General features: G+C 41.9%; 5 protein-coding genes, 1 long non-coding RNA gene and 1 pseudogene across 7 annotated transcripts; 5 read left to right on the top strand and 2 right to left on the bottom strand.

The window, feature by feature from the left end:
- Positions 1–13,126: 13,126 nt before the first annotated feature.
- On the bottom strand, positions 13,127–20,796 carry LOC128532949 (E3 ubiquitin/ISG15 ligase TRIM25-like). Its single transcript, XM_053507100.1, has 6 exons — positions 20,139–20,796; positions 18,218–18,313; positions 17,322–17,555; positions 15,792–15,924; positions 15,414–15,473; positions 13,127–13,936 (listed from the first exon to the last, which is right to left on the bottom strand). Exons 1-6 carry the CDS (start codon positions 20,715–20,717, stop codon positions 13,413–13,415), a joined length of 1,626 nt encoding a protein of 541 aa, XP_053363075.1. The 5' UTR covers positions 20,718–20,796; the 3' UTR covers positions 13,127–13,412.
- An 8,949-nt stretch (positions 20,797–29,745) lies between these two features.
- Positions 29,746–35,981, top strand: LOC128533237 (E3 ubiquitin/ISG15 ligase TRIM25-like). The gene is made up of 7 exons (XM_053507495.1): positions 29,746–30,333; positions 32,325–32,420; positions 32,752–32,985; positions 33,174–33,306; positions 33,673–33,732; positions 33,961–34,305; positions 35,887–35,981. The coding sequence occupies exons 1-7, from the start codon at positions 29,746–29,748 to the stop codon at positions 35,979–35,981; spliced, it is 1,551 nt and encodes a 516-aa protein (XP_053363470.1).
- Positions 35,982–39,740: 3,759 nt separating this feature from the next.
- Positions 39,741–48,043, top strand: LOC128532945 (E3 ubiquitin/ISG15 ligase TRIM25-like). 2 transcript variants are annotated; one of them, XM_053507097.1, is made up of 6 exons: positions 39,741–40,361; positions 41,544–41,639; positions 41,750–41,983; positions 45,707–45,866; positions 46,501–46,560; positions 46,848–48,043. In XM_053507097.1, the coding sequence occupies exons 1-6, from the start codon at positions 39,771–39,773 to the stop codon at positions 47,366–47,368; spliced, it is 1,662 nt and encodes a 553-aa protein (XP_053363072.1). In that variant the 5' UTR covers positions 39,741–39,770; the 3' UTR covers positions 47,369–48,043. The 2 variants fall into 2 exon arrangements, with proteins under 2 accessions (XP_053363072.1, XP_053363073.1); XM_053507098.1 differs by lacking the exon at positions 46,501–46,560.
- An 8,611-nt stretch (positions 48,044–56,654) lies between these two features.
- On the top strand, positions 56,655–91,743 carry LOC128533236 (E3 ubiquitin/ISG15 ligase TRIM25-like). The gene is made up of 6 exons (XM_053507494.1): positions 56,655–57,245; positions 67,323–67,418; positions 67,556–67,789; positions 88,497–88,656; positions 90,827–90,886; positions 91,208–91,743. The coding sequence occupies exons 1-6, from the start codon at positions 56,655–56,657 to the stop codon at positions 91,741–91,743; spliced, it is 1,677 nt and encodes a 558-aa protein (XP_053363469.1).
- Positions 91,744–102,981: 11,238 nt separating this feature from the next.
- Positions 102,982–123,671, top strand: LOC128532947 (tripartite motif-containing protein 16-like; annotated as a pseudogene).
- A 7,051-nt stretch (positions 123,672–130,722) lies between these two features.
- LOC128533668 (uncharacterized) lies at positions 130,723–133,199 on the bottom strand. The gene is made up of 3 exons (XR_008361372.1): positions 132,886–133,199; positions 130,977–131,172; positions 130,723–130,849 (listed from the first exon to the last, which is right to left on the bottom strand). It is a non-coding gene; the product is annotated as an uncharacterized LOC128533668 (long non-coding RNA).
- A 4,420-nt stretch (positions 133,200–137,619) lies between these two features.
- On the top strand, positions 137,620–142,708 carry LOC128533009 (tripartite motif-containing protein 16-like). The gene is made up of 6 exons (XM_053507183.1): positions 137,620–138,225; positions 140,259–140,354; positions 140,485–140,718; positions 140,906–141,038; positions 141,452–141,511; positions 141,996–142,708. Exons 1-6 carry the CDS (start codon positions 137,635–137,637, stop codon positions 142,517–142,519), a joined length of 1,638 nt encoding a protein of 545 aa, XP_053363158.1. The 5' UTR covers positions 137,620–137,634; the 3' UTR covers positions 142,520–142,708.
- Positions 142,709–144,179: the final 1,471 nt, after the last annotated feature.

The raw sequence follows: 144,179 nt of genomic DNA, 5'->3' as shown, positions 1-144,179 counted from the left end.
TTTTTTTACTTCTTTTTTTAGACCCTTACGTGGCACGTCAATTTCAAAGAATTCAGCAATGCTGAACAAGTCGTCCTTACGACACCGGTCAAATTGCTCCAAAGTAGGAGCTAGCGTAAAGGCTATTAAGTTAAAAGCCATTGTTTATGACTACTGTCCAACCTAAGAAGGCAGCCAAACAAACCACAGGCCAAGTATGCCCGGCAACGGACAAGCCTCCACTTGTTACGACCCCCGGTCTAGGGTTCAGGGACGCAACAAGAGAATAAATAAAAAAAGAACCTTTACCACCAATGGGTTAGGTGTGCATGGTCTTTTATTTATTTATTTTATTTTTTTTTACACACACACACACACACACACACACACACACACACACACACACACACACACACACAGGAAGCTCTTGGCTTCAGGGTTGGGCCAAGGCCAGAACAATAAACAAAACGTCTCGGGTTACTTTGCTGTAACCCTGTTCTCTGAAAAGGCAGCAACGAGATGCTGCGTGAAAACGCTATGGAAAACACGGGAACATCTTGTCATGTTGCCGGTTGTGAAGCATGTGTGTATCAAACACGCCAAATTTTGGGCTTTTATAACCTCGGTGGGTGACGTCATCCGATAGGACGTACCTGCAGGTTATAAATAGGAGTGAACCGGAAACATTCCTCAGATTGATTTGTCTGAACGGACGTCCGGTCACATAGGCAGTGCGGCATTGGGACGCAGCATCTCGTTCCCGCCTTTTCAGGGAACAGGGTTACAGCAAAGTAACCCTAGACGTTCCCTTTCAAAGGCTACACTCGATGCTGCGTGAAAACGCTATGGGAACGAGAGTGCCAACGCCACCGCACTGCAAGTGTCTGGACTCCAAGGTTGTGTAGCGTGTGCGCACAAGGCCGAGATAGTAATATCTCTCGCTAGTGCAATAGATGAGGCGATCCCCTGGTTGAATGAGCCCTGATTCCTAGAGGCGAAGTGAGCCCACGCGCCTCATAGGAGAGGGCAAAAGCATCTCTCACGCAGCTTGCGGCTTCAAAACATGGCTTCAAAACACTGACTTACGCCACTGGCTAATGCGGTGGACGTAAATCTGAAGCACGTACTGGACACAGTAAGTGAAGTCTCTCCTGCTCCGAAGCTGTAAAGGCAGAGGACAGAAGGCTTCAAAACAATAGGATGCATGTTGGCAAATGTTGGCAATGTTGGCAAATGTTGGCATGTTGGCAAATGTTGGTCCTCTCCTGCGGAGAGGACCAACCCTCCGCGTCACACACTTGCTGCAAGGGAATACCTCTTTCTAGTGCAATAGATGAGGCAATTCCCCTGGTTGAATGAGCCCTGATTCCTAGAGGCGAAGTGAGCCCACGCGCCTCATAGGAGAGGGCAAAAGCATCTCTCACGCAGCTTGCGGCTTCAAAACATTGTTGCTAAAACAATAGGGTGCATGTTGGGTATGGAGCTTTTGGAAGATAGTTAGTGAGGATGCAAAATGGCCCTGACTAGCCCCGTGGGCAAAGTCTAGGTAGGATGGGGTACTGACAGATCTCCGATCGTCTTAGAGAGGTAACACCATTTAGAAAAACCATCTTGAGGGTCAGAAACTCTAGTGGTTCAACAAGCCAGAGGACAAATTTTTCCTGCAGAAACTTCAGCACTGAAACAATTTGGCAGTGGACTGGGTCTATCTGCTTTGTCATGCACCAACTTTCAAATATATTCTATTTGAGGGCATAAGCTCTTTTAGGGGAGGCAGCCCTAGCACTTAGAATAGTCTTAATTACGCTGGCTGGAAGACCAGCTTGACTTAGAGTCAGAGAGTAGTAAAGGGGACATTTGCTGATCTTGCGAGGCAAAGAGGTCCACCTCCGCTACATGAAATTTTCCCAAAATGTAAATCACCCTGAGGAACAGGAACCTGGTGCGCTAGCTATTTAGCGGCGCGAGCACAGTCCGCCCTGGCGATTAATATATGAGACTGCCATAGTGTTGTCCACCCGCACTAGGACATGGTAGTCTCAACTGCTGGAGGAAGTGCTTTAGGGCCTGAAATAGAGCCATGGTTTTGAGGCAATTGATGTGCCGCGCAAAAAGATGGCCTCTCCAGCTCCCTTGGGCTGGACGGCCATCTAAGAACGCACCCCAGCCCATGAGGGAAGCGTCTGTTGTTAGCATCTGCGACGAGAAGATGAACTTAGAGTGGGACCCAGAGTCAGAAACCGGGGTCTGAACCACGAAAGCTTCGCCCCCGAAAGCGAACCTCAGGAACCTCCTGTGTTGTGGCAATATTTCTATTAATTTATTTTTAGATAGCGGTAAAGCCCGCAAAATCTAAAAAATTCCCATTCTTCTTGGGAACCAAAAAAAAAACCGAATGTAGTAGCCTGACTCTCTGACTGGTAAGGAAACATGTTACATGGCCCCATTTCCCAGCAAATTCTGTCAGCAGATGCGCACTTTCCGGTTTCATGGAAGTGGAGACTACGCCATTGAAACGTGGAGGGTGATGTGAGAACTGAATTCTGTAGTTTCTTTGTACAGTGCTTAGTACCCAAGTAGATATACTTGGCAGTAGCTTCCACGCTGCCAGTTTCTCAGAAAGGGGCAAAACTGAGCAGCTTGGTTAAATGGGGGCGGGATGTTAGATGTTCGGCATCTTGAAACATGGCAGGAAAAGAACCGAAGAACTAACATTTTATTGGAGACTGGAGTTGCCTGAAACAGTGGCGGAGCAAGGCGGAGCAAGAACACCAACCTCCTGAGGGTGCCAGGGAGAACACTTCATTCTTTGAAGGGAATTCTGCGTGCCTCTCCCCATTGGGGGGCCACCCCCCACGGTCCTGGGCACATGAACCTCAGGGCTTCTTTGTGAAGACAATATGCCAGTCTGACCTCTTTTGAGGCGGATTGCGTGACGCACCCCAATATTGGGTGTTTTTGAGCAGGGGGTGCCCAGCTCAAAAACACTCTCCTTGTGTGTTTCACGCCTCGCAACAGTCAGACCCGGTCAAGACTGGGTGGCCGACAGTCCCGACTCTTGAGCACGGCGGGGAAGGAATTTCCCGAAGGCTTGTTATATAACTTCGCCTCATGAACCTAGTGGCGACCGAGTTAACGACATCGCCAAGTAGGCCGGGAGGCGAGATGGGGCATCGAGGAGGAATACACGATCCTTCTCCTTGATGCCCCTGAGATCAAGGAGACCATAGCAGCCATAAAACGGCCGATAGCACGAGCCGTCTGCTTTGTTGCACGAAAAGACAAGTCTGTGGCCCGGTGTAAGTCCAATACGCCTTACCTTGCAGAGCCCCGCCAGTACTCAAGTCTCTCAGCAGGTCAGCCTGGTAGGCGTGCAAAACCGCCATGGTGTGCAATGGAGCACCAACCTGACCTGCTGCCTGAAAAGCAGCATAAAGCAGTATAAATAAATAAATAAGTTGATTGCAGGAAAACACGGGATGAATACAGCTTACTCCATGAAAGGGTTAACTCATATGGAGATTGCTAAGAAAAGGGAAGAGAGCGTCGTTGAGGCTTCGCCCCCCGGCCACCCGACAGAACCTGCCGTCTATGTTTTATTTATTTATTTATTTATTTTAATTAATTTATTTTATTTTATTTTATTTTATTTATTTATTTATTTATTTATTTATTTATTTTTTTTTTAAGTACTTAGAGGCTATTACCATCTCCGCGGAAGCAAGAGAGGATGTTTATCCTTGCCCATTTACAAGAAGCGCCAGGGCGCGCTTGAGAGCGGACAGAGGAATTTCCCGATCCGATGAGAACGCGAAAGAAAGGAGTTTTTAAATCCGTCTCTCACTGATCTGTCGGATGCGGCTCGAGGCTTCTCAACGAATGCGAGGCGCGTGCGTAGCACTTAATTAAAGCAGTAAAGTGTAGAGATTGCCCTCCGATATGGATTATACACACGGAGGGACATCTGGTTTAAAACTCTGCCATTATCGGTGAGTTAAACTTATTTTGCTGGTTAGACACAACACGCTCACAACTAGGTAAAGACAAAAATCAATCTGAGGAATGTTTCCGGTTCACTCCTATTTATAACCTGCAGGTGCGTCCTATCAGATGACGTCACCCACCGAGGTTATAAAAGCCAAAAATTTGGCGTGTTTGATACACACATGCTTCACAACCAGTAACATGACAAGATGTTCCCGTGTTTTCCATAGCATTTTCACGCAGCATCGAGTGTAGCCTTTGAAAGGGAACCCTGTCCCTATCCAGTAAAGCTAACTAAACTACCAAAAAAAAAAAAACTATAAACCAAAAACACAGGGCTAACCTAACTCCCTAACTACACATACAAAAACAGGAGAAAACGGGTTTAACAGAAATGGCACCCAACCCCTACTGCTTCCACTGAACAAACGTATATACAAACAAGAAAAGGGCTATTTACAATATTTACAAGGACAATGAAATAACAAAAAAAAAAGAAACAGAAACCAACACTCACAACACCCAACCTCACAAACACTGGCGCAACCCAACAGGTCGTACACAAAAACACAAACACAAGCCAACATCTCACAACCAACGTAATCGCGCGCTCCCAGCTTTCACCCGCCACCTTAAAGAACGTGCTGCTCCAGGGCCATCCAATCCCGACGCACGTCACGGCACGCTTAATCAGGGCGGGGCTTCTTGTGAGAAGGAGAGCGAGGGACAAAGAAAAAGAAGGGAGAGAGAGAAAAAAAAAAGGGAGAGAGAGAGCGGCACCAGCGGACACGCATGCTCGCATACGTGCGCTACACCTGCACGTAACAATATTGTGAAATAATGGAACATATTTTGAAAAAAAGCTTATTATTGTGAAATATATTGCACTCTGCAAATTATTTTTCCCAATAACAGAACTTATTGTAGATGCATTTTATTTAATTCATGCTGTTTTTATTTCAAAATGTCATTTTTTCAAAATCACTTTTTATTTCAAAATCCCGTTTTTCACGATGGCCTATTTATTTCATAATGCGACTTTTCAGCAGAATGAGTCGTTCTGTCAATCAAGAGCGATAGGGCGGAGCCAGCTGTGTAATTGGTTGCTCCTTTATTCAGACGTAAGTTATAGTGCATGAAGTATCGAGTTAGGTCTAATGGTGCAATACATATTCTAGGCAGTAGGTGGCAGTACAGTGTCTACTGCTAAATTATCCCTCTCTATCTGATCTGCTAAAATGACCAGAACGGACTAAAAGCACACACCTTACTAGAATAAAAATACACTCAACAAAAATATAAAGCAACACCTTTGTTTCTGCTCCGATTTTTTATGAGATGGACTTAAAGATCTAAAATTCATTCCAGACACACAATATTATCATTTCTCTCAAACATTGTTCACAAATGAGTCTAAATGTGTGATAGTGAGCACTTCTGCTTTGCTAAGATAATTCATCCCACCTCACAGGTGTGCCACATTAAGATGCTGATCTGACATCATGAGTAGTGCACAGGTGTACCTTATACTGCCCACAATAAAAGGCCACCCTGGAATGTGCAGTTTTTTGCTTTATTGGGGGTCTGGGGACTCAGAACCGGTCAGTATCTGGTGTGACCATCATTTGCCTCATGCAGTGCAACACATCTTCTTCGCATAGAGTTTATCAGATAGTCAATTGTGGCCTGTGGAATGTTGGTCCACTCCTCTTCAATGGCTGTGCGAAGTTGTTGGATATTAGTGGGAACTGGTACACGCTGTCGTATACGCCGGTCAAGCACATCCCAAACATGCTCAACGGGTGACATGTCCGGTGAGTATGCTGGCCATGCAAGAACTGGGACATTTTCAGCTTCCAAGAACTGTGTACAGATTTAAAGTATCACTGAACATACACTACCGTTCACAAGTTTTAGAACACTTTTTAACTCCATGATGGTTCCTGATTTTTATTTCTTTCTACATTGTAAAGGAATGCTGAAGGCGTCCAAAAAATGCATTAATCTCCTTTGAACAGTTAATGGTGAGATGTGTCAGCTACTTATGCTCTGTAAAGACTTCATTTACATTTGGCCGACGCTCTTATCCAGAGCGACTTACATTTTTTTTATCCCTTTACACATCTGAGCAGTTGAGGGTTAAGGGCCTTGCTCAAGGGCCCAACAGTGGCAACTTGGTGGTTGTGGGGTTTAAACCTGGGATCTTCCGAACCGTAATCCAATGCCTCAACCACTGAGCTACCAGAGTGAATTTTTTATTTATTTAATTTTATTTTTCAGAGTGAAAATGATGCCAATCAAACTGAACAGGTCATCTGGAATAAAATCAGTAGCAGCATCAGCTCATGCTAGTAATTATTATTGTAGTCAATATTATTTAATATTTATTCAAAATAATATCTTCTCAGCCTTATTTTGAATAAATATTGTCTACAACATTAATTAAAATGAGTAACTAGTTTACTAGCCCGAGCTAATGCTGCCTCTGATTTTATTCCAGTTTATCTGTTCAGTTGATTTTCACTTGGCTCGGGTACAGAAGGGGAGAGGTGCTGGTCAACATCATTACTGACCCTGAGGCTGCTGGATCCAGACTCACTGTCCCTGACCGTAATGTTAGAGCTGTAAGAGTCTGTGGAACTGTTATTTCCCCTCACGCAAAAGGCATAATCTGCTAATTTGAAGAATTTCACAGCATCTGCTTTTAGAGCTTTTTCTTCTTGTCAGGTAAATTTTCAGCTCCACCTTTTCTTTTTTTTTAATTTTCATCCATGGCAATTATTTATTCTTTGCTGTATCGAGAAATGATCCATATCTCTCCCTCTATAAATTAACAGTGACAGGGGGCGTGGTTTTAGAACACGCATGTGTAACGGTTAACCCCTAGAGGGCGCCAAAGCGCCTGGGTTTGTTTGTTTTAGTTTGGAGTTTATGTTTAAGTTGGACTGCGTGTCCCAGACTGCACCTCGGTCAGGTGACGTGGGAGTTCACCTGAACCGAGGTAAGATAATTAAGTTAATTATAAATAGCCTGACTGGAGCGCAGTCAGGCGTCTAGCTTTTGTTGTCGTTATTTAGTGTATGATTTAAGTCGGTGTTTTCTTTATGTGTTGCTTTAATAATAAAAGCCGATATTGAACCGTCAGCTCGCCTCCTGCAATTATGCCACGTACACACACGCCGACTGAAGATCTGTAACAGAAAGCTAGACCGTAAAAGTGGCATAGCAGAGGTCGCTCCCCCAGATGTTTTTTGGGGGGGGGGCGCTATTATCATCTCGTCCGAGCTGGCGGAATGGATACAGGACAGCGAGGAGCAAGGAGAGAGGGAGCTGTTGCAGAGCTGGGAGGGCTGCAAGCTCGCCGAACCGGCGGACTGGCTGGGAGACAGCGAGGAGCAGCGAGAGACAGAGGCGCGGCAAAGCTCCTCAGCCCGGCTCCGCCGCTGTATCCTTGCACCTCCATGTCCTGGCTTCGATTCCCATGTCTGTCTGTGTGCATGGAGCTTGCATGTTCTTCCTGTCCTTGGCGGGTTTCCACTGGTCTCCAGTTTTCTCCCACAGTCCAAAGACATGCAGATTAGGCTAAGTGGGGTTTCCAAATTGCCCATAGTGTGTGAATGTGCATGTAAATGTTTACTATTCAATTCAATTCAATTTTATTTACAGTATATAGCGCTTTTAACAATGGTCATTGTCTCAAGGCAGCTTCACAAAAATAAAAGAATTTTTTTAGAAAAGAAAATTTTTGGAAGTGTGTATATGTGAGAAAAAATTTGTCTAGATAATAATGAGATGAATAAATGATGAATGAAATCTCTCTGATGAGCAAGCCAAGGGTGACGGCGACAGTGGCAAGGAAAAACTCCCAGAGATGGCAATAGGACGAAACCTTGAGAGAATACAGAACAGATGGAGAGAATTAGCGTAGTTGCCATTCAGGATAGGTGTACTGGAGTATGAGGTTATCGGATGAGTTACGCGTATGCCAGATTAAAGAGATGCGTTTTGAGTCTACTTTTAAACTGGGAAACTGTGTCTGAGCCCCGAACACTGTCTGGAAGGCTATTTCAAAGTTTTGGAGCTAAATATAAAAAAGCCCTACCCCTTTTGTAGATTTTAAAATTCTGGGAATTACAAGAAGTCCGGAGTTTTGTGATCTTGAGCGTAGTGTGTTTTGTGATCTTAAGGAGCGTGGTGGATTGTAGCGTATCAGAAGACTAGTTAGGTATGTGGGAGCTAAACCATTTAAGCCCTTGTATGTAAGTAATACTATTTTGTAATTAATTCTAAACTGAACAGGTAGCCAGTGCAGGGATGATAATATTGGGGTTATATGATCATATTTTCTGGATCTAGTGAGAACTCTGGCGGCTGCATTTTGGACTAACTGTAGCTTGTTTATTGAGGATGGGACAACTTAGGACTAGGACAACCACCTAGTAATGCATTACAATAGGCCAGTCTGGAGGTCATGAATGCATGAACTAGCTTTTCTGCATCAGATACGAATAAGATGCTCCTAAGTTTGGCGATATTTCTAAGATGGAAAAAGGCTGTTTTTGTGATATTGGAAATATAATTTTCAAAAGACAAGTTACTGTCTAATATTACGCCCAGGTCTTTTACTGTTGAGCTAGTAGTAACAGTACATCCTTCTAAACGCAGGCTGAATTGTGAAAGCTGTTGTGTGCTGTTTTTTGGGCAGATAAGTAATATCTCCGTCTTATCTGAGTTTAGAAAAAGAGGTTTTACCTCTGTCATACAAAATGATAATAGATATAATGGTCACCAGTGGCCTCCATGGTCCCTGGTTGGACTATAGAGGTTCCTAGATGGATGGATGGACATACCATTAACTGTGGAGCTTTTTAATAAAAAGCGATGGGGAGATTTTCTTAAATCATGTCACATGAATGTAATTTACCACGGTTATAACTTGAGATATCACAAGCTGCAGAAACAGTTTAAAGTTGGTCAGTGACAATTCGCTCAATTTTAAGTGCTATTGGAAACAAGTTCTAGTTATGTAAAAAGTAATGCCATCAAGTTAGCATTTTTAAATATTTGCTCGCTAGAAAATAAATCATTTCTAATCAATAATTAGATCACCATAAACAAACTGGATTTTATGTTTTTCAATGAAACTTGGTTAGATCATAGCTGCAGTGCAACAGTCCTAAATGAAACAGCGCCTCCTAGCTTTACTTTCATGAGTGTCTGCAGAATTGCTAGGAGAGGGGGAGGTGAAGCTGCTCTATTTAAAGATGTCTATCAATGCAAGCAAATGTCATTTGGTCAGTATTTGTCTTTTGAATATCTAGGTATATTGCTGAAAGGTGCCCCACGCATTCTGTTTATCATTATCTGTTTATTTACAGACCTTCAAAATATTCTCCAGACTTTATTGAAGAGTTTACAGAACTGCTATCAATGATTTCCTCAGAGTTTGACTGTTTTGCCATAGCAGGGGACTTTAATATTCACATTGATAATGTAGAAATCAATATTACAAAAGAAATGATAAGTGTTTTAAACACTTTTGATCTGATTCAGCATGTGCACGGGCCCACACATAATCGTGGACACACTCTAGACTTACTCATCAGTAAGGGTCTAAACATCTCATCCATTATTATAAAGGACGTAGCACTATCTGATCATTTCTGTATTTTCTTTGATATATTGATTACCACCGAATCTAGAACTGTATCTATCAGAAAAAGATGCATTAATGAGAACACAAGTGCACTATTTATGAAGGCTATATGTTTAACACCAAGCATTTCTGCAGACTCTGTTGATCTTCTCCTTGATTCCTTTAACATAAAAGTTAAGAATGCTATTGACAATATTGCTCCGGAAAAGGTCCGAAAGGCGGGCAGACAGAAATCACCATGGAGAAAATCAACAGCAGTTCAGAATATGAAAAGACAATGTCGAAAAGCTAAGCGGACGTGGCAGAAGACGAAACTTGAAATCCACTATAGCATCTATAAAGACAGCCTTCGTGCTTTCAGTGTGAACCAAGCCAAAGCTAGACAGACCTTCTTCTCAAACATTATAAACAGCAACATAAACAACATACACACTCTTTTTGCTACTGTTGAGAGACTGACAAACCCACCAAGTCAGATCCCCATTGAAATGCTCTTTGACAGCAAGCGCAATGAGTTTGCTTTCTTTTTCTCTGAGAAAATCAGTAATATTAGGAGGGCTATTAACACATCAAGTTGTGCAGAGATCAGAAAAACTCAAACAAAACCTTAGAAAACAATTAGTATGTCTGTCTTTCAAGCAATTGATAGCAAAATCTTGAAAGAAACAGTACAGCACCTCAAATCGTCAACCTGCGACCTTGACACACTTCCTACATCTTTTCTCAAAAGTGTGTTAAACTATTTGGAAACAGATTTATTATAAGTGGTAAACACCTTACTTCTTTCTGGGACTTTTCCAAACTCTCTGAAAACTGCAGTTGTTAAGCCACTTCTAAAAAAGAATAATCCAGATAACACTGTATTAAATACCTACAGACCAATATCAAACCTTCCTTTTATAGGTAAGATTATTGAAAAGGTTGTTTTTCATCAGGTGAACAACCATTTAAAATCAAATGAATACCTAGACAGTTTTCAATCTGGTTTCCCAAGTGCATCACAGTACAGAGACAGTGCTCATAAGATAATAAATGATATTCGTTTAAATTCTGACGCCGGCAAAATATCAGTTTTGGTACTGCTAGATCTTAGTGCTGTGTTTGACACTGTCGATCATAACATATTAATAGAAAGACTGGAAAACTGGGTCGGGCTTTCTGGGATGGTACTTAAATGGTTCAGGTCATACTTAGAAGGGAGAGGTTATCATGTGAGTATAGGAGAGCACAAGTCCAAGTGGACGTCCATGACATGCGGAGTCCCACAAGGCTCAATTCTTGGACCGCTCCTGTTTAGCCTGTATATGCTCCCTCTAAGTCAGATAATGAGAAAGAACCAAATTGCCTATCACAGCTATGCTGATGATACCCAGCTTTATTTAGCCTTATCTCCAAATGATTGTAGCACCATAGACTCCCTCTGCAAATGCATTGATGAAATTAACAGTTGGATGTGCCAGAATTTCCTTCAATTAAACAAGGAGAAAACTGAAGTCATTGCATTTGAAAACAAAGATGAAGCTCTGACGGTGAATGCATACGTCCACTCAAGGGTCAGATAACTAAAAATCAAGTCAAGAATCTTGGGGTGATTCTGGAGACAGACCTTAGTTTCAGTAGTCATGTCAAAGCAGTAACTAAATCAGCATACTATTGTGGCGTGGGCGGGGTTTCGCTTGGGAACCATCATGCTTTGCGGGATGGGGCTGTTATGTGTTCACCCTGTTGGGAAAAGGTGTTTGGGTTAGTGGCTTCGGCCAGGGTATGTGTGCATGTTTTTAGGTGTGTTAGTAATGGTGGGAAGTGTTTTGTGTGTGCTATTTCGTGCCATTGCTAAATAAAGTACTCCCAGCCATTTGCATTGGGTAGCAGTTAAGCTTACTCGTCTCTCCACCATTCTTCCGGCGTAAAAACGCTACACTATCATCTTAAAAACATTGCAAGAATTAGATGTTTTGTTTCCAATCAAGACTTGGAGAACCTTGTCCATGCCTTTATCACCAGCAGGGTGGATTATTGTAATGGTCTCCTCACTGGCCTTCCCAAGAAGACCATTAGACAGCTGCAGCTCATCCAGAACGCTGCTGCCAGGATTTTGACTAGAACCAGAAAATCTGATCACATCACACCAGTCCTCAGGTCCTTACACTGGCTTCCTGTAACATTTAGGATAGATTTTAAAGTACTTTTACTTGTTCATAAATCACTTAATGGCCTAGGACCTAAATACATTACAGATATGTTCACTAAATATAACCCTAAGGCCTTGTTCACACGGGCATTAAGTTTTTGGATAAACGAACTTGCTCTGGACGTCCTAGACGTTTATGTTGTGTTTTGTAGTGGCGATTGATTGACTTCTACACCGGCGTTCGTTTGTCTCTGTCTATTGTCAGCCTGCAGCCCAAATTGTAGTTTGTGTGTTAACCTGTGGGGGCAGTGTGTCGGGAACTGGATATGAAAGCCCGCCGCTACTGGGTTCACGCTCTGACTGCACAATGTCGGATTAAAGGAAGTTTTTTTGTGGTTTATGAAGAAATGCGAAAATTTCCGCGTACATTTTTCAACAAATTTTTTTTTTTATCGTGCCCTTTTTCGCATTTCCCTATGTATAGCATGTAAGATCATGGGATATATCCGGTCCTTCGAAGCGTAAAATGAACGTGAAAAAAACAAACTAGAAGCGGTTTCCTTGCATTCGTTGGGATTTGAACGCCAAGAAAGAGCTGCATGCAACGTTTTTTAAAGCCGTATAAACACGCAGCCGGAAAAACGCACGTCACCAGAGCCCGTGTGAACACTCTCATTTAACTCCTACGTGTAGATAACACTCGCTGCCTGATCCGCGCTCACCGGACGCTACGAACGCAAGAAAAACGCCTAACAGACCGCTTAGATCGTTAGGATCGAGTGAGTTAGAAATACCAAGGGTTCACACAAAACAAGGGGAGTGCACCATTAGCTATTATGCTGCCCGCAGTTGGAACCAGCTTCCAGAAGAGATCAGATGTGCTAAAACATTAGTCACATTTAAATCTAGTCTCAAAACATCTCTGTTCAGCTATGCATTTATTCAATGAGCACTGTGCTACGTCCGAACTGACTGCACTATTTTACTGTATGTTTATCTAATATCTTAAACTGTTTTATTTTTATTTTAAATTATGTTTTATATTAGTTTTAATTAGTCTTTTATTTTTTTTATTGAATTTTAATTAGTTTAAAGTTTTGTTGCAAACTATTTTTATTTTTATTTTAAATGAAATTTTAAAGTTTTTGTTAAAAAGTCTTATTGCTATTACCTTTTATTTCATTTTATGATTATTTTCTTTTCTTCTATGTTAAGCACTTTGAATTACCACTGCGTATGAAATGTGCTATACAAATCAACTTGCCTTGCCTAGTTATTTAAAAGTAGTTAAACCTGTAAACTTTATGCATGTGTTCTGTCATAATTGCCAGATAAGGCTTTTGTGTTTCCACCAGCAATAGCACAGGACGACACAACAGTTTGAGTAAACTTTATTGTTTCAAATTAAACAGTGTGTGCCAAAGCCGTACCAGAATTTTTTGAAACCATTTACATTTGTAAAGTGGATACAGTTAAATGTTTCATAATGTTTGATAAATATTTTTAGAAACATCCTACATTCTACATTAAAAAAATATTTATGTAAGTTAGCTTATCTATAGAAAATATGTAAGAAATTAGTAATAACAGTGTTACAGTACACACAGCTCAGTAAAAAAATAAATCTGCAGTTCTAAATTTTGTAAACCCTTATACTAATATTTAATTTGAGTCACATAACCTCATAGTTGAGTTATTTCTGAATACCCAGAACCCAGCGTACAGAGGCTGAGTGAATGTGGTGTGGACTGTGTGGAGGAGACTCATCGTGTCAGAGATGCTGTAGAAGGACAGAGTTCCTGCACCGTGATCCACATACACTCCTATTCTGGAGGAAACTGGACCTCTGATCTGTGTGTTAACATTGTTGTGGCTGAAAGTGACATAGGCAGGATAACACACCAAACTCCAGGACTGACTGTTGCATCCAAACCAACACTCATGACTCCGTCCTTTCCTGCTGATCTCTTTATATGAGACTGATATGTACACATAACCGCTCCACTCCACCTCCCAGTAACAGCGTCCACACACACTCTCCTTACACAACACTTGACTCCAAAAGTCAAATCTCTCTGGATGATCAGAGTACTGTTGTGTCTCACCATATGTTACTGATCTGTTTTTCTCAGACAGAATAAGGGTAGGATTTGCTGTGTTGGGATCCAGAGTCAGAAATCTAAAATCTAAAACAGTAAAATGTTTACAGATTACATGTTAATCAAAGGTTTGTAGTGAGTGTTTGAGAAACATGTCTGTGTTGCTGTCCTCCTGCCCGAAATGAGATTCTAAATATTAAATAAAGTGGAACCTTGGATTACGAACATAATTCATTCCGGAAGCGAGCTCGTATTTCAAAACACTTGTAAATCAAAGTGAATTTCCCCATGAGAAATTATAAAATTTTAAATTATTTGTTCCACAGCAAAAAAAAATAAACACATAAAAAGTATTATTACAAAATATAAAGTACAAATGAAACAAATTAACCTGCACTTTACCTTTAAAAAAAGTTAAAATAAATCGTGACAGATAAGTGTTCCTGTTTATGCGCTCAGGTGCTGTGTGTGTGTGGTTTGGACATGTTCAGAGGAGAGATGGTGAATATATCGGTAGAAGGATGCTGAGGTTGGAACTGCCAGGCAGGAGGTCTAGAGGAAGACCTAAGAGGAGATTTATGGATGCAGTGAGAGAGGACATGAAGTTAGTTGGTGTGAGAGAAGAGAATGCAGAGGATAGGGTTAGATGGAGGCAGATGATTCGCTGTGGCGACCCCTGAAAGGGAACAGCCGAAAGACAAAGAAGAAGTGCTGTGTGTGTGTATGTGTGTGTGTTTTTTACCAGAAAAATTAAGAAGGAACATCACTAATGACACTCAATTGAGCTAACCTGTGTCGTTTAATCGAGTCGTGACTAAGCAGGATTTACTGCTGTAAAATAAAAATAAAACAAATGAACCTACACTTTACCTTTAAAAAGAATCACGACAGAGCAGTGTTTCTGTGTAGAGCAGAGATAAAGAGTGTGTGTATGTGTGTGTGTGTGTGTGTGTGTATGTGTGTGTGTGTGTGCGTGTGTGTGTGTAAAGGCGAGAGGAGAAGTGTGTGTAAAGGGGCACGGTGTACAATGACGCGCGCACACATAATGGTAGGCTGACACAGAAAGAGAGAACATAGATCTTTAACCTCACTAATAAAACATTATTTTGCTTTACACACACGCACACGTGTGTTATAATAAACAGTACGTTATTTATTATATAAACAACATATGCTGTACATGCTGTACACACACGCATACAAACACAAAATAAAATATGTTTACCGGATGTTGATTATACCAGTAAGAGATGAGCGCTAAGACCCAGCAGGGGAGACGATTACCCACAATTCTACAGCGCAAGAAAGAGAAAAAAAACGTTGGCTCAGTTGAAGTAAAAATGTATTAAAAATATTTGCTCGTCTTGTGGAACACTCGCAAACCGTGTTACTCATAATCCGAGGTTCCACTGTATCAGACTTCAGGTACAAATATACCAGAATTATATACAAAATAGAAATGTTTAAATATCCCCCAACAGCAGTCATCAGTTAAAGACTGATCACATATAAGTGTGTGTGTGTGTGTGTGTGTGTGTGTGTGTGTGTGTGTGTTTATACTTACATTGCAGAAAATTCGGTCTGCTTGTCAGCTGTGAAGGTAGTATCTGAAATAAGGCTACAGCTGTGGAGATAAAATAAAGACTGAAATATGAAAACAGCGTCCAGCCTTATTACAGATAGACACATCAATTAAATCCCACCTTAGTGGGTCAATATTCTCAAACTTGAAATACAGGTATAAACTCATAAAAAAATATCATTTTGCAAACTTTATTAAATTCCATTTACATCATTTGTCTGGTAAATTTATCTTGATAGTGTACAAGGCTAATGCTAACACTTTGTGCTTTTATTCATTAATTCAGTCCTCTGTCTACAGCAGCGTATTAGGGCCACTGTAGGTTAAATAGAGCTATATTCCAGATGGTTGCTTGTTTACCTTGAGGACGGATTTGCTCAACTTGCTCTTTCATCTGTAAGAAAGATTTTCTCATTCCATCAAATGTGTGATGTAGATTAACAGTGTACAGTGAGTTCTCACATCCAGGAGAAACACAGAGAGACGGGAAACTCTACAGAGAGGAAACACATCATAGAGAAGGAGAAAAGTGTAGGAGAGGAACGAATGAATCTCAGACTGAATCAGACCAAAGACACACTTGTGATCTCAGACGGGAACATTTATTGTTGCTGTAATGAGCTTTTAGGAGGAAACTTTGTGAGGAACAGCGCCCTCTGTTTTCTCTTTTGCTCTTGACGAAGGCGGTCGCATCTGCTCTCCCTCCCTTATCTCTCCCTGCTTGCTTCTCTTGTCTGTCTTGTGAATACTATTCAGAGACTCTCCTCGTCTTGCTCTTGAAAATAAAAAAGGAATATGGATTTGATCAACTGGTCTCTGAATGCAATTGACACGATCTTCTCGACGAGAAATGTGGGTTCTGGGGAACCTACTTGTCCTGCTGGGACGTTTGCTGCTGGATACACGATGGACAGTTGGGAAAAGTGGCGCATTGTGTGCCTGGCCGCACTGTCTCTGGAGGATGTTGAAGATATCTACCTATTCGGAACTCTGATAACTGGGATTCTGCTGATTGGATTAGGTGGGATACTTGGATATCGAAAAATCTTAAAAGCAGTCAGTCTCAACCCCAAAAGACTGGCTGGCTGGGAAATAGTGGTGACGAGAGCTGTCGGTAATCAGACTGTGGTTCTGGACCGCAAATTGGATAAAATCTTGGAGAGACTAGCAGCTATGCAACATGATTTGGACAGACCTGCAGACCAGTGATGGACACTAAATATCTGTGAAATTGGCAGATATTGTTAGAAACCTGGAAAACATGATTTTCTTTTTCGGCTGCCCCTTTTCTTCCAGCTACTGCATTCAAGGCCGTGGCTGGAGACATAACAAACTCCCAGAAGACCAAGATAACGAGACGCTCTGGAATCCTACTCCCTCCCCCTTCAAGGACACCTGGCGCAGACTATTACAGGATGTTACAGGCTTATAAACTGATACGCACGCACTCACGCACTCACAGAACAGCTACAGATAGACACTCTACCTTCCCCATATCCAACGCCTTCGTGTGCTTATTCCCTTCAGTGTGGGCAGGCGGAATCGGGACCAGCGCTCTCTAGCTGCAGGGACTGGAGCTGTTTGCCTACACTGGACATTTCCTATCCCCTGTACCCTAATCGTTGCAATGTTTATGTCTTGTGATTACATGTTTTTTTCTGTGCTTGTTGCTGAGGTATTTTTTGTACCCCTGATCCCACACTGCCCTTTTCGAAGGACAGTCTGGGAGGGGATTTTTTACCCTCATTATCCTAATGTATCTTATTCCTTATTTTCTATGATGGCGCCCGAGGTGGCTGACGTCGCGACTCTGTGGTCGCAAAATAATTTCGCTGCATATTGTACTCTGTATGATTGTGCATGTGACAGAAAAATAAATTTGAGTGTTACCTGGAGGAAGTGGATGTGATCGTGTGTGTGTGAAAGCTGCTCCAGCTCAGTGACTCTCCTCTTAAGATCAGCAATCTCCTGCTCCAGTTGCGTCAGGAGTCGTTCAGCTCGACTCAGTTCAGCTTTCTCCTGAGCTCTGATCAGCTCCGTCACCTCCGAGCGCTTTTTCTCCATAAGGCTGATCAGCTCAGTAAAGATCCTCTCATTCTCATCTACTGCTGTCTGTGAACGCATCTGTGAGAGGATAGGGGACATACAACACACACAGACACACACACACACACACACACACACACACACACACACACACATATATATAAATATATATATATATATATATATATATATATATGTGTATATATATATATATATATATGTATGTATATATATATATATATATATTTTTTTTTTTTTCTAGAACTTTGAAGTATTTCTTCTAAATCCAAAATATAAGTATTGTTTATTAGAGTGCATATTTAAAGGAAATTACATCACAACCCATTAAAATAACCCAAGATCATGCAGCATTTGCAGAGCTTTAGTAAGTCAAATAATAGAAAATGCAAATAATCTGTAAACAAATTATGTTAATGCTTCGGCTAAATAAGATTAACAAATGAGTATTTGGTAGAATAATAACCCTGATTTGCAATTACAACTTTCATGCATTTTGAGATCCTCTCCAGCAGTTTTTTACATTGCTGTTGGGTAACTTTATACCCCTCATTTTCTTTCTTTTTTTTTTTTTTTTTTGCAAAAAAAGCAAACGGCTCAGCTTTGCTTGATGGTTTGTGACCCTTCATCTTTCTCTTGATGACATTCAAGAAGTTTTCTCTCTCTCTCTCTGTATGTATATGGATATCATGATTAGGAGAATCTCTCAGCTCTCTACCCACCTTAATAATGTCTACAGCCTTGTTCAGCTCCTTCGCCTCCTTCTGCTTCTCCTGGATTCTCTGCTGGGATTTCATCTGCTCCTCCTTTAGCTCATTCTGAGACCATCGAGGAGATCAGTGGGTCAATTGGGTAATTGCACCCATGCACATTATGTAGTCCTGTATTGTAGTTTATTTTAATTATGTGTGGTTTTATACAGAACCATAGACCATTGCAGATACACTGTTTACTCTGATTTATCAGTGATCCTACCACACAATACTGCATGTCAATGTGTGAATAGTTTAGAGTGTAGTATTAAATTCAACTGCAAATTTTATTTGTCACATACACAGTCATACATGCAGTGAATAGCTTAATTCTTCGCGTATCCCAGCTTCTTGTTAGTAGGCAGGGGTCAGAGCGCAGGGTCAGTCATTTTTTACGGCGCCCCTGGAGCAGACAGGGGTAAGGGGCTTGCTCAAGGGCCCCACAGCAGCAACCTGGTGGAGCTGGGGCTCGAACCATCAATCTTCCGATCCGTAACTCAGAGCCTTAACACGCTGAGCCACCACTTCCCCATTTCCACTACTTTATTATACAGGAACTGAAACATTTTAAAACCTCAAATGCAAACATATTTAAATAAATGAATAAAACGTTAAATACCAATAATGGGATCTGTGTGGTGATACAGTGGAACCTGGGATTACGAGCATAATTCGTTCCGGAACCTGGCTCGTATTTCAAAACACTCGTAAACCAAATTTAATTTTCCCATTAGAAATAATGGAAACTCAAATTATTCATTCCACAGCTTAAAACAAAATAAATACATAAAAATAATTAATACAAAATATAAAGTAAAAGTAAGACAAATTAACCTGCACTTTACCTTTAAAAAAAACGTAAAATAAATCCTGTAGATGTTTCGGTTTTTGTGCGCTGGTGCTGTGTGTGTGTGTGTGTGTGTGTGTGTGTGTGAGAGAGAGAATCTAAAGCAAGCTCTCCTCTCCCCCTCGACTTACACAGTTACCCTTCCTCACACACAACGGAAACATTGTTTTATCGGAAAAATAAACAAGAAATCCCTCTAATGACACTTGATTGAGCGACACACTAACGGTATCACTGCTGTAAATAAAAATAAAACAAATTAACCTGCACTCTACCTTTGAAAATAATCGCGACAGAGCAGTGTTTCTGTGTAGAGCAGAGAGAAGTGTGTGTGTGTGTGTGTGTGTGTGGCCACAGACACAAAGAGCAGCCTCGAGCAAAGAGAGAAAATGGATCTTTAACCTCCCTAATGGTACAGAAACAATACAGACACAAAATAAAATATGTTTTTCACACACACGTGGGCACAGTGTTGTAGTAAACAGTACACGCGTGCACGGATGTTGATTATACCAGTAAGAGACGCGCACTAAGACCCAGCAGGGGAGACGATTACCCACAATTCCACAGCACAAGAGAGAGAAAAAACGTTGGATCAGTTGCGATCATGTGATGCTCAGCATCAAAACAAGAAGTGCATGTGTGATACATGAACCTTGGTACTCGTAAACCAAGACCTACCGCTTTCCAAGTCAAAATTTATTAAAATTCTTTGCTCGTCTTGCAAACCGCGTTACTTGCAATCTGAGGTTTCACTGTATATAATTTGCCCCACAAAAGAATTGTGCTACATGAGTAAATCAATTTCAGCCATCACTAAGAAAAGTTAACTGATTATGGTTCTAATAACACATCTATTCTACTCTTCAATAACATTTTCAGTGTTAATAACTAAAAGTTCTTCACGGTCTTTCCATAAAAAGCTGAAATGTTATTTAACATCCTATAACTAACGAAATCACCTTAATTAGCTAATTAATTAAATACTGTAATGAGAGTATCATAAAGTTTTCCCAGTTCTTTTCACAAAAAATCCCAGTTCACCTGTTTTTTATTTCTTTCTGTTTTAGCTGAAACAGTGTCATGGCCTTTATGGTCATCCATCATACACAAGTAACAGATGAAGCTTTGGTCAGTACGACAGTAGATCTCGATCGGTTTGTCATGCTGAGAGCAGATCTTCTCTTGGAGATCTGCACAGGCTTCCACTAACTTGTGCTTCTTAAAGGCAGGAGACTGATAGTGAGGTTCAAGATGATCTTTACAATAGGAGGCCTGACACACCAGACAGGAATTAACGGCTTTGCGTTTTTTCACGATGCAGAAATCACACTCCACATCTCCAGGTCCAGCAAGAGAAGCTGTTTGAAGTTTAGCCTTATTTTGTTTCTCCACCATTTCAGCCAGCACGTTGTTCCGGCGTAGAACAGGCCTTGGAGTGAAGGTCTCTCTACACTGGGGGCAGCTGTAGACCCTCCTCACATCCTGATGATCCCAGAAGCGATTAATACACACCTTACAGTAATTGTGGCCACAATGAAGAGTCACTGGATCCCTTAGAAGGTCCAAACACACTGGACATTTGAACGGTTCCTGATCTGATGAGATCCTCGCTTCTGCCATTTTCCCTTACTCATACACAATCACTCTGATTGCAAGCAGGAACTAAGTTTCGTTTCTTGAAAAAGAGCTTTCGGTTTCTGTTTGTGGTGTAGTGTGACACAGAGAGCAGGTGTGGCTTTAAAAAGACAGGAATTTTAGGCTTTACAGAATACATGTTAAGAACTTGTGTAAATAGTCTTCTATGTGATTTATGATAATACACGTATTCTTATAAATTCTATTGTGAATTGTTATAAATATTTTTTGTCCAAAACTGTATTTTGCATATTTAAATGTGTTTTTAGTCTGTATATGTGTAGTATATTATGTATATTAACCCCCACCCCAGATTGATGCTTTCATCTGAAAATTGAAAGCATCAACTTTTTACTATAAAAGCTGACATGTGAATGACCTGCTTCTGTACATAAACAAAATTTTCCAAAAGGATCAAACATACAGTAATTACAGTAGTTAGTTCCCCAGATGTCGGGGAAATCATTCATATCTGAAAAGTTTTAAGGTTGCAAAGTTGAATAAGCGAGTCACTCGATCTGTCCGCTGTGCTTCGATACGCTTTTTTGGTTCCAGGAGAGACACAAGCTTAGTGGGCACAGTCTTAGTCTGACACACAAACACGTTGTCTGTAAGAAAGGTCTCTGTTTATTAACAGCTAATTATTTGATGTAGTTTTTATATGTTTGACCAAATGCCTGTGCCATCCATATCTGTTACTACAACAAATATAAACCTATAAATGTCCTGGTGAATTCCTGAAGAACAAAAGAATGGAAGTTGGACAGATGTTTGTCCAGAGACGAACCAGGGGGTATTGGCTTGAGTTAGGGGGAGACAGAGAGAAAGAGAGAGAGAGACATAAAGAGAGAATGAGAAGTTGAGCGTGAGAGCGTTAGCACCTCAAGAACAGATGCAAGAGGAGAAAGGAAGGTAGCAGCATGGAAGATTTACGGTAACACGTTAATATCAGATCTATGAAGAAGAGAGAAAGAGACCAGAATTAACTTCTTTTATATAAGAAAATTCTCTTACAGTTGGCAGCTTATATTCCAACAGAATTTGTAAAATGTCAATTAGTTAACATAGCAAGAGATATTAACGTGAAGAAGCAAGGATTTATGATTAGTAAAGTCAGCAAAGATGACGATAAGATGAAACAAATGAAAAGAAATTTTAAATCACATATCACAGTTAGAAATGAGAATTAATGTTATATAATAATACAAAATCTAATACACATTTTAACCTATATGTGTATGTAAAAAGGTGAGAAGTGAAGGTAGACCCCTTTTTAGTTGTTTTCAGGATGTGTGTAACTTCACTAGCCCCTCGGTGCAGGTAGGAGATCTTGCGAGGAAGTGGTTGTTCATCTCAAAGACGAGTTCGTTCAGAATCAGTTAGATATAGCAGGTCGGCTGACTTGATTTTCTTCTCATACATTCCCGTAGCGTCACAGTGCATTTCCCCGTTGAAGCCCAGCGTCCATTGACTTCAATGCGGCTGCTTTGAAAGTTTTTTTTCAGTGCTTTGAAACTAGACGCTCATTGGATAAACGCTGCGATTATGTCCCGCCCACAGACGCTCAGCGTCTCTGGGGGCCAGGACGCTGGGCTGCTGCTTGATGATTGGAGGAGCTGTTTAAAGGGCGGAACCCCCTTTTTTGATTGATAGCATGTCTTAAGTATACATCAGCGCTACTGAGATCCGAGTTCTGTCCCATGCGGATTTGCAGGTGAAGTGGTACGAAGAATTGCTGCACTTTGTATTGTTTGCTGGTGATCTAAACCCATTTTGTTTGTACAAATCATTCTTTAAATATTAAAAAAAATATTATGTCATTCTTGCCTTTTCTCTTTATTTCAGCATTGTAAAGTTAGTTCATTCATATAATTAAAGTAGCTCGTGGAAGGGAAAACTAGCCAGCTAGCAATCTGTGCATAATGGCAGACGCAGACGGGGCTAATATTGTTGACCTGCTTTTGGCAAAACCATTTAGTAGTCTTCCTTACGAGGAATTAAATTGCAAATTAAATGGCAGGGCATACGGAAGCTCACTGCATTCACAAAAGAAAAAAAAAATCACGGGACTTATGTCATAATTATGACTTAATATCTCATAATTATGACTTACTATCTCATAATTATGAGATAATATCTCATAATTATGACTTACTATCTTATAATTATGAGATGCAAAAAAAGACACAAACCCCCCTCTCTCTCTTATAAATCCTTGGTAAGGGCGAACGTTTTTTTAGTTTCCCGAGCACCGTCCGTTCTTGCGTTGACGGCGGGGCTCTGTTCATTTTGTGTTTTCAGTTTTTTTGTTTCCTTTTAAGTTCCTAATTAATAATTCCCCGCTATGTCCAAACGATAAGGTCTTCCCGTGTGTATCATAAGCACTCCCACAACAACTCCTAGTTCATTCATCCCCTCTAAAGCCCTGCGTTAGGGCTCTTATACACATCATAACATTTCGTGGTGCGGCTCTCCATACCGATATGGAATACTTCATACCAATATGGAATACTTCATGGATACAAAATCATCCATTTAAAATGCATTCAAGCTGGCTTTGTGGTATCTCAGAGAATCATCTGGCACCTTTTAAAAATTCTGGATCCTCGTTTACGAGCAAAAGGATGCAGTAACTTTCGTTTCCGATGTCATGCGCTAAAATGCCCCCTTTCACAAACTGCCTCCCCTTATCTCATAATTATGAGATAGTAAGTCATAATTATGAGATAATTATCTCATAATTATGAGATATTAAGTCATAATTATGAGATAATATCTCATAATTATGAGATACTAAGTCATAATTATGAGTTAGTAAGTCATAATTATGAGATCAGGATCTCATAATTATGAGATATTAAGTCATAATTATGACATAATTCCTGAGATTTTTTTTTCTTTTGTGAATGCAATGCGCTTCCATAAGGGCAGACCAATGCCCAAGATTGATCTGGTGCAAAAATCAGGAAAAAAAAAAAACAGGTCTTTTCAGCTCTCCTGGTATGACAAGGTGAACTGGCTGTCATCGGGAAATTAAGTAAAAAAATAAATAAAGAAAAAATGGTAGCTGTTGAGAAGGCATCTATAGGCAGGCAGCAGCAAATGGAAGAGTTCAACTTAGGTGCCCAGGATAGGAGTCTACGAGGACAGATTAAAATTAAAAACTCATTTGGGGGCTTGTTCATGTTTATTTAATTTATTTGTTATTACATTTTTTTTTGGTAAATTTGTGTATTTAACCTATGTATTTCCTGTCCCCTGTCTATTTAGTAAGACTAACCATTGTCTATATACCCTTTTTAGTGTTTCTTGTGGTCAGTTAGGTTTTTTTTTATTATTATGATTTGCCATGTGTTCATTTTAACCTTATTTTGTGTTTAAGGTTATAGATTTAAGGTTATCTTTTTGACTTAGTTGCCTTGTATTTCTAAGTTTGGATTAGTTTGGTAATCCCCTTAAATTGTTAATAAATTAATCTTTTTTAAAATATAAATTTATCTATTAGATAAACCAGGAGTGTGTATGTGCATATGGATATAGTTTAGAGTCAAGGCCCTTAACCCCTCAACTGCTCAGATGTATAATGGGGTAAAAATATAAGTCGCTCTGGATAAGGGCGTCTGCCAAATGTATGCCCTTGATTATGATCAAGTGAAGGCGTCAATTTTGAAAAAGTATGACTTTAACAATTTATGGACAGAGCTTTAGGTCTCTGTATGTGGAATCTGAAAAGACTCCAAAAGAACTTTTGGCAAAACAGCAGGGTTATACTAAACTAAGGTGTCCTTAAAATGCTGTAAAACCTTTTTCAATTGTGTTGTGTGTCTAAATAACACTAACGATTAATAGTCAGGAGCTGAAATCACTCATTGATTCTGGAGGCACACAGATGTTGGTACACCCACAGTATGTTCGCCCTCATTCCATATACAGTATGTCATTCAAACAGTTGCAGTCTGCTGTGTTTGAATCAAAGTGAATAAACACGTGTATTTGTTGAATTTTGGTCTTACAAGTAACCTGTTATTCCCTGTTGTTCTAGGCCATAACCTGCCAGTTCTCCTGGACTTAATAACCCAGTTCAGCTATGTAATGCTGGTATAACCTGGGCCCATGTGAAGAGAGTTAAAACCAGAATCTGGTTTTATTTGCCAAGTATGTTGACACAAACAAGGAAATTGATTCCAGCTGTTTGTGGCTCTCAAAGTACAGACCAACATAAAACTATATTTGTTACAGATAAAACACTATACACAGTAGGCACACAACATTTACAACTATACAGATTAAATAAGAAAAGAAAAAATCCTTAGTACGTAGCAGATGCCCAAAAACTGAGTGTGTAAGCTAGTGCACATAACCATAGTGTGCATCACATCTGTATAGTAGGGCAAATAGCAGCAATGTGCAGGAAAATGTAGGAAGTTTGTAAGAAGGATTTTGGTGATTTCCATAACATGTACAAAATGTTTGAGTAGTGCAAATAGTATTAATACCCACACTGTAAAAAGTCCAACTAGATAAATATATAGAAATAAACCTAGAGAATTGTAATATTGTAACGTTGGGCCAACTTCTTACAGTGGTATTTATTGAGACAACAGGTAACATTGTGTTCTTGAAAACTTTGGAGACACAGACTGAATAAACTAAAAAAATCAGAAATATACCTTTATTGAAAGCAATCACATGATTTTATAAAAACCACTACCTCCCTCCCCCCAGGCTAAACTGCACTAAGTAGGGTGAAGATGGCCGTTTTGTGGACTCTCTATTCTGGGTAAGTTTTTATATATATTTTGTAATAAAGTATGTTTCAGTTAGGTCATACTGTAGCTGAGGTTGTGTATAGAGTGATTCAAACTAATACAATGCATGTTATAATAAGGAAACTTTCCATTTCTTCCATTCCAGTGATTAAAAAATGGTAACAAAGTCAATTTTGGAATTTACAGAAGCTCAGTGGCAGCAGTGGATGTGCCTATAATTTACGTGTCATACGAATTACATAATCTGAAATTTGTTTTTCATTAGTTTATATAAAAGCAGGTATTTTGCTTTCTATAAGTATACATTTTTCACATCTGTGAGGCGAGTATACACAGAGTTTCAGTTCATTTTCTGACGGGTTTATCAAGTTTATCGAAACCAATAAAGAAAAGCGCACCCTGTTTACTTTAATTAATAAAAAAAAAAAACATAACGTTTTGTCATCATTGTGAGTGCACCTAAATAAAAGTGTCTCATTAGGGCTATGTAGCTTTTATAGTTTTATTATATAGTTTTCCACATTAATCTGACAATAACACCCAATTTTTCTGATGCACAGTCTGTTTTCTGCCTACGCGAGTATTACACAAGATAAAATCTAAAGGCTCACTGTGTTAACATTTACTTTGCTTAAATTCGATGCAAATAATAAATATGCTGACGCAGTAGCACGTCCTGAAAATGTTAAATTTTTTGATCATTAAGTGTCATTTATTTCAGTTAATAAATCTACGACAAATTTAAAGAACACAAAATATAAGATGACACAAAACCCTACAGCTTTTCTAATTACAAATGATAAAATCTAAAGACTCACTGTGTTAACGTTTACTTTGCTTAAATTCGATCCTAATAAAATTTTATTTAATTTAAGTAATAATTTGTACTGTAATTTTAGTAGTGTGATCATAAATTTATAGTCTAGAAGTTCACACCTAGTTTTAGGGAAACTAGTTTTCTCCAAGGTAAAAAAGTAGTGGATTGTTGTTTGCTAATCAGTCGGCTCTTTGAATCTGATTAATGACTAAATAAAGGCAAATTTTGCTGTTGATTAAGTTGTTTTATCAAAATGCACAGAAGTAAATATAACTCTGTGCTTTAAAAAAAGGTGAATTAAAAAAGTAGATTTTTATGTATGATTCACAGGGTCAGCTTTTTACCATTTTACTGCCCCCTAGTTGTTATCACAATAATGCAAGATGTCTGTGCCAGCTTTATGCAACATTCTACAAAACATTGCTTTAATGCATGTTTATATAGAGCAATGTTTTTATATGATATGTGTTAATTTTGGCGGCTCACCAGAGCGGTGGAGCCCGTCCTCTCTCACTCCGTCACGGGGGGCGCTGTGAGGTGAGCGCTGTGGTTTCGTTGGAGCAGACATTGCATCTCCTGTATCAAGGTCATGTATGCTCCTAGTGCTGTTTCCTTTTTTCTGTCCAGAACAACAAAACCCCAGGATCAGATGGAGTATTTGACACAGACAGAACTTTAAACAGAACCAAGCGAGATGGGTTGAGCGGCCACAGACTTTTACACTGTGCACTACAGTGAAGAGCCCTGTGACCTATTTTGGAGAAAGGAACTACCCAGGGAACTTCTAAAACTATCTCTAGAGCAAAGTACTGTGCTGGACAGTCATAGCCAAAAGTTTTGAGAATGACACAAATATTAGTTTTCACAAAGTTTGCTGCTAAACTGCTTTTAGATCTTTGTTTCAGTTGTTTCTGTGTACTGAAAATGTATTGTTCTTCACCAAACTGTTGTTGGATTGTTGGAAGAAGTTGCTGTTGGAGGCTGTTTTGGTACCATTCTTTATCATGGCTGTGTTTTTGGGCAAAATCGTGAGTGAGCCCACTCCCTTGGATGAGAAGCAACCCCACACATGAATGGTCTCAGGATGCTTTACTGTTGGCATGACACAGGACTGATGGCATGGCAAAGGCACGGGCATTTATACACTCAGTTGCCAGGCAACGCCTCCATAGGGCAATCAGTCTGAACGAGCTGCACCTGGCGCCGTGTTTATTTAAGGGTCCCGATACCTCGGTGCTTCAGGCGATCATTTAGGTAGCACCGGTAAGGTATCAGGGAAAAATACAAAGTAAGACAGAAAGACAGATGAACAAACAAACAAACAAACAAAGAAAAGAAAGACAGACAAGGTGTGCTGTTCAGAGGCAGAGTGAGAGAGAGAGAGAGCAAGAGAGAGAGCGCCACGCATCAGACCAGCGTGCTCGCTCAGTTTAAGTTAATAGTGTACAGCACAAAAACGTAACTTTCTCTCATAGGTCCTCGGTAAAGGCATAGGCCCTGAGAGGATTCTAGTTTTTGTTTTGGTTTCCAGAGGCATATCCGTTCTCGCATAGACAGTGGAGCTCTGGTTGTTTTGTGTTTTCAGTTTTCTTTTGTTTCCTTAAACAAGTTTCCTAATTAATAATTCCATGCCATCCCCACGTCCCTCCGTGCCTGTTATAAGCACTCTCACAAACTCCCATTTCGTTGAAGCCCTGCGCCATGGCTTTTATAAACATTTTATGTTTTTATTTTTTTATGTTATTGTACTGTATGTTATTATAGTGTTTTATGTTATGTGGTATAATTACTTTTTAAGTATGTGTTGGTTAAAAAAAAAGGTGTACACACAAAGTATTTAAATAATGGATGTAGGTGCATGTTATTCACAAGTTCTGACGCGTGTCTTTAGTTACACAGTTTCACTGACGACTTCAGACTTTCGTTGATTTCTTTGTCTCTTGTTTATTTTCAACATCAAAAACAACGGTTGTTACAGTTTCTTGCATAAATCCACTGTAGTCACGACAAGTCGCTTGCTGTGTTCTGTAGCTTCGATAGATTACAGTTACAACAACTTATTTTACTGTATTCCTTTTAGCTTACTGTCTCACGGTCAAAAGCTTGTGTGCTCCACACCTTTCTGTATCCTTCTGTGTCTTAACAACAACTAACAACTAACGTGCGTGATAGACATGAAACTGCATAACTGTGGGATGATGTCACAGAACAACTCATGAAATGATGTCACAATACAAATTATAAGTATGATACTTAATGCTTAATGCTTAACTAATAAACTGAAATAAGATAAACATAACAACAAATCACAAGAATGAAATATGGCCCTTACAATGGAAATTTAAAAGTAAAAAAAAAAGAGTCTCTCTCACTCTCTCTTAATATGTTTTAATTCTGTTCATCTTTTCCTTTTGGATTATATATTAACATACTAACTCTTCCACTCTCTCTTTCTTATTCTCTCCCCCTCCCTTGAGCTAACACTCCCAGGTTTGTCTTCGGACAGCATCTATTAACCTCCAATCTTAAAATGTCTTTTGAGCTGTTTAACAGATGCACACAACACTAGATGGTTGGGCACACATTCACACACTACAGGCAATTTGGGAACACCAATTAGCGTTAATCTGCAGGTCTTTGGGAGGAAACCCACCAAGCATGTGGAGAACATGCAAACTCTATGCACACAGAGACAGGAATCGAACCCAGACCCTGGAGGTGCAAGGCGACCGTGTTAACCACTACACCACTGTGCTGCCACACATCTAGTCATTAAATATTTTCAAATTTGTTACTTTACCACACTGTTGAATGGCCTGAACTGTTTAGGGATCTGGCATTTGACTGATTTGAATATAATGTTAGATCCCTCTTGGGCCTTAGAAGTACTGAAGTGTGATATACAGCTGTGCTCTTTAGTAAGCAAATGTGATATATACTTTTTATTTAAGGATCATTTTGTCCACTATGTTAAAAGTTCAGATTGTTGCAGAAGTTACTGTAATAAGAATAATCTTCCAGCTTTCATGCTGATTCTAGCTGCGTTAGAGTTTTCAGATCATTTATTATCATCATTTATGTTTTGTTCATTTATCCCTTTACACAGCTGCTTTCCTATTCTGACTAAAAACACATTTAAACATGCAATATGTATTCATGAGCCAAATGTATTTAAACAGTTCCTATTTTAATTAATGATAATATTATCATAAATCACAGGGAAGGCTATTTACACAAATTATTGACATGTAGTGTTGAATTCCTGAAGTGTATGACTCCTTGAAGCCACACCTGTCTCTGTCACACATTACAGACAGACAGAACCAGAGAGATTTTTCCATGAAAATGAAACTAAGTTTATTGTAAGTTTGCATTCTGAGTGAGTGTGTGAGTGTGAGTGTGTGTGAGTGTGTGTAAGTACAGGAAAATGGCAGAAGCCAGTATCTCAGTAGCTCAAGATCAGATCAGCTGTCCAGTGTGTTTGGACCTTCTAAAGGATGCAGTGACTCTTCATTGTGGCCACAATTACTGTAAGGTGTGTATTAATCGCTTCTGGGATGAAGAGGATGTAAGGATGGTCTACAGCTGCCCCCAGTGTAGAGAGATTTTCACTCCAAGACCTGTTCTACGCAGGAACAACATGCTGGCTGAAATGGTGGAGAAACAAAATAAGGCTGAACTCCAAGCTGTTTCTCCGGCTCACAGTTACGCTGAACCTGGAGATGTGAAGTGTGATTCCTGCATCGGCAGAAAACGCAAAGCCGTTAATTCCTGTCTGGTGTGCCTGGTCTCCTATTGTGAAGATCATCTTCAACCTCACTATCAGTCTCCTGCCTTTAAGAAGCACAAGTTAGTGGAAGCCTGTGAGCTCCAAGAGAAGATCTGCTCTCAGCATGACAAACTGATGGAGATCTACTGTTGTACTGACCAAAGCTTCATCTGTTACTTGTGTATGAAGGATGAACACAGAGACCATGACACTGTTTCAACTAAAGCAGAACGAACTGGAAAACAGGTCAGAACTGGGATTTTGTTCGGAATCTATCATACAACTTTATGATATTCTCATTAGATTATTTAACCTATTAACTAAATAACTTACTAAAGTGCTTTACTTGGTTATACAGTAGGATGTTAAATAAATGTGTTATTAGAACCATAATCAGTTAACTTTAAACATACTGTACATACACGCATTTTTGCTACTGTAGAGCTTTGTAGTGGGCATGAAAATCACAGGCACTGGGAGGCACAGATGCAGTGAATAACAATATTTGTTCAATATTGTATGGTATCGGATCACTGATGACTTACATCCCTAGTATTTACAAAAGCTCCTCCTTTATTCATAAAGCACACCTACTTGACATGAAATGTGATTGCATAACACAAAAAATGTGGAAAAGTAACAGAGAACTCATTCACTGATTGGCTTCTGCACTGTACTTCACTAGGGATTTGCTGTGTCTCGACCACATGACCCTTGATCATTGATTTAGATAAAACAGGGAAGCACAACAATGTGTAAAGTAGCCTAGACGGAGAGTCTGTAATCCTGGGAAGAAGGAAAGAATGCGACACAAAACTACACATAATTTACATTTACATTTACATTTACATTTGGGCATTTGGCAGACGCTCTTATCCAGAGCGACTTACAAAAAGTGCTTTAGTGTTTACATCATTGGATACATACTTAAACCGGGTTAACTAGGTTAATAAGTCTTGAGTCGTCGTTTAAAGATGGTCAAAGTCTCTGATGTACGGACATCTAGAGGAAGTTCATTCCACCACCTAGGTGCCAGAACAGAAAAGAGCCTGGATGAATGCCGCCCTCGATCACTGAGAGATGGTGGGATGAGGCGAGCAGTGCTGGAAGATCGGAGGGAACGTGGTGTAATGCGTGGTGTAATTAGCGCAGAGAGGTAAGTGGGTGCTGGGCCATTTTTAGCTTTGTAGGCAAGCATCAGTGTTTTGAATTTGATGCGGGCAGCTACAGGAAGCCAGTGCAGGGAGCGGAGGAGTGGGGTGGTGTGGGAGAACTTGAGAAGGTTAAAAACGAGTCGTGCTGCTGCATTCTGGATCAGTTGCAGAGGACAAATCGTGGACAGAGGCAGGCCTGCCAGGAGTGAGTTGCAGTAGTCCAGTCTTGAAATAACAAGGGACTGAACAAGCACTTGAGTAGCCTGTGAAGAAAGAAATAGGCGAATTCTTCTGATATTGTAAAGAAGAAATCGACAAGAGCGAGTAAGGTTAGCGATGTGTGGCGAAAATGACAAATGATTGTCCACGGTTAACCCAAGATTGCGGGCGGTGGCTGAAAGAGTGATTTGGTTGTTGTCCAGGGATATCACAAGGTCTTGACCTGGAGATGAGTCACAAGGGATAAACAACAGTTCGGTTTTACTGAGATTGAGCTTCAGCTGATGAGCAGCCATCCAGAATGAGATGTCTGCCAGACATGCTGAGATCCGGGTGGAAACCTGAGTGTCAGAGGGAGGAAACGAGAGTACAAGTTGGGTGTTGTCTGCATAACAATGGTATGAAAATCCATGCGATGATATGACCTTACCAAGAGACCGGGTATAGAGGGAGAACAAAAGAGGACCAAGTACTGAGCCCTGCGGGACACCAGTAGAGAGTCTACGTGGGGCAGATGTAGATCCCCTCCATGTTACCTCATATGACCTATCTTTTAGGTAAGAAGCAAACCATTGCCACGCTGTTCCACAAATTCCAAGGCTTGTAAGAATAGATAATAGAATCTTGTGGTTCACCGTGTCAAATGCAGCTGACAGGTCCAGGAGGATGAGGACAGATGACAGTTTATAATTAAAATGGACTACAAAAAAGGACTAGATAATGTGCATGTGTGCAAACAGCAAGAACAATAAACACACAAGAACAGACAAGCACACACTTTAAGAGAAAAGAGTGCAAGCAGATGCTACAAAAATAATAATAAATGAAGTTCTGAATAATGAAATGCATGTTATTTGGTCTCAGAATGAGCTAAAGCAGGAACAGATGAAATCCCAGCAGAGGAGCCAGGAGAAGGAGAAGAAGGTGCAGGAGCTGAAACGAGCTGTGGACACTATTAAAGTAAGGAGAGAGCAGAAATATATATCATCCCACACAGTAACCCCCCTCCTCCTCCTCCTGTCCTTTCTCTCGCCTCAATTACGATTCTTTTCAAAGGTAAAATGCAGATTAATTAGTTTTATTTTTACTTCATATTTTGTATTAATAGTTTTTATGGAAATATTTTGGGGTTGTGGAAGAAATCATCTAAGTTTTCATTATTTCTTAAGGGATAAATCGTGTGCTTTCGACTACAAGCACTATCCAGAACGGATTATGCTTGCAATCCAAGGTTTAACTGTAGGCATTGATGTGTGTGTGTGTGTGTGTGTGTGTGTGTGTGTGTTAACAGATGCGATCACAGGCAGCAGTAGTTGAGAGTGAGAGGATCTTTACTGAGCTGATCAGCCTTATGGAGAAAAAGCGCTCGGAGGTGACGGAGCTGATCAGAGCTCAGGAGAAAGCTGAACTGAGTCGAGCTGAACGACTCCTGAAGCAACTGGAGCAGGAGATTGCTGATCTTAAGAGGAGAGTCACTGAGCTGGAGCAGCTTTCACACACACACGATGACATCCACTTCCTCCAGGTAACACTCACTGTCTGATCTACAGAGGGCGCTGTTCCTCACAAAGTTTCCTCCTAAAAGCTCATTACAGCAACAATTAATGTTCCTGTCTGAGATCACAAGTGTGTCTTTGGTCTGATTCAGTCTGAGATTCATTCGTTCCTCTCCTACACTTTTCTCCTTCTCTATGATGTGTTTCCTCTCTGTAGAGTTTCCCGTCTCTCTGTGTTTCTCCTGGATGTGAGGACTCACTGTACACTGTCAATCTACATCACACATTTAATAGAATGAGGAAATCTCTCTTACAGATGAAAATACAAGTCAGGCAAATCCGTCCAGAAGGTAAACAAGCAAACATCTGCAATACAATAAAGAGAGCCATAAAATGCATCAACAGAAATACGGAGGAAGCAGGAACAGGAGTGATGGAAGAGGGTGGTAAATTTTAGTGTTTAAAAAATTTAAACTTAGAAAAACAAGTTTTAAACTCAGAAATTTTCCTCTCCAGCTCTTTTAAACCTACGCTGGCCCTAATACGCTGTTGTAGGCAGACGACTGCATTAAATCACAAAGTGTTACAATTAGCTTTATACACTATACCAGGATAAAGTTTGAGAATGTTGACTCATCAAGGTGCCATTTAATTTATATCTCTATCTGAAACAAGGCTGGATGCTTATATCTCAGTCTCAATTTTTTTTGCCACAGCTGTAGCATTATTTCAGATACTACCTTCACAGCTGAGACAAAGACAGAAATATCTACAATGTAAGTTAAACACACACACACATCTAAACGTGATAAGTCTTCAACTGATAACCACTGTTGGGTGATATTAAACATCTTTTTTTTATATAGTTATGATATATTTGTACCTGATATTTAATATTTAAACATCTCATTTCGGGCAGGGGGACAGGAGATCAGACATTTGTCTCACACACTCACTACAAACCCTTGATTAACATGTAACGCGTGAACATTTAATTTTTTTAGATTTTAGGTCTCTCACTCTGGATCCCACCACAGCACATCATAAACTCATTCTGTCTGAGAAGAACAGATCAGTGACATGCAGAAGGACACGACAGCAATACTCTGATCACTCAGAGAGATTTGACTACAGGCGTCAGGTGTTGTCTAAGGAGAGTGTGTGTGGACGCTGTTACTGGGAGGTGGAGTGGAGCGGTGATGTGTCTATATCAGTCTCATATAAAGTGATCAGCAGAAAAGGACAGAGTGATGAGTGTGTGTTTGGATACAACAGTCAGTCCTGGAGTCTGGAGTGTTCTTCTTCCTCTGCCGCTTTCCTGCACAACAGCATAAGGACTGATCTGAAAGGTCCAGCGCCCTCCAGGATAGGAGTGTATGTGGATCACAGTGCAGGAACTCTGTCCTTCTACAGCGTCTCTGAAACAATGAGTCTCCTCCACAGTGTCCACACCACATTCACTCAGCCTCTGTATGTTGGGTTCTCTATGTGGCATATTAAATCAACTGTGAGGTTATGTGACTCAAATTAAATGTTCATTAATCTACAAAAAGATTATTTGTTTTTGAGTTGAACTGGTAAATGTAAAAGTAGACAATTCAAGCTTTCTACTGATATGTATTTTGTGTGTCTCTGTGAAGTATTTGCTGAGTTTCAGTTCATTTTAATGATGCGTTTCTCCCTGCAGTTCACGCAGACCAAAGAGACAGACAGCGCACCCTGTTTGTTTTCTTTATTTTATTAATGCACAAAGTTTTTACATGTGTGCATACAAATAAAAGTAGACACTTTCGATTAATATATAGATCTTGTCTGTATGATCAAAACTGAAAGTGTAATTTAAGTTCTTATTGGCGTCATCAGTGTTTTTTTGCACTGTTCGTACACTTTTATATTTGAACATGTAATTTATGTGTAATTTGTGATAACAGCTATATTTTCTGTTATACTGACTGCAGTAATGCAGCTAAAAAGTCAACTTCAATTGTTTAGGCCTAAGAAACTGTTTAACTGAACTCGCAAGTGAATCTTAAGTTTTTTTTTGTCAAATACATTCTCAAATAACCTAAACACTAAAAATATACACCTTATTTTGTCCTCAGATTCTTTCGTGTAACTCTCCTCTCTCAGTCACATACCTGTCTGATGGCTCATTATGCAGATCAGTATGCAGGCCTTTGTCTACTCAGGTGTGAATCACTGCATTAGTAATGATAGTCACGCCTTCTCGCATAGAGCCTTTACACTCAAAAAGTGACTTAAAAATGTTAATCACTATATTGTTTTCTGTGAGCAAGTAAACAAGATCATTTTCACATCATTTTGAAACAAAAACACTAGTCCACCAGCCCAGTTCTCAAAAAGTCTTGTAAAACAAATGTTCTGTATGAGTTTCATGGCCTTATTTCAGCTACTTTTATTTTGACAAAACTTACTAACCACGCATAATATTTTTTTCCTAAAAAATGCATACACATACATTCAGTTTGGTCACATATCATTGTAGAACAGTTTGTGCTGATTACAAGAAAAATACAGGTTGGTCAATAATATATTATAAGTAGCTGAAAAAAGCAAAAATATCAGAGCATGTCCAAACATCTCAAGGGCCCCAAAATCACCTCGGACCCCAGAGGGTTAATTGTTTATTCTCCACCATTCACCAAAACTGAACACACTCGCGAAGTGCGCCTGTTCCTTGCCCTTCTACGGCAAGCCCCGAGGGGAAAAATGCATCACACACACATATCCACATCATGAGCGCCTTGGCATCTAACATTAACATATGACACTTACCACTGAGAAACGTCCTGCTCCAGTCGTGATAGCGAAACAGTTTCTTATCGATGTGCCACTTCAACCGTTTCATCGTCAGACTCCGGCTCGAATTGATATGAAAAAACGACGCCATCTTTTTTATGTGTTGACAGGTCTCCAGAGCTGTCGTTCACTTATGGTAATGGGCGTTCCGTTTTCCGACATAGGCTGTAGCAGTAGACCAATCATAAAGGGCCGCGCCATCTGAACGATCACAACAGTAAGGGCTCACGGAAAAGAGGGGTTTAGATATACTAAATCTTCGAACAGCTTCACACGAGTCGTTTACGAATCATTTAGAAATGGGGTAAAATGTAATTATTTTTGGAGAAAACTAAAGTACTTTTTGACCCTGCATACATGTAAACCTGTTTTAAGAGACTTATTAAGCAATATTAGTAACCTTTAAAATAGCATAATAGGGGCACTTTAAAGTGTCTTGTGCATCCGGGTAACAGAACATCCAGGGTGCGTGCAAATATGCTTGAAAGTGACATATTTAAAGTGACTTGTGATAAGGGTAATTAGGTAATTTAACTAATTTTTATGAATGTGTAGTTGTGCTAGTGTAAGTGAATGTCCAGAATTTCCACAGTGAGTGCAAAAACCATATGTATGTATGTGCAATTTGGATCAGTACAGTGTGGTGTACTGATTAAGAGACTGTATTGCCTGCGGGAAGAAGCTCCTTCTCAGTCTTTCTGTGTTGGTCTTCAGAAAGCGGAATCGCTTTTCTGACCTCAACAAAGAGAACAGTCCATTGCTGGGGTGGCTGAGGTCCTTCACAATCTTCCTGGCCTTGGTCCAGCATCACTTGCTGTAGATCAAGTGCAGGTCAGGGAGCTCAGTGCGAATGATGCGCTCGGCCTTTTGTAGAGCTCATCTGTCCTGCATGGTCCTGTATCCGAACCAGGTTGAGATGTTTCCAATCAGGATGTTCTCTATAGTGCAGAAGTAAAAGTTCCTGAGCACCTTGGACGGCAGTCTGGAGTCTCTCAAGCATCTGAGGTGGTAGAGATGCTGCCTGGCCTTTTTCACCACGGTGTTGATGTGACAGGACCATGACAGGTCCTCCGTGATGTGAAAACAGAGGTATTTGAAGCTGTCCACTCACTCCACTGGGCTCTTGTTGATGATGGGGATCTGGTAGTTCCTTTCCTGCTTAGTGCTGAAGTCCACTATCAACTCCTTTGTCTTACTGACGTTTAGAAGGAGGTTGTTCCTCTGGAACCAGTTCTCCAGATTCCTAATCTCTTTCAGGTAGGCCGTCTTGTTGTTATCAGAGATCATGCCCACCACGACTGTGTCGTCAGCAAACTTAATGATGGTGGTCGAGCTGGTAGTGGCCACACAGTCATATGTGTACAAAGAGTACAGCAGGGGGCTCTGAACACACCCCTGGGGGGCCCCAGCGCTGAGAGTGAAGGAGGCTGAGACATGTCCGCCCATCTTTACTGCCTGTGGTCTGTTAGAAAATTAGAGATCCACTGACACAGAGATGAGCAGAGTTCCCAGGTGGGAATTATGGTATTAAATGCAGAGCTGTAGTTGATGAAGAGCATTTTAACATAATTCCCTCTTTTAGTGTCCAAGTGAATAAAGGGTGTGTGGAGATGATGATGGCATCATCAGTAGAACGATTTGGACGGTAAGCGAACTGTAGTGGGTCTAGAGCGATAGTCATTAAGAGAAGCAGGATGAGGTTTTTTTGGAACGTCAACAATGATGGACTCTTTGAAGCATGTGAGGATCATCGACTGAGATAAAGAGAGGTTGAATATCTCTGTGAAAACAGGTGCTAGCTGATCTGCGCAGGCTCTGAGGATACGACCTGAGGTGCCGTCTGGTCCTGCTGCTTTCCTGGTGTTCACTCTCTTGAAGGCTTTTCTCACGTCATGCTCGGAGATGATAAACGCATTTCCGGTGCTGGCAGTGTCTTCCTGTCTGTAGCCATTAGCGCCGCTAGCATTAGCATTGCTAGCGTCTTTAGCTGCAGCCTCAAAGCGAGCATAGAAAGTGTTCAGCTCGTCTGCCAGAGACACGTCAGCGTTCGTCATACCGAATGTTGGTGCTTTATAATCCTTTATTGTCCTTAGTCCCTGCCACAGAGCGTTGCGGATGGTTTTATCCACCCACGGCTTCTGCTTGGGAAACGTTCCAATAGTCTTTTTCTCCATGGTATCATCTGCTAGTTTCTCGATGAATCCCACGCTTCTGTATACCCGCTGACGTCATCATAGGAGCTGTTTCTGAACATGTCCCAGTCTGCGTCATCGAGTGCGTCCTGTAACGCGGCCACCGATTGGTCAGTCCAGCATGCAACCTCCATCTGTGAAGCAGAGGAGATTGCAGTCCCGAATGTCTCTGTGGAACTTTACCCTGGCCCTGAGGTCATCGAGCTTGTTCTTCAGTGACTAGACGTTGGCAAACAGGATGCTAGGGAGAGGTGTGTGGTGTGCATGGGCTCTCAGCCTCTTCCTGACGCCGGCTCGTTTCCCTCCGGGCCGCCGCTTCATGTAGCGTCCTTTAGTTTTCCCTCAGAATCTCAATCGGCCAGCTTGGATCCGGAGTTAAAAACTTCTAATTGTGAGTACATTGTACACTAATAGAAACAGAGTGTCTCTATCATATCTAATGTACTTATATGTAATGGTGGTGCTTTTGCCGGGTTTAAAGCGCTGAAAACTAACTGAAAAAACAATAAACAAAGAAAAGGGTGTCGAAGCAGTTGTGATGGCAGCCGATCTCACCGGCGCCATCTTAGACATTCTCACCCTGTCATAAAGAATTTTTTGATACCATACCATTGGGAATTCATCTTCCCCTCAATGACTGCAAGCTGGCCACGTCCTGATCATGATGCTTCCTCCACCATACCTTAGGGTTGTTTTCATGATGATATGCAATGTATTTTTATGCAAGATATAGTCCTGCAGGTTCTTTCCAAATTGTTTAATGTTAGTTTCATCAGTGAACAAAACACAAACTTCAGGCCTGCAGAAATGACTTATTTTAGTGAGCAGCGGCTTCCTTTGTAGTGTCCTGCCCTGACACCCTGTGTGTTCAATGTTTTACCTACGGTGGCCTCCTGAACACAGATGTTAGACAGTTCCAAAGATGCATTTAAATCTTTGGCTGTCACTCAGGGTTTTGTATTTACCTCAATAATGAGTCTTTGTTGTGCTCTTCGTGTCATTTTGACTGGGTGCCCACTTTTTGGTAGAGTAGCCACAGTCCCAAAGTGTTTCCCGTTTGCCTAACTGTAGAACAATGGTTTAATAAAAGTCTTTGAAATCACTTTGTAACCCTTTTCAGCTTTATGTAAATTAACAATTCTTGATCATACATCCCCTGAAAGCTCTTTTTGGTGAGGCGTGCCTCACATTGTGCAGAGCAAACTTGATAACTTCAAATGTTTTTTTATTAGTCAAAGTAACTTTACATTTACATTTAGGCATTTGGCAGACGCTCTTATCCAGAGCGACTTACAAAAAGACTTTAGTCTAGATCTCCAAACTCATTTTCTTAACAAGACTACAGTAATACCAGGGTCCAATTAGCTTTTTTGAGGTCATTAATTTAGGTACTCACATATTTTTCCCACTAGCAGTATGATGTTTTTATGGATCTTTTCAATAAAGACATGAAAAATCTGAATGTTTTGTGTTATTATTTTATTCACATTATATTTGTCAATACCCTTGATTAAGATGAAGATCAGATCACATTTAATCACAAATTCTAAGGTTCTAAGGTTCACATACCTTTTTTGCCACTATATTTACAATTCACAATTACATATTAAAAATCTTATCATAAATCATAGAGACTCATATTTACACAAATATTATGTAGCCTTTAAATCCTGAAATTGCTATCTCTTTAAAGCCACACCTGTCTCTGTCACACTAAACAACAAGCAGAACCAGGAAGCTGTTTTCCAAGAAAACGAAACTTACATCAAATCTGCAGTCTGAGTGAGTTTGATTGCTGGAAAATGGCAAAAGCCAATATCTCAGCTTATCAGTGCCAATTCAGCTGTGCAGTGTGTCTGGACTTTCCGAAGGATCCGGTGACTATTCCCTGTGGCCACAATTACTGTAAGGTGTGTATTAATGATTTCTGGGATCAGCAGGATGTGAGGAGAGTCTACAGCTGCCCACAGTGTAGAGAGACTTTCGATCCAAGACCTGTTCTACGCAGGAACAACATGCTGGCTGAAATGGTGGAGGAACAAAATAAGGCTAACCTCCAAGCTGCATCTTTTGCTCACTGTTACGCTGGACCTGGAGATGTGGAGTGTGATTCCTGCACTGGGAGAAAACGCAAAGCCGTTAATTCCTGTCTGGTGTGTCAGGCCTCCTTTTGTGAAGATCATCTTAAACCTCACCATCAGTCACCTGCCTTTAAGAAGCACAAGTTAATGGAAGCCTGTGCAGATCTCCAAGAGAAGATCTGCTCTCATCATGACAAACCAATCGAGAGATACTGTTGTACTGACCAAAGCCTCATATGTTGTTTGTGTACAATGTATGAGCATAAAGGTCATAATACTGTTTCAACCAGCAAAGGAAGAATTGATAAACAGGTGAGAACTGGGAAAATATTCTCATTCAAATATTTAACTCATTTACTGGTTAACTTTTGTTGGTTATAGGACACCAAGTAATATTTAAATTTTTCATGGAAAGACTGTAAAGTGAATTTTCGGTTATTAACAGGGAAAGTTTTAAGGAAATTTGAAATAAAAGTGTTTTTAGAATCACAATCAGTAACCTTTAAACAAACATACATCCTTTTCTGCTACATATGCATACAAGTTATGTATCAATTATTTTGGAGGGGAGTTCAGTCTCTACATTGACACCACAAGTTTGCAACATTTAAGTTGGGGAAATGTTGCAGTTCCTTTATGAATCTGCGGGTGGTGCACTTTAAACTCTTTACACACTGGCAGTAAGCACTAAAGAAGAAACCAAAAAAATTATAGGATTAAGATATTGATTCATATGTTAAATCATTATTAATACAGAATCACATACACAGGTGGTTCCAACAATTGAACACATGGATTTTATGTCACCCCAAGTCTTCGCCACATTGTGCACATTAAGGCATTTGGCAGAGGCTCTTATCCAGAGCGACTTACATTTAGAACTCATTACACATCTGAGGGTTAAGGGCCCAACAGTGGCAACTTGGTGGTTGTAGGGTTTGAATCTGGGATCTTCCGAACCGTAGTCCAATGCCTTAACCACTCAGCTACCCCTGGCCCAGTGTGTGTGTGTGTGGGTGTGTGGGTGTGTTCACAAAGAATCAGAATTTTGATCAGGGGTGAAGTGGCTAGAGAAAATTAATTAGACAGTAATTGGTCAGAAAAGCAGACAAGAGCCACAACGTGTGAAGGAGCCTGAAAAGGAGAGTCTGGGATCCTTAGAGGGGGGGGGGAAATAGACCTGCAGTTTTTTCGATGACAGAGAGATCATCCCTGATGAATCAGAGTAGACAGTGGATTTGCAGTGGTTTATGAAGCTACAGAAAACCACACAAAACAGACTACAACACAGAGCTACATAATGTGCATTTGTGCAAACAGCAAGAATAATAAACACAAATAGTCACAGTGCTGACAAGAACACAGTTCAAGCTAAAAAGAGTACAATTAATAATAATAATAATAATAATAATAATAATAATAATAATAATAATGTTAATAACAACAACAACAAATGAGCTCCTGAATAATGAAATGCATGTCATTTGGTTTTAGAATGAACTAACGCAGGAGCAGATGAAATCTCAGCAGAGGATCCAGGAGAAGAAGAAGAAAGTGAAGGAACTGAAAAAGGCTGTGTACACGATTAAGGTGAGAAGTGAGCAGAGAAATTCTCCTAATCCTGTGTACACATACATACAGAGAGAGATGTTATGTTCATGAATAGTCTATTCTCTAGATTTATTTGTGCATCCGAACAGATGTGTACACAGGCAGCAGTAGATGAGAATGAGAGAATCTTTACTGAGCTGATCAGCTCCATGGAGAAAAAGCACTCAGAGGTGACGGAGCTGATCAGAGCTCAGGAGAAAGCTGAACTAAGTCGAGCTGAACGACCCCTGAAGCAACTGGAGCAGGAGATTGCTGATCTTAAGAAGAGAGTCACTGAGCTGGAGCAGCTTTCACACACACACGATGACATCCACTTCCTCCAGGTAACACTCACTGTCTGATCTACAGAGGGCGCTGTTCCTCACAAAGTTTCCTCCTAAAAGCTCATTACAGCAACAATAAGGATTCAAGGATTCAAGGAGCTTTATTGTCATACCAGCACACTTCCATGTTCTGGTACGAAATTAGGACCCAGGTCCCGTTTAAGCCACAGAGATAGCATAGTAGTATAAATATGAGGGTGTAAATATGTATATACATGAATATAAATAAGAGCAGTCAGAGATATATTATGCAGGAAATTAGACATAAACTATACATAGTGTATTGCACATTTTCAAAGGCTGAATTGCACACATTGTATATTTGACTTATAGGGTTATATATATATGTATTGCACCATAGAGTTATATATTACACTAAAAGTTTGATTGTGTTTAATGGGAGAGGACCTACAGAGCACGGCTAGAGTTCAGTAGTCTAATTGCTTCAGGGTAAAAGCTGTTTTTGAGCCTGGTGGTCTTGCACTGAAGGCTCTTCAGCCTTCTGCCCGAGGGAAGAGGTTGAAATAAAGCATGTGCAGGGTAATATAATTAGAACTTTATTAATCCCAGAGGGAAATTGCTCAATTTTCGCATATCCCAATTAGGAAACTGGGGTCAGAGCGCAGGGTCAGCCAGTTTTACATAGGGTTAAGGGCCTTGCTCAAGGGCTCAACAGTGGCAACTTGGCGATGCTGGGGTTCGAACCCCCGACCTTCCGATCAGTAACCCAGTAACCCACAGCCTTAACCGACTGAGCCACCACTACCCTAGGGTGGGTGGAGTCCTTAATAATGCAGAGGGCTCTTCCTCTGCATCTTGTAGTGTACAATTCGGTGATAAAGGGGAGCCTGCTACCCACTGTCCTCTGTGCAGCCTTAACTACTCTCTGCAGGGCTTTCCTGTCAGCTACGGTGCTATTGCCATGCCACACAGTGATGTAGGAGCTGATGATGCTTTCAACCGCTCCTCGATAGAAACTCTTCAGAACCAGGCTTCCAAGCCCAGCTCATTTTAGCTTCCTGAGGAAGTAGAGGCGCTGGTGGGCCTTTTTAATTAGGCCCGAGGTGTTGACGCTCCAGTTTAAGTCCTTAGCTATATGGATGCCTAGATACTTACAGTAAAGCTGGAGACCACTTCCACAGCTGCTCCATCAATGTGTAGGGGGAGAGGAGTTTGCTTGTCCTTTCTGAAGTCCATCACCATCTCTTTGGTCTTTTTTACATTGATGCAGAGGTTATTTCCCCTACACCACTGTACCAGTTGTTCTACCTCCTCTCTGTAATAGGATTCATCGTTGTCAGTGATGCGTCCCATTACTGCTGTCTCATCTGCGAATTTGACTATATGACAGCTAGAGTGTCTCGCTATGCAGTCATACGTCAACAGAGTGAACAGGAGGGGGCTCAGCACACAACCTTGAGGCGAGCCTGTGCTGATGGTGATGGTGTCATGGATCCTGACAGTTTGAGATGTTGGTCAGGAAGTCTAGGATCCAGTTCCCTACTGAAGGGCTTAAGCCAAGAGAGGAAAGCTTTAGAATTAATGTCTGTGGAGAGATGGTGTTGAAGGCAGAGGAAAAGTCCAGGAAAAGCAGGCGGACGTAGGAATTCTTATTCTCCAGGTGTGTAAGGGCTGTGTGGATCACTGATGAGATGGCGTCATCTGCAGAGCGGTTTGTCTTGTACGCATACTGATGGGGGTCTACAGTGGCATCTATGGAGGCTTTGATGTGAGTCATGACCAGCCTCTCAAAGCACTTCATGACTACCGGGGTTAGAGCTATGGGGCGGTAATCATTCAGACAAGTCACTGTTGAACACTTTGGGACTGGAACAATAGTGGCAGTCTTCAGGCAGGTAGGAACAGTCGCAGTTGACAAAGAGGTGTTAAATATGTCAGCTAACACTTCTGACAGCTGGTGAGCACAGTCCTTAAGTACCCTTCCTGGTTTGTTATCAGGGCCTGCAGCTTTGCGGGAGTTAATTCTTTTTAGAATCCTCTCCACGTCGGCTGTTGTTATACTTTAAGGGGTGTGTCATCAGGAAGTGATGTGAGCTTGGTACAGGGAGGAGGGTTGTCATGTTCCTCGAAGCGGGCATGGAATTAGTTTAGTATATCAGGCAGGGAGGGCATTGTGCATCTTTGGTGTTGTAGTCTGTGATGCACTTAATGCCCTTCCACATACTTTGCGGATTGTTGGAAGTAAGGTGACCCTGGATTTTTTGGGCGTGTGTGGATTTAGCCCTCCCAATGCCTGCCGTCAGTTGTTTCCTCGCCAACTTTAGCGCTGATGCATCACCTGCCCTAAATGCAGCATCCCTAGCTTTCAGCAGAGTCTTTACTTCAGCATTCAGCCAGGGCTTCTGATTAGAAAAACAGGTAATTGTCTTGGTGGTGGTTACATCATCAGCACATTTAGATATAAAGCCGAGGACGGAAGAAGTGTATTCATCTAGGTCCAGCTTATCCCTGTAAGGGGCTGCTTCTTTAAAGATCTGCCAGTCAGTGCACTGAAAGCAGTCCTGGAGAACAATGTCTGCATCACTGGGCCATACAGTGATCGTTTTCTTTGTGTGTATTGTCCTCCTCAGCAGGGGGCGATAGGCTGGCGCCAGCAGTACGGCTATGTGATCGGAAGCGCCAAGATGGGGGCGGGGGAGAGCTCTGTATGCACCGCGGATGTTTGTATACACACAGTCCAGAATATTTTCTCCCCTTGTTGGAATTTCCACATGCTGGTGGAATTTGGGAAGAGTGTCCGTCAGTTTCACATGATTGAAGTCCCGCAACCACGTAAAATGCCTAAATGTAAATGTAAAATGCCTCCGGGTGTTTAGTCTGCAGCGAGCTGATGGTATCATGAAGCTCCTGCAACGCTACGCTAGCATTAGCACCCGGTGGGATGTAAACAATGGTGACGTACACAACATTAAACTCCCGCGGCAGATAGAATGGCCGACACTTTGTTGTCATGAACTCTATCGACTTGGAGCAGTGACTTTTAACCAAACTACTGCTTGTACACCAACCTTCATTCACATACATACAGAGTCCACCTCCTCTTTTTTTCCCCGACCGGTAATCGCAGTCCGCACGGAAAAGCCGAAAGCCATAAATTTGAAAGACTGAGTCCGGGATGTTTTGGGGTCTAGCCAGGATTCCGTTAGGCAGAAAACAGCGCAATTCCTCATCTCAGAGTGAGCATTAATCCTCAAACGTAGCAGGTCCATTTTATTATCCAGCTAGCGGACGTTGGCCAAAAAGAGAGTTGGAATCGGAGGTCGGCTAGCCTTTAACTGTACAGACGCTCCCGCCGGCTTTCCTCTCTTCTGTCTGCAACCACAACGTTTCCTATTGCCCGCTGTCCCCCGCGGTCTGCTACGCCACTTCGATGTTCTCAGGAGACTCTGTCTTCCGAGTTCAGATTTTAGTCCTGGTTGAAAAGAAATAATCGAACTGTCTCTGATGTACAACAGTTCAGTTACGCTATACTTCCCTCGCATTTTCAGCGCTGAAAAAGCGATGTCTCTTGTATCTGGTGTGCTATCAAGAGGCTTTGTTCCGGGAGCTCGAGAAGCCGCTGCATCAGCGTGCGCCGCCATCTACTACTATAAATGTTCCTGTCTAAGATCACAAGTGTGTCTTTGGTCTGATTCAGTCTGAGATTCATTCGTTCCTCTCCTACACTTTTCTCCTTCTCTATGATGTGTTTCCTCTCTGTAGAGTTTCCCGTCTCTCTGTGTTTCTCCTGGATGTGAGGACTCACCCAGCTTCACTGTCAATCAACATCTCACATTTGATGGAGTGAAGAAATCTCTCTTAGCTCTGAAAAAACGAGTCGAGGAAATCTGTGAGGAGGAATTTAACAAAGTCCATCCACAAGGTAAACATTTGTTTGTTCTGCATCACAGTAAAGAGAGACATAAAATTCATCTAACAGAAATAGGAAGAAATAAGAAGAAGATAATCCATAATAACAAGATGGAAAAGGTAAATTTTTCAATTTTTAAACTTAAAAATTGAATTGTACACTAAAAAATGAATCCCTTCAGCTTTTCTCATTTTCTTTTTTTATTTTTTTAACCAATGGTACTAGTATACTGTTGTAGGCAGAAGACTGCATTGTTTCTTTTTGTATATTACAGTAAATGTATTGAAATATCTTCAAATATATTGTACATACCTATATGCTAAAGTTTTAAGGGGATTAAATGCTTACTCTTTACTATAGCATATACTCTCTGCATAGCCATGTTACATGTTACATGTTTTACCTTCTATATTTTATTTAACCTGCACAATATAATTTGCACAATGCCAATATTTACAGTGATGTACAGTATATACACTATGATTTGCGCTTCTGGTACACACTTAGCTGCATGTTGTTGCTGAGTACCTGTCCTATACAATGACAATAAAGTTGTACCTACCAACCTTAATTTTAAGTTTGAGAATATTGACCCACTAATTAACGTGTCCATCTGAGACAAGGCTTGATTTTGTTCTTTCCACAGTTGCAACATTGTTTCAGAGACTACCATCACAGCTAAAGAGCAAAAAGGATTTTCTGCAATGTAAGTGTAAACACACACAAACACACACACACACACAAAATTTAATAATAAACGTTATAAATATTTAATTGATGATTGCTGTTGGCTGCCATTAAACATACAGATATATTTGTACCTGAAGACATGTCATGTGTTGTACAGTGTGACTGTTGTGTATTGCCACTGTTTTATATTTAAAATATCTCATATACTGTAGGAGAGGCGGACAGAAACACAGACAGTTATCCCACACACTCACTACAAATCCTGAGATTTACAGCTGACCTTTAAAATTTTTATTGTTATAGATTTGAGATCTCTGACTCTGGATCCCAACACAGCACATCCTGCCCTTATTCTGTCTGAGGAGAACAGATCAGTGACACGCAGTCAGGCACTACAGCGATACTCTCATCATCCAGAGAGATTTGACTTCTGGCCTCAGGTGTTGTGTAAGGAGAGTGTGTGTGGACGCCGTTACTGGGAGGTGGAGTGGAGCGGTGATGTGTCTATATCAGTCTCATATAAAGTGATCAGCAGGAAAGGAGGGGGTGATGAGTGTGTGTTTGGACGCAACAGTCAGTCCTGGAGTCTCAGGTGTTTTTCTTCCTCTGTTTCTTTCTGGCACAACAACACTAAGACTGATCTCCGAGGTCCAGTCTCCTCCAGAATAGGAGTGTATGTGGATCACAGTGCAGGAACTCTGTCCTTCTACAACGTCTCTGACATGATGAGGCTCATCCACAAAGTTCGCACCACATTCACTCAGCCTCTGTACGCTGGGTTTTCTGTATGTCATGATAGAGCCACTGTGAGATTATGTGTCTGAAAATTTTAATGGTACCTGTAGTATGATTTAAGAATAAGATTTTATTTCAGTGAGCTGTGTGCACAAACTGTAACACTGTAATTATTCCTTTCAAACAGCATGTTTTCTTTAGATTAATGCCATACCTATGAAATCATTTAATGCAGAATGTAAGACTGTGATGGCTATATTGTCATTGTGTTAGTATATTCAATTTGTTGATGCATGTCCATAAACCTCCTCTTGGGCCTTCCTCTTCTCCTCTTTCCTGGCAGCTCCATCTCTAACGTTCTCCTCCCAATATACCCCTCATCCCCCCTCTGCACATGTCCATATCACCTTAATCTCTCTAACCTTGTCCCCAAACTCTCCTACCAGCACTGTGCCTCCAATATATACAATATTCATTCCTAATTCTGTTCATTCTTGTCACTCCCAAAGCAAATTTCAGCATCTTTAGCTCTGCCACCTCCAGCTCTGCTTTCTGTCTTTTTGTCAGAGGCAACGTCTCCAAACTGCACAACATTACAGCTTGTCACAACCTGCTGGGGGCAGACTGTTTTTTTGTTGTATATATGTATTGTCTCAGTATATATGTATTGTGCAGGTCAGTCCATTCCTGATTCCAATGCAGGACCTGCAACACTCCTCCTTAGCTTGTGTGATTGTCTCTCTGCCCTGATGACATCATCATTGGCCGACAGTATTTAACCACCCCAGAAGCCAGTGCTGGGGGGCTATTTGCTATTTCAGATGGTTGATGTGTGGATTTTTGGTGCATTTATTCGGTCCATGGGTCTGTCCTCGTGGCTTAGTACGTCTGTGAAACTTAGTATCTTTTATATGTAAGTAAATGTCTAGTCTCTGTATAAAGTGTTAGTGTTTTATGTATATATTTCTCTCTTTTTTTTTTCACCGGTTGTATGGATGTGGCCGCCATTTTTGTTGGGTGTGGTAGAGGATTTTTCTTAACTGTTTATGGATATGGAGTTAGGTAAGCAAATTGTGTTTAATTTTTGTTTTCTTTTTTAGGGAAGTTAGAGCTTTTCTCAGTCATTTATTTTTGTTTGTTGTTTTGGCCCTGGTCCACCATAAAGGTTACACTGGTTATCTTGTAAATATAGTATGTCCTTCAATATATAATGTACATACAATGTATATACATATAAATATGTATATGCCTTATACATATTTTGCACCACCTTCCATGTTTAGCATCCCCCTCTCTTTCTCCTTTTTTTCAACAGTAACCCAGTTTTCAAAGATGTCCTGCTGCCCAATGGAGTTAAATGTTATCAAAAATTCTTATATATTTGTGTATACACTATTACAAATGTTAAAGGTCTTAAAAGTTTTGATTTGGCTTTAGCAAACAATTTTTAATTTAAATTAATAAATTTTACTTTAACTACTGTGTCATTCAGTGCTACTGCTGGTGGAAACACACAAACAAATTTTTTACTATCATCACCCAAATGTATGTATGTACGTGTGTGTGTGTGTGTGTGTATGTATGCGTGTGTGTATATATTACACACACCCACAATGGTTTGCAAAAGTATTCGGCCCTCTTGAACTTTTCCACATTTTGTCACATTACAGCCACTAACATGAATCAATTTCATTGGAATTCCACGTGAAAGACCAATACAAAGTGGTGTACACGTGAGAAGTGGAACGAAAATCATACATGATTCCAAACATTTTTTACAAATAAATAACTGCAAAGTGAGGTGTGCGTGGTTATTCAGCCCTTTTTGGTCTGAGTGCAGTCAGTTGCCCATAGACATTGCCTAATGAGTGCTAATGACTAAATAAAGTGCACCTGTGTGTAATATAATGTCAGTACAAATACAGCTGCTCTGTGATGGCCTCAGAGGTTGTCTAAGAGAATATTGGGAGCAACAACACCATGAAGTCCAAAGAACACACCAGACAGTTCAGGGATAAAGTTAGAGAAATTTAAAGCAGGCTTAGGCTACAACAAGATTCCAAAGCCTTGAACATCCCACGGAGCACTGTTCAAGTGATCATTTAGAAATGGAAGGAGCATGGCACAACTGTAAACCTACCAAGACAAGGCTGTCCACCTAAACTCACAGGCCGAACAAGGAGAGCGCTGATCAGAAATGCAGCCAAGAGGCCCATGGTGACTCTGGACGAGCTGCAGAGATCTACAGCTCAGGTTGGGGAATCTGTCCATAGGACAACTATTAGTCGTGCACTGCACAAAGTTGGCCTTTATAAAAAAGTGGCAAGAAGAAAGCCAGTGTTAACAGAAAACCATAAGAAGTCCAGTTTGCAGTTTGCCACAAGCCATGTGGGGGACACAGCAAACATGTGGAAGAAGGTGCTCTGGTCAGATGAGACCAAAATGGAACTTTTTGGCCAAAATGCAAAACGCTATGTGTGGCGGAAAAAACTAACACTGCACATCACTCTGAACACACCATCCCCACTGTCAAATATGGTGGTGGCAGCATCATGCGCTGGGGGTGCTTCTCTTCAGCAGGGACAGGGAAGCTGGTCAGAGTTGATGGGAAAATGGATGGAGCCAAATACAGGGCAATCTTTGAAGTAAACCTCTTGGAGTCTGCAAAAGACTTGAGACTGGGGCGGAGGTTCACCTTCCAGCAGGACAACGACCCCAAACATAAAGCCAGGGCAACAATGGAATGGTTTAAAACAAAACATATACATGTGTTAGAATGACCCAGTCAAAGTCCAGCTCTAAATCCAAACGAGAATCTGTGGCAAGATCTGAAAACTGCTGTTCACAAACGCTGTCCATCTAATCTGACTAAGCTGGAGCGCTTGCCGGATGGTTAAAGTGTAAACAAGTCATGAGCTGGGTGGGTGGGATTTCTGATGATGTTGATGGCCCTCTTGCTACAGCGGGACGAATATAAATCTTTTATGGCTGGTTGGGCTGATCTGGTGATCTTCTCCGCTGTCCTTACCACCCTCTGCAGGGCCTTCTGGTCAGCAGCAGTGCAGTTCCCGTACCAGACTAAGAGGCTGCTGGCGAGGATGCTTTCAATAGCGCATCTGTAGAAGGTGGTGAGTGCCGGAGGTGGAAGGTCAGCTTTTCTCATCCTTCGGAGTTAGTGAAGGCTAGCTGTGCCTTCTTAACTATGTGGGTGGTGTTGGTGTTCCATGTCAGATCATCTGTGATGTGCACCGCCAGAAACCTGGTGCTTTTCACAGACTCCAGAACACTGCCATTTACAGTGAGAGGGGTATGCGGTTGTGGTTCTTTTTGAAGTCCACATTTATTTCTTTTGTTTTACTGACATTAGTTGTAGGTTGTTTCTGTCGCACCAGTTGATGAGTTGATGTACCTCCTCTCTGTAGTTTGAGTCGTTGTCGTCACTGATGAGGCCCACCACTGTTATGTCGTCTGCGAACTTGATGATATGGTTCGAATTGTATCTAGCACAACTGTCATGTGTTATCAGCGTGAACAGCAGAGGGCTCAGCACACATTTCTGGGGGACACGGGTGTTCATGATGATGGCCTCTGAGGAGTTTTTGCCAACTTTAACTGTCTGTGGTCTTTCTGTAAGAAAGTCAAGTATCCAGTCACATAGTGGGGTGCTGATGCCTATTTCACTAAGTTTGTGTACTAGTTGTTGTGGGATAACCGCATTGAAAGCAGAGCTAAAGTCAGTGAACAGCATTTTCACATAGCTGTTTTTATTTTCTAGGTGGGACAGGCATAGATAAAGTGCCGTTGATATGGCATCATTAGTGAAGCGCTTAGGACGGTATGCAAACTGGTAGGGGTCGAATGTGGTTGGAAGACTGGATGTTATGTGGGCCTTGACTAACCTTTCAAAGCACTTCATCATGATGGGCGTGAGTGCTATGGGCCGGTAGTCATTTAGTGTTGCGGCTGGGGATTTCTTTGGAAGTGGTTTGATCGTTCTGGCTTTGAAGCATGTTGGTATGGTGGCTTGGCTCAGAGAGGTGTTGAAAATATCAGTAAGGACATCTGTGAGAGAGTCAGCACTCTAAGCAGACACCCTGGTATGTTGTCAGGGCCAGCAGTTTTCCTGGGGTTTATCTTATGTAGGGTCTTCCTCACATCGACTGGATCCAGCTGAAGTGTTACGCTGTCTGAGGGGGAGGGACGTTTTTTGGTGTGGTGGTATTTTCATCTTCATACCGGCTGAAGAAGGTATTGAGTGAGTTCAGAAAGTCTATATTGTCCTCACACAGTGGTGGCGTTGGTCTGTAGTCTGTGATTGACCGGATGCCTTGCCATAGGGGTCTTTTTTGTCTGTAAAGTGTGCTTGTATTTTTTAGTCCATAGACACGTTTGGCTGTTCTCACACCACCAGTTTGCTCTGGTGGATCTGAGAGCATCTTTGTCATCGGACTTGAAGGCATTGTTCCTTGTCTCACAAGCTCACGTACCTCCTTAGTAACCAGGGTTTTTCATTTGCTCTTGTGGTGATGTTTTTTATAATGGTTACGTCTTCTATGCATTTGGATATGTATCCCATCACAGACTCAGTGTATTCTGAGAGGTTTACCTGTTGGTTGGTCATGGCAGCCTCCCTAAAAACAGTTCAATCTGTGCTCTCAAAACAGTCCTGGAGAGCTGAGGTAGCTCCCTCTGGCCATGTCCTGATTTGCTTTACAGAAGGCCTGCTCCTGGTTAACTATGGTCTATATGCAGGAATTAGCCTGACAGAGAGATGGTCCGAGTTCCCTAGGTGGGGGTGGGGAACAGCTCTGTATGCTTGTTTGATGTTGATGTAGACCTGGTCAAGAGTGTTCTCTCCCCTGGTAGCAAAATTCACAAGTTTATGATAATGTGGTAGCACAGTCCTTAGTTTGGCCTGATTGAAATTGCCAGCGATTATGTAAACAGAGTCCGAGTTAACGTTTTGTATTGAGCTCACAAACTGGTACAATGTGGCCAATGCATCTTTAGTGTTTGCACTGGGTTGAATATAGATAGCTGTGATGATGATAGCTGTAAATTCTCTGGGCAGGTAGAATGGTCTGCATTTAAGTGTTAAGTATTCAATGTTCTCAGAACAGTGACTTGCAACAATTTCGGCATTTGTACACCAGTTGTTGTTAAAAAAAAATACAAATACCGCCTCCCCGAGATTTTCCACTGAGAGCATGACTCCTGTCCGCCCGGAATGTTGTTAGACCATCCACCTGAATTGCATTATCTGAAACATTACGATTAGGCCATGTCTCTGTGAGGATATTGGCACTGCAGTCTCTCACCTCTCTTTGTGTGGTTAAATCCAGTCTGAGGTAATCCATTTTGTGGCTGTAATGTGACAAAATGTGGAAAAGTTCAAGGGGGTCGAATACTTTTGCAAGCCACTGTGTGTGTATATATATACTGCACTGCTATCAGATGATCTGTGAGTAATGTATATTTTTCTTTGATTCACAAAAAACTAAATACTTTGTACATACCAGGCCGGGACTGTTCAAGGGTCTAATTATAATCCTTGTAAAATTGTGAAACCTTCTAAATTTTTTTTCTTAATAAAGATTCAAGCAGGCAGAGGCTCAGAGCAGAGGAAAAGTTACTTACTGAAATACCATAATCATACACAGGTATTAGCACTTCAAGGTTCAGCACTTAACTTACCACATACAAAACAGTCTTTTCTAAAAGCATCTAGCTCAGGCTGCTGACCCAAGGTCAAATAAAAACAACTCTTATTTTAAGGCAAAAAAGAATCTTGTTTTTTACATTTAGTTTTTACTCACTCATCTTCTATACCGCTTTATCCTGTATTCAGGGTCGTGGGGAGCCTGTAGCCTATCCCAGGAGGCTTAGGGCACAAGGCAGGGTACATCCTGGATAGTGCCAATCCATCGCAGGACACACACGCACATACACACACTATGGGCAATTTGGGAACGTCAATTAACCCCTAACCTACATGTCTTTGGACTGTGGGAGGAAACCTACCAAGCACAGGGAGAACATGCAAACTCCATACACACAGAGATGGGAATCTATCCTGGCCCGGAATTGAACCCGGACCCTGGTGGTGCAAGGCAACAGTGCTAACCACTACACCACCGCGCCGCTGCTATTTAGTTTTTTTAATTTACGTTTAGGCATTTGGCAGATGCTCTTATCCAGAGCGACTTACAAAAAGTGCTTTAAAGTTAACATCATTGGATACATACTTACACTGGGTTAACTAGGTTAATAACTAAGTGCCATTAGTCCAACACAACTGGGAAGAGTTTTTTGTTTGTTTGTTTGTTTGTTTGTTTTTTTCATAACTATGAAGTTTTTAATAGTACAAAAAGTATGGAGGCCTAACTAACATTCATGACTGTAATATATTTGTAGTTTCTTACTTTAATTAAATTAAATGATCTAATTCATTAATTTATTTTTTGTATGTGTCAGTACAAAAGTATTTTTATACTTCCCCCTGGCATTTCTTTGTTTTTCTTAAATTTAAAAAACCCAACCGGATAAAGCACAGATCTGGGGGAATAACTACTATAATTACTGTATGTTTAATTATTTTGGAATATTTCATTTATGTACTGTAGTAGCGGGTCATTCACGTGTCAAATTTTGTCCAAATTTCATAAAAAGTTGATGCTTTCAATTTTTTTATGTTTCCTGGGAATAGCAAAAATCAATATTTAAAGTTTATATTTAAACTTGTATTATTTGTTAAAAACATTTTACACTTTTTAATAATTAGAAATCAGATCCAGTGTTCTTCAGTTCAATCTATTTCAATTGTGTCTATCTGTACACAGTTTTGCTCTTTCTCTCTCTCTCTCTCTCTCTCCTTGTCTCTGTGATTGTGTGGGTTTCCTAAGGGAAGTTTTTTAAAGTTTTTTCCAGCTCTCAAAAACATGCCGGTGGGTGCACTGTCTATGCAATATACCCCAAAATGTGAGTGGATGTATGAATGTGTGTGACTTGTGTCTTTATTATCTTCCCTGTAAGAGGTGTACACTGGGAATGCTTGTGTTGTCTTTATGCATGGTAAATAGTGATGATGATAATATACAGTAATTTTATTTTTACCATGCTTATGCTGTGTTTTTTTTTTCCTTTTTATAAATAGTTGTGACAGTGAAAATGATCACAACTTGTTAGAGAGCAAATGCAAACAAGCAGGCAAGATACAGACAGACCATCACTATGTCACTTCTGGTCACAGGGTCAGTGTTCATTGTAAAGCAGTTCATGGTAAGCAGCAAAAACACCAAGGAAATATCAGCTACAGTATGCGATGTTCACTTGTGTCTTCAGTTAAGTAGGAACAGCTTTTCGAGAGAGGCACAAAGACTGTGTATAGGGTGTGAGAGTGGCCTTTTTTATCCGAGTTATTTTTCCTGTCAGTTACCTATATTCCAAATAAACTACAAACAAAATAGTTGTTTCTTTTGTCCTCAAATTATTTTCTTGTAGTACTTCCCTCTGTCCCATACCTGACTGAAAGGCTCATCATGCAGGTCTTTGCCTTCTCTTGTGTGAATTGCAGCATTATTCATGATCATTCACGCCTTCTCACATGTGGCCTTTCTAAATACAAAATATCTTAGAAAATGTACATGAATATATTGTTTTCTGTAAACTGCAGGCTACAAGATCCAGTTCACAAATGTCTCGTACTGTACACAAATGTTACAAGTGTGGTTTGTGGAATTATTTAAGTGACTTTTTTCCAATAACCACACATAACTATTATTTTCTCCAAAATGCAAACTTGTACATACATTCTGCTCACATATTATCGTAGCCTAGTTTGTGCCGAATACAGTGTAATCAGACCTTTATATGTTTATATGTAAGAAAAATACACAAATGTCAGGACATGTCAAAACTTCTTCAGGGCCCAAAAACCTGCAGACCCTTAAGGGTTATAATGAATGAGGGTCAAGCAGTAATTGGCCCTCACTTATTTACACTCCGATGGTGTGAAGGTAACTGTGTGAATGTGTCCCTGAGAGGTTGCTCTCGTGGTTTATTTTGTTATCAATCTTTTATCAAAACTTGTTTGCTGTTCATTGTTAAATGATCATATTTTTAACAATGGGCAAACTGTACATATTGTTACAGATTACACATTGTTTGTGTTGGCCAAGAAAGCTGATTTTATACTGATTCTGTTATTGAATGACCATTTTGTAAATCCTGAATTTTGTCTTGTTACTAGGGCGTTACTAAGATACCTGAAGCAAAAGAAGCATTGTATGCTGGGATGCAAACTGTAGGCTGCACATGTTGGGTTTTGATGCTGGTACAGTATGCTGGTGGCCAGCATTAGCAGGGTGACCAGCATACCAGCAACAGCATTATGTTGGCGCAGGAGTGCTGATCACCAGGACCAGCTTTGAGTAGCTTCCATTGTTTTGGTGCTGTGTGGCTGGTGCTGGTATGCTGGTCACCTTACTGATGCTGGTCCCCAGCATATCAGCACGAAAACACAATTTATGGTGGAAACATTGCTGGTCTTTTTTAGCAGAAGAATCTGTTTAATGACTAAATAATGGCAAATATTGTTGTAAATGTGCTTTTTTAAAATGGTCAAGTAAAAAATATTTTTTTCTTACAATGGTCTCCTTAGTCATGTAGTCAAGCTTGATATTATTTTACTGCCCTCTAGTGGTTAATAAAATAATGCAAGATGTCTGTGTCAGCTTCATGTTACAAAACATTCCTTTAATTAATGTACATATAGAAATTACATATTTCACTAAACCACACTGTTGTATGGCCTGTACTGCTTAGTGACAGGGTTTTAATATAATGTTGGATCTTTCTTTGACCTTTGAAGTACTGAAGATGCAGCTATGCTCATTAGTGAACAAATGTAAAAATTACTTTTTTATTTAAGGCCAATTTTGTCCAAAATGTCAAAAGATCATTATAGAAGTTTTATAGTAGATTAATGTTTCATCTTCCATTCCACAAGTCTTGTCTAGCTGTTTTTTTTTTTTTTTGCTTTTACTTGTCTTAACATGTTTTGTTAATTTATGACTTTGCACAGCTGCTTCCCTATTATAACTAAAATACATTTAAATATGCAGAATATGGTCATGAATCAAAGATATTTAAAAAAAAAGTACTTATTTTAATTGATAAGAATATTATCATAAATCACACAGACGGCTATTTACACAAATTCTCAACATGTAGTTTTTAAAGTCCGAAATATCTCTTTAAAGCCACACCTGTCTGTCACACAACACAACCAGCAGAACCAGAAAGCTCTTTTCCAAGAAAATGAAACTTGGTTCGAGTTTGGTTTCTGAGTGAGTGAGTGTGTGTGAGTACAGGAAAATGGCAGAAGACAGTTTCTCGGTAGCTCATGATCAGTTCACCTGTGCAGTGTGTCTGGACCCTCTGACGGATCCGGTGACTACTCCCTGTGGCCACAATTACTGTAAGGTGTGTATTAATCGCTTCTGGGATCAGGAGGATGTGAAGAGTGTCTACAGCTGTCCTCAGTGTAGAGAGATTTTTGTTTCAAGACCTGTTCTACGCAGGAACAACATGCTGGCTGAGATGATGGAGGAACAAAATAACACTGAACTCCAAGCTGCGTCTCTAGCTCAATGTTTTGCTGGACCTGGAGATGTGGAGTGTGATTCCTGCACTGGGAGAAAACGCAAAGCCGTTAATTCCTGTCTGGTGTGTCAGGCATCCTATTGTGAAGATCATCTTCAACCTCACTATCAGTCTCCTGCCTTTAAGAAGCACAAGTTAGTGGAAGCCGGTGCAGATCTCCAAGAGAAGATCTGCTCTCAGCATAACAAACCGATCGAGATCTACTGTCGTACTGACCAAAGCTTCATCTGTTACTTGTGTACGATGGATGACCATAAAGGTCATGATACAGTTTCAACTAGAGCAGAAAGAAATGAAAAACAGGTGAGAACTGGGAATTTTATTTTTTACTTTTATTACAGTGTTTAACTCATTACCCATAATCAACTTTAAACAAAAGTACAACCCCAATTACAATAAAGTTGGGCATTGTGTAAAATGTAAATAAAAAAAGAATACAATGTCCTGCAAATGCTCGCTGACCCATATTCAATTGAAAACACCAAGATATACAATGTTTAAAATGATACACTTAAAATTCACATTCAATTTTGAATGTGATGCCTGCAACATATTGCACAAGAGCTGGGACTGGGGTATTTTCACTACTGTGTTACAGTACATCAGCTTCCATTTTAACAACACTCAATATGCGTTTGGGAACTGAGAACATTATTTAAGCTTGGTAGATGGAATTTTTCCCCATTCTTGCAGGATGTATGACTTCAGGTGCTCAACAGACTGGGGTCTGCATTGTCGTATTTTGACCTTTTTCATGGGAGACAGGTCTGGACTGCAGGCAGGCCAGTCTAGTACCCATACTCTTTTACTGCTAAGCTATGCTGTTGTAACACGTGCAGAGTGTGCATTGGCACTGTTTTTCTAAAATAAGCGGTAATGTTCCTGAAAAAGACATTGCACTCCTACACCCCTCCTTTTTGGACTTTTGTGTGTGTGTGTGTGTGTGTGTGTGTGTGTGTGTGTGTGCATATATATGCCCATGTCTTCCACAATAAACCTTAAACATCTCACTGAGCACTGACTTGTGCTTTTCATTGAGGGGTTCCCTGGTACCAGGCGGAACAAGCAGAATACAGACTGAGCACTGAGTAGACAAAAAGGGGGTCTAAAAATTTTAAAGAAATTCTTACACATGTCAAAGGTGATGTAGATATTTATATTACGATTGCTATATAGTGGAACCTCAGATTACGAGCATAATTCGTTCCGGAAGTGGGTTTGTATTCCAATAAGAAATAATGAAAACTCAAATTATTCGTTCTACAGCTCAAAAAAATAAATACATAAAAATAATTAATACAAAATATAAAGTAAAAATTAAACAAATTAAACTGCACTTTACCTTTAAAAAAAGTAAAAAATAAATTCCGACAAATAAGTGTTTCCGTTTGTGCACGCAGGCGCTGTGTGTGTGCAGAGTGTCCATCTGTATCTGTGTGTGAAGCAGAGAGGAAGGCGGGGGTGAAAGGGGGGCTGTAAAGGCGAGAGGTGTGTGTGTGTGTAATGTGCGGCACATTAACGGAAAGACTGTTTTATCGAAAAAATTAGCAAGGAACATCGCTAGTCACACTCGCGCAAGCTCATACTAACGGAATCATTGCTGTAAAGTAAAAAAAACAACAAAAACAAATGAACGTCCACTTTACCTTTGAAAAGAATCGCGACAGAGCGGAGTTTCTGTGTAAGGCAGAGAGTGTGTGTGTGTGTGTTAGTGGTGGGCGTATCGATCCTTAATATTGATACTTTCGATATAATGGTTGTAAATATGGATATTAAAACCTTTTTTAAACCAGTGATTTTATTTATTTTGCATGAAATATAATATTTAAAATGAGCTTGTATGTAACGCTTTCTCTTATGCAGCTCCTTTTACACGTCACGCACATTGGTCACCCCTCCCCGCTCTGCAGTGCCAAAAACAAGCAGCTGCAGAGAGAGTGAGAGTGAGGTGCATGTCTGCCTTGGTATTATGGAGCTGGCAGATAAGAAACGGAGCGCTGTGTGGAGGTATTTTACTGCTGTGAATGAAAACACAGCAAATTGCTAAGTCTGTAAAAAGGTCATTCGCTACCGTTGTAACACCACCAACTTACACAAACACATAAAACTTCATGACAAAGAGAGCTCGGAACTACAATGACAAAGACAGGAGGCAAATCTTTCAGACAGAGCCCCGCCGGCAGGGAGACAGAAGTCACTGGCAGAGTCCTTTTAGCTTCAGAAATATCCAGGGTGATAACACTGGTAAAGAGATGTTTTTAGTCATATTGGATCTTCAGCATGATGTGTCATCACCATAGTTGTTGTAACAAAATGTAACCATGAGTAATATAAACCACAAATTAACAATGCTTACACTAACCGTAGTTTAACTGTGGTATTTTTTGTAAAACTGCGGTTTTATATTAAAACTAAAGTGATTATTTTGCCGGTGTTGAAAAATGGTAACACTTATATATATAAAGTGTCATTTGTTAACAATGTATAATTGGACAACTAAAAATGAATAATACATTTTTTACAATATCTATAAATCTTCATTCATTTTATTTAATGAAAACTAAGATTACATAACAAATAACTGCATTGCGCCGGGTGTGTTCACGGTGTGTGTGTGTAAGGTTTTATAAAGTAGTAAGACAATGTAATCTAATGAGAAGATTCCTGTGCTCTGAGAACAGACCCCTCACTGTGTTTCCTCATGTCTTCTGTGGTAACACCTTCTATATCCTGTATCCAGACGAGGAGACATCCAAATGGCTCCTGTCTGCTAGAATCCTTTTGTTTAATCAGGAGAATGCAAATGTATCTCCTCTCACCTGTCTGTCTCCGGGTTCCTCTATGACTGACATGTTAATGATGGTTCTTTTGATGTTCGGGACGTAGCACCGTTTAAATGTGCTCTCTTTGCTGAGAATAAACAGAGATCTTCAGACATCATGCCTGCGTGTGTGTGTGTGTGTGTTTGTCTCTCCCGGTCGATCGGGCCCGGACCGGTAAGTGTGTCAAGGTGCGGCGGACACAACAAGCTAAAACTCTTCTTCTCTTAGCTTAAAACTTAGCTCGGACACACTACATCTTCATTTAAAACCTAACAGTGTGTGTGTTTAATTTAACCATGAAAGGGACACTATAGGATTGCTTTTTTAAGCTACAAGTAAATAGGCTATAGACTAAAATTAATAGTTTTGTAGATGTAATTTATATTGTGTGCTAAAAATAAAAAAAGTATCGGTATCAGTATCAGCAATATTGGCCCTGTATTTATTTGGTATCGGATCGATACAAAATTTTGCAGTATTGCCCACCTCTAGTGTGTGTGTATGTGTGTGGGGAGGGGGGTGGGAGGGGAGCTTTAAAGGCGTGCGTGTGTGGGAGGGTGGCTGTAAAGGCGAGAGAGTGTGTGTGTGTTGCTATGTGTGAAGTAGCACGGTGTCAAATCCCCCCCCCCCCCACACACACACACACTCTCTCTGCCTTACACAGATACTCTGCTCTGTTGCGATTCTGTTTAAAGGTTAAGCGCAGGTTCAATTATTAATTTTTTTGGTACTTTACAGCAATGTTTCCACCTGTCATGAATAGACCTTTTAGTGAATGTAAAATGTTCACGAGAACCCTGTGGCGCGCGTGTGCTTTTTATCTCTTCCATTCCAGTCCTTAGAAAACGTTAAAAATGTCATTTTTGGAATCAGAAGCTCAGTGGTCCGAGAACAACGTAACAATCTTTGTATGATAAAATGACTCGTGGCATGAATGCATGTGTGTGAATGGCTAAAATGCGGTTATGAATAAGCCTTGTAGAAAATCTAAAATGTTCGCGTAAACCCGCGGTGCGCGTGCACTCTTTCACTTTGCCGAGTTTTGATCTAAAGTCAGATGAACCTCTGCGTCGATATGAGAGATTTATAAGAGATTTCTCTTTCCCAGAAATACAACAAACACAAATTTATACGTGTTAAGCGCTGTCTTTGCCGATGTGAGTTGCTTTATTTCAGTCATAATATACTAACATATTTTTGCTGTGTAGTGAACCGCGGACTGTGTAGAAGTTCACCGAAATAGAATAGCGTTGTATCCCTGTTTGCTTTCATTATTTCACAAAATCATAACATTTTGTCTTCATTGTGCATGCACTCAAATAAAAGTAAAGTCTTATAAAGGCTATGTATCCTATCTAGTTTTTTTTTATATAGCTTTTGCCCTGCACCTGTGGTTCACCCACTTTTTCTGATACACACCTAGAGTTTTCTGGCTACACGAGTGTTACACACGATAAAATAAAAAGGCTCACTGTGTTAACATATACTTTGCTTAAATTTGATGGAATCAAAAAATGCCTATATTTAATTAAAATTCTAAATTTGTACTGTAATTTTAGTACTGTGATTGTAAATTAGTTTAACGTTTCACTCGTATTTTATAAGGTTTTGCCGGCGGTGGTACAGCGCAACGGGGGGTGCTGGGATGTAAAAATGTAATTTGTTAAAACTTTTTCATTATTTATTAAAGAACATTATAATGATCATAACAGCCTACTGCATTTAATTCTTATAATCTTGCAAAAACACAGACATCTGCTGACGCAGTAGCACGTCCTGACAATATTAGAATTTTGATGGTCATTTACTTTCATTTATTTTAGTTAATAAACCTACTACAAAATTAAAGAACAAAAAATATAAGATGACAAAAAAACCTACATAGTAGGTAGATTTTCTAATTACACATGATAAAATCTAAAGGCTCACTGTGTTAACGTTTACTTTGCTTAAATTCAATCATAATAAAAATGAATTTAATTTGAACATTTGTACTTTAATTTTAGCACTGTGATTTTAAATTCGTTTAACTACAATGTTTCACTTGCTTTTATCCACTACTACGTGCAGCTCTAAAGGAGCTGCAGCTCATTAATCCTTGAGAAAATGAACTGATGCCCGAGGCGTCAGTCTATAGTTATATATAAAAGCCAGCAAACGCACAAACCCAAATTCTGCCACCGTGAGGCGTGGCGGTAAAACAAGAATACCGCATGAGTAAAATCTGTAGACATAATATGATTAAATTAATAGCCATTAGCTCTGTGACATAGAAAAAAAAAACACAATGTTGCCCGCACCATACTTAAGTAAAGTTTTGAACTTGTACAGGTTTATATTTTATTATGCAAAAGTTCTTTTGCAGAAAATCATTAATTAAGTGAGGAAAGAGTTCATAGTCCGGCGGGTTTCCGCACAAGTCAAAAACCTCTGCGGACGACCCATCATTAAGGCACAAAGCTAACCAGCATCCGCCAGTGATCATAGCCGGAAACTCAGTCAACATATTCATAAGTAGGTCATTGCAGGCCACCACTCCGTGAAATATTTTATCTATTTTAGGACAACTTCTCATAACACCCGTTAGTTCTCTTGTGTCCATTTCTTTATTGGTAATGAATCAGCACGTTTCTTTGGTTATTAATTTCCGAAATGCTGTCAAAACTGGCGTAAACAATTAGATTTACCATTCTCGAAAGCGCCTGTCGAAATCTAAGTTCCAAACGCATATTCCCAGACTTTATCAATGATAAATGTTGCCCACAATTATCATCCGGATTCAGGTTGAACGCAAACAATGTATATTCGTTCATGTACTCCGACCTATTGATTGCTAAGGCATGATCCTTTAGTTGTTTTCCTGATGCTAAAATTAAAGAGTGGAATTCACAGACCACATTACTCATGTGAAAGACGGGTTGAAATGTTTTTTCAGGGTATTGTGTTCTATCTAACTAAAATGCCACAAATTCTGTGTCAAAATTTTTAAAATTAAAAGGATTTTTATTATGTGCTCCGCTGAACTCATTATTATCTACCATTCCAAAAATGATAGTTTTAGGTAACGGTCCGAGGAAAAGATTCTCTTGTGAACAAATGTGGCTCCCTGCAGCTAGACTGAAGTTCTTTATGCATACTCTTTTGATAGGGTACTTCCTGTAGCGGTAAGTAGCAGGTACTTTTTTCACAAAAAGAGGTGTGCTGATAATTTCCAGAATGAAATTGGAATTTCCTTCCCTCATCAAACAAAATTCATCTTTATTGCAAAGCATTTTAATCCTCAAATTGACGCCATTCAGTAAAGGTTTCTCTTAAAAAAATATATCTAAATAGATGCGTCCAATCGAGTCAAAGGTGTTGCTTTTAGCGCTGAACTTGGACCATTTTTTAAGGCCTCCATTGCGACCTTCTGAGTCAGTGGCATCCATATGCCCTGCTGTGTCTTTGTAGAACAGTCCTAAGAAAAATTGCATTTCCAATGTATCTTTTCCATAGTTGAGAAGACATTCAAAGGCGGCCCGATACTGCATGACATCCACTCTTGTGAAAAAAACAATGCTATAGGGTAAATAACGACCCCCACCTTTGCATCATTGGCTATGTTAGAGCCATCATGATTAAATATTTTACGGGTCAGATGTAAAAAGGTATTTTTAATGTCCAAATGAGATTCTAAGGTTCCTTGTATGTGGAATTTTAATGGTGCAGAGCGGAAAGCTAAATTTGATGTTAGTTACCTTGCGCCATTTTTTAGGAATCATGTGACATTGACCTGGAGGGCTTTTAGATTATTTTTGCGCAATCATTGCAAGACCCAATCCGTCTTGATTCTGAAATTGCATCTGGGTCATGATGTTGCTCAATACATAATTAACAAAACCCTTGGCAGCTGTTTTTAAATGCGGTTTAGCGATAGAGAATTCTCTTTTGATGAACGGAACCGCCATTCGAAAAAGACGCTTGAACAGGCCTCCTAGACCTGCCCCATACATGGTGGTAGTACCGTAGTACCCTGATAATCCATTTCTGACCTGGGTCATGTAGTATTCGATATAGCCTTGCAGATATACAATGTAACCTCTATCTATCATTTTTACAGACGCAACGAATGCTTAGCCGGTCTAAAGAGTAGTTTAGCTATAAACTTCCCGTAGCTAAACTTTATTCGTCTGTTCTGGTCCGATTTAACTTTAATTATTATATCAGTAATGTGGTTCTTTAATGTTTTTTTAGCTATCTTGCAAAAGTGAGAGGGTTTGGTCGATCCCTGGGTGGCCTGTCCCCACAGAGGAGTGGATGGAATGCATGAGTGGATTTTGATCCCTTTTCTGAATGAATCGATGATGTGGGGGACAGCCTGGTGGAGTAGTTGGAGCAGGGTCTGCTATGAATGGAGGGAGTTCCCATAGAATGGTGTTGATAAACATCGTTTCTGGGAGGAGAGATACTGGTTTCTCTACGGATTCACTTGGGTTATACAAATGAGAGAGAGCATTTGCCTTAGCATACTTTGTCTCCAGACGATAGAAGATCTTGAAATTAAAACGGGTAAAAAACATAGCCTATCTTACTTCTCTAGGTTTGAGTCTCCTGGCCTCCCTCAGATATTGCAGGTTTTTATGATCTGTGAGTACAAAAAATTGATGTGCTGCTCCCTCCAACCAGTGCCTTCACTTATCTAAGGCCATTTTAATGAATTTCCGGGGGGAAAATGCACATGGGTGGAGTTTCGCTGGGTTTCCCTTTTGTTGTGAGAGAATTGCTCCCACCCCGGTTGTCGATGCATCAACCTCCACAACGAAAGGGAGCTCTGGGTTGGGATGGACAAGGATAGGTGCTGAGACGAAGGCTTGCTTAAGACTTTGGAAGACCGAGATGGCCTCAGGGTTCCATTTTAATGACTTGGGTTTTCCACGGAGTAGAAAAGTCAATGGGCTTGCTATGATACTATAGTTCTTGTTGAATCTTCTGTAAAAGTTGGCAAACCCCAGGAAGCGTTGCAATTCCTTGACTGTGGTGGGTTCCGGCCATGTGGTAATGGCCGATACCTTTTCCTCATCCATCTCTTCTGATCGATGACATAGCCAAGAAACTGGACTGACTTGCCTTGAGAAAGAGTTGGAACACCCTGAGCCATTCAAGTACCCGTGTGACATGTTGTTGATGTTCTGACTCTGACTTGAAGAAGATCAATATATCGTCGATGTAAACTATGACAAATCGGTGGAGGAACTCTTGAAGGACTTTGTGCATATAGTTCTGGAAGACGGTTGGGGCATTGACCAGGCCATGGGGCATCACCAGATAATCGTAGTGACTGGTAGGCTTTACGAAAGCCGTCTTCCAGTCATTTCCCTCTCTTATGTTGACCAGATTATAAGCACTACGGAGATCCAGTTTCGTGAAAATGGAGGCTTCGCGGAGACTTTCCAAGGTGGCTGAAACCTGGGATAATGGGTAGCCAAACTTCACCGTAGCGTGGTTGAGAGTGTGAAAGTCTATACAGGGCCTTAGTCCCCCATTATTCTTGGCCACAAAGAAGAAGCTAGAGGCTGCGGGAGAAGTTGATGGACAAATATACCCCTGTTGTAGCGCCTCAGCGATATACTCCTTCATTGCCTTTCTTTCCCGGATTGAGAGTGGATAGATGCATCTGGGCAATAGTTTCTTGGGGATCAGGTCAATAGCACAATCCCATGGTCGATGTGGGGGTAGTTTGGCTGCTTATTTTGAGCAGGAGACATTCGCGAACGAGGAATACTGACGGGGAATCTTCAGGGATTGTTTTTCTAGTGGGCTCTAGATCGAAGTCGACTCAAACACTCGAGGTTTTTATGGTAGTCCTGGGAAGCAGTTAGAAGAGCAGTCCTATCCCTATTTAAGTACTTCTCCAGAGGACCAAGAGAGGGTAGGCTCATGCTTAACTAACCATGGACGTCCTAAGATGATGTCCGAGGTGGAACTACTGGTGCTGGATTGTCCCTCCAGAACCAGTAGTGTTATCTCCTCTTGATGAAACAGCCTGACTTATAACTTGACTGGCTCAGCTTGCTGATGTACCGATTTCCTGGACAGGGGTTTTCCAGTTATTGAGTGGATCTGGTAAAGCTTCTCAGTCAGGATGAAGAGATATCACAAAGGCTATTTTGGCTTGTTCAGTCGGATACAGGGAAGCATGGCGAGCGCTAGAGAGCACTGTTTTTTTGAGATAGCGTTTTTTGTAGAGTCAAAAGCTTTAGTGACCTTGGATCCAGACTTGTTTTGTAACAAACGCACCCAGGCATACTTGGATAAAATATCTATACATGTTATTATAAACTTCGCATTGTCATTACTGCCTGACAAATTGCTCATATCAATTAAATTAGCTTGCCATTGTTCATTGATGTTTTAACAAAAACCTTGTTTTTTTAAAACTTTGTAGATACTGGTTTATGTAGAGTGTATGCATCCCTCTCTGCTTACCAATTTTTTTTATCTTAATATCATTAACTCTTTTTCCTATTTTCTCAATGATAGCTTTGTGCAAACTTTCAACACCGCCATGCGACCCTGGGGTATAATATACATTCTTCAACAAGCGCTCAGTCATTTCAGAGTATCAGGACAAGAATGACCGAACATTTAATATTTAACCAGGTAATCAAAAATATTAAAGACATTAACATTTTCCTTTCAACGGTTCGAAGTAATTTAAAAACACGCATATCGGTTAGATAGGTTAAGATACATAATACATGACTAGTTTTGCAGTCAAAAGGTTCAGCAAACAGCAGATAAAAATCAGTGAACATAAGTGTGTAAAGGATTGCACGAGTCCCAATTTTCGGTAAAATCTTGTACGTTGCTCATGAACCTTACTAGTCCATAAACTGCGTCTTCATAAACAGGAAGTTGATTAGAAAAAATGCTTGGGTCATGGACTCTCACTTCACACCGATGAATTTAGATCTTTCTCAGAGTCAGAATTGATGGAGCGCGTTTTGAAGTTTCCCATGTATGTGGCTGATCAGGGGGCTCCAGAGATAAGTGAAAGGTCTAGTAGTCCACAAGGTCTTCATAGACTTGTTCGCCACAAATTTCTTTCGTTTTCTCTTTGAGCTCGTTCAGCACAGTTTTGATGTTGGCCTCATCTCACCAATTGCAAACAGCAGCTTCAACAATGCCTTGAATTTTGGTTTCACAGGAAAGGAGACAACAATTTTCCTAATGACTTGAACATGTGTAAACATTTACTTTCACAGGAAAGACACAACTACTCTTAATTACCCTTTTATATGTCACCTTGAACTTAAGCTGTTAAAATTAAAATATAGCAATCACATCACCTTTGACATGACCTTTTTTTTACATTTTCTCTCTCTAAAAACAATATACAAATAAGGACAGTACAGTTTTAAAAAGTACAGTTTAAGTGTGAAAAGAGTGCAAGAGGATACTACAACAACAAAATAATAACAATAATTATAATAATTATAATAATAGCATAGTAATAATAATTGACCCACTGAGCTCCAAAATAATGCACTTTGTGTAAATTTGTGTAATTTGGTCTCAGAATGAACTAAAGCAGGAGCAGATAAAATCTGAGCAGAAGATTCAGGAGAAGCAGAAGAAGGTGCAGGAGCTTAAACAGACTGTGGACATTATTAAGGTGAGAAGTCAACAGAGAGATTGTCCTAATAATGTACTTATGTACACGCATACACATACACTTAAAAAGAAAGAGAGAGAGGGAGAGAGATTTCCTTAATTAACAGTTTCCTATTTTTTTTGTGTTCATCCTAACAGGTGCGTTCACAGGTATCAGTATATGAGAGTGAGAGGATCTTTATTCAGTTGATCAGCCTTATGAAGAAAAAGCACTCTGAAGTGACGGAGCTGATCAGAGCTCAGGAGAAAGCTGAACTGAGTCGAGCTGAACGACTCCTGGAGCAACTGGAGCAGGAGATTGCTGATCTTAAGAGGAGAGTCACTGAGCTGGAGCAGCTTTCACACACACACAGTGACATCCACTTCCTCCAGGTAACACTCACTGCTGTGAGAGTTTACCCCTAGAGGGCACTGTGTGCCCGGAGTCTTGTTTTTGTAGTTTTTTGTTAGTAGACTCAGTTTTCCAGAATTTTTTTTTTCCAGAGGGAGCTCACCTGAACCGAGGTGTGTATATATATATTCTAGTTACATTTATTTTCTTTTGTATTTCATTTCTTTTTCTTTTTATTAATATTTATTTCTTATATATAGTTTTTATTTTCTTTTTAAGGTCACTGGCGGTCGTACAAGCATTTCACTGCATATCGTACTGTGTATGACTGTGTATTTGAATTTAAATATACACTCACCTAAACGATTATTAGAAACACCTGTACAATTTCTCATTAATGCAATTATCTAATCAACCAATCACATGGCAGTTGCTTTAATGCATTTAGGGGTGTGGCCCTGGTCAAGACAATCTCCTGAACTCCAAACTGAATGTCAGAATGGAAAAGAAAAGTGATTTAAGCAATTTTTAGCGTGGCATGGTTGTTGGTGCCAGACGGGCCGGTCTGAGTATTTCGCAATCTGCTGAATTACTGGGATTTTTATGCACAACCATTTCTACGGTTAACAAAGAATGGTGTGAAAAGAGAAAAACATCCAGTATGCGGCAGTCGTGTGGGCGAAAATGCCTTGTTGATGCTAGAGGTCAGAGGAGAATGGGCCGACTGATTCAAGCTGATAGAAGAGCAACTTTGACTGAAATAACCCCTCGTTACAACCGAGGTACAGATGTGGCCATTAAGACTGCGCGTGTTTTCCCGCGGGATGCCTCAATTTAGCGTGCGGCGCGCCGCGACTTGCCGTAAGCAACATTCAGAAATTTAAATAAATGTGTTGTGCTTCACTAAATATCCGCCAGATGGCGCATGAAAGGACTTTATTTAAACGCCGGACCAAGTACTGTACAACGAAGAATTGTGTATAATTACTTAGTCTAAAACAATATTGTTCCCAATGCTGAAGCAAACATGAATTTTATTTTGCTTTGAATACAGATCTTGAAGACAGATCTTTCATGATAAATGTGTCTATATGTGCTTCATATTTTTTTTATAATGATAAAATGAGATGCCCAAATTCATGCTTTAAAATTCTTAATAAGTTTCTTATATATTTTTTGTAATGTTTTAACAGGGACAAAACAGTGAAAGACATGGCAATGTCTCGGTTTACAAAGTGTTGAAATTAATTTAATTTCCTGATAGTAGGCTATCTGATAGTCTTAACTATGCGAATGTCCTGATTCGTGAATATGCCAACATATCTTATTTAAAACGTAAAAAATGTGTCGACATCATCAGAAGACATGAATGAACTATATATATTATATTATTAAGTAAATATTATTTTATGACCACAAACTTTATCGGGCTTTTTATAATAATCATCATATTTGCTGTTTGTGTCCAGCATTTAATAATTATTTCATCCATTATTTAACCACGGCTGGAAATAATAGCTGGAATGTGATGTGATTGTGAATTCATGACTAAAATAAAGCAGTTTGTCTTTTGTAAAGCACTTTCACTTTACAAAAGGCAGCGTTTTTTCAAAAGGTTGATAAACGCGTGTTGTACAGTATATACACCGCGACAGCGCGCGCAGTTACTCACTTCTCACCTTTCATGTAGGTCTGCTCGGACTAATTCGTTTTAAACCCCTCAAAAACGATGTGTATACAGCCCAAAACCTCCATTAGTTATTAACAATAGCATCTGTTTAGAAAAAATGCCCCAGTGATTTCGGAGCTTCAGGAAATCTCCCGGCGCTCTGCGCATAACACCGGGCCAACTCATGTCGGAAAGAATTTATAAACGGTTTCTAAACGTGGGCTATTGTTTTTTTACCTATAATATTTGTTAATTTAATTTAAATGAGGTTTGGGCTCAGGACTTCGATTCGGCATCGTGATTCTTTCTTCGGCATGAGTTTTCCAAAGAGCACCGGCAGAAGTAGACTAATGATTATGAACGCGTCGGGAAAACAGCAAGCAGACTGACACTGACCATTTATAAAAACGTTTGCGTTCATTTTCTGATGCAATTCAAGTTCACCAAAAACAATACAGAACAGCGCAGCTTATTTGCTTTCAAACATTTATAAAATCACGTTTTTTCGTTATTGTGAGTGCGCTTAAATAAAGGCATGTAGTCTTATATAGTTTTATTATATAGTTTTTGCACATTAATCAGAGTCCTCATCTGTTACATTTTTGAGGACAATAGTTTTTTTTCAGCCTGTCACGGTGAAGAGCTCTCCTTACTAAAGATCACGGGCTTCCAATCCGCACTATAAAATACTCGGGGTTTGTTGGTTTACAGTGGATTTTACTACGCGGTGTGAGTGAGACGCGGGCACACAACGCGGAAGTGCGGCATGCAAACGGGGCAAATGGAACGCGCCCCAGGGACTTTAAAGAAGAGCCAGCGCAAGCGGACGGAGGCAGGAGCTGCTGTCTGCGGATGGCCGTCGTACTCGTATTTTATAGCGCAGGGTGCAAACCCAGGATCATTGGCATGGATGAGCTATGTCCAGCTCTGTACCAGCATGTCATGTGGGCATTATAAGACTAAAAAGTGGCAGCTGGCACGCCTAAAAATAGACGCAGGTTAATTTTTTTATAGTCTAAATTAAAATCCTCCTCTTTAGTGCCTCCTATTCCTATTAATCCTATTGTTCTTTTAGTGTCACTGCGTGTGCTTACAATGCCAGACAACATTCAAATGCAAATTATTCACTCTCCCCAAGTGTGAATCAGCTGTTCTCACCTACACATATTAACCTATGCGTTCTCACCTAAAGTGTTTAGGTGAAATTCCACCTGTGACAAATATGCAAAAAAAGTGCAACAAAGAAAAATAATAGGAAGGGGCAAATACTTTTTCATGGCACTTCACATGTAGTCAGATTGTTCCACTGGGCTGAAACTGTGGCAGGTGGAGTTATAGCACTTTTCGAATCACACTTAATATACACTGATATGAATAACTTTGAATGATGAATGCTACGTTAATATGATCTCGGGCTTGCTCCACATTATAAAAGCAAAGCGCGGAGATGGAGATCAGGGAAGTACGTGATGTGGTGGAAAATAGGCAGTGGCGGTTCTATACTGAATTGCTCCGCGGGCGAGACTCCCTCCCGCCCCCCGTCAGCGCCACTTCTAACCAACCAAACCCCCTGTCTGAAGTCTGCTCGGTCTTGTTAATTTGTTTTAAAACCCCCAATTCTGTGAATTCCCCCAGCAGCGAAACCGGTTTGATGACTTCACACCTGTTGTAAAGGTGAGATGGGGGATTACAGTAACTGTGGGTGCGCTTCACCACGGAGCGCGCTGTTGCATTGTATTCAATGAATAGACTAAATCAAAATCATGTTTGCTTCAGCATTGGAAACAATATTGTAGTAGGCCAACTTTATTAAAGATTATACACTTTTGTATTCTTCGTCCACACACGTGGGCATCTTTAAATTTTTAGATATTGATCCTTTCTCGATGCAGCGAATTTTCTGAGCAAATTAATAATAATTTTCATGAATGAAAAGCAGGAAGAAGAAAAGGTTACGCGAAAATAAGAAAAAGCTTTAGAGGTAAATGCTGTGAAATGCTTCAAATGAACAGATTCTGCCTATTACAGGTCAGGGACAGTGAGGCTGGATCCAGCAGCGCACCACATCCCCCATCATGCTGATGAAGACCAACACGTCTCCCCTGATCTACCAGAGCCAAGTAAAAAGAATGGCAATCAAACAGAATAAAATTAGAAGCAGCATTAACTTGTGCTAGTAATTATTATGGTGGTCAATATTAATTGGGAATCGAACCCGGGTCTCCCACATGGTGGGCGAATCACCTACCACCTACCTTACAATAATAATAATAATAATAATAATAAATTTGGAGAACTACTACTACTTATAATAATAATTCTGAATGAAAATGAAGAATAAATACATATCAGTTTGAGCTTGACACGTTTATGAGCTCTGTCGCTTGCCGTCAATGGGCGCCTAAGAGACATAACATTTTTCGGCTTCAGTAGACACACAATACTTTAGACTGAAACACGACTGCCCCCTACAGGTATTGAAGGGCAATTTCACAGCTTGCCGCGCGCAGCTGCGGGAAGTCGTGGGATCCCTTTTCCGAAAACGTGTGTTTTTAAACGCCAGATCTGTATGCAGCAAAGCATTTGTGAAGCCACAACACGCACAACCTTGAGGCGGATGGACTACAACAGCAAAAGACCCCACCGGGTACCACTTATCTCCACTACAAATAGGAAAAAGAGGCTACAATTTGCACGAGCTCACCAAAATTGGACAGTTGAAGACTGGAAAAATGTTGCCTGGTTTGATGAATCTCGATTTCTGTTGAGACATTTAAATGGTAGAGTCAGAATTTGGCATAAACAGAATGAGAACATGGATCCATCATGCCTTGTTACCACTGTGCAGGCTGATGGTGGTGGTGTTATGGTGTGGGGGATGTTTTCTTGGCACACTTTAGGCCCCTTAGTGCCAATTGGCCCACTGCCATGGGCTACCTGAATATTGTTTCTGACCATGTCCATCCCTTTATGACCACCATGTACCCATCCTCTGATGGCTACTTCCAGCAGGATAATGCACCATGTCACAAAGCTCGAATCATTTTAAATTGGTTTTGTAAACATGACAATGAGTTCACTGTACTAAAATGACCCTCACAGTCACCAGATCTCAACCCAATAGAGCATCTTTGGGATGTGGTGGAACGGGAGCTTCATGCCCTGGATGTGCATCCCACAAATCTCCATCAACTGTAAGATGCTATCCTATCAATATGGGCCAACATTTTTAAAGAATGCTTTCAGCACCTCAAGAAACTGGGGTCCGTTCTTCATACGTGGCTTGACACATCCGAGATGAAGTGACACATCAACAAGATGAGATCATCGTGCTAATTTAGATCTGGCTAAGTTGGTTCTTCGTGCACAACCCCTTCGATTGGTTGACGAAATGGCAAAAGAGCGAGCTAAATTTTTTTTTGTAACACGTGTTATGCGCTGAAATCCCCCCCCCCCCCCCCCCACACACACATAATCACTATTTGTCACACACACCGTTCCGCGACCGGCACTAGGACCCGGAAGTAGTACGGTCGCGAAACAGGAAGCATAAAAGGAGACAAAATTGCGTGGTTATCCTGCCTACATGCTTACTTCCGCGTTTGGGTTTACCATCCACGCTACAAAGGGCTAACCGCTAGCGCTAAGTCTTCCGATGATCCCGGTTAGTTCGTGACAGAATGACTGAGCCTAAAGCGGTAAACCCAGTGGATTATGCGCGCCTCAGCGACGTGGTAGATCAGCATGCCGAGCTAATCAATCAGCTAAACGGAGAGCTCGCTACTCTGTGTCGGAGCGTCCAAGACGTCGCAGCCTTGCGCCGCGAGGTGGCGGAGCTTCGGCAGGAGAACGCGGCCCTTCGTGAGGCGGTAGCTAGCGCGGCTAACCGGCCTCCCGTCGGGGCGGCCGCAGCTCCGCCCCCCCCCCCCCCCCCCTCCAACCTCTGATGTTTTCATTGCTTTCCCGGACAAATGGGATGGCACAGACGGGAGATGCAGTGTGTTTCTAACTGCCCTCGATTTCGTGTTTAATGCCACCAAATACTCCACTGATCGATTGCGCATTGCTTTCCTCGTCTCACTGCTATCAGGGCAGGCAGCTGAGTGGGCCACGGCAGTTCTTCGCTCCAATTCAGATACCACCCATTCATAAAACGAATTAACTCGCCAGTTAAAACTCACCTTTGAGCATCCTGCGGGCAAGGTGGAAACTGACACGAAGCTATACCATCTGCGGCAGGGTGGATTGTCCGTGAGTCGGTACACCGCGGATTTCTGCACTATGGCATTGCAAACCTCCTGGGGAGACGCCGCGCTCCGGACATCATACTATGAGGGACTGGCTCCTAAAGACGAGCTAGCCGGGCGAGAGCTCCCCGCCACACTGGAGGGATTGATTCAGCTCGCCCTCCGGATCGACCAGCGCCTACTCTCTCGCCCGAAGCCAGCCCCCAGAACCCTGCCGCCAGCACCCACCTTCGCTCACGCCACTGCACGACCACCGACCACCTTCACTTACACCACCCACGGAGATGTCGGATCTCCACCTCCTGCCGTGGTTGACACAGGAGCCGGGGAACCCATGCAAGTAGGACGCGCCTCCCTAACCATGGCCGAGCGTTAACGCCGTTTCCGGGAGGGGCTGTGCGCCTATTGTGGGTCGGCAGAGCACCATCGAGCAATCTGCCCCTTCGTCCGGGAAACGCTCAGGCCCGGTGAGGAGGAAGAAAAACTCACCGGGCCTCCTCCAACTCTCCTCCACGACCACCGACACCATCCCTCTTCTCACGGTTCAGGTAACCCTCCAATTTGGCCACAAACGGGTCAGAAGTACCGCGTTTATCGATTCTGGTGCCGCAGGTAACTTCATTGACTATACCTATGGCAAAGAAATGGGGGTAAAGACCGAGGCGTTATCCCAGCCCGTTCGGATTACCTCTGTAGACGGTCGCCCCCTCTCATCTAGTCCCATCACCACTCAAACTTAACCCATCACCCTAATTATCGACCGGCACCAAGAGCAAGTCCAGTTTCAACTCACCTCCATCTCATCACCTCCCCTCATTCTCGGGCACCCTTGGTTACTACAACACGACCCCCTCATCTCCTGGACACAGAACCGGATCTTACAATGGGGGCCGACCTGCACCGAACTCTGCCTACAGGCATCGGCTGGGACATTTTCTAGGGAGTCCGAGGCCCCCGACGTCGACACCAACGCCATCCCCACCGCCTACCGGGACCTAGCTGAAGTGTTCTGTAAGAAGCGCGCCACACACCTCCCTCCTCATCGCTCCTACGACCTCGCCATAGACCTTCAGCCAGGTGCTGTTCCCCCCCGCGGCCATCTTTACTCCCTATCTTCTACAGAGACACAGGCGATGGAGGAGTATGTCACCAATGCACTTCGCCAGGGTACCATCCGACCCTCCTCCTCGCCTGCTGCCGCGGGGTTCTTCTTCGTGAAGAAAAAAGGCGGGGAACTTCGCCCCTGTCTCGACTATCGGGGGCTCAACAACATCACCATAAAGAATCGTTATCCATTGCCTCTTACCAACTCAGCCCTGGACGCCCTCTCTGGTGCCACCATTTTCACTAAGTTGGACCTTCGGAGCGCCTACAACTTGGTGCGCATCAGAGAGGGTGATGAGTGGAAGATGGCCTTTATCACCCCCAACGGACACTATGAAAGCCTGGTAATCCCTTTCGGCCTCTGCAACGCCCCCGCCGCTTTCCAACATTTCATCAACGATGTCCTCCGGGACATGTTAGGGCGGTGGGTGTTCGTCTATCTGGATGATATACTAATCTACTCATGCACAGTTGACGAACACATCCAACACGTCAGGGCAGTTCTCAAGAAATTGCTCGCTCACCAGCTGTATTGTAAGTTGGAGAAGTGCGCTTTTCACGAGCGTTTCACCACGTTCCTGGGTTTCGTCATCTCGCCCCAGGGTGTGGCCATGGACCCGCAGAAACTTGAGGCTGTGCGTCATTGGCCCCTACCCAAGACCCTCAAGCAGCTTCAACGGTTTCTCGGGTTTGCGAACTTCTACCATCGCTTTATCCGGGACTGCAGTACAGTTGCAGCACCCCTAACTGCCCTGACCCGTCCATCTGCTCATCACTTCAACCTCAACTCCACCGCCATCTCTGCTTTCCAGGAACTCTGCCACCGATTGACCACCGCACCAATTCTCCTCCATCCAGATGTTAACCAACCCTTCGTTGTAGAGGTGGACGCCTCGGATGTGGGTGCCGAGGCCGTTCTCTCGCAGCGAGGTCCAGACCAGAAACTACACCCATGTAGTTTCTTTTCCAAAAAGTTTGACCCCACTCAGCAGCAATACAGGGTAGGGGACCGCGAGCTGCTGGCCATAAAGTGGGCTTTGGAGGAATGGCGTCACTGGCTCCAGGGCGCCAGGAAGCTGTACATCGTCTGGACCGATCACCAACACCTTATCACCATCCGAAACATGAAGCAACTCAACCCCAGGCAGGCGCAGTGGGCTTTATTCTTTGAACAATTTAATTTCCACCTTTCCTACCGCCTGGTCCAAGAACACCAAGGCGGACTCCCTCTCCCGACAACACGAGGAAGACGTCCACCGGGCGGACCCCGTGCCTGTCCTCCCAGCATCCAAAATCATCCCTCCACTCCACTGAAATTTGGAAACGAGAGTCTGCCAGGCACAGGCCGAAGAGACCACACCGGCAGGTGTGCCGCCTGGACGACTGTACGTGCCACACTCCAGGAGAGTGGAAGTTCTTCAGTGGGGACATTCATCGCCACTCTCTGGACATCCGGGCACTCACCGCACTCTCCAATTCATTCAGCGCGCTTTCTGGTGGCCATCAATAAGAGGAGATGTCGGTGATTTCGTCCAGGCATGCCCTGTGTGTGCCAGGGCAAAGGATAACAACCAGCCGACGCCGGGGGAACTCCAACCACTACCTGTCCCACGGCGCCCCCCTGGACACACATAGCCGTCGATTTCATCACGGACCTGCCGGCCTCTGAGGGGAAGGACACCGTCATGACAATCGTGGATCGATTCTCCAAGACCGTGCACCTGGTGGCTCTCGCCGGACTCTCATCAGCCAAAAAAACAGCCGAGCTGATACTAGAACATGTAGTCTGTTTGCATGGGTTCCCGAAGGACATCGTCTTGGACAGGGGGCCCCAGTTCACTGCCCGGTTCTGGAAGGCCTTCTGCCGTCTGATCGATTCAACCTGCAGTCTATCTTCTGGATACCATCCTCAGACTAACGGTCAGACGGAGCGGATCAACAAACAATTGGAGCGCTAACTGAGATGCTTCATCGCCAATCACCAGCACTCCTGGGCCCGCTATCTCATTTGGGCAGAGCTGTCGCACAACCTCCATATCTCGTCAGCGACTAACCTAAGTCCATTTGAGGTATGCCACGTTTTCCAACCTTTCATGTTCGAACACCAGGAACCGGAGGTTGATGTACCGTCGGCCCAACAGTTGGTCCGCCGGTGTCGACGGCTGTGGCGCCAAGCCAACCACGCCATCCAACAGGCCAACGCCCACTACACCACTCAACATCGTCGTCGACACCCTCCGGGACGATTGTACCATGTAGGTTCAAGGTATGGTTATCGACCAAGAATCTTCATCTCCATACAGAGGCACGGAAACTTTCACCCCGATTCATCGGCCCCTATCGCATCACCCCCGGATTAATTCAATTCAATTCAATTTTATTTATATAGCGCTTTTAACAATGGTCATTGTCTCAAAGCAGCTTCACAAAAAATTTAAGAATTTTTTTTTTCTAGAAAAGAAAAGAAAAGAAAATATTTGGAAGTGTGTATGTGTGAGAAAAATGTGTTTAGATAATAATGAAATGAATGAATGATGAATGAAATGTCTCTGATGAGCAAGCCAAGGGTGACGACAGTGGCAAGGAAAAACTTCCTGAGATGGCAATAGGAAGAAACCTTGAGAGGAACCAGACTCAACAGGGAACCCATCCTCATCTGGGTGATAACAGATAGAAATAACATCATGTGTGTTGTGCAGATGAAAGTTCAATATAACAGAAGTTGTGTAGATTCAGTGCAGCAGTAGGTGCAGAGGGCAGATGGGGTCTGGATCACTGGAAGCACAGGAGCAGGATGGTAGCTCCAGCCATCATAAAGCAGAATCCAGCTGGAGCAGGTCCTTCTCAAGATGCCTTAGAAACCTCGCAGGGTTGGCCTTTGTCTACTAAAGTTGGCACAATCTTCAGATGCCTCGGGATGGGTAGAAAAATACAGAAAAGATGGAGAGAATTAGCGTAGTTGCCATTCAGAATAGGTGTACTGGAGTATGAGGTTATGGGATGAGTTACGCGTATGCCAGATTAAAGAGATGCGTCTTGAGTCTACTTTTGAATTGGGAAACCGTGTCTGCTCCCCGAACAGTGTCTGGAAGGCTATTCCAAAGCTTTGGAGCCAAATATGAAAATGCCCTGCCCCCATTTGTAGATTTTAAAATTCTGGAAATTACCAGAAGTCTGGAGTTTTGTGATCTTAAGGGACGTGGTGGATTATAGCGTATTAAAAGACTGGTTAGGTATGTGGAAGCTAAACCATTTAAAGCCTTGTATGTAAGTAGTACTATTTTGTAATTAATTCTAAATTGAACAGGTAGCCAGTGCAGGGATGATAATATAGGTGTTATATGATCATATTTTCTGGATCTAGTGAGAACCCTGGCGGCTGCATTTTGGACTAACTGTAGCTTGTTTATTGAGGATGCAGGACAACCACCTAGTCATGCATTACAATAGTCCAGTCTGGAGGTCATGAATGCATGAACTAGCTTTTCTGCGTCAGATACGGATAGGGTACTCCTAAGTTTGGCAATATTTCTAAGATGAAAAAAGGCTGTTTTTGTGATATTGGAAATATGATTTTCAAAGGACAAGTTACTGTCTAATATCACGCCCAGGTCTTTTACTGTTGAGCTGGTAGTAACAGTACATCCTTCTAAACGCAGGCTGAATTGTGAAAGCTGTTGTGTGCTGGTTTTTGGGCCGATGAGCAATATCTCTGTCTTATCTGAATTTAGTAAAAGAAAGTTATTGGTCATCCAATCTTTTATGTCCTGGACACACTCGGTTAATCTAGACAACTTGGGTATTTCATCTGGTTTTGTTGAGATGTATAATTGGGTATCATCAGCATAACAATGGAAACTAATCCCATGCCTTCTAATGATGTTTCCCAGGGGAAGCATGTAAATTAAGAACAGAAGAGGTCCTAAAACTGACCCTTATGGGATCCCATATTTCACTGGCATTACATCAGACGGAACTCCATTTAGATCTACAAAATGATATCGATCAGACAGGCATGATCTAAACCATTTTAATGCCTGCCCCTGAATACCTATATGATTTTGTAGGCGATCTATGAGAATATTATGATCTATGGTGTCGAATGCAGCACTAAGATCAAGTAAGACTAGTATTGAGATGCAGCCTTGGTCTGAAGCTAAAAACAAGTCGTTCGCAATCTTAACTAGTGCAGTTTCTGTACTATAATGGGGCCTGAAACCTGACTGAAATTCTTCTAGGATGTTGTTTTCCTGCAAGAATGTGCATATTTGAGCTGATTCTACTTTTTCTAATATTTTTTATATGAACGGAAGGTTTGAAATCGGTCTGTAATTTGTTATTTCATTCACATCCAAATTAGATTTTTTAAGAAGCGGCTTAATAACTGCTAGCTTCAAAGGTTTAGGGACATGACCTAGATATAATGAAGAATTAATAATGTTTAGAAGTGGCTCTCCAACTGTAAGCATCACTTCTTTTAAAAATCTGGTTGGTATTGGGTCTAACAGGCACGTTGTTGATTTAGCTGAGGTGATAAGTTTATACAGCTCTTCCTGTCCTATACCTGTAAAGCACTGAAAATCTAAATGTGAAGCTCTAGGCTGAACTAGATCATGAGATGCTATTAGAGGTTGAACCTCTGTTATTTTCTTCCTTATGCTATCGATTTTTTCATTAAAGAAGTCCATAAAATCTTTACTACTAAAATGTTGTGGAGTACTCTCTGCAGGCATCTTAGGTTTTGTTAGGCGGGCTACTGTACTAAATAAAAACTTGAGATTGTTTTGGTTTCTTGCTATCAGTTGGCTAAGATGCTCGGTCCTAGCGGTTTTTAGAGCCCGTCTATAGCTGCACATACTGTCTTTAAACGCAATTCTAAAAACTTCTAATTTAGTTTTTCTCCATTTTCGCTCAATGTTACGGGTTGCTCTCTTTAGGGCGCGAGTATGACTATTGTACCAAGGAGCAAGTGTTTTATCTCTGACTTTTTTTAATCTGATGGGAGCAACAGTGTCTAATGTACTGGTAAAAATAGTACCCATGCTGCTAGTCACTTCATCAAAATCGTCTGCATTTAGGGGTCTAATAAGAATTTGGGACAGATCCGGCAGATAACTTGTGAATCTGTCTTTAGTAGTCGGATTCATATTTCTAACAAATCGATAACAGGGAGAAACACAGCTAATCTGTTCTACGGGTAGAGTATATATCAGGAGGTGATGATCTGTGACATCATCACTTTGAGGTGAAATCTCTATATTAGAGACATCTTTACCATGAGTTATATTTAAATCTAGTGTATGATTACAGCGGTGAGTTGATCCATTTATATTTTGTTTAACCCCAAAGGAATTTAGTAAGTCCATAACTGCGAGGGCTAAAGTGTCGTTAGCATCATCTACATGAATGTTAAAGTCACCTACTATCAACACTTTGTCAGAATTAACAATTAGGTCTGATAGCAGATGTCCAAATTCTTTAAGAAAATCGGCATATGGCCCTGGGGGTCTGTACACGGTGGCCAGAGTAAAATATAGCGTGGGTTTATTATGTATTTCATTAAGTGCAACATTAATGACGAGCACTTCAAATTCATTAAACCTGGGCCTTATTTTCTGAGTAACAGTGAGTACATCTTTGTAGATAGTGGCGACACCACCACCGCGACCAGTTAGATGGGGCTCATGCTTATAAAAATATCCTGACGGAATAGACTCATTCAGACCAATATATTCATTTGGTTTAAGCCAGGTTTCAGTGAGGCAGAGTGCGTCAAGGCAATAATCTGATACCATTTCATTAACAATAAGTGCTTTAGGCGCAAGGGATCTTATGTTGAGAAGTCCAAACTTTAGAGGTAGACTTCGATTACTTATATGGCCTTTTTCTGGTTTAATGGTTACCAGATTGTTTCGGCTGGATTTAACGAATTTATTCTTTTTTCTCACTATTCGGGGAACAAACACAGTTTCTATAGTACAAGCTATGTGTGTGCGTCTATTAGTATGGTGGGTTGTATTGTGGCTGATATCTAAAGAATCTGAGGTATGACTTACCGCCAGTCAGATGGTTCGTAATGTCCTGGAGATGTTGTCAGAGAGGACCGCTGCTCCAGCTCTGCTAGGGTGCAGGCCATCAGTGTGGTAGAGCCTAGGACGCTCCCAGAAAACATTCCAGTTATCAACAAAGGGTAATCTCTGTTGTTGACACCAAGATTGTAACCATTCATTAAAGGCAAATAATCTACTGAACCTCTCGATTCCTCTCTGAAATGTCGGAAGTGGTCCAGATACGACGATCTTTGTCGTGGGTGATGTGCTGCGGACCTTCTCAACCAGGCTCCTGAAGTCCTTCTTAAGGATCTCCGTCTGCCTCAGCCTGATGTCGTTCGTGACAGCATGAAGAACCACAGCTCGAATGTTCTTCCTCAGGGCCGCAGGCACCTGTGCAGCAACATTAAGAACACGTGCACCAGGTAAACAGAGAGTGTACGCCTTACCTTTAGCCGTGGTAGCACGCACGTGCCGGACGATGGAGTCTCCGATGACCAACGCGTCGTGTGCCGTCTCGTGGAGAGGAGCGAAGCGGTTTCGGGTTGAGATCTCGAAGACTGGTGGTGGCGGAGGAGGCGAGGTCCTCGCCCGGGGCTTGGCGCGTGTCTTCCGCTGCTGCAGTATCCAGGCCTCGTGGTATCCCGGCGCCGGGGTGAAGAAAACCTGGGTGGGCTGCGTCCTCGGTGCGTTGGACCTGGGCAGAGAAGCACGCGGGGTAGAGGTTGTCGGAGAATTTTCATGCCGAGAATTTACCTGGGACAGGTGAGCGTCGGTCCATGACGATTCCAGCGTGGCTTTCCGCTGCTGTAGCCGGGCCAGCTTCACCTGTAGGTCGCGGATCAGCTTCTCCACGGCCTCCATCACAAAGTCCACCGACTGCAGCTCCAGTGTCTCCTCACCTGCACACAGAGGCAGAGACACAACCGACATGGTGTCTAAAAATAGAAATAACCGGTGCGAAAGAGCGTAAACAAACTTGTGATAGCCGGGCTAACGGGCTAGCGATGCTAATGGAAAGCCGGCTAGAAGCGGTGTGCTGCAAAACAATTAAAACTTATACGAAATAAACTTATACCAAAACGATATAACACGCGTTTCGAGTGAATATATTATAAGGTAGTATGAAATACTTATCTGTTATATGTTTACTCTTTGTAAGGGAACGAAAAAGTAGAAAAATTGGTCAGTCTGGCGGAGCTCGGAAAAAAGCCGAGAGAGAAGACACCACAGTACGAAATGTAGTCACCTACCGGCTCCAGCTGCCTGCGGCGCTCCGAATCCATCCGGTTTTTCACACCTCACAACTGAAACCCTTTACCACTTCACCTATGCCTCCATCCTCCCCCCCAGCTCCTCCTCCCCGAATCATCTAGGGGCCGGGGCACCCAGTACCTGGTTGACTGGGAGGGCTACGGTCCGGAGGAGCGATCTTGGGTTCCAGCCCGGTTCATCCTCGACGATGACCTCGAGCTCATCAGGGACTACCGTCGTCGGGTATCCTCCACCCCGGGACCGTCGGGAGTCGGTTCTGGACAGGGGGGTACTGTCACACACACCCGTTCCGCGACCAGCACTAGGACCCGGAAGTAGTACGGTCGTAAAACAGGAAGCATAAAAGGAGACAAAATCGCATGGTTATCCTGCCTACTCGCTTACTTCCGCGTTTGGGTTTACCATCCACGCTACAAAGGGCTAACCGCTAGCGCTAAGTCTTCCGATCATCCCGGTTAGTTCGTGACACTATTAAATATTTTATTAGAACATAAATTCATAGGTTAATGGTTTACAAATTACAAATTACATGAGACAATAAAATAAATATGTTGTATATAAAAAAAATAGAAATATTAATATTTTTTTAAAATACAACATACAGTGGTGTGAAAAACTATTTGCCCCCTTCCTGATTTTTTATTATTTTGCATGTTTGTTACACCTAAATGTTTCTGCTCATCAAAAACCGTTAACTATTAGTCAAAGATAATATAATTGAACACAAATGCAGTTTTTAAATGATGGTTTTTATTATTTAGGGCGAATAAAAAATCCAAACCTACATGGCCCCCCTGTGTGAAAAAGTGATTCCCCCCCTTGTTAAAAAATAACTTAACTGTGGTTTATCACACCTGAGTTCAATTTCTGTAGTCACCCCCAGGCCTGATTACTGCCACACCTGTTTCAATCAAGAAATCACTTAAATAGGAGCTACCTGACACAGAGAAGTAGACCAAAAGCACCTCAAAAGCTAGACATCATGCCAAGATCCAAAGGAATTCAGGAACAAATGAGAACAAAAGTAATTGAGATCTATCAGTCTGGTAAAGGTTATAAAGCCATTTCTAAAGCTTTGGGACTCCAGCGAACCACAGTGAGAGCCATTATCCACAAATGGCAAAAACATGGAACAGTGGTGACCCTTCCCAGGAGTGGCTGGCCGACCAAAATTACCCCAAAAGCGCAGAGACAACTCATCCGAGAGGCCACAAAAGACCCCAGGACAACATCTAAAGAACTGCAGGCCTCACTTGCCTGTGCAAACCACTTTTAAGCAAAAAGAACATTAAGGCTTGTCTCAATTTTGCTAAAAAACATCTCAATGATTGCCAAGATTTTTGGGAAAATACCTTGTGGACCGACGAGACAAAAGTTGAACTTTTTGGAAGGTGTGTGTCCCGTTACATCTGGCGTAAACGTAACACAGCATTTCAGAAAAAGAACATCATACCAACAGTAAAATATGGTGGTGGTGGTGTGATGGTCTGGAGTTGTTTTACTGCTTCAGGACCTGGAAGGCTTGCTGTGATAGATGGAACCATGAATTCTACTGTCTACCAAAAAATCCTGAAGGAGAATGTCCGGCCATCTGTTCGTCAACTCAAGCTGAAACGATCTTGGGTGCTGCAGCAGGACAATGACCCAAAACACACCAGCAAATCCCCCTCTGAATGGCTGAAGAAAAACAAAATGAAGATTTTGGAGTGGCCTAGTCAAAGTCCTGACCTGAATCCTATTGAGATGTTGTGGCATGACCTTAAAAAGGCGGTTCATGCTAGAAAACCCTCAAATAAAGCTGAATTACAACAATTTTAAAAAGGTTAGTGGGCAGAATTTCTCCAGAGCGCTGTAAAAGACTCGTAGCAAGTTATCGCAAACACTTGATTGCAGTTATTGCTGCTAAGGGTGGCCCAACCAGTTGTTAGGTTCAGGGGGCAATTACTTTTTCACACAGGGCCATGTAGGTTTGGATTTTTTTTCTCCCTAAATAATAAAAACCATCATTTAACAACTGCATTTTGTGTTAACTTGTGTTATCTTTGACTAATAGTTAAATGTGTTTGATGATCAGAAACATTTTGTGTAACAAACATGCAAAAGAATAAGAAATCAGGAAGGGGGCAAATAGTTTTTCACACCACTGTATATACTTTTATATTGTTTGTTATAATAAAATTAGTTTTGTTCAATTTATCATTATAAATTTTTTTTATTTTTATCATATATAAATATTTATTTGCATATTCATGACAAATCCCTGAGAAATAAATGTGTTACAAAACATTATACAAGAATTTGTATTAATGGTCTTGACAGCTGTCTCGTGCCTCGGGTTTATTATAATAGTAATATCATATTTGATATTAATAAACCTACGAATTTATGTTCTAATATAATATTTGATAGTTTTGTCTTGTACCCAGTCCCGTCTTGATTCTAGTCTTGTCTTGTGCCCCGTTTCGTCTTGACTCTAGTCCTGTCTTGTCTGTTTAGCTACAGCTCCATGTGTTTTCTGTCCCGCTAAAGAGCCCTTGTCCCCCTGTTTAGTTTTTATTCTATGTTTTATGTTTTGTAAATAAAGAATCTTATTTATTATCCTCTCTGCGCCTATGCCTGCCCATTTAAGCCCATGGCAGTAACATCAGCCCAACAACACCCATTTCATGACAACTGTCTGATCTACAGAAGGTGCTGTTCCTCAAAGTTTCCTCCTAAAAACTAATTTTAGCAACAATAATTCTATTAAGTTAAATAGTATTATTTACCACTTTTAGCAATGGTCAATGTCGTGAAATGGCTTTGTAGAATCAAATAAAGGAAATGAATTTGAAAAGTGTAAGGAACCATCTATACATTATAATTATTAGTTTGTCCCCAGTGAGCAAGCTGAGAAATTTGGGGGTTTAAGGTAAACATGGGTATGGGGTCCTTCAGTTTTTGCCACCTTTTCTTCACTCGTCATCTCACAGCAACCTTATTCAGATGTCTAGAACTTTGTATTGGTCTTACTCTTCACTTTTCTTTTATTACTTCCATGTCTTTCCTTCTCTTTTGGCACTATATTTTTTCAGCTTTTATCCTTTTTCCCTGGTTTTTGGATATTGTTTACTTTTTTAAAATAGCTTACTCTTCCTTCATCAAATGAGCTGTGTGGAAAATGTGTGGAAAAAACATACTGTAGGAATCTTGGGGTGTATGAAAATTATTTTAATTAAAATAAAATAATATTTTAAGTAATTAGTGTTATTTTGTGCATGGGCAGAGGTAATAGTGTAGGTCAAGATACTAAAATCTGACCTTGTGAGCTTTGGCTTCAGCAAACTTTATTACTGACTCCATATCAACTGATTTTTTGACTTTATGTTCAGTACAAAAAATACCAAGTGCAGACAGCCTCGCTTGTGACATTGTCGACCTGAGGTAAGTTTCAGAGATGAGAAACGTCTCTCACATGAAGCAACTGTGAATTGTGTTCCTAAATTCTGTCACTACCATAATCTTTCTCCTTTCACTGTTTCCAGTTTTGGTGCTCTGCAGGATTTTGCTGGGTTATTTATCTGGAACATGTTGTTTAATCAATTTTGACTTGGAAAACGAGCATTGTCTTGGTTTACGTGCACCGAGTATCATGTATCATGCATGCGCTTCTTGATTTGATGCCCGAGCATCACGTGGTCACAACTGAGTCAACGGTTTTTCTCTCTCTTGCGCTGCGGGTATTCATCTCCCCTGCTGGGTCTTGGTGCTCGTCTCTTACTGGTATAATCAACATCTGTGTGTGTGTGTGTGTGTGTGTGTGTGTGTGTGCTTCATTTACACACAACAGGCACGGTGTCAAATTACACGCACGCACACACATAACACACACTCAGCAGCGCAGGAGAGAGAAAAACACACAGATAGCGCCTGTGCTCATAAATGGAAACACTTATCTGTCAAGATTTATTTTTACTTTTTTTTTAAGGTAACGTTCAGGTTAATTTGTTTTATTTTTACTTTAAATTTTGTGTTTATTATTTTTATGTATTTATTTTTTTGGGCTGTGGAACGAATTATTTTAATTTCCATTATTTCTTATAAGAAAACGTGCTTTGATTTATGAGTGTTTCGGAATACAAGTCTGCTTCCGGAACGAATTATGCTCATAATCTGAGGTTCCACTGTAGTAGTTACTATTAGTGAATCTTTACCAATCTTTAACAAAATTCAACAACCAAAAAAAGGCTCTGAGAATGAAGTAGCAGCTGCATCGCTTTGGTAACGTGTTACTGGTGGTAGCAAAATTAGCTCATCAACACTACTTGTGTTTCTAGTAACAGCAGCAATGTCTTGACCAACTGTGTTGTAATTAGCAGTATTATGGTTGTTAGTACTCTAACAGTTAGTTAGTACTGTTACCTTTGCTAAAAATCCCATTAATTGTCTGTTCTCCTGTTTTTTTCCCATTTTTCTGCATCACATGAGTAACTTTATTTCATGGTTGTAGATGTATGTCCCCCACTCCTCTACTTAAACTGCAATGAAAAACGTTGTTTTCGTCACGTGGGATGTACCATTGTAGTGTGTGTTTGGGCGGCGGTGACTAAAACACTTCAGCAACTTGAGAGCTTGCCTACGTTTTCCTAATGGTAATGCCGCTACTGACAGTGATGAGCAAAAACTACATAAGATGACAATAGGAAGAAACATTGATAGGAACCAGACTCAAAAGGGAACCAGTCCTTATTTTGGTAATATCAGATAGCATGGATTGTTCTGCGTTCATAGTGTGTGTTAGGAGTCTGGAAGTTCAAGGTGAAGGTGGTTAAGGTGATATAGAGCACACTTTTTTTTTTTTTGTTATTTTTAGGGCTCAGGTTCAAAACTGTTTGTTATTATTTATGCCCTAAACTATTGAGCGTCTGCAGTCACAGGTCATCAGACTATCTTTAGAGTTAAGTGGAACAATCTCAAGTCACCACATAAATCCCAAGCAGACTACATAGAACCAGCAGAGAGCCAAAGCCCTCTATGTGATGAGATCTCCAACAAGAAGCAGGATGTGAGAGACAGGTCCAGAAAGCGTTAGGATCACTGGCAACTCAAGGGTGCCATGTGTAATTGTTCCTGTCTGAAATCACAAGTGTGTCGGTCTGAGATTCATTCAGTCCTCTCCTATACTCCTTTTCTTCTTCTTACATATACATGTGTACATGTTGTGTTTCTTCTCTCCAGAGTTTTTTTGGGCTGTGGAACGAATTATTTTAATTTCCATTATTTCTTATAAGAAAACGTGCTTTGATTTATGAGTGTTTCGGAATACAAGTCTGCTTCCGGAACGAATTATGCTCATAATCTGAGGTTCCACTGTAGTAGTTACTATTAGTGAATCTTTACCAATCTTTAACAAAATTCAACAACAAAAAAAAGGCTCTGAGAATGAAGTAGCAGCTGCATCGCTTTGGTAACGTGTTACTGGTGGTAGCAAAATTAGCTCATCAACACTACTTGTGTTTCTAGTAACAGCAGCAATGTCTTGACCAACTGTGTTGTAATTAGCAGTATTATGGTTGTTAGTACTCTAACAGTTAGTTAGTACTGTTACCTTTGCTAAAAATCCCATTAATTGTCTGTTCTCCTGTTTTTTTCCCATTTTTCTGCATCACATGAGTAACTTTATTTCATGGTTGTAGATGTATGTCCCCCACTCCTCTACTTAAACTGCAATGAAAAACGTTGTTTTCGTCACGTGGGATGTACCATTGTAGTGTGTGTTTGGGCGGCGGTGACTAAAACACTTCAGCAACTTGAGAGCTTGCCTACGTTTTCCTAATGGTAATGCCGCTACTGACAGTGATGAGCAAAAACTACATAAGATGACAATAGGAAGAAACATTGATAGGAACCAGACTCAAAAGGGAACCAGTCCTTATTTTGGTAATATCAGATAGCATGGATTGTTCTGCGTTCATAGTGTGTGTTAGGAGTCTGGAAGTTCAAGGTGAAGGTGGTTAAGGTGATATAGAGCACACTTTTTTTTTTTTTGTTATTTTTAGGGCTCAGGTTCAAAACTGTTTGTTATTATTTATGCCCTAAACTATTGAGCGTCTGCAGTCACAGGTCATCAGACTATCTTTAGAGTTAAGTGGAACAATCTCAAGTCACCACATAAATCCCAAGCAGACTACATAGAACCAGCAGAGAGCCAAAGCCCTCTATGTGATGAGATCTCCAACAAGAAGCAGGATGTGAGAGACAGGTCCAGAAAGCGTTAGGATCACTGGCAACTCAAGGGTGCCATGTGTAATTGTTCCTGTCTGAAATCACAAGTGTGTCGGTCTGAGATTCATTCAGTCCTCTCCTATACTCCTTTTCTTCTTCTTACATATACATGTGTACATGTTGTGTTTCTTCTCTCCAGAGTTTCCCATCTCGCTGTGCTTCTCCTAGATGTAAGGACTCACCCAGCTTGACTGTCAATCAACATCTTTCATTTGATGGCATCAAGAAATCTCTCTCAGATCTGAAAAAACAAGTTGAGGAAACCTGTGAGGAGGAATTCAACAAAATTTATCCACATGGTAAACAAGGAAACTTTTGTTCTGCATCACATTGGTGTGAAAAGGAAGCAGGAACATACAAAAGCATATTACAGTAGGACCATATTAGGACCATTGTAGGTTAAAGAAATAGATGGAAGGGGGAAATTTTAATGTTGAAAATGCAGAAGTTTAAAGTTGCAAATTTATGAGAACAACCTTAAAAGCTTTTAGGTTTAATTCCTTATCCAATGCTCCAATCTACTCAAAAAATCTCTCACAGATTAAGATGGGTTTTCTCTGTCATGGTAAAATTACATTTGTAATTTGTGATACTTAGCTACTGTAGCACCTGTGAGGTGGTTATCTTGGCAAACTTTTCACATTAAACGATCCATAACCTACCAATTTAATTTATTTGACTACAAAAACTTACATGATACAGCCATGTTCCTGTTGCATCTCATTATTATCCTACATGGGTGTAGCACTCTGGTGGTACCTGTGCTTTTCCAACCTTGTGTAGAGACCTGTTTCTGTAATAAATAAAAAAAATAGGTAAATTTTCTTTCCAATTTTCTTTTAAATTTAAACTTCAAAAAATTTTACCCCTCCAGCTCTTTTTAAACTAAAAGGGACCTAAGAAGACTGCATATACTCACTCATTTACTCATGGTCCATACCGCTTTATCCTGTATTCAGGGTCATGTGGGGCCTGGAGCTATCCCTGGAGGCTAGGGCATGAGGCAGGGTACACAGGGTACCAATTCTTTGCTGGACACACACACACACACACACACTAGAGGTATTTTGTAAACACCAATTAGCCTAATTTGCAAGTCTTTGGACTGTGGGAGGAAACCCACCAAGCACGGGCAGAACATGCAAACTCCATGCACACAGAGATGGGAATAGACTATAGAGATAGAGACAGAAGATCAACAAAAAATTGCATTTCAATTAGTAAGATAAGTTCCCCAAGCAAAACAGGACTTAGTAGATGGTGGAGAAACCCTTGTTGGCAAGCATAGCAAATGCCTAATGTTCTTCTTCTTGAGCCACTCCTTTGTTGCTATGGTAGTATGTTTTGAATAATTGTCATGACGGAAAACCTATCCATGATCCATCGTCAGGATTCTGACTGAGAGAAGGAGGTTCTCTTTAACAATACATGGCACTGTCCATTGGCCCGTAAAGTCAGCTTTTACCTTTAGCAGAGAAACAGCCCCAAAGCACAATGTTTCCAGCTCCGTACTACACTGTAGGGATGGTGTTCTTACTGTAGGTCATAGTCAGCATTTTTCTTTCTCCAAAAACAGCGAGGACTGGGACCTTGCTGGGCTGCAGGATCTATGGTGGCGTATTGTGTTACCAATGGTTTATTTGGTAATTGTGATCCCAACTGCCTTGAGATCATTTACAAGCTCCTCCTATTAGTTGTGGGCTGATCCCTCAAGTTTTACATGATTATCCATACACTATGAGCTGAACTCTTGCATGGAGATCCAGAATAAAGGCAATTGATGGTAATTTATATTTCTTACATTTGCAAATAATTGCTCCAATAGTTGTCTCCTCACCACGCTTCTTGCTGATGGTCTTGTAGCCCTTTCCAGCATTGTTTGGGTCTAAATCTTGTCCATGATGTCCTTTGACAGCTCCTTGGTCTTGCCCATGGTGATGTTGGTGGAACTGGCCTTTATACACATAAGGAGTTGTTGTTAGGAGCACCCTCTTAAATTAATCTGTATACCACACAAGCACAAAACCAATCTATGGGGCCAGAATTACTGTATTGTTTGTTGGTAGGAAATTAAATACTTATCCAACTCAATTTATAACATTTATATAATGTATTTTTTTCTGAATTTTTGATTGATATTCTGTCTCTATCCTTTAAAATAAATCTTGGGTAAAATAAAAAACTATTGACCCTTAATTTCTATAGTTCTTTGTAAGGGGGCAAACTTACAAAATCTGCATTGGATCAAATAATTATTTCCCCCACTAAACATCAAGATAAATTTACCAGATAAATTATGTAAATGGAATTTAAGCATTAATCCACAAAATAATCTTAGGAACCATTAAAAAAAATTGTAGTTAATAACTTAATTTTAAGTCTGGGCATGTTGACCCACCAACTGATGTGTCTATCTGAAACAAGGCTGGATGCTGTTTTTATGTTTTAGTTTCTATTTTATTTCCACAGCTGAAGAATTATTTCAGATATTAAATCCACAACTGAAAAGAAAAACTGATTTTCTGCAGTGTAAGTATAAAACTCGTGTACACACACACACACCACACACACACACAAAATGTGATCAGTATTTAACTGATAACTGTTGTTGGGTAATATTTAAACATCTCTGTTTAATATCTAAATTTGATATATTTGTAACTGAACACTGTACATGTAGTGTGGTGTAGTGTTGTATAGTGTGACTGTTGTGTAGTGTGACTGTTTCATATGTAAAATATCTCATATAGAATAGGGGAACAGGAAAACAGACTTGTCTCACACACTGATTACATACAGTATCATGAGATTACCCGCTAACCTGTGGATATTTTTTTGTTTTGTTTTTAGATTTTAGATCTCTGACTCTGGATCCCAACACAGCACATCCTGCCTTTATTCTGTCTGAGGAGAACAGATCAGTGACACGCAGTAAGACACGACAGGGATACTCTGATCATGCAGAGAGATTTGACTCCTGGCCTCAGGTGTTGTGTAAGGAGAGTGTGTGTGGACGCCGTTACTGGGAGGTGGAGTGGAGCGGTGATGTGTACATATCAGTCTCATATAAAGAGATCAGCAGGAAAGGACAGGGTGATGAGTGTGTGTTTGGACGCAACAGTCATTCCTGGAGTCTGGAGTGTTTTTCTTCCTCTGTCTCTTTCCGGCACAACAGCATCAAGACTGATCTCCAGGCTCCAGTTTCCTCCAGAATAGGAGTGTATGTGGATCACAGTGCAGGAACTCTGGCCTTCTACAGCGTCTCTGACACGATGAGGCTCATCCACAGAGTCCACACCACATTCACTCAGCCTCTGTACGCTGGGTTTAGTATATGGCATAATAACGCAACAGTGAGGTTATATGACTCAAAATTAAAATCATAGTTAAAGGGTTTACAAGTGTGTAAACTGTGTTACAGTTTTAGCTGTGAACAAAAACTGTAACACTATTATTCATTTCTTTACATTACAAAAGTAATATTTTAAGGCAGAATATAGGATGTTTCTAAAAAGTATGGAATGTTATCAAACATTATCAAAAATTTACCTGCATGCACTATTACAAAAATTCAGTTTTGACTTTGGCAAATAATTATTTATTTTTTTTACTGTGTTTTTATTTTATAACTTTTTAACATATAGTATACACAACATTTACTTAAGATGTTTACATTCACAGAAAAATAAACAAATTATAAAATTAATCAATAAATAATAACAATTAAAAAAAAATAATACATTAAAAAAAGGTTAATAAATAAATAATCAAACTTTAATATAAACATAATACCTACGACAAAGCCCTTGACAACATTTCAAAGATCAAGTAAATATGTTTCGATTAATGCCAAGGTCTGTTGGAAAAAGTCTGATTTCAACTGCAAATTTGCAGTCATTTTCTTAAATATATATATCTGATTCAGTCTGTGTCCATTCTGTCAAAGTAGATTGGTGGGTCTTCATCCAGTTCACTGTAATTATCTTTCTAGCTGTTGTTAATAATATATGTAGTACGAAAAGGTGAGACTTACTGAACTGTTCAGGGGGGAAACCATCAAGCAGAAAAAATACTGGGCGCATTGGTACGTCATATCCTAAAACTTTACTACTCTCTCTTTTAACTTCCCGCCAGTACACTTGTTGGAGATCTTTTCTTTTGAGACATTCCGTGGTTAAGGCATTGGACTACGGTTCAGAAGATCCCAGGTTCAAACCCCACAACCACCAAGTTGCCACTCTTGGGCCCTTGAGCGCGGCCCTTAACCCTCAACTGCTCAGATGTAAAATGAGATAAAAATGTAAGTCGCTCTGGATAAGAGCGTCTGCCAAATGTAAATGATAATTGTAAAGCACTATTCAATTTGGTGACCACTAATGGTAATAATAATAATAAACTCTAAAGAACCTCATCTTCCAGTCAAACTCCTTCCATATTTGACTACTTATACCCTTATGACAACTGGTAAATATTTTTTCCCACATCTGATCCTCTATTATGATGTTTAACTCCCAATTTCTTTTGATATAGTGGGAGTCATCAAATTTATTCTGCATTAATTTTCTGTATATATGGGCTACATGATTTTTAATAGGACCATGTTCAATAATACCTATAAAATATTTTTTAATATTTGTTGAAGATTTTTTAATTATATCCTATTGTTTATGGTTTGTGAAATAGTGTCGTAGTTGTAAATATCTAAAGAAATCATTCGATTTCAGTGTAAATCTGCTGGATAATTGAGAAAAGGATATTAAGGTCTCACCATCAAAAAGTTAATTAATTATGTTTAATCAACTCTCTTCCCATCTGCTGAAGACACTATCCCTTATAGATGGTAGAAAATCTGGGTTATCTTTAATTGGTATTGCACGTAATAAGGCTATTGTTCCTCCAAATGTTTTTTGTACTGTTGACCAAATTTTTACAGTGTGTTTTATCCATTTATTTGTTTTTTTTACTCCCTTTTGTGCTTGCCAATCTATAAATGGCAGGACTTTCAGAGATACTTCAGGAAGTGAATTTTGTTCAATACTGACCCATTCTGCTTCCTTATTAACACCAAGCCAAGCAGTGATTGTCATACACACTCGCTCCGCGACCGGCATTAGGACCCGGAAGTAGTACGGTCGCAACACAGGAAGCATAAAGGGAGACAAGATGTCGCATCACACCGCTCAGTCATTGAGTTTCGCCCATGTTGTTCCAGGCTGTCCGTTCGTCAAATCGTGAGTACTCACTTTCTTGGGTCTGCTTTCCGATTCGAGTGTGTGTTTATAGGACGCGGGTTAAATTTGTGTTTTTCCCTTGCTCCCCTTGTGTGAGAGTCCTTAGACCAAATCGCGTGGTTATCCTGCCCACTCGCTTACCTCCGCGTTTGGGTTTACCATCCACGCTACAACGGGCTAACTGCTAAGTGCTAAGTCTTCCGATCATTCCGGTTAGTTCGTGACAGAATGACTGAGCCCACAGCGGTAAACCCAGCGGGGTATGCGCGCCTCTGCGACGTGGTAGATCAGCACGCCGCGCTAATTAATCAGCTAAACGGAGAGCTCGCTACTCTTCGCCGGAGCGTCCAAGACGTCGCGGCCTTGCGCCGCGAGGTGGCGGAGCTTCGGCAGGAGAACGCGGCACTTCGCAAGGCGGTTGATAGCGCGGCTAACCGGCCTCCCGTCGCGACAGCCGCAGCGCCGCCTCCCCCCCACGCGCCTCCTTGACCGCTGCAGAACGGGAACGACGATTTAGGGAGGGGCTCTGTGCATACTGTGGGTCCACCGCGCATCATCGAGCCATCTGCCCTTTGCGCCCGGGAAACGCTCAGACCCGGTGAGGAACGAGAGCAACTCACCGGGTCATCTCCAACTCTCCCCGATCACCACCAACACATCCCGTCTCTCGGTACGAGTACATCTCCAGTTTGGCCACAAACGAGTCGGAAGTACCGCGTTTATCGATTCCGGTGCCGCAGGTAACTTCATTGACTCTGCTTATGCCAAAAGATTGGGGATTAAACTTGAGGCGTTATCCCAGCCGGTTCGGATCACCTCGGTGGACGGTCGACCCCTAACATCCAGCCCCATCACCACCCAGACTCAACCCATCACCCTGGTCATTGGTACGCATCAAGAACAGATTCAGTTCCATCTCACCACCATCTCCTCACCACCCATCATCCTCGGACATCCCTGGCTGCTTCAGCATGACCCTCTCATATCCTGGACCCAGAATCGGATTCTCCAATGGGGGCCGACCTGCTCCGAACTTTGCATACCAGCACCGGCTGGGACGTGCTCTAGGGAGTCCGAGGCCCCCGACGTCGACACCAACGCCATTCCCCCCGCCTACCGGGACCTGGCGGAAGTGTTTTGCAAGAGACGCGCCACCCACCTTCCGCCTCATCGCCCTTACGATCTGGCGATTGACCTTCAGCCAGGCTCCGTACCTCCCCGCGGCCATCTCTATTCCCTCTCCGCCACCGAGACGCAGGCGATGGAGGAATATGTGTCGAACGCCCTTCGTCAAGGTACCATCAGACCCTCCGCCTCGCCCGCCGCCGCGGGGTTCTTCTTTGTGAAAAAGAAAGGAGGTGAACTTCGCCCATGTGTCGACTATCGGGGGCTGAATAACATCACCATTAAGAATCGACATCCGCTGCCTCTTACCGACTCTGCCCTGGACGCTCTCTCTGGTGCCACCATTTTTACAAAGTTGGACCTTCGGAGCGCCTACAACTTGGTGCGCATCAGGGAGGGCGATGAGTGGAAGACGGCATTCATCACTCCCACGGGACACTACGAAAGTCTGGTTATCCCCTTCGGCCTCTGCAACGCCCCCGCCGCTTTTCAACATTTCATTAACGATGTTCTCAGGGACATGCTCGGGCGGTGGGCATTTGCATACCTAGACGACATCCTCATCTACTCACGTACAGTGGAAGAACATATCCAGCACGTCAGGGCGGTATTAAAGAGATTGCGCGCCCATCAACTGTACTGTAAGTTGGAGAAGTGCGCTTTTCACGAGCGCTCCACCACGTTCCTGGGCTTTGTCATCTCGCCCCAGGGTGTGGCCATGGACCCGCAGAAACTTGAAGTTGTGCGTCATTGGCCCCTACCCAAGACCCTTAAGCAACTTCAACGGTTTCTCGGGTTTGCGAACTTCTATCGTCGCTTTATCCGGGACTACAGTACGGTTGCCGCACCCCTTACCGCCATGACCCGCCCATCATCTCGCCCTTTCAGCCTCAACTCCACCGCACTATCCGCTTTCCAGAAACTCTGTCACCTCTTCACCACCGCTCCCATTCTCCTCCATCCAGATGCAAACAAACCATTCGTTGTGGAGGTGGACGCCTCAGATGTGGGTGCTGGGGCTGTTCTCTCCCAGCGAGGCCCAGATCAGAAACTACATCCCTGTAGTTTTTTCTCCAGAAAATTTGACCCCACTCAGCAGCGATACGGAGTAGGGGACCGCGAACTGCTGGCCATAAAGTGGGCTCTGGAGGAATGGCGTCACTGGCTCCAGGGCGCCAGTGAGCCGTTCATGATCTGGACAGATCACCAGAACCTTATCTCCATACGCAACCTCAAACAACTTAATCCGAGGCAGGCGCGGTGGGCGTTATTTTTTGAACATTATAATTTCCATCTGTCATACCGTCCGGGGTCTAAAAACACCAAGGCAGACGCCCTCTCCCGACAGCATGAGGAAAACGTCACCCGGGCGGAACCCGCGCCTGTCCTCCCTCCATCAAGGATCATCGCACCCCTCCGTTGGGACTTGGAAACGAGGGTCCGCCAGGCGCAGGCCACGGAGAACGAACCGGCAGGCGTGCCGCCTGGACGTCTCTACGTGCCATCGTCCATGAAGAGCGAAGTCATGCAGTGGGGCCACACCTCACCTCTCGCTGGACACCCAGGCAGCCGACGCTCACTCCAGTTCATCCAGCGCGCTTTCTGGTGGCCCTCTATGACCCGGGACGTCGAGGAGTTCGTCCAGGCGTGCCCAGTGTGCGCCAGGGCAAAGGAGACCAACCAGCCGACTCCGGGGGAACTCCAGCCTCTCCCCGTTCCTCGCCGGCCCTGGTCGCACATTGCCGTTGATTTCATCACGGGCCTGCCGAACTCAGAAGGAAAAGACACCATCCTGACCATCATCGACCGTTTCTCCAAAGCTGTGCACCTGGTGGCCCTCACCGGACTCCCGTCAGCCAAAAACACTGCGGAGCTGATACTAGAGCACGTAGTCCGTCTGCATGGGTTCCCCAAGGACATCGTCTCGGACAGAGGGCCCCAATTCACTGCCAGATTCTGGAGGGCCTTCTGCCCTCTGATCCAGACCACCTGTAGTTTATCTTCTGGGTACCATCCCCAGACTAATGGTCAGACGGAGCGGGCCAACCAACAACTGGAGCGCTATCTGAGATGCTTCGTCGCCGATCGCCAGCGCTCCTGGGCTCGCTACCTCTTATGGGCTGAGTTATCGCACAACCTCCACATCAACTCCGCCACCAATCTCAGTCCGTTCGAGGTATGTCACGGGTTCCAGCCTCCGATGTTCGAACACCAAGAACCGGAGGTTGATGTACCGTCAGCCCAACAGTTGGTCCGCAGGTGTCGGCGGCTCTGGACTCAAGCCAATCAAGCTATACGTCAAGCTAACATCCGATACACCGCTCAACATCGCCGTCGACACCCCCCGGGACGATTGTACAATGTAGGTGACAAGGTATGGCTCTCCACCAAAAATCTCCATCTCCATACCGAGACAAAGAAATTATCACCTAGGTTTATTGGTCCATACCGCATCAACCTCCGAATCAACCCTGTCACCTACCGGCTCCAGCTGCCTGCGGCGCTCCGAATCCACCCAGTATTTCACACATCACAACTGAAACCCTTCACCACATCACCCATGGTTCCACCCGCCCACCCTGCTCCACCTCCCCGGATCATTGACGGTGGCCCTGCTTACACCGTACGCCGAATCCTGGACTCGCGTCCTCGGGGCAGAGGCATCCAATACTTAGTCGACTGGGAAGGTTACGGCCCTGAGGAACGATCTTGGATTCCGGCCCGGTTTATTCTCGACCCCGAACTCATCAGGGACTACCGTCGTCGGGTATCCTCCACCCCAGGGCCGTCAGGAGCCGGCCCTGGACAGGGGGGTACTGTCATACACACTCGCTCCGCGACCGGCATTAGGACCCGGAAGTAGTACGGTCGCAACACAGGAAGCATAAAAGGAGACAAGATGTCGCATCACACCGCTCAGTCATTGAGTTTCGCCCATGTTGTTCCAGGCTGTCCGTTCGTCAAATCGTGAGTACTCACTTTCTTGGGTCTGCTTTCCGATTCGAGTGTGTGTTTATAGGACGCGGGTTAAATTTGTGTTTTTCCCTTGCTCCCCTTGTGTGAGAGTCCTTAGACCAAATCGCGTGGTTATCCTGCCCACTCGCTTACCTCCGCGTTTGGGTTTACCATCCACGCTACAACGGGCTAACTGCTAAGTGCTAAGTCTTCCGATCATTCCGGTTAGTTCGTGACAGTGATAGCCCTCAGCTGAGCAGCCCAATAATAGTGTCTAAGATTAGAAAGGTTCAACCCCCCCCCCCCCCCCCCCTTATCTTTATTTGACATTAGTATTTTAAGTCTTATTCTTGGTCTTTTATTTTGCCAAACAAATTTTGAAATCAATTTTTCTAATTTATTAAATGCTGACCCAAAGAGAATGGGATTGAAATAGAAAGAGGAGTCTTGGCAAGATGTATATTTTCACTGTTTCCACTCTTCCAAACATAGATAGCGGTAATACTTCCCATCTAACTAAATCTTTTTTTATAGTTTCAAAAAGCCGTGTGCAATTTGCTGCGTATAAACATGACATAAACGTAAGGATGACCCACAGGTATCTAAAACCCTGACTAGAAAAGATACCTCATTGTCTAAATGCGATGGCCAGTATCCTGATATCATTATTGCTTCAGACTTATCTACATTTACTTTGTATCCAGAGACAGATCCATAATCTTCAAGGCATTCTAATAGGGCTGGTATAAAAGTAAGAGGGTTTCAAATAAATAAAAGCATGTTATCTGCATATAACAATCTTGTGACATTTTTTTCCTTTATCTTTTATCCCCTGTATTCTACTATTACTTCTTATTAATTCTGCTAGTGGTTCAATACTAAGTGCGAATAATAACGGGGACATTGCGTCTCCCTGATGAGTTCCCCTACCTAAATTAAAAAATTCTAAACAATAACCATTGACTGGAACGTTTGATTTAGGATTCTTATAAAAAAACATTACCCATTTACCAAAAGTGTCATAAAATCCCATGTATTTTAAAGTTAGATTTCTGATTGCTAATATTGAAGTTAAAATCTTCATATCTTGACATAATAAGCTTATTGGTCTGTAAGCCATACGTGGTGTAGGATCCTTTCCGCTTTTAGGAATTACAGTAATGATCGCATTAGACCATAAATGTGGTGAATCTTCATCATGTAATACATAATTATATACCTTGCATACCTTGCATAAATTTGAAACCAATTTATTTACAAATGCCTTATAAAATTCCCCCAGGTAGTCCATCTACCCCTTGTGACTTCTACTACTGACCTTGTGCTCAGTCCTTTCACATTATACCTAACACAAATTACATCCTCCATTCAACTTGTTATACTATTATATGTGCTTGTATCCGATATGTTCCAGTAATACGAAAAAAAAGAAAAGAAAAAAAAAGAATAATAATACTTTGGTTGTCAAAGGGCTGTAGTTAGCTTGGACAAAAACGAAAACAGGAACTATGTACATGAACATGGCTTTCACACATCCATTCAGCCTGGTTTTTCTCCCATAGGCCAAATCCCGTTGTAAAAGGGGCAGAAAGTTGTGGCGTTGACTCTCTGGGGTATCAAAAGTGCACTGAGTGCTTGCAGCCATTCTGTTTTAAAACACGACTGCCTCCAAAAGTGATTTCCACTCCACAATGTGTCAGAAAAAAACATCTGTTTTAAATTAGGTCAGTTATTATCCCGACAATAATGGTAGAAAAAACTTTATAAACATATGTATCTTCACACTCACACACACACAAAAAAAAATCTTCTACATTTTAACCAAAGGTTAATCACGTTCTGAAGCTGAAATGTCCTTTTAATACTGCACATACATGAACTGTCTACATATTTTAAAGAGTTCAGTCCTTCTGCAGAAAAGCTTTGAGACCCTCATCCGTCAGTAATGCACTGACCATCTTGTTGCCTTCAGTATATTTTTCGCTTTTCTGTCTTGTTCATTCACTCAAACTTTAATTCCCAGCTCCCATAGTGGTTGAGCAACATCCATCAATGTAGGGAAGGTTTTCACTCCCGCCTCCAGATGGATCCTGATCTGCTCTGGATAGACACACTGTGCCTGCACATTCTTCATCTTGAGCTGTTTCATCACGTCTCGCGCCTATGCTCTTTTCCTCTGTAACTCTGGCAAATAATCGTTGTCAAAGTAAATCCGCTTCGCATTGTATAGTACTGTACTGTACCTCTTTCTGTGACCAGGCATCTTTAACCGCACTATTATTAAACGAGGAGGTGCGGCAGGATCTTTGGGTTTCGCTGCAAGGGCCCTGTGTGCTCTTTCAATCTTAACCTCCATTTCTTGAGGCAAATGTAAAGCTGTTGTAAGTAAATGTATTACAAATTCCATTGCGTTTTCTCCTTCGCAGCCTTCAAGAACTTGGTACAGTATATTCTCAAGTTATTTCAGTGAAGTCTGTTTTGTAAGTCTTTGAGATCCACCTCTCGTTCCAGGTGAAATTGGAGCGCCCTTTCGTGCCTCGCCCCAGCCTCCTCAGCTACACCGATACGCTCTTCGGTCTCTCCAATTCTGCTCTCCAAACCGTTTATTTTGCATTTCAGATCCTCAACTGAAGTCTTTAATTTTGTCAATGATGTTTTCGTTTGTTTATGCCCATCTTGATTCTCTCTTTTTAACGATTTCAGTTAGTCCATCACTTCAGAAAGTTAGCAGAAAGATACCCGCTCTCGGGTTTTTTCATTTTTAGATGTATTCTTATATCTCGTTGACATACTCATTCTAAAAACTCTATATTCAAACTAGTTGTATGAGTCGAGATTTATTGCAAAAATAAGACGGAGCTTTACTTTTAGGCGTGTGCCATCTCTATTGTGCCACCAGAAGTCGGCGAACAATGTTTGATGTGAAAAAATAAACTCAAACAAGCTGTGTTATCCTGTGCTACTGGTAGTGAAAATGCAAAAGTCTGGTTAACATACAGTGCTCTCTAAAAGTTCTACTCCCTTTGTTTACAAGATGGCGCCAGTAAGTTCGGCTGCCATCACGACTGCTCCGGCCTGTTTTTCTTTGTTTTTTAAGTTAATTTTGAGTAACTTAAAACCAGCAAATTCATCACAATTGTGATCCCAGTGAAAAGAGTGGACAGCTTCCGATACATTGGTGTTCACATCACGCAGGACCTGTCATGGTCCTTTCACATCAACATCGTGGTGAAAAATGCCCGTCAGTGTCTCTACTACCTCAGATGCTTGAGAGACTTTAGACTGCCCTCCAGGGTGCTCAGGAACTCCTGCACCATAGAGAGCATCCTGACGGAAAACATCACAACCTGGTTCGGAAACAGCACCATGCAGGACAGACAAGTGGTGCGATCAGCTGAGCACATCAACCGAGCTCCCTGACTTGCACTCAATCTACAGCAAGGGGTGCTGGACCAAGGTCAGGAAGATAGTGAATTACCTCAGCCACCCTAATTATGGGGTGTTTTCTCTGTTGCAGTCAGGAAAGCGATTCTGCTCCCTGAAGGTCAACATAGAGAGACTGAGGAGGAGCTTCTTCCCACAGGCGATACGATCTCTCAATCAGAAACCACATAGAACAAAACACCACACAGGACTAAACCATTTTTGCACATTGCACATTTATGGACATTTGCACACACCTTGGACATTTATGGACATTATGGATGCTTATGGACATTGCACAGCTGTACATTTATGCACATTTGCACACACCTTTATAGACATTGCATCTACACATTCATGCATATTTGCTGAGGTTGTTCGTGATCAGGCCGACCGCGACAGACTTGATGACGGCGGTGGAGTTGGTAGTGGCCACGCACCCTGGGGGGCTCCAGTGCTGAGAGTGGGGGAGGCTGAGACATGTGGCGGACAAGGATATAGGGTATTGGGTTGGCGACATGCAGGCTGGCAGAGGAGTTCTGGAATGTGATCGATTGATTTCTCTCTTTGGGGGCCCTGCTCATCCCTACATTATATTTTGTTCTTATCCTCTATAGTTGTATTTTCTATAGCTAAAATTTGTATACATTTTATTCCATATTAATTTCTTATTGATAATCTTTTTTTAAGGTCTCGGGCAGGCATATAAGCATTTCACTGTATATTGTACTGTGTATGACTATGTATGCGACAAATAAAATTTGAATTTGAATTTTTTATTAGAATTTTTCAGAGGTTGCAGCATAACACATGGAAGTTGGTCTGTTAAAGCAGAGGGTGCAGATAGGGAGATGAGAAACCGGCACAAAATAAAGAACTAAAGTGCTGCTGCATCACTCTCTTTAGGCAGGGATGGCACAATGTTAAATGACCACTGCACTGGTATCAGGTGGTAAACAAACTGCATTGTGGGTAATGTATATTTTTGTGAGTAATGTATATTCTAAGACTCAATAAACTACATTAGTATATTAGAGGGACAGTATGGGTACTTGGAACAAAGTTAGAGAGGCCAGATTATGTGGTTTGAACATGTGCAGAGGAAAGATGACAACACTGATAATGCACTTTAAGGCGCACAACACACAATCTCCACTGACATGTCTGACTGAATTGACCAATAGAAAACTTGCCGTCGTTTGATTCAGAAGTAAACTTCCAAATGGATAAAGCTTTAATCTAGTAAATGTTATGTTGTTTATGTGTTGTTAAGATATTGAACTCTGCGCCCCCATGGGTTGCAGTGGCAATGTGCTTGCCTTGTCATTTGGAAATTGCTGGTTCAATTCCTGGGTGATGCTGTAGCCTCCTGCCGCCGAGGGCCTAGAGAGAGCTGATTCCAAGGCGAAGGAGAAAAAAAATAAGTATGGATATGAATGATTTATCCAACATCTGGGAAACTAACAACATAATTACTGTATGTTTGATACATTTTTAAATGATTTTTGAGAATGCCCAAAAGTATCGGTCAAAAGTTACACCCTGTCCAGGTGTACTCCGCCTTGTGCCCTAAGTGTCCTGGTTTAGAGCTCTAGGCCCCCCGCTACCCTGAATACAGGATAGAGCGGTATAGAAGATAAGTGAATGAGTAACCAAATGTATTTAAACAGTTCCTAATTTAACTCATTAAAATATTATCATAAATCATAGAGAAGATTATTTATATAAATTCTTGACACGTAGTGTTTAACTACAGAATAGCTCCATCTTTTTGAAGCCACACCTGTCTCTGTCACTCTACACAAACAGACAGAACCCGGATGCTCTTTTCCAAGAAAACAAAACTTAGTTTAAGTTTGCAATCTGAGTGAGTGTGTGTGAGTGCAGGAAATGACAGAAGCCAGTATCTCAGTAGATTAGGATCAGTTCAGCTGTCCAGTGTGTCTGGATCTTCTGGAGGATCCAGTGACTCTCCACTATGGCCACAATTACTGTAAAGCATGTATTAATGGCTTCTGGGATCAGAAGAATGTGAAGGCTGTCTACAGCTGTCCTCAGTGTAGAGAGACTTTTATTCCAAGACCTATTCTTCAAAGGAACAACATGCTGGCTGAAATGGTGGAGAAACAAAATAAGGCTGAACTCCAAGCTGCATCTCCTGCTCACTGTTACGCTGGACCTGGAGATGTGGAGTGTGATTCCTGCACAGAAGAAAACGCAAAGCTGTTAATTTCTGCCTGGTGTGTCAGGCATCCTATTGTGAAGATCATCTTCAACCTCACTATCAGTCTCCTGCCTTTAAGAAGCACAAGTTAGTGGAAGCCTGTGCAGATCTCCAGGAGATCTGCTCTCAGCATGACAAAGCGATCGAGATCTACTGTCGTACTGACCAAAGCTTCATCTGTTACTTGTGTACGATGGATGAACACAGAGGCCATGAAATTATTTCAACTAGAGCAGAAAGAACTAAAAAACAGGTTAGAACTGGGATTTTTCGGAATGTATCAGAAAACTTATATATAATACTCCCATTAGAGTATTTAACTTATTTACTAATTAATTCATTAAAGTAATTTAGTTAGTTTTAGGACAGAAAATAACATTTTAACTTTTCATGGAAAGACTGTGAAGTGAATTTTTAAATTTATTAACATTGAAAGTGTTAAGAAAGTTGAATAAATGTGTCATTGGGATCATAACCATTAAATTAATAATTGATTCATTTATGTGTCATGATTCTTTTGTAGGGCAATTCATATATTGCCACAATGACTTTAAATTGATTTCTTGAAATTATTTTTTTTGTAAAAATATGTTTGCATTTGAGGCGGTAAAAGGTTGCAGTTTCTTTATAATCCTACACTCTAAACTATGTACACATCTGTGGCAGCATCCTGTGTGGAAGGAGTAAATTATCTGGTAAGTTTGTTTAAAGTTGTATGGTATCAGATCCCAGGTAACTCCCATCCCTAGTATTTACATAAGATTTTCCTTTGTTTATGAACCACACCTACTTGACATGGAATGTGATTGCATAACACTAAAGTGGGGACAACTAAGAAAGAACTCGTTCTGATTGGCTTCTGCACTGTACTACACTGGGAGTTCCAAACCAATAAACAAATACATTTTCTGTCACTTCAAACGACATGACTCTTGATCTTTGGTCAGGGATGAAATAGCTGGGAAAAATGGTTAGGCCGCCATTGGTTAGGAAAAAAGGGAAGTGCAACAAAATATGAAGGAGCCTGAAAAGGTGAATCTGTGATCCTTGAAAGAGGGAAAGAATAGATCTACAGCAGGTACATGCACAGACATTTTAAGGGGAAGGGGATTAAGTGGGGAAAAGGGCACTTTTATAATTTATTGAATTTTTCTTCTTTTTAAACAAAATGTTATAAACAGTAATATGCTTTAGTTATTTTGTTTATCCTATTCACCTTCTGGGCAGAACAGCGGCTTACTGGTTAGCACTGTCGTCTTGGGTTCCTCCAGTGTCTGGGTTCAATTCCTAGCCAGATTCAATCCCCATCTCTGTGTGCATGGAGTTTGCATGTTCTCCCTGTGCTTGGCGGCTTTTCACCGGGTAATCCGGGATTCCCCTCACCATCCAAAGACATGCAGATTAGACTAATTGGCGTTGATCGAAAATTGCCCATAGTGTGTGAATAATTGTGTGTGTAAGTGTGTGTGCCCAGTGATGAATTGGCAACTTGCCTTGTGCTCTAAGACTTCTGGGATAGGTTCCAGGCCCCCCGCAACTGTGTATACAGGATAAAGTGGTATAGGTGATGAGTGAGTGACTATTTATCTGCAATGTCTTCTGCATTTTAATTACTTATAGATAGATAAATAGATAGATAGATAGATAGATAGATAGATAGATAGATAGATAGATAGATATACTTTATTGATCCTATGAGAAATTATTGCTTTATAGTAGTAGTAGGTTACACAAAAAGGAAAAATAAAAAGGGGTGGGAGGAAGGCAGAATGTAAATGTAACATATAAGTTAATACAGTATTGCACATGATGCTATTTAGAAAAACAAAAGTGCAAACTAACAATTCAAAATAAGAAAAAGAGATGAAATGTGCAAATTGTCAGAGTATGTATGTGCGCGCAAGGTGACAGTGAATAATGGGATATGCATAGAAGTTTATTTTGTTATCTGTTACATAGATGTGAGGCATTGTACAGTGCAATGGTGAATCATTCTTTGTAATAGAGAAGCTGGATCAGTCTTTTAGAGAATGAACTCTGCTGCCTCTGTATGGGTTAATGTAGTGGGTGGGATGGATTTTCAGGAGTTTGTTCAGTGATCTGTCGTCCCTCACTGTCTTCAACCTGTCGAGTTTGTGTCCAATTATTTGTTAAGCCTTGTGGATGATTTAATTTATCTCGCCTGCATCCTTGGCACTGATGCTGCTCCCCAGCAGACTATAAATGGCACTTGCCACAACAGACTGATCTGAGGTGTACAGAGTGAACAGGAATGGAGAAAGGATGGTTCCCTTTAGGTGCTCCACATCAGACAGGAATTGCTCAATCTTGAAAATTGGGGCCAATTTACAGATATTCAGCAAGCCAGGACACAATGGATGTGCTGTCACCTATTCTGAGCAGTTTCTTACTCAGTAGAAATGGTTGTATTGTATTATAGGTGCTGGAGAAATAATAAAAAAAAACATGATAATTACTTTACCATTACATCTGTCCAGAAAAGAGTGAGCACACTGCAGTAGGTAGATGACAGCATCATCTACTTCAACATAAGGCTGGTAGGCAAATTTTAGTGTGTCCAAAGAAGGTTTAACCAATGGCCCCAGGTGTGGCAAAGCTAGTCACTCCAGCACCTTCATGACTTTTGACGACAGTGCAACTGGTTTGATGCTGTTGAGGCCAGAAGGGATAGCCTTCATAGGTACATAGGATGTTTTCCATAGCACCAAAATTGTTTTGGAAAGTATTCAGAGCACTTCACTTTTTCCACATTTTGTTATATTACAGCCTTATTCCAAAATTGATTAAATTCAGTCTTTTTCCTCTAAATTCAACAAACCATACCCCGTAATGACAATGTGAAAAAAGTTCATTTAAAATCTTTGCAAGTTTATTTTTAAAAAATCACAGCCTTTGCCATGACACTCAAAAGTGAGCCCAGGTACATCCTGTTTCCACTGATCATCCTTAAGATGTTTTTACAACTCGATTGGAGTCCACTACTTGTAAATTCAGTTGATTTTATAAAAGGTCCCACAGTTAACAAGTTGTGCTTGTCAGAGCATAAACCAGGCCATGAAGTCCTAGGAATTGTCAGTAGACCTCAAAGACAGGATTATAAAAAGGCAGAGATCTGGGGAAGAGTATAGAAATATTTCTTCAGCATTGAAGGTCCAGATGAGCACAGTGGCCTCCATCATCCTTAGATGGAAGAAGTTAGGAACCACCAGGGCTCTTCCTAGAGCGGGCCATCTGGTAAGCGATCGGTGAAAAAGGAAGAAAGGTCAGGGTGGTAACCAAGAATCCGATGGTCAGTCTGAAAGAGCTCCAATGTGTGGAGAGAGGAGAACCCTAATGTTGAAGCCAGTGTTTTGCTTTATTCCCATCCACACATCTTTGATGTTGTTATGCTGAAGTTTACCCTCCAGCTTTTGTCGATTGGAGTCCTTGCGCTCCCTCAGTTTCACCCTCAGTTCCCGCTGTATCCTTTTAAGTTCATCCTTGTCACCATACCTAAAGGCTTTTTTTTTTTCTTGTTTAACAGTTCTTTCAAGATGCTGGTGATCCAAAGCTTGTTGTTAGGATAAGAGCATACCATTGTTGGTTGGAAGTTGATATAGTCAGTAATACAGTCTGTGATTTTGTTGATGCCTTCCTCATGTGGTTGACACACCACACCTCAATCTGTATGCTCAAAGCAGTCCTGCAGGGTTTCACTGGCTTCTTGTGACAATCTTCTTTGACACTATAGGCTGCCTTTGAACTGTCGGGACATACAGAGGTGTTAAGAAGACCAGATTGTGGTCAGAATTGCCTGTTTTGTATCTCAGTGTCATGTTTTCCCCTGTGCAAAAGGAAGCGTACGCAAATGCAGGTGAAGTTTAATGTCACTCGTCTTTTATTTCTTCTCTTTTTTTGTTTACCAAACATAAAATCACGACAAAACAGAACAGAAATCCTAAAGCGAACTCCCCACGCTGGGTCTGCAGGTGGGCTGTCTTAAGAACCGAAAGTAGGTCGATACTAAACAAAAACAACTAGACTTCGTAGCTACCAGTGACGTGTTTCAACAGTCTTGACCTGGCTGGTGCACCGCCGGCATGCACTTGACCCCGCCACGACCCTGCAGACACTTCTCAGTCCTGAGGAGGAAGACAGAGAGCAGATAGAAGGTTAAAGTAGCACAGTAACACAACCACAACATTAGCAGTGAACGGACTGGGATCTACAGGTTCAGCTGGTTTAAATAGTGACACACAAGGAAAGGAGACACAGGTAATACTAATTAGTTAGTATTGGTAGACAGACCGGCACAGACACACTAGGGGGAGACAAAGCAGCGGTTCAGTAATCCGGGGAACCAGATCTTATTCCCTGGGACCGTGATGGCCCAGATGTTACAGTAAGGACCGGCTTCCCGAGGGAGGCAAGGGCGCCCCCGTCGCCTTGTCGAGGGGCGCTGGACTCGCCGACCAAATTGATTTGCGGGCGAGTGGGGTGGCCCGGAGGTCGGGGTGCTGGGCGATCCGGTCTATCACGGTGGAATGCTGCAATGAGCTCAGGGCTCAGGATGTCTTTAGCCTGCACCCAACTTCTTTCCTCTGGGCCATACCCCTCCCAATCCACGAGATACTGGAGGCCCCCCCGTCGTGAGTCTAAAAATTTTGTTACCTTAAACGTGGGGGCGCCCCCTATTTCCGCGGCCCCGGGGAGCGAGGGTTCCGTGGTGCCCTCGTCTAGTGGTCCCCGGATCACTGGCCTAAGGAGAGACACATGGAATACAGGGTTAATTTGCATATGTTGGGGAAGTTTAAATTTAAAGGAGACTGGGTTAACCTGAGAGAGGATGGGGAAGGGACCTATGTATCTGGGAGAAAGCTTACGACAGGGGGGATGGAGGTGAAGATCCCGTGTTGAGGGCCATACTCGAGCGGAGGACTGTCCCGTCGTCGTCTCAATCGCGCAGTCCCACGGACGATGAGGGGGAAGTCTCGCTGCTGCCCTAATACTAAATACATCTTTAAATTCCGCATACTCTGATGGCACAGTCAGAGATACTTGGTCCTGCGGGCTTTCAATACTTGTGGTTTGGACCGTCAATGGTAACGGTTTACAAGATTTAGCGCATCTTGGAGACCATGATGTGATGCGAGAATTTGCCCAATCAAAATTAGGATTATGGGAACTGAGCCAGGGTAGACCCAGCACGACGGACTGGTCCAACCGAGGAAGCACAAAGAATTTCATTTCCTCAGCATGACCAGGGAAAGTTAACACTCAGTGTGGCGATTCTAATAACATTATTATTTTTACTGTATTCAGCTGTCGTTTCTCCATCAAGTTAGTCTGTAAGCCCGTGATATATTGCCTTAGCTAAACTTTAGCGAACTTATTACAGGGTAATTATAAAAAAAAAAGAAAAAAGGCACTTTCTCTCGAGGAAGAAAAAAGGCAGGTCCCCTTTGATGTCTAGTATGCACAGGCCTAATCTATACTGTTTCTGATAGCATGAGAGATTATCACTGATAGAGTAGACAGTGTATCTGCAATGGTATATGGTGCTATATAAAACCACACATAACTACACATACTTAAAATAGACTAACCATGGGACTAGATAATGTGGATTAGTGCAAACAGCAAGAAGAATAAACACAGATAAGACAATAAATTTTTTTTAAGTACATTTCAAGAATGAAAAGAGTGCAAGAGGATACTGCACCATACTACAACTACTAATAATAATAATGATAATAGTAATTGATCCGCTAAGCTCCCGAATAACGAAATGCATGACATTTGGTTTCAGAATGAGCTAAAGGATAAGAAGATAAAATCCCAGCAGAGGATCCAGAAGAAGCAAAAGGAGGTGCAGGAGCTAAAACAGACTGTGGACATTATTAAGGTGAGGAGAGAGACCACTGCAGCATAATTAGTTTAATACTGTATGTTTTTTTTTCTCACAGGTGCATGTATTGACTGGTGAAATGATTGATTGGTGAGAGTTTTGTTAATTTTTTTTGTGAACTGCTGACAATATTTCTCCTAAATTCATGATATAACTATTGTTATGTAGAGTGTATATTTAAAGGAAATGACATCATCACAGCTGATAAAATACCCCAAGATCATGCAGTATTTTCAGAATACTTGAATAAATAAATAAAACTTGAATAACTTAAATCGAACAAAATGCAAATAATTTGTAAACAAATTGTGTTAATGCTTTGACTAAATAACATTAAGAAATCAGTATTTGGTGGAATAACCCTGATTTGCAATTACAGAATTCATGTGTTTTGGCTCTCCACCAGTTTTTTTTACACTGCTGTTGGGTAACTTCATATCACTCTTTTTGCAAAAAAGCAAACAGCTTAACTTTGCTTGATGGTTTGTGACCATCCATCTTCCAATTTATGACATTCCAGAAGTTTTCTGGAGTAAACTGCAGTGGTCCTATTTTTTTTTCCAGAGTTGTATATATACAGTTGAACCATGGTCTGCGAGTGTTTTGCAAGACGAGCCGGTCTTAAAATCTGAGCAGTATATGTGGGTAATCGTCTCCCATGCTCAGTCTCAGTGCGTGTGTGTCACACATATAGGCAAATATACTGTTTACTATGACACTGTGGCCACGTATGTGCACGTAAAGCATTTTTTTTTGTGTGTTTGCATGTGTATATCGCGCGTGGGCCTGTGTGAGTGAGAGTCTCTATCGGTAAACTGGTGCCCCTCTCTCAATTATTACAGCCATCATTATTTATATGGTAAATTGCAGGTTAATTTGTTTTATTTTTACTTTACATTTTGTAATAATTATTTTATGTGAATATTTTTGGGTTGTGGAACAAATTGTCTGAGTTTTCATTACTTATGATATATGAGTGCTTTAATATACAAGCACACTAATGGTGCTTACAATTCAAGGTTCCACTGTGTATATACACTCACCTAAAGGATTATAAGTAACACCTGTTCAATTTCTCATTATTGCAATTATCTAATCAACCAATCACATGGCAGTTGCTTTAATGCATTTAGGGGTGTGGTCCTGGTCAAGACAATCTCCTGAACTCCAAACTGAATGTCAGAATGGGAAAGAAAGGTGATTTAAGCAATTTCGAGCGTGGCATGGTTGTTGGTGCCAGACGGGCCGGTCTGAGTATTTCACAATCTGCTCAGTTACTGGGATTTTTATGCACAACCATTTTTATGGTTTACAAATAATGGTGTGAAAAGGAAAAAACATCCAGTATGCGGCAGTCCTGTGGGTGAAAATGCCTTGTTGATACCAAAGGTCAGAGGAGAATGGGCCGACTGATTCAAGCTGATAGAAGAGCAACTTTGACTGAAATAACCATTCGTTACAACCAAGGTTTGTAACAAAGCATTTGTGAAGCCACAACACGCACAACCCTGAGGTGGATGGACTACAACAGCAGAAGACTGGTACCACCCATCTTCACTACAAAAACCGAAAAAGAGGCTACAATTTGCACGAGCTCACCAAAATTGGACAGTTGAAGACTGGAAAAATGTTGCCTGGTCTGATGAGTCTCGATTTCTGTTGAGACATTTAAATGGTAAAGTCAGAATTTGACGTAAACAGAATGAGAACATGGATCCATCATGCCTTGTTACCACTGTGCAGGCTGGTGGTGGTGGTGTAATGGTGTGGGGGATGTTTTCTTGGCACACTTTAGGCCCCTTAGTGCCAATTGGGCATGGTTTAAATGCCACGGGCTACCTGAGCATTGTTTCTGACCATGTCCATCCCTTTATGAACACCATGTAACCATCCTCTGATGGCTACTTTCAGCAGGATAATGCACCATGTTACAAAGCTCGAATCATTTTAAATTGGTTTCTTGAACATGACAATGAGTTCACTGTACTAAAATGGGCCCCACAGTCACCAGATCTCAACCCAATAGAGCATCTTTGGGATGTGGTGGAACGGGAGCTTCGTGCCCTGGATGTGCATCCCACAAATCTCCGTCAACTACAAGATCTATCCTATCAATATGGCGCAACATTTGTAAAGAATGCTTTCAGCACCTTGTTGAATCAATGCCACGTAGAATTAAGGCAGTTCTGAAGGGAAAGGGGGTCAAACACCGTATTAGTATGGTGTTCCTAATAATCCTTTAGGTGTATATTGTGTATATATATTTAGGTGTTTAGAGTGTATATATATATATATATAGTAGTGAGCTTTAGGGTGCTATATATATATATATTGTAAAGCTATGTAGCATCGGGCTGCGACACAGGGAGAGAAAAGGCGGACAACATATTGTAGTGGTGAGCAAAGGTCGAGGCAATTTTATTTATACACTCATGCAGAAAAATCAGACAGTGAATGAGGCCGGTGACCGTGAACTTGAACTTTGTCCGTTGGGGAAGCGGAGCTGTGCAGTACTCATGATGATTGTGCGGTTTACCGTGACAATATATATGTGTTTGTGTATCCTAACAGAGGCGTTCACAGGCCGCAGTAGATGAGAATGAGAGGATCTTTACTGAGCTGATCAGCCTTATGGAGAAAAAGCGCTCGGAGGTGACGAAGCTGATCAGAGCTCAGGAGAAAGCTGAACTGAGTCGAGCTGAACAACTGCTGAAGCAACTGGAGCAGGAGATTGCTGATTATAAGAGGAGAGTCACTGAGCTGGAGCAGCTTTCACACACACACGATGACATCCACTTCCTCCAGGTAACACTCACTGTCTGATCTACAGAGGGCGCTGTTCCTCACAAAGTTTCCTCCTAAAAGCTCATTACAGCAACAATAAATGTTCCTGTCTGAGATCACAAGTGTGTCTTTGGTCTGATTCAGTCTGAGATTCATTCGTTCCTCTCCTACACTTTTCTCCTTCTCTATGATGTGTTTCCTCTCTGTAGAGTTTCACGTCTCTCTGTGTTTCTCCTGGATGTGAGGACTCAATATACACTGTCTATCTACATCACACATTTGATGAAATGCGGAAATCTCTCTCGGAGATGAAAAGAGAAGTCAAGCAAATCCGTCCACAAGGTAAACAAGCAAACATTTGTTCTGCAGCACATTAAAGAGAGCCATAAAATTTATAGGATTTTAATAGAAATAAGAAGAAAGCATGAACAATTAAATCAATGAACCAAGTAGGTGTTTATTGTCATTTTAACCATATACAGTTTAGTACACAGTGAAACAAAACACCATTTTCCCTGGACCAAAGAGCTACATACTGTGACAGCGGACTAACAGCCAGTGCGGGGGGCTTCTTGCACATACATATCATGCCCACAGCTGTAACGGTTAACCCCTAGAGGGCGCCAAAGCGCCTGGGTTTGTTTGTTTTATTTTTGTATTATGTTTAAGTTGGACTGCATGTCCCAGACTGCACCTCGGTCAGGTGACGTGGGAGTTCACCTGAACCGAGGTAAGGTAATTAAGTTGATTATAAAGAGCCTGACTGGAGCACAGTCAGGTGTCTAGCTTTTGTTGCCCTTATAGTATTATCCTTTGGTAAAGTTCTATGTTGTGTTTATTTTATGTGCTTAAATAAAAGCATATTACTAAACCGCCAGCTCGCCTCCTGCACATTATGCCACACTTACGCAGACATCAGAGGAAGGTTCGTGACAGAAAGCTAGACCGTCGTAGTGGCATAGCGGAGGTCGCTCCCCCAGACGTTTTTTGGGGGGGCGCTATCACCATCTCGCCCGAGCTGGCGGAATGGCTGGAGGACAGCGAGGAGCAAGGGGAGAGAGAGCTCTTGCAGAGCTGGGAAGGCTGCAGGCTGATCGAACCGGCGGACTGGCTGGAAGACAGCGAAGAGCAGCGAGAGAGAAGAGCGCGGCGCAGCTCGGAAGGCTGCAGGCTCGCCATTCGGCGGACGCCGTTCAAGGGTGAGGCAGAGGGGAGATACACGGTCCCAACCACCAGCCAAGAGGCACGGGCCGAGGAGGCCTGGCAGAACGGTAACGAGGACTTAACGGAGGAGGACTACACGTTGTTGGCACAGCGGAACAGAGAGCGCATTTCCGATCTGCGGGAGCAGGTGGCGCTACTCCAAAGGCTGCTCGTCCAGGTTCGAGAGAACTGCGATGTAGCTCCGGACACTCTCCCTCTCTCTAATCTGGACGACGCGCTCCTCCTCCCGCTCCCGACTGTAGTCAACGCGGAGGTCTACGTGCCGCGGCTGCCAGACACGTCTACTCCTCAGCCGCCGCCTCTGCCAGACAGGGGAAACGTCGCTCCCGCTCCACAGCCGCCAAGCGTCGTGAGCGGCGCTGCCGATCTGCCGCCTCCAAGCTGCATGAACAGTGAGCCAGCGCTTCAGCCGGGCTGCGAGGACGGCCTGCTGCTTCCTCCGCCTCCCGGCTTTGAGGACATCGCGCCAGCTCAGCAGCCGCCGATGGAGACAGCGATCGACGCTCCGGCTCCTCAGCCAGACTTCCAGGCCGGCCTGCTGCTTCCTCCGCCTCCCGGCTTTGAGGACATCGCGCCAGCTCAGCAGCCGCCGATGGAGACAGCGATCGACGCTCCGGCTCCTCAGCCAGACTTCCAGGCCGGCCTGCTGCTTCCTCCGCCATCGGGCTTTGAGGACGTCGCTCCAGCTCCGCCGCCGCCGCCGCCGCCCAGCACAGCGAGCGTCGCTCCAGCTCCGCCGCCGCCGCCGCCGCCCAGCACAGCGAGCGTCGCTCCAGCTCCGCCGCCGCCGCCGCCGCCGCCCAGCACAGCGAGCGTCGCTCCAGCTCCGCCGCCGCCGCCGCCGCCCAGCACAGCGAGCGTCGCTCCAGCTCCGCCGCCGCCGCCGCCGCCCAGCTCAGCGAGCGTCGCTCCAGCTCCGCCGCCGCCCAGCTCAGCGAGCGTCGCTCCAGCTCCGCCGCCGCCCAGCACAGCGAGCGTCGCTCCAGCTCCGCCGCCGCCGGCCAGCACAGCGAGTGTCGCTCCAGCTCCTCAGCCGCCGCCGAGCGTCGCTCCAGCTCCTCAGCCGCCGCCGAGCGTCGCTCCAGCTCCGCCGCCGCCCAGCTCAGCGAGCGTCGCTCCAGCTCCGCCGCCGCCCAGCACAGCAAGCGTCGCTCCAGCTCCTCAGCCGCCGCCGAGCGTCGCTCCAGCTCCTCAGCCGCCGCCGAGCGTCGCTCCAGGTCCTCAGCCGCCGCCGAGCGTCGCTCCAGCTCCTCAGCCGCCGCCGAGCGTCGCTCCAGCTCCTCAGCCGCCGCCGAGCGTCGCTCCAGCTCCTCAGCCGCCGCCGAGCGTCGCTCCAGCTCCTCAGCCGCCGCCGAGCGTCGCTCCAGCTCCTCAGCTGCCGCCGAGCGTCGCCCCAGCTCTTAAACCTAACCCACGAGAGGGGATCGACCGCCTCGGTGTTGGAGGTCCGGACTGGGACCGCTGGGGAGGGAGTCCGGGTCCTCCGGTAACGCTCCGGAGGAGCGTTTTTTAGGGGGGGGGTACTGTAACGGCTTTTGTTGCCCTTATAGTATTATCCTTTGGTAAAGTTCTATGTTGTGTTTATTTTATGTGCTTAAATAAAAGCATATTACTAAACCGCCAGCTCGCCTCCTGCACATTATGCCACACTTACGCAGACATCAGAGGAAGGTTCGTGACAACAGCATAACACTTTAAAGGGGTGCCTAACAAAGGGACGTGATACCCCAATTCACCTGGGCTGGAGGACAATCAGAGGATGCTCATAAAAGGGCCTCTTCGCTTCCACCCACTTCATTAACACTGTGTGGTAATGTGTGCTTAATAAAATGATTGTTCATTTTCATGACATCTGACATCTGACTGATTTATTTATTAACCTGGTAATCCAGTATAAGAATTTATCTAAAGATGGAAACTTTTGTAAACTTTTGTAAAGCGAGTGTCTGCCAAATGCCTAAATGTAAACGTAAATCTGTTTCCTGTGTGTTCCTTCCATGTGTCAGACCCATTAGACTTATGGACAATGCAGGCACATGAAACGGAAAATGGGCCCACAATGGTTCCCTGATGAATACTTGGAATACTTGCTGGAAACAAGCATTCAACAGCAAGTGCTCTTTGAGCAGCTCTCAAAAGATTTGCTGGCTACAGCGGCAGTGGTCTTTCGTCTCCAACACCTGCCAGTACGAGAAGTGCACCTCCCTGATCCATGCTGTGATGCACAGCACCTGCTCACTAAATTAACGCCTCATAAAGCCATTAAAGCATATCTGTGCACTTTCCAACAAAATCCATGAATGGAGATTCTCATTCCACTGCTGTCAGGTGAGGCACAGTATTCCTATTTTTCTTTGCCGGATGACAATGTGGATTATTATGACATGCTCAAAGCTGAGATCTTGCCTCACTGTAGTCCAAGACGCAAACTGCACTTGAGTTTTACAAGTAGGCGTATGAACAACAACTGAACTGGGTTAGTCAGAATGCAGTCAGGTGGCCCCAGCCAGAGTCACTTACAACATTCAAAGTGGCAGAGAGAGTGGTGATGGGTTGTGTGCTCCGGTTCCTTCCAAAAGAAGAGCAAAAATTCGTAGGCATGAGACAGCCAGTGACCATGCGAGAGATGCGCTTTAACCACACTTTCCTTTGGTCAAGAAAAGAAGCAACTTCTGGAAATGTTTCCACAAAGGCTTTTCTCCTTATTCCGGAAAAGAACTTGCTCCTTAGTCGCCACGGCGTAAACCTCTGTGGGATCAACCAATGCTGTCAGAGCCGAAAGTAACACGAGCACCAGTTTAAGGTTTTCTCGCCAGTCACAAATGCATAGAGGAACCCACACTCGCACCAACTCACTGGGTATAAGTTAACGGGGTCGCTGCTCCCCGCGCTACTTGTTACAGGGAGTGCTGTGATGTTTGTACGTCCCTCAGTGGTGCTGCACAACAGATGAGTCTAATGATCTTTCTAACCGATTTGTATCCATACCTTAGCAGGTAAAAAAAAAAAAGGGAGTTTCGCACAAACAGCAAGAGGATCCACGATTAGAGCACTGCTGGCAATATGTTGATGATTGAGGGTGAAGCCGGAGCGACCATGTTAGCTCTGGCCGTTCTCATATTTTTTGGTAAAGAATAACTATCTCTTTTCTTACAAGGTATGCAGTGGTGTTGGTAGTTCTGCAGGCAAAACTGGACACAGTGATGCACCTAATAATAATAAAATTGTAAATATTAGGCATAAAATTGAGGTTTTGAAACCATGTCAGATCAGAACCTAGAATACTTTACTCCCCTTAAAGAGAATGAACTAATTTCACTCATCTCTTCTGCAAATTCATCAACCTATGATCCTTTACCGACACATTTTTTTAAACAGATAGTACCAGCAATAACAGAACCCCAGTTGAGAATAATTAATTCTTCACTCAGCATTGGGTATGTTTCAAAATCTTTCAAATTAGCAGTTATTAAACCGATTATTAAGAAACCTGACCTCGACCCCTGTCAGCTGTCCAACTACAGGCCTATATCAAACCTCCCCTTTATTTATAGACGCATGACAAAATGCAATACTCTGTGGTAATGATTTGAAGTTGTCAGGGGAGCTGGCTTGGTGGATGGATCCAGGAGCAGGTGCAGGAGCAGCACGCGAGTAGCTCTGGTGGAACACTGTAGGTGCGTGACTGAGTCAGCAGGTGCGCGCGCTCGGGGCCGTGAAATCCGTATGCGCGGAGTAAATGCAGGGGGCGTGGCGGTGTGCCGTAGTCGGGAGAGCGTGAGCTTGGGTCTGAGCCGTGAAATCCGTCAGCGCAGCGTCAATGCCAAAACGTGAGGACAAGCCGTGGTCGAGAGAGAGCCAGCGTGGGTCTAAGCCGTGAAATCCGTCAGCGTAGCGTCGATGCCGAGACGTGAGACTAAGCCGTAGTCGAGAAACGAAAGTGAAAGTCCGAAGCCGTTAAATCCAAGAGCAGTACAAAATCAGAATCGTGAGACAAAAGGCGAAATCGAAAAGACAGGCGAGGTTGGCAACGTGAAACTACATGAACAAAAACGCGAGAAAACTGCGGCGAAACAACACACAATAATCCAGCAGCAAGGCAGAGCGCTGCGCTTCCTTATAAGCTGGGTGAAATCAGCGCCAGATGGGAAACCGGTGTGTCGGCGGAGCGGTCCGGGAGGGGCGATGACAGCGTGGGAAAGCATGACCACGTGATGAAAGCCTGACAGCGTGGGAAAGGAAATGTCAAATAAATGACACGGTCTTTGATCAGCGCGGAGCGCTGAGAGCGTGACAGTACCCCCCCTCCAACGAACGCCTCCAGGCGTTGCACGGGGTGCGTCGGGGAAGCGTCTGTAGAAGTCTGTGATCAGCCTTCGGTCCAAGATGAATCTGGCTGGGATCCAGCTTCTTTCCTCCGGGCCATAGCCCTCCCAGTCCACCAAAAACTGGACTCCTCTGCCTCGCCGGCAGGGCCTTCAGAAGCTTTCTAACTGTGTAAGCCTCGCTGCCATCAATGATACGGGGAGGAGGATGAGGGTGGGTGGGTGGACTTAGTGGACAATTGATGACGCGTCGTAGCTGGGAAACGTGGAACGTAGGGTGGATCCGTCGCATGGACGAGGGGAGTAGGAGTCGAACTGCACATGGGTTGATTATCCTGGTAATGGTGAAGGGTCCGATGAAACAGGGGGAGAGCTTGCGTGAAAGGGTTCTCAAGGGAATGTCCTTAGTGGCGAGCATGACTCGGTCTCCTACCCGGTATCTGGGGGCCTTGGTGCGGTGGCGGTCTGCCTGTCTCTTATAAGAGGAGCGGGTTCGTAGCAGGGTGCGTCTAGCGCGTAGCCATGTTTGCTTGCAGCGGCGGACGAAGTGCTGGGCTGACGGGGTCTCCACCTCTAGTTCCTGGGCTGGGAAGAGTGGAGGTTGGTAGCCTAAGCAGCACTGGAACGGGGACAAGCCTGTCGACGAGGAGGGCAGAGAGTTGTGGGCATACTCAACCCAAGGGAGGAATCTGCTCCAGGTGGTCGAGTCCCGAGTTGTCATGCAGCGGAGGGAAACCTCTAGGGCTTGATTCATCCGCTCGGTTTGTCCGTTGGACTGAGGATGGAATTCAGACGATAGACTGGCAGTCGCCCCGACGAGTCTGCAGAACGCGCCCCAAAAGCGAGAGGTGAACTGAGGGCCCCGATCCGAGACGACGTCGGTGGGCAGACCATGGAGGCGAAACACGTGGAGGACTAACTGCTCCGCAGTCTCCTTGGCGGAGGGCAGCTTAGGGAGTGGGACGAGGTGCACAGACTTCGAGAAGCGATCTACTACGGTCATAATGCAGGTGTTGCCCTCGGACAGAGGCAGGCCAGTGACAAAGTCGACGGAGATGTGGGACCAAGGACGGCGGGGAATCGGTAGGGGTCTGAGAAGACCAGCAGTTGGTTGGTTGGGAACCTTAGCTCGGGCGCAGATGTCGCAGGCTGCCACAAACCTGGAGACGTCCCTTCCTAGCGTAGGCCACCAGAATCGCTGTTGGGTAACGACACGGGTCCGGGCGGCCCCTGGGTGGCAAGATAGAACCATGGGCCCACTCCAACACCTGAGAACGTAGACGGACGGGGACGAAGAGGCGATTCGGGGGAACATTGCTTGGGCCGGGCTCCAGGGTCAGGGCCTGCTGGACCTTGGTCTCGATGTCGAATCTTAAGGCTGCGATGAGACAGGAGGGAGGTAAAATGGTGTCACATGGAATGGAGTCCTTAGAAGAGGGAAACTGGCGTGATAGGGCATCTGGCTTAACGTTCTTAGAGCCTGGTCGATAGGAAAGAACAAAGTTAAAACGTGAAAAGAATAACGACCATCGAGCTTGACGTGCGTTGAGTCTCTTGGCGGAACGAAGGTACTCGAGGTTCCTATGGTCTGTCCATACCAAAAATGGGAGCTCAGTTCCCTCTAGCCACTGTCTCCATTCCTCCAGAGCCAGCTTGATGGCCAAGAGTTCTCTGTCTCCCACGTCGTAATTCCTCTCGGCTGGGGATAAGCGACGGGAGTAGTATGCGCAAGGGTGCATCTTATTATCCTGGGCGGACCTCTGGGAGAGAATGCCACCAACCCCGGTGTTGGAGGCGTCGACCTCCACCACGAACTGGCGCGAAGGGTCGGGGATAATGAGGATGGGAGCAGAGGTAAATCTCCTCTTGAGCTCGGCGAAAGCCTTCTCCGCCTCCGTGTTCCAATCGAAACGGGTCTTCGTGGAGGTCAGGGAGGTGAGTGGGGCGACGACAGAGCTATAACCCCGGATGAAGCGGCAGTAGAAGTTGGCGAAGCCCAGGAACCGTTGTAGGTCTTGTCGTGAGGTCGGAGTGGGCCAATTGGAGACTGCCTGGACCTTGGCTGGCTCCATCTCGATCCTGGAAGGGGAAATGACAAAGCCCAAGAAGGTGGTGGAGGATGTGTGAAACTCGCACTTCTCTGCTTTGACGTAGAGGTGGTTTTCCAAGAGCCTTTGTAGGACTTGACGGACATGACCTCGATGTTCCTCCAGGTCGTGGGAGAAAATTAAAATGTCGTCTAAGTAGACAAACACGAAGACATTAAGAAAGTCGCGCAGGACGTCGTTAACGAGGGATTGGAAGACGGCAGGGGCGTTGGTCAGGCCGAAGGGAACGACCAAGTATTCGTAATGTCCTGTGGGTGTGTTAAAGGCCGTCTTCCATTCGTCCCCCTCCCTGATACGGACCAGGTGATAAGCGTTCCGTAGATCAAGCTTGGTGAAGATGCCGGCCCCCTGGAGGAGTTCAAAGGCGGTGGTCATGAGAGGAAGTGGGTAGCGGTTCTTAACGGTGATCTCGTTGAGACCTCTATAATCGATACAGGGGCGTAGGGACCCATCTTTCTTCTTCACAAAGAAAAATCCTGCCCCTGCTGGAGAGGAGGACGGGCGGATGATTCCAGCGGCGAGGGCTTCAGTGATGTATGTGTCCATGACTCCTCTCTCTTGGTGGGTTAGGGAGTATAAGCGACCCTTCGGAGGTGATGATCCTGGGAAAAGGTCGATGGGGCAGTCATACGGTCGGTGTGGTGGAAGCGACATGGCCCGGGTCTTGCTGAAGACCTGCTTGAGATCATGATAATCAGAGGGGACTTTGGAGATATCCGGAGTCTCCTCAGGTTTGACTGGGGTGGGGAGTGCGTGATGCGCGGAACGAAGGCATGAAGTGGCACAGGAGGGGCTCCAGCCCGTAATGATCAGCCTGGTCCAGTCTATCTGGGGGCCATGGAGAGTTAACCAGGGGAGGCCCAGGACCAGGGCGGCATGAGATTTTCTTATGACGAAGAGACAGATCTCCTCAGAATGATTTCCTGATGACCTCAGAGTGAGCGGAAGTGTTCTCTCCGTGATGGACGGGAGGGAGCTCCCATCTAGGGCCTGGACTGCCAGAGAAGTGCTTAGGGGTGTGCAGGGAATCCTGAGAGCCTTGACTGCAGCAGCGCTGATCAGGTTCCGGTCGGAGCCGGAATCCACGAGGGCCTGAATGGGGTGAGCTTGGCCGTTCACGATTAGCGTTACAGACAGCAGGGGGCGATGTTCTGGGAGTCTGTTGGAAGGAGCGCCCTCTAGGGCTCCCAGTCTGACTAGAGGGCGTTTCCTTTTACCGGGCAGTCTCTAAGAACGTGATCGGAACTACCGCAGTAAAAACAGGCTCCTTCCAGGCGGCGTCGGCGTCTCTCCTGTTCGGAGATGCGGGTTCTGCCCAACTGCATGGGTTCCTCCTGGTCGCTCTGAGATGGGGGAGAGAATGGGCGAGGTGCTCTGGGAGGAGGTGATCTCCTAGCAGGGGGAGACCTCCGGGTAGGGCGTCTGGAACAAAGACGTGAGTCAATCCTCCCCGCAAGATCCATAAGTTCGTGAAGGTCTGAGGGAAGTTCACGGGCGACTAGTTCGTCCTTGAGTGCCTCTGACAACCCTTCCAGGAAGACGTCCGCCAGGGCTCTGTTGTTCCATCCACTCGAGGCGGCTAGTGTCCTAAACTCAATAGCGTAGTCGTACGCAGAGCGTGATCCTTGGCGAAGGCGCAGTAGTCTGGTCCCGGCCTCCCTGCCGACGTGAGAGCGGTCAAAGACCCTCTTCATCTCTCCTGAAAAGCTCTCAAAGCTCTCACAGCATGAATCGCGGGTGTCCCAGAGGGCTGTACTCCACTCCCGGGCTCTTCCGGTGAGGAGCGTGATCACGTAGGCCACCCTGGACCTTTCTGAAGAGAAGGTGGAGGCTTGTAGTTCAAAGATCAGTGAACATTGAGATAAGAACGATCTGCAGGTTCCTGGTTCCCCTCCGTAGGTGGGAGGGGCTGGTAGGCGTGGCTCGCGTAGGGGCTCTGAGGTTGCGACCTGAGCTGTGGGCGCCTGGAGATGCTGCACGCGGGCTGTGACATCAGCTAGCGTCTGCCTGGTGGTGACGAGCTCCTCCTGGTGTTTTCCAAGAAGTGCGCCTTGACTCTCCAGTGCCTGTCTCATTCTGTCCAGTCCTGCTGGATCCATGATGGCTGGATTATTCTGTCAGGGGAGCTGGCTTGGTGGATGGATCCAGGAGCAGGTGCAGGAGCAGCACGCGAGTAGCTCTGGTGGAACACTGTAGGTGCGTGACTGAGTCAGCAGGTGCGCGCGCTCGGGGCCGTGAAATCCGTATGCGCGGAGTAAATGCAGGGGGCGTGGCGGTGTGCCGTAGTCGGGAGAGCGTAAGCTTGGGTCTGAGCCGTGAAATCCGTCAGCGCAGCGTCAATGCCAAAACGTGAGGACAAGCCGTGGTCGAGAGAGAGCCAGCGTGGGTCTAAGCCGTGAAATCCGTCAGCGTAGCGTCGATGCCGAGACGTGAGACTAAGCCGTAGTCGAGAAACGAAAGTGAAAGTCCGAAGCCGTTAAATCCAAGAGCAGTACAAAATCAGAATCGTGAGACAAAGGGCGAAATCGAAAAGACAGGCGAGGTTGGCAACGTGAAACTACATGAACAAAAACGCGAGAAAACTGCGGCGAAACAACACACAATAATCCAGCAGCAAGGCAGAGCGCTGCGCTTCCTTATAAGCTGGGTGAAATCAGCGCCAGATGGGAAACCGGTGTGTCGGCGGGGCGGTCCGGGAGGGGCGATGACAGCGTGGGAAAGCATGACCACGTGATGAGAGCCTGACAGCGTGGGAAAGGAAATGTCAAATAAATGACACGGTCTTTGATCAGCGCGGAGCGCTGAGAGCGTGACAGAAGTAGTGACATAAAATTTCTTGTTAAAGTAGCATTAAAGATAGAAAAGAGTTCTTGTGCAAATAACAGGTAATAAATATTGTGCAAATAAAGCAATTGCAGGTTAATCTGTGAAATTTCTAGATGGTTGTGGATCAGTGTGTTTGTGTGTGTTTAATCAGTTCAGTCCCATTGTATTGAAGAGGGAAGAAGCTGTGACACAGTCTGTACTGTATGTAAGGGCACGAATGCTTTGGTACCTTTTTCCAGATGGCAGGAGGTTGAAGTGTGTGTGTGAATTGGTGTGTCTTAAAAATTGTAGTTGATACCTGGATTTCAGGTTTGGGAATGTTTACTTTTTCCACATTATGAAAACACGACATTGTTTTCATATTTCAGTCTTTATTTTATCTCCACAGCTACAGCCTTATTTCAGATACTACCTTCACAGCTGACAAGCAGGCAGAATTTTCTGCAATGTAAGTGTAAACACACACATCCTAATTTTAATCAATCTTTAACTAAGGCCTGCTGTTTTGTACATAATTCTGGTATATTTATACTTGAAGTCTGATATTAAATATTTAAAATATCTCATTTCGGGCAGGGGGACAGGAACATAGACATGTGTCTCATATAGTCACTACAAACCCTTGCTTAACCTGTGAACATTTTATTGTTTTAGATTTTAGATTTCTGACTCTGGATCCCAACACAGCACATCCTGACCTTATTTTGTCTGAGAACAACAGATCAGTAACATGCAATAAAGCAGGGCAGCGATACTCTGATCATCCAGAAAGATTTGACTCCTGGGAGCAGATATTGTGTATGGAGAGTGTGTGTGGACGCTGTTACTGGGAGGTAGAGTGGAATGGTTATGTGGACATATCAGTCTCATATAAAGGGATCAGCAGGAAAGGATGGGATGATGAGTGTGTGTTTGGATGCAACAGTCAGTCCTGGAGTCTGGTGTGTTCGCCTGTTTCTGTCTATTTGCGTCAGAATAATGTTAACACACAGATCAGAGGTCCAGTTTCCTCCAGAATAGGAGTGTATGTGGATCACAGTGCAGGAACTCTGTCCTTCTACAACATCTCTGATACAATGCGTCTCCTCCACACAGTCCACACCACATTTACTCAGCCTCTGTACGCTGGGTTCTGGGTATCAATTTTTGACACAACTGTGAGGTTATGTGATTTAAATTAAATGTTAAATTAATGTGTTTACTAAAAAAATTGACTTGAAGCAGGAGATTTTATTTTACTGAGCTTATTATTCATGTCTAACTGCATATTTTCTAAAGATTAATACATTACTTAAGTAATATTTTAATGTAGGATGTTTCTGAAAAAATCATGAAATGTTATCAAACATGATTAAATTTTTGTCTGTATGCACTATTAGAAATGTTAAAGGTCTCAACAATTCTGGTTTGACTTTAAATATTAAAGTTTACTAAAACTGGTATGTCTTCATGTGCTACTGCTGGTGGAAACACAAAAGCCATTTTATAGTATCATCAGTGAATAAGAGAAAAAAAAATAGCCTTGCTGTTCCAATACTTTCGAATGAGACTGCATGTTATAATGAAATTAAATTTTGACTTTTTTAAGCTCTGTATCAAAGACTTGGCTTGATGTGCAATGGCACTGACAGAGGTAAGAGCACAACTCTTTGAAGTTGATCTGTTTGAGCAGAGTGTACAGATATGGAGATGAGAAACCTGGACCTCTGCTGCATCACTTTCTTTAAGCAGGGATGAAACCATGTCTAAATCCCACTGTATGGCATTTAGGGCTTGATCAAGCTGGATCGGTAATGTATATTTTTCCTTTAATGCACAATAAACTGAATAATTTCCACATACCATTCTGGGACTGCCCTGGGGTTTAATCACAATCCTCTCGTCATACAGTAAGAAGCTAAATGATGTATTTTTTTTCCCATCAGCCTTAAAAGTTCCCTTAGATGAGTTTGCTGAAGTTTAGAACGTTTTTCTCTTAGAGTTTTATGTATTGCTTTAAAGATGAGTCAATAGTATTGTTTATTTAAAGGTGGGCTTGGGAATGTTTTTTGAATATTGAATTGCGAATTTTTCATGGATATTTTAACTCGTATCATCCTGGAAGAAACTTTAAGGAGCTATAATGTACAGTTTAATCTAACATTTTGTATACTGTATGTAGATGTCAACCATGATTTAAACATTACTTTAAAAGTAGCTTTAAATCACAATAAAACAAAAAGTAATTTTAATATCTTGTTTTGTGAATAAATAAATTGTATTATTACTGTAATGCACAATTACAAATGCTAAAAAGTTCTTATCTGGTTGTGTGATTTTTTTGCTTAAATTTTTCCGCTATCTATCTATCTATCTATCTATCTATCTATCTATCTATCTATCTATCTATCTATCTATCTATCTATCTATCTATCTTGTGGATAAATAGGTAGATATCTGGGTGTGATAGATAGCTATGTGTTTCTTGCTGTCTATGATCTTTTCCATAAGAGATGTAAACATTTTTTACATTGTTAAATCTAAGAAGAGACTGGTCAATCATTTTGTTGACCGGCGATAAGGGCTCATCTACATTTTCTGAAACTTTAGGATTCCATGTCTTGAATGTCATATTTGAGCAAATTGCTGCATTTTCAGCTTTTCCACCTCCAGCTCTGTCTTTTTGTAAGCGGCAACATCTCCTAACAATACAACATTGCTGGTCTCGTCCTGTAGTACTACCGTACTAAACTTTTCCTTTCATTCTTGCCAATACCTTTTTGTCACAGATCACTCCTGCTACTCTTCTCCACCCATTTCACCCTGCACTCTCTTCTTCACTTCCATACCAACTACCCAATGCTTTGCACAGTTGACCTTAAATATTTACACTCCTCTACCTTCCCTTCCTCTACTCCTTGCTACTCCACCTCTCCCCTAACATCTCTCTCATTTACACACATGTATTCCATCTTGCTCCTCCTGATCTTTATGCCTCATCTCTCCAGTGCATCTCTCCATCTCCCTAAACTCATCTGAACCAGTTCCATATTCTCACTGCTGATAATATCATCCACAAACATCATAGTCCCTGGTGCAGTCCTGAATCTGTGGTGCTCTTTTTTGGCATGAAGCCTTACTGCTGCTCTCAGATTGTCACCTCTCTTCTCAACCAACCCTCTTTCCCATAACTTCATTTTGTGGCTCATCTGTCTGTTCATTTAAAAAACAACAACAACTATTAGAACTATTAGAATTATTTGCACTAAATGTGTTAAAATTGTAAAAATTTATGTTTTTCATTGGGAAACAAACACTTTATTTTTGCTTTTTATTATACAATATTATACATGATGTGATGTGATATACAGCATAATACTGTATTTTAATATATTATAAGACTTTCATTAATATTGTGCCTATATAATTAAAGTACATTGTACATTGTACATTGTAATCAAATGATACTTGTATAATAATAAATATATAAAAATAAAATAAAGTACGGAGCCCCCCAGGGGTCATGAGGAGGAAAAGAGAACAAACAGAGCACACGGATTAATAAATCATGCGCTCGGATTAATAAATCATGCGCTCGATTAATAAATCGTGTGCGCGGAATAATGAACCGAGAGCGCGGAATAAAATATCCCTGCGTGCGGATTAATAAACCTTGCGCGCGGAATAATAAAACCGTGTGCGCGGATTAATAAACTTTAAGCACTAAATAATAAACAGTGCGGGCGGAATAATAAACTGAGCGCGCTGATTGGTTTACACGTCTGGATTCGAAGTTATGACCTGGTCGGACATGGACGGAGAGGAAGGAGCTCATACAGCCAGCACAACAACTTTAAGGTATGTAACCAACTTTTCACTTAATATTTACCCATTTAACTTAATTTTAAAGGTTTGTGGATAAGTTTGCATGTTCCACACATTTTATGAGGCTTTCCTGTGCCCCATCTTTTGCTCCAGGCTATCTTTAAAATGTAAATATAGTGTAACAACACCATGCTTCCCCCGAACACACACACACACACACACACACTATAATATTCTGCGATCTCATTTTCCATAAGGCTGTTGTTTACTTCAATCGGTTCCGGACCACGCTGAAGTTGGTTTAAAGTTGGACCTTGGATATTCGCGCGCCGGCTTTCAGATCCTGATTTGCGGCGGAGAATAAATATTAATATAATATTTATAATATGAATATTATTCATATTCAGTCAGTAATTTACAGACAGTCATTAACTCGCGCAGTAGACGAGGTTTGGTCGCCGGACTCTGACAGCGAAGCCGGAGCGCGAATGTCCAACTTCATACCAACGTCACCGCGGGCTAGTCCGGTTTTGGTTATACTTTAACATTATGTATGCTGAATGTAACAATACACAGTCTTTCCTTGCGTTTTTTACAAAAAATATCATGTCACATATGCGGAGAGAATATTTTTTATATTATGTTTAATACCCCGATCTCACCTATGCGGTTTCGCGCAGTGGCCGTAAATACGGTTCATCATGATTACGTTTCATGCATCATGTCATTACATTTCCATCTTTTTACGCGAAAAACCCGAATCTCACCGCGAGTCAACCCGTATACAGTAGGTGTATAAAGGGAGGCACAGATTGGTCTAAAAGATGCATTCCGACAGACTGACTGAACAGTTTGTGCTTTTTTATGTGTGTATTTGCCGTTTTTGGACAGAATGGATCAGGGATTTCTAGACTTTCTGCAACAACAGCGTGAGTTGGATCAGGGCATCATCTCCGTGTTTGTAAATGAAAAGGTAAGTGCATCGCAATTGGAAGGTTTCACAAACAACTTTTTTTTTGTTTTTAGACTCTAGTATTGACCTTTTTATATTGCTCTATTCCCACATTATACTGTATAAACGTAGAATAGCATAGTAGTTATAATAGCATAAAAGTAGAAGGAAGGAATTTGGAGTAGGACATCACATCGTTAACTCTTTATTCTCTTGTCATCTGTATAAAAGTGCACTAGGGTGTATGGTTAATATTTAACATGTAGGACATCTAAATACTTGAATGAATGGGCAGTTGTAATGCTTTGGTCAGTGTAGACTTGCATAATATTCCTTGAATTATATCTATAATTAAGGATTTGACAAAATCACCTTTTCTTTGTTTATCTCATGTTAACAGGTGGCTGACCTTGGAGCAGAGTATTCCAACTGCAAATAATTGTTTTGCACCATAAATCATTCTTTCCTTTTGGTACTTCACTGACTTGTGAACAGTTACTGCCTTGCCTGGATATTTTCTGGCATGGATAAATCACAGCTAATTGAACTTTATTTTCTTTTGGGTCTTAAATATACAGACATTCTTCACATTCTAAGTGTAAGACATGGAATTATTGTGAGTCTAAAAACACTAAAGCGATTTCTCAAAAAGAATGTATTCTTTCGTCGTAAACACTTTGACAATCTTGAAAATGTTATTCAGTTCATAAAAGAAGAACTGGAGGGCTCAGGGGCCCTGCATGGCTACCGTTGGTTGTACAGTAAATGTAAAGACAAGGGATTACATGTTCGAAAAGAAGATGTTCGTTTCATTCTTTCAAGTCTGGATCCAGTAGGCAGAGACTTGAGAAGGCAGAGGAGACTCAACAGAAGAGCTTACTTCGCGAAGGGTCCAAATTTTGTATGGCATGTTGATTCATACGACAAGTTAAAGCCTTTTGGCATATGTATAAACGGAGCCATAGATGGATTCTCAAGGATGATTTTGTGGCTCAATGCATACAACACAAACAGTGATCCCAAAGTTATTGGTGGATATTTTCTCGAGACAGTAAGAGAAACTGGTGGTTGTCCTCGTACTTTAAGAGCAGACATGGGAACCGAGAACAGCTCTATCCGAGACATTCAGCGGTCCTTGCGTCAAAATGATCTTGACTTACAAAGTGGTGAAAGAAGTTTCATCTATGGGCGAAGCACAAGTTACCAAAGAATTGAAAGTTGGTGGGGAATTCTTCGCAAAGAGTGTGTGGAGTTTTGGCTGGAGCAACTCCATAGCCTCAAAAATGAAGGTGTTTTCAATGGGGAATTCCTAGATAAAAATCTTATCATCTTCTGCTTTCTTGGTATCATAAAAGTAAGTCATTCTCACACAAAATAATCTCCGTTATAAAAACATATGTACATAAATATGTAAAAATATTTTAATATTTATTTGTTCTGCATAGACTTCTGTTTTAATGTACTTGTACTCTCCTCTTTCTGTCTTCAGACTGAATTGGATGCTGTCAAAGAGTCATGGAATAGTCACCTTATTCGTCCGTCACGAAACCAGAGAGTTCCCCATGGATGCCCTGAAGTCATGTATTTATTACCAGAACTATACAACACACAGGACTACTTATGCCAGATTCCAGAGGATGAAGTCAACCATTATGAAAATGACTGTGTCCACCGATCCGACATCGTTGGTGATAACGACACATTACACTGTGCACCTCCATCATGGCTGAAAATAATCTTCATGTTCCTGGGGACACTTACATGGCATTGGACCTCTACCTCTTCCTACGACAAGAACTAACAAATCGTCTAGACTTTGAAAGATAATGTTTGTGTAAATGGGGCTGTGTTCATGCATGCCAATGTACTGTAAAATTAAAAGAAAATGTATCTTTTCCCTTTACTGGGTAAATGTAAAATTAAAAGTAAATGTCATATTGATCCTTCAGAGGTACGAAGATAGAAATATTTTGGCCCTATAGTCTGCAAAACCACAGATACTTATCTTAACTCATGTGACTTTGACAGACTGACGCCACATCTGGGACTCCACACTACTCAGAACTGAGGAAGCCGTTCAGATAAAAGTAGACATTATTTTACAACTTCAAGTCATGTGTTTATGGTTTCTAACAATTCTTTTTTTTTTTTTTACAATGTTTCACAAGTGCTATGCTTTAATAAGCAACATTCAAATTATTAGAATAAAGTGTGAAAGCAGGTCATTGTTTTAATATTAAAGTGCTTAAATTATCATATTTACCTTTAAGGTTTAACAGCATTTTATTATTGTTCAAATCTAACAAAAATTATTAAAAGACAAACAGTAATTTGTGGTACAAAACACTTTATTTAAGACATTTATAATAAAACATAACCAATAAATGTTTTCTGTAAAAGTTTTTTTAAACATCATAGATACATGAACATCAATAACTACACTGAAGTGTTGGGAGTTACTTAAATAATTACCAACTTCTACTTAGAAATGTAGAATTCACTACAAAAATAGTAAACTCAGTAAAACACTTCAGAATAACAAACAACATAAAAAAGTGCATTGTATTTATCACAACAACTTTAACTAAAGAGTAAAGAGACAAAAAATTCCTACGTGTTCTGAAATGCTTACTGTAGGTATGTTGTGAAAATACCCTATTCCAGAAAAATAAAATATTCATACTAACACATCCATAATTAAAACCCAAATACTAGAATGCTTGTTATATAATAAACTGTCCTTGTTCAAGTAAAGTGTCTTCTTTGTCTTTGGTCTGTTCCCTTTCAGGGGTCGCCACAGCGAATCATCTGCCTCCATCTAACCCTATCCTCTGCATCCTCTTCTCTCACACCAACTAACTTCATGTCCTCTCTCACTGCATCCATAAATCTCCTCTTTGGTCTTCCTCTAGACCTCCTGCCTGGCAGTTCCAACCTCAGCATCCTTCTACCGATATACTCACAATCTCTCCTCTGAACATGTCCAAACCACCTCAATCTGGCCTCTCTGACTTTATCTCCGAAACATCTAACATGGGTTGTCCCTCTGATAAACTCATTCTTAATCCTATCCATCCTTGTCACTCCCAAAGAGAACCTCAACATCTTCAGTTTTGCTACCTCCAACTCTGCCTCCTGTCTTTTCTTGTTCAAGTAAAGTGTAATTACTGTTTATTATCGTTTAAGCTGAAACCATCAATAGAAAACTATATATTTTTTTATTTATGAACATAAAAAAAGCTAATGAACAGATCTTAGTCAAATTGTGAGAATGTAAAATAATCCTAATCCATCCTAAACCATATGTTGTCAGATTATATCTTATTCTGTCAAATTAATGCAGTTCGGTCAAATTTATTTTGCCCTATATCAATTTAAATTTAAAAGACCATCCATCAAATCAAACATTGTATCTACCATTATATCTAGATAATGTAATTATTCAGTAAAGAAAAACACTATTTGTAAACCTTATTTCACTTAGATAAGAAATCAAATACTGTGAAACACCACTAACATACCAATGTTTAAACTAGTCCAATAGTATTTATTAATCTAAAAATTGGGATGTCCCTGTCAACATTATGTTTGGAGTCCTAAAACCTAGGGAAGAGAAAAGCAAATGCATATGAACATAAGAACACTTCGGTACAAATTGGTCAAAGAAAAATAGATGAATAAATGGAAAAATAATAAATGAATGTAAATGTACTGTGCACCTGAAACTTACCTCTAAATAATGTCCATTACCCACATGTTGGCATCAAGTACACTTGTAAAATCTTCAGCAAGCTCAAGGTATGATCCGTAGTTGTTTGGCACTTCTAACACACAACCACATGTGTGTGACTGGGGGCTTCTGGTAAAGGTGCTCTTTGGCTCAGTGAAGCGCACATGGATGGACTGTGATACAAGTAGATCAGCACCTGTAAACGTGTACAAAAATGATTGTTAATTTGGAGGACAGCCTTTGCTACCTACTCAATACCTCCATGCCACATAAGAACACACTGTTTTCTTAATGGAAAGTGCCCAAAACCAGGGCGCATATTGACTAAGCATCTCAGAGTATGAAATTGCTCCTACAGTAAGTGGTCAAAAATTATCAGAGTGATGCAATTTTGGTCAACCTTTTAGGAGTAGGAATAAGAACAATTCATTAACATTCTTAACATAGAAAATCACGCTTTTCTCCAGTCGTGAGCGCACATGGATTTCATAAAAGATATGTTTGGACAATTTTAAACCAATTTTAAACCAAGTTTTTTTTAAACCAATAACGTTGTGTATGTAACTGCTCCATTAATGAACATGCTGTATGCTGTCTCTGCTACTGTATTTTAGTAACAGCAAAGATGCAGCTTTGAAACAGTGACACAGACGGCAGTGTCGGAAATAATAAATTAAACTCTGTTCTTACAGCACCGCTGATCATGCGCAGATTCATACATTCCCACTATATAATGTGAAATCAAAGAAAAACAAGCTGCATTTATTGAGTTCAGGGCATCATTATAAATATATAAATTCAATTATATTTATATATACTATATATACTTAATTACATAATATACATATTAAATTATTTGAGTGTACATGACTGTTTCTTGACATTCTTTGTCATAAGCAGGACTTGCAAACTGAGAGGTGGAATTGAGGCTTTTAGAAGTTGACTACTCACTTTTTACCTTTAGAGGTAAGAGTAGGGCAGAATTTTACTTATTTAATTATTTCTTTACATTTTACTTCCTTTTTTGCAAACTAAACTGTCTGATGAGCACAATGCTTTCACATAACTGATGTTGATTTCATCATTTCGCTTTTCCACCATTTAAAACTACAAAAAACCTGTAAAAACTACAACACCCACTATAACGCGCAGCCTAATTTAAAAGCACGTGACATCACTCTTTAAGAGCAGCAAACTAGGCAACTAGGCAATTTGTGAAAGCATTAATACCATGTGTCAGTTTGCCGCACATACCATAAAGGAGTATGAGAAATGGGGGTACACTTTGGTAATGAAGTGATGAAGTGTTGCTCAAAAAACATTTGTGCACACTGTCAAATAATTTAATACAGATATATAAAATACATAAAAATAAAATAAAATGAATCAATTATATATATATAGGACACCTTCTAAGTTTTCGTGGGGATAGAAGTGATTTCCTGTTTTAATAATGTTAAAAGCTTCTACAACTGAAAGCAGGACCACAATTATATGACTCTTTTGACCACTTAGAAGAGATTTCTTACTCAGAGAGGCTTAGTAAATAAAGGCCCTGGGGTTTCCACAAAATCATGGCAAAAAGCTTAATATAACATCCATCCTTTTGCCTCTTTGGAAAAAGGTGAGCACTACCTCCAGGTATATGATTAGACAGAATACATTTGGAGAAGTTAAGGCCTGGAGACTGATCAGTGTATAGCAGGTTTCCCAAAAATCCTGTATAGGAAGAAGTGGTTGGCATAAATGCAGGAAAATCTGGTGGAAAATCTGGTGGTGTTAGAGATATTTTTTTAATGTACATTATATATTTATAATGTTCCCCAGAACATTTTTTTTCTGGTAGCCTAATCTTTAATTATTAGTTACACAAATATCAATTGTGTGAAAATACAAACAAAACCATTACCTGTGCAAAACCGGAGAAATTTTCTCAGGCGTACATCACTACAGGTCCTGATAAATTTTTTAAGGAAATCCAGAATCTAACACTCTCGTTTGTTGAGAGCTTCATGTTGCAACATTGCTACAACCTTCCTGGTTGTGGGAGTGAGACTAGACATCACTTCATCTAGTCCTCCTGGAGGAAGATGGAGTCCCTGCAGAATATTGCTCCAACACTCTGCTACATAGGCTGGGTCTTGCACCATTTCTTTGTGTGCAACTTCAAGCAGAGTTCTCCTCAAATTGTCCTCCGTGACATGTCTTTTAATGTCATGTGCCTCAAGGAATTCAATCCATTCCTCTTTTCCAAAAATGGATTTGAAATTTCTTATTGCCTGCTCTGCAATCTCCTTATCTTCACTTGGAATTGTTTCCAGGAATGCAGCAAGCAGTTCATCATCCTTGATTTCCTGGTGAAGGCAGTGAGAAAGAAAGGGCTTAGCCAAGGCCACAGGAAAGTACTTTGCCATGTTGTAGCCTAACACCATCACTTTGGCCACATTCTCCCACTCGTCTTTCATATCATGCCTGGTCATTGGAACTTTCAGCACATTCCCAGTTGTGCATTTTAGTATAAATGTTTCCCAGTACTCACTCAAGGCATCACGTAAGACCCCACCATTGTCCTCTCCCTTTTCAGCATTGCCATTTGGAAGGACCATCTCAATCTCCAGCAGCATGTCATCAACTGTTATCTGTCCATCCTTAAATGCAGCATTCAGTTCATAAAATATGTTTCCTCTTCGAAGTCTTAGTTTAACAACCTTATTTTCATGATAAAGTCCTATTGATGGAGGTTGTACTACAGCAGTCTCCACTGGAAGACTGTCATCCAGGACATCATTGTCATATGAGAGGTAAACGTACCCTATTTGGATTTCCTCATCAACTGAAACTGATGTGTTTTGTTCTTGCAGCACGTCAATGCCATCAAAATTCAACGGTGATGTATTTGACATTAATTTTCTCATCATTAGCATCAATAAAAAGAAACCTTGTGTCTGTTGTTGATGTGCTTGCCATTACAGTGTCAGTGGTAAGTTTGATGGGAGTGCTTGTCAACATAGCAACTTCACTGGCATGCTTATCAACAACAATTCCTGTGCTTTTTGAGTGTGTGTGTAAAGATGAAGCTAAATGTGAATCTACTTGATTTGCAGTTAAGTCCTGTGCATCCATGAAAATCCTTTTGCATGACACATAAAGTCTAAGTAGTTTCACTTTTCTCAAATTGTACAGCTGACCAAGTGTCATGGATGAGTCCAGCTCAGCTTCAGTGAAGTCTCTTAGTGTAAATTCAAACTCGTTTATATTTCCAAGCTTGTTTTTTCCCTGCGGGAAAAAGAGATCTTTCCCAATGTTCAACAGCTCATTCACTGGAGTGTCCTTCGATGCCTTGAGATGTCTGACTCCACCTCCTTTTCTTTCTCTGACTTGAATAAATGAGACTTCGACCTCTTCAAACAAGCCAATTTGATATGTACGGCTGTTTTTAAGGGCATTTAAATTGCCAGCTAATTTTTGAGAACGATCATCTGAATGAGCTCTTTTACCAGTCCTCCGTAGTTGAACTTTTGACACAATCGAGAAACTCTTTTCAAATGCTGCCACTTCTCTTCTACAATACTGTCGAATGGCAATTCTGTCTCCAAATTTGGGAACATATTTCATTAGCTGCTCATCTAACATCCCGTTTACAGCATAACAGTCTATCTGCAGAGGAGAGTTGAGGGATTATTGTATATAATAAACAATAACAATAAGCACAAGAAATGGCACTATAGTCTTAAGCCATATTTCAAATTGACACATATCTTTAACATATATTTATAATGCTAAATATTGTAGTATTTGACTAAAGACTGAAAAACGCTAATTGTCAGCCATGTAACCCACGTGCTTAATGTTATGTTTATCCACAAATACTATAAACACAAGATACTGGGATTTTGGCTAAACTACATGTACATAACCCATATACCATACACCCTAGTGCACTTTTATACAGATGACAAGAGAATAAAGAGTTAACGATGTGATGTCCTACTCCAAATTCCTTCCTTCTACTTTTATGCTATTATAACTACTATGCTATTCTACGTTTATACAGTATAATGTGGGAATAGAGCAATATAAAAAGGTCAATACTAGAGTCTAAAAACAAAAAAAAAAGTTGTTTGTGAAACCTTCTAATTGCGATGCACTTACCTTTTCATTTACAAACACGGAGATGATGCCCTGATCCAACTCACGCTGTTGTTGCAGAAAGTCCAGAAATCCCTGATCCATTCTGTCCAAAAACGGCAAATACACACATAAAAAAGCACAAACTGTTCAGTCAGTCTGTCGGAATGCATCTTTTAGACCAATCTGTGTCTCCCTTTATACACCTACTGTATACGGGTTGACTCGCGGTGAGATCCGGGTTTTTCGCGTGGAAAGATGGAAATGTAATGACATGATGCATGAAACGTAATCATGATGAACCGTATTTACGGCCACTGCGCGAAACCGCATAGGTGAGATCGGGGTATTAAACATAATATAAAAAATATTCTCTCCGCATATGTGACATGATATATTTTCAGAGTCCGGCGACCGAATCTCGTCTACTGCGCGAGTTAATGACTGTCTGTAAATTACTGACTAAATATGAATAATATTCATATTATAAATATTATATTAATATTTATTCTCCGCCGCAAATCAGGATCTGAAAGCCGGCGCGCGAATATCCAAGGTCCAACTTTAAACCAACTTCAGCGTGGTCCGGAACCGATTGAAGTAAACAACAGTCTTATGGAAAATGAGATCGCAGAATATCATAGTGTGTGTGTGTGTGTGTGTGTGTGTGTGTGTGTTCGGGGGAAGCATGGTGTTGTTACACTATATTTACATTTTAAAGATAGCCTGGAGCAAAAGATGGGGCACAGAAAAGCCTCATAAAATGTGTGGAACAAGCAAACTTATCCACAAACCTTTAAAATTAAGTTAAATGGGTAAATATTAAGTGAAAAGTTGGTTACATACCTTAAAGTTGTTGTGCTGGCTGTATGAGCTCCTTCCTCTCCGTCCATGTCCGACCAGGTCATAACTTCGAATCCAGACGTGTAAACCAATCAGCGCGCTCAGTTTATTATTCCGCCCGCACTGTTTATTATTTAGTGCTCAAAGTTTATTAATCCGCGCACACGGTTTTATTATTCCGCGCGCAAGGTTTATTAGTCCGCACGCACGGATATTTTATTCCGCGCTCTCGGTTCATTATTCCGTGCACACGATTTATTAATCGAGCGCATGATTTATTAATCCGTGTGCTCTGTTTGTTCTTTTTTCCTCCTCATGACCCCTGGGGGGCTCCGTAGATTAGTGAACAGATGTGAGAAATATTTTTTATTTAAATCTTATTTTGCCCACAATGTTTATAAATCAGACTGTTGTAGAGGTTTCTGTAATAAAATTAATGGTCTTGCTTCCATGCTGAGTCTAGTCTCACTGTCTTTTTTTTTTTTTTGCTCTCACTTGTCTTCACATGTTTTGTTAATTTATCCCTTTACACAGCTACTTCCCTATACAGACTAAAAACACATTTAAATATACAATATACAGTCTTGGACCAAAAATATTTTTAACAATTCCGAATAAAATTTATGAGAATATTATCATAAATCACAAAGAAGACTATTTACACAAATTCTCAACATGTAAGGCGATATGTAAGGCGATACGGTCTCTCAATCAGTACCACACAGCAATAAACAATTTTTTAAAATTTATTGACATAGACATTGTCTATTTCATTTCTTGGCTTATAATTCACTTTAAATAAGACTTCCATGCATATTTACACCCCCCCCCCCCCCCCCCCCCCCCCCCGGTAATTTCTATTTACACTAAAATTTCCATATTTTTCTATATTGTATTAGATCCCTGGTGACTCCCAACCTAGTATTTACATGAGATCTTACATTTATTTATGATCCACACCTTCTTGACAGTAATGATAACATAACACAGAGACTAGAAAAAGCTAAGAGTGAACTGGAGTTCTGATTGGTTTCTGCACTGTACTACACTGGGGGTTCCAAACCATTAAACAAATCAGTCAGACTGCCATTGGTTAGGAAGCACAACAAAGTGTAAATGAGTCTGAGAAAGAGAATCTGTGATTCTTGGAAGAGGAAAAAATAGATCTAAAGTGTGTCAGATGGCAAGAGAGATCATCACTGATGGATCAGAGTACACAATGGTCACAGTATCTGCAATAGTCTATGGTGCTGCATAAAATCACACAAAACTACAAATAATTTAAATAAGCTACAACACAGGACTACATAATGTACATGTGTGCAAACAGCGAGACCAATAAACCCAGATAAGGACATTACAGTGCTGACAAGTACTGTACACAGTTCAAGATGTGCTTTCACATAGCTCTTAACATAATTTTTTCATTTATACCTATACATAACTGCTTCCCTATTCTGACTAAAAACACAATTTAAATATGCAGTATACGGTTTTAAATATAAACATCGATCGTAGAGAATGCTAGTTACACAAATAAATTCTCCATACTGTACAGTAGGTCTTTAAATCCTGAAGTTTCTGTTTCTTTAAAGCCACGTCTGTCTCTGTCATACATTAAACAGAACAAGGAAGTTTTTTTCAGTTTCAGTTTGCATTCTGAGTGAATGTGTGTGAGTACAAGAAAATGGCAGAAGCCAGTATCTCAGTAGATCAGAAACAGTTCAGCTGTCCAGTGTGTCTGGACCTTCTCAAGGATCCCGTGACTCTCCATTGTGGCCACAATTACTGTAAGGTGTGTATTAATGGTTTCTGGGATGAAGAAGATGTGAAGGCTGTCTACAGCTGTCCTCAGTGTAGAGAGACTTTCACTCCAAGGCCTGTTCTACGCAGGAACAACATGCTGGCTGAGATGATGGAGAAACAAAATAACACTGAACTCCAAGCTGCTTCTCCTGCTCACTGTTTCGCTGGACCTGGAGATGTGGAGTGTGATTCCTGCATTGGAAGAAAACTCAAAGCTGTCAAGTCCTGTCTGGTCTGTCTGGCCTCCTATTGTGAAGATCATCTTCAACCTCACTATCAGTCTCCTGCCTTTAAGAAGCACAAGTTAGTGGAAGCCTGTGCAGACCTTCAAGAGAAGATCTGCTCTCAGCATGACAAACCGATCGAGATCTACTGTCGTGCTGACCAAAGCTTCATCTGTTACTTGTGTATGATGGATGAACATGATGGTCATGATACAGTTTCACCTGAGGCTGAAAGAACTAAAAAACAGGTGAGAACAGGGATTTTTTTTTTTTTTTGAGATCATAAAACTTTGACACACTCAGAGTATTTAACTAACTAACTAATTAACTTAATAAAGTGCTTTAGTCACTTAAAAAACTTAAAATAACACTTTAACTTTCATGGAAAGACTGTGAAGTGAATTTTTAGTTATAAACAGTGCGTTTTTGGTGTTATGGTGTTAATGGTAAGGAAGAGTTAAATAAATGCCTTTGAACTACATTTAGTGAACTTTAAACAAGTGCACACATTCTTGCTACATACAGTATGCAAATATATATATATATATATATATATATATATATATATATATATATATATATATACACAGACGTTTATATCTTTGTGTTCAAAGTTTTAAAATGCTGCAGTTCCTCTATGATCCTACAGGTGGCACATATTAAACTATTTATTCAAATTAAAATTTAAATTTTATTTGTCACATACACAATCATACAGAGTACAATATGCAGTGAAATGATTTTGTGCGACCACAGAGTCGCGACTGCAGCCACCTAACCGGCGCCATCATAGAAAATAAGGAATAAGATACATTAGGATAACGAGGGTAAAAAATCCCCTCCCAGACTGTCCTTCGAAAAGGGCAGTGTGCGATCAGGGGTACAAAAAATACCTCAGCAACAAGCACAGAAAAACATGTAAACACAAGACATAAACATTGCAACGATTAGGGTACAGGGGATAGGAAATGTCCAATGTAGGCAAACAGCTCCAGTCCCTGCAGCTAGAGAGCGCTGGTCCCGATTCCGCCTGCCCACACTGAAGGGAATAAGCACATGAAGGCGTTGGATATGGGGAAGGTAGAGTGTCTATCTGTAGCTGTTATGTGTGTGCGTGAGTGCGTGCGTGCGTGTCAGTTGTAAGCCTGTAACATCCCATAATAGTCTGCGCCAGGTGTCCTTGAAGGGGGGAGGAGTAGGATTCCAGAGCGTCTCGTTATCTTGGTCTTCGGGGAGTTAGTTATGTCTCCAGCCACGGCCTTGAAATGCAGTGGCTGGAAAGAAAAGGGGCAGCCGAAAAAGAAAAACATATTTTCCAGGTTTCGGTCAATATCTGCCAATTTCACAGATATTTAATGTCCATCACTGGTCTCCAGGTCTGTCCAAATCACGTTGCATAGCTGCTAGTCTCACCAAGATGTTATCCAATCCACAGTCTGGTTACTGACAGCTCTCGTCGCCACTATTTCCCAGCCAGCCAGTCTCTTGGGGTTGAGACTGACTGCTTTTAAAATTTTACGATATCCAAGTATCCCACCTAATCCAATCAGCAGAATCCCTGTTATCAGAGTTTCGAATAGGTAGATATCTTCAACGTCCTCCAGAGACAGTGCGGCCAGGCACACAATGTGCCACTTCTCCCAACCGTCCATCGTGTATCCAGCAGCAAACGTCCCGGCAGGACAAATAGGTTCCCCAGAACCCACACTTCTCGTCGAGAAGATCGTGTCAATTGCATTCAGAGACCACTTGATCAAATCCATATTCCTTTATATTTTTAAGAGCAAGACGAAGAGAGTCTCTGAATAGTATTCACAAGACAGACAGAGAAGCAAGCGGGGAGAGATAAGGGAGGGAGAGCAGATGCGACCGCCTTCGTCGAGAGCCAAGAGGGAAAAAAGGCATAGGCATACATAGGCATAGGCAAACAGCAGAGTTTCATGTGTGGCAGGAGCAAATTATTTTCTAAGTTTGAAGTATAACCAAATCTTTTGTTCAGGGATGAAGTGGCTAAAAAAAATCAGTTAGACTGCCATTGGTTAGGAAAACAAAGGGTGAAGGAGCCTAAGAAGGAGAGTCTGTGATCCTTCCCAGTGTTTCTAAAGGCAAGAGACAGCACCATGGAAATGCAGCAACACTCTCTACTCTGATCTATGTAAAAACTACATGTAATTCAAAATAAACTACAACACAGGACTTTATAATGTGCATGTGTGCAAACAGCAAGAACAATTTTTCCACTTAGCTTTTGAATATTGAAAAGTATGTCATTTGGTCTTAGAATGAGCTAAAGGAGGAGCAAAGGAAATTTAAGCAGAGGATCCAAGAGAAGCAGGAGGAGGTACAGGAGCTGAAACGGGCTGTAGATACTATTAAGGTGAGGAGAGAGCAGAACGATTCTCCTTCATGTGTACGAATACATACAAAGAGAGAGAGAGAGTTGAGAGTTTATCTTCATGAGGTGTTTTTTTTTTTTTTGGTGTGTGTGTGTGTGTGTGTCCTAACAGGTGCGTTCACAGGTGGCAGTAGAGGAAAGTGAGACAATCTTTACCGAACTGATCAGCCTTATGGAGAAAAAGCGCTCGGAGGTGACGGAGCTGATCAGAGCTCAGGAGAAAGCTGAACTGAGTCGAGCTGAACGACTCCTGAAGCAACTGGAGCAGGAGATTGCTGATCTTAAGAGGAGAGTCACTGAGCTGGAGCAGCTTTCACACACACACGATCACATCCACTTCCTCCAGGTAACACTCACTGTCTGATCTACAGAGGGCGCTGTTCCTCACAAAGTTTCCTCCTAAAAGCTCATTACAGCAACAATAAATGTTCCTGTCTGAGATCACAAGTGTGTCTTTGGTCTGATTCAGTCTGAGATACATTCGTTCCTCTCCTACACTTTTCTCCTCTCTATGATGTGTTTCCTCTCTGTAGAGTTTCCCGTCTCTCTGTGTTTCTCCTGGATGTGAGGACTCACTGTACACTGTTAATCTACATCACACATTTGATGGAATGAGGGAATCTCTCTCAAAGATGAAAACACAAGTTGAGCAAATCAGTCCTCAAGGTAAACAGGCAAACATTTTTAATGCATCACATTAATGAGAGCCATAAAATTCATCTAACAGAAATAAGAAGAAAGCAGTTTTAAAACTACTTTCTAAAAAAAAATGTTTTTATTTTATTTTACCCGCATAGCTCTAAAGTGGATCTAATATGCTGTTATAGGCAGACGACTGAATTAATGAATAAAATCACAAAGTATTAGCATTGGCCTTGTACACTATCAAGATAAATTTACCAGACAAATTATGTAAATGTAAGTTAATCACAAGTTTGCAAAATCATCTTAGAAACAATTCAGAAAATTTTAGTTAATACCTGTATTAAGAGTTTGAGAATGTTTACCACCAAGGTGGCATTTAATTGATGTGTCTATCTGTAATAAGGCTGGACGCTGTCTTTATTTTATCTCCACAGCTGTAGCGTTATTTCAGATACAACCTTCACAGCTGACAAGCAGACAGAATTTTTTGCAATGTAAGTATAGACACACATTTACATTTACATTTAGGCATTTGGCAGGAGCTTATCCAGAGCGACTTAAAAAAGTGCTTTAAAGTTTACATCATTGGATACATACTTACACTGGGTTAACTAGGTTAATAACTAAGTGCCATTAGTCCAACACAACTGGGAGAGGGTTTTTGGGGGGAATTAGTCTAAGTACTGGAGAAACAGATACGTCTTCGTAGTCGTAGTTTAAAATAAGTCAAAGTCTCTGCTGTGGGACATCTAGAGGAAGTTTGTTCCATCACCTAGGTGTCAGAACGGAAAAGAGTCTGGATGAATGCCGCCCTCAATCCCTAGAGATGGTGGGATGATATATTTGTACATAAAAGTCTGATATTTTTTATTTAAAATATTTCATTTTGGGCAGGAGGACAGGAACACAGACGGTGTCTCATGCACTAACTATAAACCTTTGATTAACATGTAACCTGTGACCATTTTACTGTTTTAGATTTTAGATCACTGACTCTGGATCACAACACAGCACATCCTACCCTTATTCTGTCTGAGGAGAACAGATCAGTAACATATGGTGAGACACAGCAGTACTCTGATCATCCAGAGAGATTCGACTACTGGGATCAGGTGTTGTCTAAGGAGAGTGTGTGTGGACACTGTTACTGGGAGGTGGAGTGGAGCGGTGATGTGTCCATATCACTCTCATATAAAGAGATCAGCAGGAAAGGAAAGGGTAATGACTGTAGGTTTGGATTCAACAGTCAGTCCTGGAGTCTGGTGTGTTATCCTGCCTCTGTCTCTTTTTGGCACAATGATGTTTACACACAGATCAAAGGTCAAGCCTCCTCCAGAATAGGAGTGTATGTGGATCATAGTGCAGGAACTCTGTCCTTCTACAGCATCTCTGACACGATGAGTCTCCTCCACACAGTCCAAACCACATTCACTCAGCCTCTGTACGCTGGGTTCAAGGTATTCAGAAATAACTCAACTGTGAGGTTATGTGACTCATATTAAATGATAGTATAAGGCAGTGCCAGTGCCCGCCTTACAGCAAGGGTCTCGCACAGCATTAAAAGTATTTCCTTTTTAACACAATCGAACATAAATACATAAACATATAATTATGCTTGCAACATATGGACCCGTTTAACATGATACAATTCACTAAGACGGTGGGGAAAAAAATTCTTACCCTGCATATTAAATAAAAAAAAAAGCTGTGTATAATTAACAAATGACAAATTGCTGAAAGCAACACATACTAATTTGCATAATGCTGCCTACAGGGAGAATGTTTTAATCTTTATGGTAATATGGATTTAACTGATTTGTGTTTTGCCTCTCATGTTTTGCCTAATGTCTGTACAAGGTAGCGGTATTTACAGTTGCTGAATTAAAGAGTGAACCTAAATGTGCGTTCGTGAGTTCTCTCTGTCATTGGGTGTTGCTACGTTGCCTGGATGCTATCTGACAGCACCGGAAGATTTAACTGTACAGCAAGCAGCTCAGGATGGCAACCTAGTCCATCATGTAAAAAAAGAAAAACATCTACAGAAATATAAATCAGATTCAGAGACGGAGAGCCCATGGCTTAACAGAATCTGAAGAAGAATCTGTTTCTCATCATTGTTGCAGTCACAATTTTACTGTGGTACAGTTTGTTCATACACATGGTTTGTGTGTATAGGTGTGTGATATTTTAATATAAGAATTCTTTTTCAAATTAAATATTAAACATAAATACTGTAGATTAAGAAATTAATTAGCATTAATAATTCAAGCAAAAAACTAACTTTTAATACACATTCTTAATTGTAGACTCTGAAATGACATACACTATTACACCAGTGGGCCCAGTTTTCATGATCACGCCAAGGCATCACAACTAATCAGGCCGCCACTGGTAAAAGGGTTTACAAGTGTTTAAATAACTAGATCATAATTTTTTTCATATATTTTATGCTTTTTTTATATCACTTTTGCCTATTTTAACTGAACGACTGAAGTCACAACTCCTTTGTGTTAAATTACACTAATGGGACATTCTTTAGAAAAACCTTCCCATCTCTTTCTATAAAAAGCCCCAGTTAATGGTCATTGCTGTCCCCAAGCTTATACTTGCTAACACTTCTAAACTAACACTAATTAGCCCAACCTGCATTACTTTGGATTGTAGTAGGAAACTGAAGTACCTGGAGGAAACTCACCAAGCACAAGGAGGACATTCAAACTCCATGAGCATAGATGTGAGGTGAGAATCAAAGCCCAACCTTGGAGACCACAGTGGAAACCATTATATCACCATGCTGCCCCAAATCCCATCAGTGTATAGCAAAGGCAAAGAAGTAGCCATGCTGTTCCAGTGCTTTCAGATAAGGCTGCATGTTATAAAGAAATTCAGAGTTGACTGTTTTTTAAGCTCCCCTCTTTTTTAAACTTTATTTGACGTGCAGTGATGTTTACAGTGGTATCAACATAAAACTTTGAAGCTGATTTCTTTGGGCAGAGTGTCCAGATAGTAAGATAAGAAACCTGCACAGACTAAAGAACTAAAGCGATGCTGCATCGCTCTCTTTAGGCAGGGATTATGCAATGTTAAATACCCACTGCAATGCTATCAGATGGTGAACAAGCTGCATTGTGTGTAAGGTATATTTTTTTCTATAACACTCAG

The sequence above is a fragment of the Clarias gariepinus genome, chromosome 11 (assembly GCF_024256425.1).
Source record: "Clarias gariepinus isolate MV-2021 ecotype Netherlands chromosome 11, CGAR_prim_01v2, whole genome shotgun sequence".
Lineage (NCBI taxonomy): Eukaryota > Metazoa > Chordata > Actinopteri > Siluriformes > Clariidae > Clarias > Clarias gariepinus.
This window is presented reverse-complemented; position numbering and strand designations above follow the sequence as displayed.

Coding starts and splice junctions, on each gene's coding strand:
- LOC128532945 (XM_053507097.1), top strand. CDS start 39,771: ATGGCAAAAGCCAATATCTCAGCTTATCAGTGCCAATTCAGCTGTGCA. Junction 41,640..41,749: donor AGGCTGTGTACACGATTAAG/GTGAGAAGTGAG, acceptor GCATCCGAACAG/ATGTGTACACAGGCAGCAGT. Junction 45,867..46,500: donor TAACAAAGTCCATCCACAAG/GTAAACATTTGT, acceptor TTCTTTCCACAG/TTGCAACATTGTTTCAGAGA.
- LOC128533009 (XM_053507183.1), top strand. CDS start 137,635: ATGGCAGAAGCCAGTATCTCAGTAGATCAGAAACAGTTCAGCTGTCCA. Junction 138,226..140,258: donor CTGAAAGAACTAAAAAACAG/GTGAGAACAGGG, acceptor ATTTGGTCTTAG/AATGAGCTAAAGGAGGAGCA. Junction 140,719..140,905: donor ATCACATCCACTTCCTCCAG/GTAACACTCACT, acceptor TCCTCTCTGTAG/AGTTTCCCGTCTCTCTGTGT.
- LOC128533236 (XM_053507494.1), top strand. CDS start 56,655: ATGGCAGAAGACAGTTTCTCGGTAGCTCATGATCAGTTCACCTGTGCA. Junction 67,419..67,555: donor AGACTGTGGACATTATTAAG/GTGAGAAGTCAA, acceptor TCATCCTAACAG/GTGCGTTCACAGGTATCAGT. Junction 90,887..91,207: donor AAAAACTGATTTTCTGCAGT/GTAAGTATAAAA, acceptor TTTTGTTTTTAG/ATTTTAGATCTCTGACTCTG.
- LOC128533237 (XM_053507495.1), top strand. CDS start 29,746: ATGGCAGAAGCCAGTATCTCAGTAGCTCAAGATCAGATCAGCTGTCCA. Junction 32,421..32,751: donor GAGCTGTGGACACTATTAAA/GTAAGGAGAGAG, acceptor GTGTGTTAACAG/ATGCGATCACAGGCAGCAGT. Junction 33,307..33,672: donor CAGGCAAATCCGTCCAGAAG/GTAAACAAGCAA, acceptor TTTTTGCCACAG/CTGTAGCATTATTTCAGATA.
- LOC128532949 (XM_053507100.1), bottom strand. CDS start 20,717: ATGGCAGAAGCGAGGATCTCATCAGATCAGGAACCGTTCAAATGTCCA. Junction 17,556..18,217: donor AGGCTGTAGACATTATTAAG/GTGGGTAGAGAG, acceptor ATCCTCTCACAG/ATGCGTTCACAGACAGCAGT. Junction 15,925..17,321: donor ATCACATCCACTTCCTCCAG/GTAACACTCAAA, acceptor TCCTCTCTGTAG/AGTTTCCCGTCTCTCTGTGT.